The sequence below is a fragment of the Lemur catta genome, chromosome 6 (genome assembly GCF_020740605.2).
Source record: "Lemur catta isolate mLemCat1 chromosome 6, mLemCat1.pri, whole genome shotgun sequence".
NCBI classification, from domain to species: Eukaryota; Metazoa; Chordata; class Mammalia; order Primates; family Lemuridae; genus Lemur; species Lemur catta.
The window spans coordinates 108,533,912-108,678,090 of record NC_059133.1 but is presented as its reverse complement, the minus strand read 5'-3'; the positions used below and the strand labels follow the sequence as shown (position 1 = coordinate 108,678,090).

Below are 144,179 nucleotides of genomic sequence, written 5' to 3'. Positions count from 1 at the left end.
GGTTGCTGTGAGTGAGGCTGACGCCACGGCACTCACTCTAGCCCGGGCAACAAAGTGAGACTCAGTCTCAAAAAAAAAAAAAAAAAAAAAAGTTGCGTTTCATTTTATTTTTTTAAGCCAAATTGTGTTAGCTACATTTTTCTTCATTAACATCAGTATTTACCCATCATGGCAACTTCCTGAGTCTACTTTAATATATCCTATTACACTTAATTTTAGTGTGCTTACATTTAATATATTCTATTTTAATAAACTGGTAACCATTATCTGGCTTCCTTGAAAGTGTTCCAGTTACATTAAATCTGGAAACCCACAGAACAAAATCCTCAGTTTCACATGTAAATGGCCTTTAGAAATATGTATGTTTTTGGCAGACAGGAGCACTCTCACATAGCTCTTCAAAGAAAATGACAAGAATTTAGAAACCACTTCACTCTATTTGAGTACTAGGTCGTTCAACTCCCATTCCACCAAGATAAATATTATGAGAAAAAGATCAAAAGAACTGTATTTTATAAAAGACTTTGGAATCCAATTTCTTGGGTAATACTTTACTATACTTTAGTTAAAAAAAATTTCCAGTCATTTTCATCTCCTCACAAGATTGTTTAAGAATGATTTCATTGCAGGTGCTAATCTCTCCAGAAAATCCAGTGTCAACTAACAGAAGTCAAAAAGTCTTCTTTTTTTTTTTTAAAGAAAAAAAATAAAATACACATATTCTGGCAAAGAGTATTTTGTTTTGATTTGTACCTGAGAATTGAGCCTGTTCAGCTGGGACTGGGAAGTCTGATTAATCTGCTGTAGCTCCTCTTTCTCTTGATTAAGTCTTTCTCGATCCGATCATTCTTTTTTGAAGTCTTCTTCATATATTTGCACCTAAGAAACATTAACTTGCGGTTATAAAAGCTTCCTTTACTCTTAAGCCATTTAAAAGATTTCAGAAAAGGTGTTTTCTGGGCCTTTGCAATCTGAGATGTTCCTATGCTCTCTTCATGAATATTTCTTCATGGTATGATGGAGAAATACACAGGACTATTTAATTTTATCTTTCGCTTTGTTTACAGTGGCAACTCTCAACAATTCCTGCATCAGGAATTCAGAAGGAAAGTAACAATATGTATGTTTTGAAACAATTCCTCTCTGCTGCACACTCTCCACCGTGGTGATGAACCCTCTGGACCAGTCATCTGGCACCAACACAAGGGCTCCGATGCATGACACTGCTTGAAGTTCTAAACGACAGTTTACTGACAAGAGCTGTGAAGGGAAGCCACAGAATACTGACATGCTAAAGCGCCCAAGTATAAAGTATAGGTTGAGTGCAAAATAGAAATGAAAGCCTGATGTGTGTGGAAAAGTAAGGCGTTCACAAATTTTGCCCTTTATAAGTAATATTTTAGTGGAACACCTCTTGAGAGGTACTTCAAATATTCCAGAAGGTGATCAATCTAAAAAGAAAAATAGATTTAATTATTGTTGTTGCTTTTAATGGGCATAGTGTTGACTGGTGGCTTGTAGACTAGCATGTGAAGTTATGAAAACAAAGGAAACTCAGCTAATGAGGCAAAAAAATTCCTCTTAGACCATGACTTAAATTACTTACATTGGAACACAGTAGCTAGATTTTTGTCTATAAACACTAATGCACGTTGTACCTTCATCACCAACAGTGCAATAAATTTTAACTAAGGGTTTTTCAATTTTAAGTCAACAATAATAGAACAAAATAGGCAAGACAAAAAATTAAACACTTTCGATAGCTCTAGATGCAGATGTACATATTCCATTTTTAAGGCTTTATTTACCAGAAGCATTGCAAAGAAGCTATATACAGCCAAGCTGGCATTTTTATTTTTATTTTTATTTTCTTGGTTGAGAACTGAGGTGCAATTCCAGAGACAGTTTAACGCTCTGTAAACAATTACCAGAAGCCTTTTACATGGGACCAGGCCATCTGATTAGAGTGGAACACCCTGGCAATGTCATCAGTTCAGCCAGGTAGAGGCAAAGACTCTAATTCAATTTCTTTGTGTATTTAAGCCCTTTAGTGTTTCACGTGGCACTTGGTGATGTGGTGATTGTGGGTGCCCAGTTAGAAATGTGCAGTTAAAATGCTTATGAAGAAAGTTACCAACAGAGCCACCCCAAAACTAAGAAGATGGATCTCCCACTGGGGATTATGAAAAAAATCATACCTGTCACTGTCTTTGTCAAATATGAGCTAATCCATTACTGTAAACTCCATGTGTAAGAGTGACACATTATGTACATTATACATCAACACCAAAGAGGATTCAAGTCTTTGAACATAAGCAATGCGTTCTTTTTATTTTTCAAAGGAATCCTAGCTAGCACCAACAGTGTTTTAGGGATTGAGAATTTGACAGAGCTTTGACACTCTGCATATTACCCTATTCTCTTCATGGGTTTACTTTTAAGCCATGCATATGACCACGATTATTCAAATGAACTTGGTAGAAGAGAAAACCCAACTTCACCATCAAGTGTTATGACATTTTTAGATCTACTTACAGATAGGCTACTTCCTATGAAATAATAACAATAAATAACAACAATAACACAAGTGCTCAATCTTTTCATGTACTGCATCAAAAATCGTTGTCATTGGCACTTGCTCAGAGCAAAACAGTCAACAAATCAAACCCAGGGACATCAGAAAAAGACACTTTCCATCCCTTTCTTCTATGACGCCCTCTTCCCCACTGCTAATACATTACCAGCAACATGGGCTTCAGGCATTGGGATTCCTGTATGTGTCCTGTATTTATCGACACTGCCATGAACTGTTCCAGCCTTTTACCTACATTAGTTTATTTAACCTTTCACAGCAAAAGAGATGTGCTATGCATGGTTGGGCCCTCAGCCAAGCGCACACCAGCTGAATGAACTACAGTTAGACACAAACAGTGTAGGCTGCTACATCCCTACAGCCCTAAGCTGCTGGCAGATACGTGCATGAACTGTTGTAGCAAGCGCATCCTTACTCTTGCTGCCCACCTGGCAACAGTGAGGGAAGCTGGGTGAGTGGGGAGGAGGGAGCTGATGGGCATCAGTAAGTTGCCAGGTGGTGCTACCCACACATGGGAACAGCTGAGCAGACCTGGCTCTTCAGTGATTATGCCCAGTGCAAAGGATGCCCTTTAAAATTGCCCTTCCTGTTCAAAAGTCTGGAGGCCAGCAGCTACGAAATCACAATCTGGCTGCCACCATTTTCTGAAAAGGCCCAGAATTTGGATTAATAGCATTTTTAGGCCGGGCGTGGTGGCTCACACCTGTAATCCTAACACTCTGTCTAGGCTGAGGCAGGTGGATCGCTCAAGGTCAGGAGTTCAAGACCGGCCTGAGCAAGAGCAAGACCCCATCTCTACTAAAAATAGAAAGAAAATTATCTAGCCAACTAAAAAATATATATAGATAAAATTAGCCGGGCATGGTGGCGCAGGCCTGCAGTCTCAGCTACTTGGGAGGCTGAGGCAGGAGGATCGCTTGAGCCTAGGAATTTGAGGTTGCTGTGAGCTAGGCTGACGCCACAGCACTCACTCTAGCTCAGGCAACAGAGCGAGACTCTGTTTCAAAAAAAAAAAAAACAGAAAACAGCATTTTAAAAATAATCTCTACATGAAACTCTCTAGACCCAGTGCTAACAGAATCTCACCCAAGGGTTAATTAGCATACCCCTCTTTTGACTGTGTGAGCTTGGCCGTGCCATTTAATCCAGCAGACACTCAATTCCCTCTTTTATACAGTGTGGGAATGAACTAACTGATCTATAGTCTTCCTATCAAGCTGTAAAATTAGATAATTCTAATTAAAATAAATGCAAAAAACTTTTGACATATTCTGAGCAGCAAAACAAGTGTCCAAAGGAGTGTGACAAACCCCTGTCTTCTTGTGTTCATGCCACTTCCAGCTTCTCACCTGCTGCTTGAGAACTTCCATTTCTGTCCTCAGCTCTTGAAGGCGGCGCTCTCCAGACTTCCACAAACAACCCCCGGAAGATGAAGAACACTCGATGCTCAGGGCATCCTGAAGAGCCTGTGGTAGCAGATAAGCACACGGGTGATCTAAGATTTACCACATCACATGAATCCATTTATAACAGTTACAATCATTTCAAATGCACCCACAAGGTAGAATTTCATCTTTAATGTTGCTTACAGGACTGAATAACTTTCTTCTTTTTGATTTTTTGCATTATGTATTTTTTTCCCCAGAATCTCTGTCTTTTCTCCATGATAATGCTTATGCTATTCAATCCCCATTACCTAGGGGGGCTTTGATGTTGGACCCTCCTCTACCTAGCCAAATAGGAAAGGAAACCATATCTATCGCCTTTTTCTAGATTCTCTGGTTTAATTACATTTAACTCTGTAGATGATGCTCAGACCTCAGGGAGCATGAGAGGTAGCAAACATGCCCATCCCTGGGCACTGCCAGTCTGAGATTCTGCATCAGCAGATCTGGGGGTAGAGTCTGAGAATCTGAGTTTCTCAAAAGCTGAGAAATGTCCCAAATGATGTTTTGAGTAATATTCTGCTATACAACCATGCCATACCCCCAACAGGAGAGAGGGATGAAAATAAAACCCTTGGGTATTTTCTTCAAAGCAAATAAACTGGATTGAGTACACAGTTGTGTGAACTTCTGACAATCACAAGTTCATTACTAGGCTGACGTATTACAGATTTCTGCTGAGTGAATGGGTCAGCAGGCAGTCAGCTTGTACAAGGAGGGCAGGCCCCAATTCCGTGCTGTGGTGCACGGTGTGCACAGTCCGCTGCTGAAATCAACATTTTGAGTAACATCAAAATGGTAAAAAAGAAAAGAAAAATATTCATTGTAACATAGAAGAACAATAACATCTTACACGTCATGATCTTCTAACACATGTGCTAAATGAGAAAAAAAATCTCTTTTCGTAACTATCACTTAATATGTATGTTTTCAAGTGACAGTTCAAGGTGTAAACAGACATGTGGGACAAAATCTCTTCTGGCTTTAAGTGTCCTTTTATTTTTCTCACTGCCCATAAGTAATGTATTATGCTCATTAAAGCATAAATCTTGGGTCTAGAATTGGCTATTGAACATATTACATACTAGCTAATTAAATTTGTTTATTCATCTATTCATTCATCTACCCATTCAACAAATATTTAAGAACTTATTGTAAGCAAGGCCCTGTTTAGGCACTCAAGATATGGCAGTACACAAAACAGAAAAAAAATCAGGACCACATTGTGCTGTTGCCTTTGTGAGTCCCTTTCTCCATAAAAATACGTATTAAAATTATATTTTACAACTGCCTTGCTATAAAGGCAAATATATATGAAAACATATATTCAACAAAAGTTTATTTTTTCTTTTGATTTTAAATGACAGTAAACATTTATGGGCCCCTAAACGTATTGTGGTCCCTAGACACTGTGTCTACAGTGCTTAATGAAGACAGCTGTACAAAAATCCTAGCCTTATGTAGCTTGTAATCAAGATTGAGAGACAGAAAACAAATAAGATAATAAATATAAGACATTAAACATATATTAGGTAGTAACAAATTCCAAGGAAAAATTAAAGCAGGAAGTATGAGGAGTATGTAATTTTAATTAGGATAGCCAGAAAAGTTATCTTTGGGAGGTGACATTTGTATAAATATCTGCGTTTACATAAATCAATTTTTCTCATTGATATTTTATGATTATAATCACCAGAATTATAAAATTATTATTTTTCTAACTTCAAAGAATTATGAACTATAAATACAGATAAATAAAGATGAAGTGTGCACATGGACATAAGCAAAAAAACAGCATTCTTGGCTGTTCTGATATCTACGAGATTTATATCTTTGTGCCCACATTTAGGGACATGAACTACAGAATATAAGAAAACTTGTAATACGGTGTCAAAAATGCGAGGGATTTTTAATATAATCTTAATTAGTTCCTCTAATTCATTTGCAGAAGATTTTCCAGCAGAGAATAGGAGGAAAAAGATACATATTTGCCCTAAATTTGTCTGTCTAAACATTGTTTTTCTTTTTTAGAGGATAAAGTACATTGCCTGTGAAGTCAATCTCCACCTTGCCATTTTCTCCTGATGAATAACTTGTTCCACAAACAGATCTAATACAGGGTCACATCTGCAAAGCATCCTATCAACTATGCAGGCACATGCTTAGCATTGAGGATCTTTAAATGACACCTGGGAACTCTGGTTAACTACAGCCATGGGCATTCAGTCCAAAACACAGGGTCTGAGCACATTTTCAAGGCCAAACACCTACTCTCCTTTCAGAAGAAAGACAATTTCTATGGCTTTGGTCATGAGATAGCTAGTTGAGAGATGCGTATCTCAACTCAACCACGTGCTACAGCATTCCCATGTTCCACACATGGCTTGGCGCTTGGAAGTCAAGAGCAAACGAATTTTTATTTTTCCCCTGAACTAGTCATCGACCCCTTCCCCCTGATAAGTAATTAGTCCATAAAACCACACACACACACACACACACACACACACGCATTATCCTTTTGCAGCAATTCATAGGCTGCCCCTCTGAAGAATTACGTTGGAGTTATTATAACACTTGCATTTTCCTAAAAGCCTTGACTATTCCTGACCCCCCCCCCTACATCCTGCCCCCAATAAAAGTGGGTTTTAGGCTTGCACTTGGGAGGGCCACCATCTCAGCCTTGGGTCTGGCATTTAGCATGCTTCCATATAGTGGGCATCACACCCAGCTCTAGTGATCATTTTAAAGAGCAGCTTGTTTCCTCAGGAAGCTTTTGTGGTTGACCAAGAGATACGTTACTGTTCGCAAACACCCACTTGCTTTGTGTGCTTCTTCAAACTAAAAAAAAAACAGTTCTTATAGTCTATAATTTCTCTTCACTTCTCTTTTTCATGATGATTCTTTGCAGGGACATAAATTCCCTAAAGCCTCCTTATCCATGTATGGCTGAAAGCTGTAGACATGAGTTATTTCTAAAATTACAGATAATGTCTTGTGCAAGCCCCCAAGGCTGGGACCCATGTTGCAGGCTAGATTTTGTTGTGACTCTCAGTAGGAAAGTGTCCTTACACAGGGACCTCTCATTCTGATCTCCCATGCTTGGGCTGGCCTGATACCTTATTGAGGCGTCTTATTTCACATTCTAAATGTTCCTTCTTCTTGTTTGCAAGAGCATTTTTTTCCTTCAAAAGCTTATTTTCTTTCTTCAATTCATGCAATTCTTCATTTAGGCTTTCCTTTTCCTTCTGAGGTAAAGAGCAAGAAAATAAAATCAAACTCAGTAAATGTCAAATGCGATATTGTAGAAAAAGTGATATATCAGCTGCTATGGTAGATTGAGAGGGTCACCCTTCTGAGATATAATAATAACATAACCTGCAAGATTTTCACTGAACATTCCATTTGACCAATATCCTTTGGGTGAAAGACAAGGTTAGGATTGAAGAAATCTTTCTTTTATCAAGAGTTAGTGGAGTAGCTTAGAAGTTTTGTGACCCTAGGAAAAAAATCAAGATCCCCAAGTCTTACTTTCAATAGTCAAATAAATGGGTCTGCAGAATAAACAAGTTCCCATATACTAAGTGATGGATAAGTGATTCAGAAAAGTAGCTGAAACTCCTAAAAAGAAAAAAACTGTCATTGCAACAAAATAATACTCTATCTGAAAGCTCAATCCTGCAACACTCTGTACTAGAGAGTGGGAGAAGACAATTTTTGGGCAAACAAGACCCTTCACTATAGGTAATTATTCAGAGCACTGCATTGTTGTGATTATTATTTTTAAAAGGTAGAAATCAACTAGTTCAATTGCCACCACTGTTCCATTTTTTAGATCTTTATCAAGAAGTCTAGTGTACTAAATGACTGAAGGTTAGCTGCTTAGACACTAACAGGCTCTGGATTCAGACAATGTCCCCTATCTCTTAATTTTAGATGCCAGATAGCAAATGTTTTGTCAAGCAAATTGGATTCTTAAGGAGATTGAGATTTTAACCAGGTAAAATAAATATTGCAGAATTTAGGCAACTCGAGATAAGAAAATAGCTAATACATGTGTTAAAGTACGTTATTTTAGTAATTGATCTTTCCCAACGCAACTATTAAATTTTAAAAATCCACTTTAGGTAATTCATTGTCATTAAAAATGCAAACATTTTTTATTTGCTTTTAGTTAAACAGCATGGCCTCTAGACTTAGAAAATGAACCAATCATTTTCTAATTTAAGAGAAAATTATTCTAACTAGAAAACGGTCCCAACTGCACAGGGAAACAATTAATTACAAAGATTCCCGGTCAGGGTGTGATTGGAAAAGGAGATGCCGGCTACCCGGCTGAAAGGGAGTCGCCACAATCCGTTTTCCCTCCTCACTGCGGCAAACACGTCCCACGAGCCAGAGCCCCCGGGCCAGCACATGCCACGCTGGTCTTAGGCCACCGCCACCGCCTCGCAGCGTCAGTGGCCAGACGCCACCGCGGAACAGCCACCCTTGCGTTTTCTCTTACTTGGAGGCCGCTAGTATTTAAGGCTTTCTCCTCCCCAGTTTCTACGCTATTCAGGAAGTCCAGTAATTGAAAGTAAAACCGGGGGACGGGGGGAGGGAAGGATCTATTTCAGGAGAAACTGCCGTCTCAATCCTCTCTACCCAGGTTGCGGCAGGGACTGCCGGAGGCTCAGCATCCGGGAACCGGGTTCGAGTCCCCCCTCCGCGCGGGTCACCCTCTGCAGCCTCGGCCTCCTCGTCGTTCCTGCAGCAAAAGTCACATTTCCCTCACAGGCGGGCTGAGAGCGCTAAAGGAGACGATGAGGCCGAAGTGCTTCGAAAAGTGTTGTTTTTTATGATTACAAACGCATTAGCTGTTTGTAAAGTCTCTGTAAGCTGTCTTGTACAAATACGAGGCATTGCTATATTATTATTAATGCCAGTAATAAAAATAATAACTATGAATAAAAGGAAAAGTAACTTTCGCCGAGCCCGAAGCGTCCCGGGGGCCGGCGCCCTCCCGGCGGGCCCGCGGCCATCCGCGCCTGCGCACGATGAGGGCCGAGCCCGGCGCTTCCCCTCCCCCGCCCGCCCTCCGCCCCCCCCCCCCCCCCCCCCCGCGCCAGCCGCCGTCGCCCTGACGGGGTTTCCACAGGAAGCCCCGCTCCGACCGTCCGGCGCCCGCCCACCTCCTCGCGCGGCGGGTTCCGGGCGGGGCCGCGCGGCCCGTCGCCGTCTCTCGGGCGCTGCTGCCGTCGCTCCCCATCCGGCGCGCCCAGCCGTCCTTCCGCGGCGTCCAGTTTCGTCCTCAGCTCCGCGACCTGGGGAGGCGTTCACAGACGGTCGCCGCCGAGCCCGCGCTCGCGGCGACGGACACGCCCCGCCCCCGCCGGGCGCGACTCGGCGACTGAGGGAGACAGTCCGCGGCGCACGCGCCTGTCCCCGCACGGCCTCGCGCTTCCCGCCTCCCCGGCTCAGCCCGCGGGGTCGACCGCTGGGGCCGCATCCCCAGGTTGGTCACGCTGCTCTCGGCTCTCCGGGCGGCCTGGCACGGTCTGGGAAAGCCAGCGGGCGTCGCGGCCGGTGGAACATGCCCGCACGGAGAGAGATGGGCGCGGCCTTTAATCCGACGCCCCGCAGGACGGACCGACGGCGGCCGGGGCCTCCCAGACGGCGCCGCCCCTGGGACGGGCGCGAACTCCCGCCCCGCGGATGCCACACCTTTCAATTGAGCACTGGTGGGCATCGTGCTGGGAAATAAAGGGACGAATGCTGCTGTTCCTCACGTGTGGTCGAGTTTCCTTTATATAGGGAAACTCGCTTTCCCTTTTGGAGGACAGAATGATTTTAAGTTATAAATTGCCTTTGACCTATGAAAGGAGATTTTGTCCAAAAAGTTCCTTCCTCACCAGAGCAAAAGCTCCTTGAGGGCAAATGTGCTTTAGAGGGAAGAGGGGGTGCCCCGTTTGTCCTCCCACTTTCACTGTCGCCACCGTTTGTTTCCATGGAGACCAGCTTTTGCTCTCTAATTGATTAATTAGAGCTAGACTTGCCTAGAACCGTGTGAACTTTAAACATTTCTCGCTGCACCTGTAACTTGGGCGCTGATGGCTGCAGGTATCGACAGCACAGCTGAGGCCGGACTCTCGATGGACCGTGATAAATGGGCGATAAATGGGCGTAAAAATCCCGAGATGCTGCTGGGGGCTATTTTTAGCACATTTCTGTAGCCCCCTCAAGATAATTCGCTGACGCTGATGGTTAATCGTCAATACCGAGAGGCCAACAACGTACTCAGCACCCCTCCCTCGCTTTTCAGCAGGCGGCTCCCGCCGGTGAGTCCTGATGCTCTTGGCTCCACCAGGGCGATTGGTTTCAAGAAAAGACCAAACAGAGGCGCTCACCTTTCTTTCATACAACTTTTTCATACTTCTAAATTGCTGATCCCATTGCTGGTTAACTTCCAGGAGCTGAAATGATTAAAATTTGATGAATCAAAAAAAGAATGCCCGCCTATCTGGAAATTTGGCTACAATGAAATCACTTTGTGACCTTACTGAGATTTTTTTGGAAACCATGAGTGAGGATGAGATTCCTTCCATCAAGTTTTGATTGGGCGAGGATAATTTAATTGGACACACTCTCACTCTCGTTAGAATCATCTTTTAGGAATTGATCCATGTATGAACAACTATTAAGTCTTAGATGTATCTTGACAAATCAGTTGAACAGTTTATCAGCAACTATTAACTTGTCTTAAGTATTTGAATTTTCATCTTCTTTGTTTAATCCAATCAGAATCTGTTAAAAGTCTATAAGAAATGATAGCTTTTGGTAAGATTTATTAATGTATGAAGCGTCTTCCTCCAAACCTTTCCATATTGGTCTATGTGTTTACACTGATCATTATAATGAAATATTTTTTCCAGTTCTTTTAAAGCAAAATTTATATTAACAAATCCTAGACTCCATTAACTGATAATCATTGGCTTGGAATAATGTGCTTTAAAAGATTAACACATGATTTGTGATATATGCCCAAATGGATATCACCTTTTTGAAGGTATAGATTTCAAGGAATAACAGTTTCATCCTAAGAAAATATTTAGAAAAATGTGAGGCAGCAAATAATTTAAGGATCTTAAAACTATCTGCTAATTAGAAGGTAGAAAGAACACTATGATCTGTGTTTTAGTATTTTTGTAGGGGAAGCTCACAGCTTCCTACATTAAGAGAAATTCCAGCACTTATCAATATGGAACAGACACTGAGAAGATAAGTCGCGTGACTAAAAAATAGCAAGGCCTTCTCCTAATTAAAGGACAAAATACCTAATCCAGAGTGGCAGTTACTAGATACATCTTACACTGGAAATAGATATGGTTATTTAGCATAAGACTATATAATATTATTATATAAATATACCTGATCTGCTGGCATTTTAGGGATTCACATTTCTATGCTATAACAACATTACTCTGCCATAGTTCAGTAATTTTCCAGATGGGCACAATATTCAATGCAGTATCAAAGAGGAATAGAAGGCACTACAGAAGAAATGAAAGATGTATTAATAATACATAGAATGGGTTAGAAAAGAAATTACAAAATTACAAGTCAACTGTACTTATGAAGCCTTTGACAGTTTGAGTTTCAAGGTGTGTCAAGCTGCAAGGCATAAAGGGTACAGGTGATAAGCTCACGTGGTCCATGTGAAAGAAAGATCTAAGTTTTCAGAAAATTAGTATTATAATTACCAGATTTATGTCTTTGTTATTTCTCATTCATCATTGCACAAACACTGAGAGACCAAGTACAAGATATGTGGGTGAATAAGAAAAAACCACTTGTTTTCAAAATGTGCAGACTAGTATCCTAGAGGTAAATACTGTGACCTGATAAAAATAAAAAGCACGAGGTGCTACACTATTTTATTTTGAGTGTTAATCTACGACACATGTGGTTTCAACTAATATTTCTAAATTACCTCTTTTCTCTGTTTTTCCAAGCACCTTATCTTTTGTTCAAGAGAATTTGTCAAGTTCGTTCTTCTTGATGATTGAGCACACTGAGGACAAAGAAAAAAGGAAGATTGAAACAAAAGTCTACAAAATAAGCAGGAGAAATACTGTCCTTCACAAACCTCATGCATTTGGCCAACTCTCATGTCATGATTTATAAAAATACCTGATTCTAGCAGTAAAAATCCTCACACTCTAAGTCCTTCATAGTAACTTGTTGATGAATCAGCTTCATATTATATTTTAAACTCCTTTATATGGATTAGTTACCCAAATGATTCTCTAATAAATTATAAGTGTATCTATATACTGCAATGGGCAAGCCAGAGATTAGAATTTAAAATTTCATGAATTTGGATTTCAATCTTTTCCAAAAAAAAAATGACAATTCAGAGTATGATGGCTTATAGAAATCATGTAAGTTTCATGGGTACATTTTAGGCATTTACATAGTATACATTTCTAAGAAGTCATTTTTATAGTTGTGCCCATGAACATGTATGTGAGTGAGATTCTGAAGAGTAGCCCTAGCAAAAGTCAGAGGAGTGATAGGACCATCAAGAATAAAGAACACATACAGCTAAAATGTGGCAAGTTGATTCCAGAACTAAATAAGTTAATTACTTTGATTGCAAATGTGGTGGTTCACACTTGTAATCCTAGCACTAGCCTGGGCAACATTGCGAGACCCTGTGTCAAAAAAAATAAAAAATAAAAACTATAGCAGTGCATAGTGGCACACGCCTGTAGTCCCAGCTATTCTGAAGGCTAAGGCAGGAGCATTGCTTGAGGTGGGAGTCCGAGGTTACAGTGAACTATGATTAGGCCACTGCACTCTAGCCTGGGTGACAGAGGGAGACTCTGTCTCTAAAAAAACAAAAAACAAACAAAAGAAAAAAAACACCCAAAACCAAACCAAACCAAACCAAAAATACTTTAATGACCATGACACAAGTATGTTATAGAGGTGGGCATAGATTATCTGGTACCTTGTAACTTTAGTCAGCTCCTTGAGTAAAGCCACTAGATTACAAATTTAGATTGATTATAAATTATTGGCATAATGAAAAATTTAACCACCTTTCTTTTTAGACGTATTTTTTTCAGAAGGGGGAGTATTCATTTAAAGAAAGCTCAAAAGCTCCGGAAACCACCATCTGCCTAACTTGCCACCAGCAACCTCGCTCACAGCAACCTCAAACTCCTGGGCCCAAGCGATCCTCCTGCCTCAGCCTCCCGAGTAGCTGGGACTACAGGCATGCGCCACCATGCCCGGCTAATTTTTTCTACATATATTTTTAGTTGTCCAGCTAATTTCTTTCTATTTTTTTAGTAGAGACGGGGGTCTCACTCTTGCTCAGGCTGGTCTCGAACTCCTGAACCTGAGCCATCCTCCCTCCTCGGCCTCCCAGAGTGCTGGGATTACAGACGTGAGCCACCGCACCCAGCCAGTGTTTTTTTTTTTTTTTTTTAACCTTCATAACTAATTTTCTCTGGAAGAAAAGTGTAAAATATTTGACCCTTGATTTTTATTTTATAAACAAGGATCACTGAAAAGCTAGTTACTAAATCTGCAAGAGAATCTATTTGTAACTGTAGGAGTACTAATTTCTGAAATTCAGAAGTATGCACAGGTATAAGTGGGAGAGGAAAGAGGGAGGGAAGGTAGATGGCACAGTGAATCGGAATGGCCCGTAAGCCGTGAATGTGTCACTAGGAGTTTCACTGGCGATTAAGCAACATTTTACTCTGGTTCATATGTCTCAGGTGTGTATTAAAATGAAGTGAAATAAATCAAACACAAAGGTTTGTGGTCACTTTTCATTTGTATTTACTTTGCTTTCCAGTTGCTAGTGAAGGTATCTAATAAAGATTTTTAGTCACTGGTTCTAGTAAGCATCTGCTTACAGAGCAATTATTCCCTGTAAATAATTCCCTATGGTTACTCCTTGTGAAGTATAATCTGTGTTCAAAGTAGCTGGGCATTCCTTTCTCTACCATAACAGCCGTACCAACTTCTAGTATATTTAAGGTCTGACACTACTACATTAAATACCTAAATGAACAAAAGAGTTCCACCTGGTTTCCCATTATACCTTGATTATCTCAAAAAAAAAAAAAACTTTAAGAAAGCACTTTACTTCATTCATTATTAGCAAGTATCTATTGCAATAACTGAAGAAGAATACTGATATCAGTTGTAAATATGTAAAAATTTTACTATAGATACTCTATTGCTATAATATGTTCTATCTCTAACCAGACCAATATTCTTTTTACATTTTATATTGAACTAAATTCCTATAAATCAAGAGCAAAATATGGAACCCATGGAGTTGGGAGGCCAAAAGTAATTTTGACAGATTTAATCCTCTCATTTTGTAAAAGAAGAAATGTAGCCCAGAGAGGGTAAAAGCAATGCACCAGTTACCCAGATACTTTTTCTGTGTTAAATAACATTGATTAAAAATATAGAGCACATCTTAGCTAAAAAAAAAGCAAACTAGCTGTTTCTACTCCTATTAATCAATGCACAATTAACTGCTAGGAATGCTACCAATGCCAGGTGTGCTCAATTCATCCCCTAGAAATGTGTTCTTACCTCTGCATGCTCCATAGAACTTTCCGCAGCACTCATTCTAGAAGTTTCCTGTACAAGATGTGCCATGGAAGCTGTTTTTCCTGGAGTCTTGGAAAGCAGTGGGAAAAAAAGGGGAAAAAAAGTCTCTTATGGTATCTTTTAGGGTGAGAGCAAATATACAAAATTTAAAAAACATACTCCGCAGTTAACTCATGATAGAAGATAACAGTGATAGTTTTTCATTAAAAATAAACAGAAGTAACTCTGGATATGAGTTACACAAAATAAGATTATAAGCACAGTAGCTGTGATTTTAACTTTTCTTCTCTTCCAAATGGGGATTTCCCAGGATGTCTCAAATGGGCAGGCTCTGACTAAGACCTGTGGCAGATCAGCCTTGCTCTGGTATGTAAATCATCATTCTTCCTTTACTGGCAGTTTCTCCCACTGGAGAGAGGAAGTTCACCACCGCAGAAAGCCTGGGCAATCCAAGTCTTTCCTCAGTAGTCGAACTGCTATAAATTCATTGTGCTTCCCAGAGCAGTTAGGTAACTGTTGACTGTTTGACAGCTCGGTTACTTGTTTCCCTAATGGCAAAGTTTTCTGGCAATGCCTTCTAAATGTGAGTTTAGATTTGTCGAACTTAATGAGTCATCCATAATTCTGTAAGTGCTACCAGTTCTTATGCACCTAAAAGAGAAAATAATTTATTGCAAAAAAAAAAGGGCATTGTTTGCTAATCTCATCTTCTTTATTGGCAGAAAGGTTAAACTTGGCTTTCAAGTTTAAGACTATCTTTGGGCTGGGCATGGCAGCTCATGCCTGTAATCCTAGCACTCTGGGAGGCCAAGGCAGGCGGATCCTTTGAGCTCAGGAGTTCGAGACCAGCCTGAGCAAGAGCAACACCCCATCTCTACTAAAAAAATAGAAAGAAATTATCTGGCCAACTAAAATATATATAGAAAAAAAAAATTAGCCGGGCATGGTGGCACATGCCTGTAGTCCCAGCTGCTCGGGAGGCTGAGGCAGGAGAATCACTCGAGGTCAGGAGTTTGAGGTTGCCGTGAGCTAGGATGACGCCACAGCACTGTAGCCCGGGCAACAGAGCGAGACTCTGTCTCAAAAAACAAACAAACAAACAAACAAAAAAACAATTCTGTGTTTCTATGTTCCTGTCTTCACCGTGGCATCCACAGAACCTCGGCCACAGGCTGCCTGGCCCACGCCAGGTGCTCAACACATTTTGCTGAATGAACACATGGATGACTAGCTGAATACCCAGGCACCCAATTTATAGACTTTTGGCTAGTGTGCCTGTGTGTTTACTTCCTGCTGGTTTCTTGGTCTGTTTTGGGGATACACTTGAGCCAAGAAGGAATGACGTGGCCTTAAGGCAGTATTCAAAACTATAGGTGGGAATCAAATTGCTCATTCAGAGTTCTAAAAGTTACAGCTCACACAGGGTCTGACTTTAGGGGATGGAAGCAGAAATTTCCTGGAGATTGACACTTTATCAACACTAAAACTGCTCATTAGAGAAGGAAAAACAACCCGGCCCAAACCTTTGAATTGCAAGAACTAGTGTTTTCAAAATAATTTTTTTAAAAATTTAAAAGTTAATTCCTTTTGTTAATTCCTTTTGAGCGAGAGTCTGTCTAAAAAACAAAAAAAAAGGGTGGGGTGAAGGGAGAAGAGTACTGCCTGAATGTCACTCAGTCCTCATGAGGAGACTAAGCCCTACCCCCCTACTTGTAGGGACTCATCCATCACCTGTCGAACTGCCCAGATTGAATCTCAAACAGCAGAGCCAGCTTCAGCCTTCCAGGAAAGGTGCGTCTTGCAGAGAATTTCCCAATTTCCCCTTACCGGCGGGATGCACAGCTGTGATGGGGCCTAGTGACACGTCCAGGTAGAGAGGTCCTGAGACAACTCACCCCCCAGAGTGGTGTGGAAGTAGAGCCAGACATTTCCTGTGTTCCTGGGAAAGGATGCAGAAGTGGCTAACTGAGGTTGAGTGGATTTGAGGAAGGCTCGACGTCAAATTGAACACAAAGTACATGGACCCAAGGTCAGGAGATGTGCTGGAAGCTTAAGTGGCTGCTACCGAGGAGAGAGACCGATGAAAAGACCACCAGGGTAGATTACATCTGTGCCAATGGCAGTGTCACAGGGTACGTTATTGAAACCCTGACGCCTCCACACTGAAGTTGCCAGAAAAGTACAGGACATCTAGATAAATTTGAATTTCTTATAGACAACAATTTTTTTTTTGTAGACATATGTCCCATGCAATATTCTGTTGTTTATTCATTGCCTACAATGAGCGTGAATTACTTTAGAAAGAACTAAAGATACTTTTAAACAGAAGTATAAATTATTTCATTTTTTTAATGCCAGCCACGCTGTCAATCTACTCATTAGATTTTTTTGTAATAATCACTAAAGATGGTTTCTACTCAGGAGGACCATGGAGTCTGAGTTCCTGTTGTTAATTTAGGATGCATTTCTAGAAAGTGGTTCACAAAGTTCCTAGCGTGAGCTTACCCTTGCATTTTATTTGCTTCTTTGAAGCACCATAGACATCCAGCTCCTCAAACAGGAGGAAGTCCAAAGTCAAACAACTCCTTTAATCAGTACAACCTGTTTTCTTTTCTTAAAACAAAACAAAACAGAAACAGAAACAGCAACTACACAAAAACAGCGTTTGGGCTGATTTTAGTAACCCAATTTGAATGGGTTTACTCAAACTGGGTTACTTCCTCCCGAGGAAAGAGTTGTCACTGTGTTCAACATTCTTTCTAATAGCGTGATCTCTTCCTCGTTCTCCTGTGGTCACAGCTGCCGGAGCACTTTCAGCTGGAAGGTGCCGTGTGCTGAAGGAGCTCTTTAGTGACAGGAAGTGACTGGGTGCGAGAAGGTTTATAGGGCTCCACTTCGGGCGACAAGGAAGTACGAGACTGACTGTAAATGATTTGGGGACTGTCCCCACAGATTCTTCTCGGTGAGTAAACTATGGAAGGGCACATTGAGACGCAGCGGAAGGAAGGCATTCTCTCTCTTACCTTTGCAGAACAGGAACTTCTGCGACTCGGCCCGGCCTCCGTGGTGACCCGCTTTGCACCAGAAGCATTTCTCTCAATCAGAGCCCGGATCTGGCTGTCCAGCTCCAGGCTTTCACACCTGCCCAGGGGGACACAGGAAAGTCACATTTTACAAAGGTGATCACAAATCATGCAAGGGTGGAGCGAGCTCGTGAATGACACGGAGGTGTTATTTGTGTCGGATACCTCTCTAGAAGCTCCCAGACTCTGACCTTCTTTTGTTTTCATTAGTTCGTGACATAAAAGCCCTTCGAAAGAGTATTAGAGCTCGATTTTCCCTTACTTGCACACTTACGCAAAGTGGGAAAGGAGGACGCAGACAAGTTTAGAGATTTCCATAGTATAACAATGACAAGAACTGAGCACCCACAGTGAGCCAGGTACTTTAATACATTTTTCTTATTCAATGAGTACAACAACCCACTGAAGTAGTCACTGTCCTTGCATTTTACTTACTAACTTAGGTGAGGTCAACTGTGAAATGTTGGCAAGCCAAGATCAAACTCAGATCTGTAGAATTCTATAGCCCGTGTTAACCATTTTTGTTGTGTATCTTCAATTAACCTGGGAGCAAATCCCTAAGCAATTACTTGCTGCCAAATGGAAATATTATATTATAGCCGAAGAGTATCTGGCAGCTACCTTAAGGAGAAGCTAGCCCAGTGGCTTCATGTAGCTGAGAACCAGAGTGAACTGCTCACTGTCACTTAACCGTTCACTGATAACACCGAGATTTAAACCAGATCTTCTCCTCCAATCAGATTTTTCTTTCCCTTTTTATCATGTTGGCATGACGGAGGAATTTTCTCATTAAAAACACAACTCACGGGAAAAATGCATTAATTGTGTCATTTTTTTATATACTCTGAATATAGCACTAAGACCTGAGGTTTGCAGTGGAATAGAGAAAGAGAAACACCCTACCAAACTTTTAAACACAAACAGAACCAGTCCTATATAATCCTTGCGTTAGTTCTAACATTATCCTCGCCCTGGGATGTGTTCCCTGAATCTGCCCGGCTGATTCAGCGAGAACTGTGACTGCAGTGGCCTGTGCTCTGGGCTCTGGCCTGAGCTCATCCTTATTTTTCAGCGAGAAGACTTGGGGGTCAGTGGGGCTAAGTGCCTGCTCCACCGTCACTCGTGATGGGCAGGGTGACGGTCACACTGAAGCCCGAGACTTTTCACTCTGTCCCTGGGCTCGCAGTGATGCTGGGAACCATAAATTCAGCAGGACCGTGGAGGGCTCTTTCACTTCCAAATAATTCATTTTAGATTTTCCATTTTGACAGGCCTTTCTGTTTAAAGAAAACAACCTGTTGGTGGCTCCAGCTGCAATGCAGGCGGCTTGTAAAGGCGATGTTAGGAGAAGCTTGAGAGAGAAGACATGAGGGTCGGGAATCCACTCTTGCCCCTCCTTTCTGGAACTCCCCGGTTTTTAAAGTGGTGAGTTCTTGACCAGTTCCATGGTTAGGATTCAGGGGGTCCGTGAATCATCCTTAATGAAGCTAAATAAAAAATGTTATGTGCTTATTGTCTCTTTCTGAGGACAAGGTCTATAGTTTTTATCACGTTCTTGTCCTGCTTATAAGTTGGAACACACGGATCCAACTTTAGTTACTGTCATGAGGACTCCTTTAAAATCAAATCTCACTGTGGCTTTTTTTTTTTTGGTGTAAGAGCACACTTTAATCTTTCTTTCTTTCTTCCTTTCTTCCTTCTTTCTTTCTTTCTCTTCCTTTTCTTTTCTTTTCTTTCTTTTTCTTTCTTTGTTCCTTTCTTTTCTCTCTTTCTCTTTCTTTTTTCCATGGAGGAACTATAAAAATTCAGAAATAGATCTTTTAATCAAACACAGTTACTAAAATCTTCATTTGAGGGGCCCTTCTTACTAAATTGCAAGTGAACAGGGAATTATAGAAGCCATACCATTGGGCTAAGAGCTCGAGCTGAGAGTGACATTCGGTAAATCCCTGTTTGGCAAGTGGCTTATTCATGACTTATTTTGAACTTATATAGACACAAACCTCCTTTGGTGCAATCCCTCCTTCCTGCCCTTCACTCACAGAATAAATCAACACAGAAAGTAAATAGGAACGATATTAATATAAATTATATTTTACCAACAGGGTAGTTGGTTAAGCCAATTTGACACTGAAAATTTTTTTCAAAAAAAAGTTTCCCTACATGATCCACGACTGTGAGCTGTTTTTCCCTAGACTAACACTGGGAAGTGACAATCTGCCCTGTCACCCCAGTGAGCAAGCAGAGAGGACAGGGGAAGACACATGAATGATTTGCAGGTATATTTGGAGCCCTCGTACGTTTATTACTTGTTCAAAAGCATCTGTACTTACAGGAGTCTCTAAAAAATTACCTAAAGGATGCAGCGTCTTTGAATGCCTTTATCAGGCTCATCCAGGGTTTGTTTATTTAAATTTTATTAGATGATTAGAGCCTAGGCATTGTTAACTTGTAGAATTCTGTCGGGGAGAAAAGATAACCTCAAAGGTTATGGTTTACTGCTGTGTAGGGCAGGTTTGTATCTAATCTAACCATCTTATTCTGACATTCCTTTACTGAATTGCCCCTAAGCACCCAGCTCTTCAAATGCTCCTTGAATGAGCCTTCTTATCTTTCTGGATACCTCATTAATGAATGAGTTCAATAAAATCTTAGACATATCTTCATTTTATGTTTGCATGAGGGTCATGTTTTCAACTTTTTGCAAACTGTTATGTTAAACACTTTAGACACTTAGAAGTACTTTAAGTGTTCGATTAGTACTTTAAGTTTGCTCCTGGCTATTTGGGGAGAAACAAATTACTTGATAAAGAAATTACTCTGTGTACGTGGGTTTTAGGTGATTAAGTTCAGGTATCTGAATTATTTTAGTAATTGCAAATATTGACAGATGTGGCTTAAAAAGGTAGTAGAAGAGAAAAAGTTTGCTCAGAGAATTTTTAAACTAGCATTGTCCTTGGGCAAGAATGAATATTTCTAAAGTTTTACCCAAAGGTATGTGGTTTCATAATTTAAATAAATGTCTCAAAATTGTATTTTGCATGTCTGAAATGAAAGCTCAGAGAATGGGGGAATATTTCTTACAAACACGGACTCTGTCATTGCCCTCAAGGTGCATTCTTGGCTGGATCCCTGTGTATTTCCTCTTTGCTTTGTTGATGTGCTGGGTCGCTGTACTGATGCTGCACACCTGAGCCCAACTTCCTGCATCTGTGCCCAGGTGGACGGTGCCGGCAGAGCAGCTAACTCGAAGCAGAGATGAAGTGCAGCTGCGGGTGCTGGTGTGAGCCCCAGTGAGAGGTAAGCTGTGGACAAAGTTCTGTAAAAATCACATTCTTGGCTGAGCGCAGTGGCTCACAGCTGTAATCCTAGCACTCTGGGAGGTCGAGGTGGGAGGATCACTCGAAGTCAGGAGTTCGAGACCAGCCTGAGCAAGAGCGAGACCCTGTCTCTACTAAAAAAATAGAAGGGAATTATCTGGCCAACTAAAAATATATATAGAAAAAAATTAGCCGGGCATGGTGTCACATGCCTGTAGTCCCAGCTACTCGGGAGGCTGAGGCAGGAGGATCGCTTGAGCCCAGGAGTTGGAGGTTGCTGTGAGCTAGGCTGATGCCACGGCACTGTAGCCCGGGGAACAGAGTGAGACCCTGTCTCAAAAAAATAGATAAATAAAAATTTTTAAAAAAAGAAAAAAGAAAAAAAAATAGTCCATTTGCTGTTAGAAATATTGCATCAATTCAATGCTGCCTCTAGAGGGCGCTCTGCATTCAGTTCCCATAGAAAGTTCCCGAAGGCCCCTTTTTCTGAAGGTTTTCATTTTGAATTTTGAGTTTAGGAAGGCGGGGGCTAGAGAATAGGTGGTGTCCATGTGAGTAATAATTATAGCTCATTTGTTTTATTTATTTTAAAACTCTTAATGAAAATTATTTCTTTTATTTTCTTTTTTTAAAATATGGAACACTTCACAAATTCACAATTCATCCTAGTGAGCATGCCAACTCCTGTGTATTCCATGTCTTGTTCCAGTGTTAGTGTCTGTGCTGCTGAAGTGAGCACAATTACTTCTTTTTTAATAAAGTTTTTTGAGTTGCCAATAATGTTGGACATTTATGTAATAGACTTACATCAAACAGCTTAAGTAGAAGTTTTTCAGAAACAGTTCTAATAAATACATCGAGTTACCCCACACATGATAATAACCGATCATGATTTGATTCAGGGTATTTTGCACCACCTCTAGCAAAACTAGTGTGGGGAATCTGACAAAAAGTGGCTTGCACCCTATCAGCCAGATGGAAAGACAGGGAACAGTCCCCCAGAGATCAGACATGACACTGTCATGTGTAAGTCGGTTTTACAAAAAATTGCAATAATTCGTGTTCTCTCTTGTCTTTTGTGATGTTCATAGGGATGTGAAATTGATGAGCCTGGAATTTCTTTTGTGACAGAAATTAGTAAATACTCAGAGAACTGATCAGATATAGGACACTTTCAACATCAAAATATATAATGATGAGAATGTATTGTAACTCATCAAATAGGAATCATTAATTTATATTGATGAAAAAACTTCCAATAAACATAAATGGGTATAAGACAAAGCTTTTCTTTACATTGGAATGCCTTACCAATAAATGTAGAGAGCATTATGGTATTAGAAAATCACTATCTGACAACCATGATTAATAATTCAAATGAGAAATATCAATGGATGTTAAAACTGGTGGCTGAAAATTTGATGAGAGATGGAATATTTACATAATTCCATAGTCCCCCCCAAATACTTAGAGACAACTAAAGGAAATACTAAGAATAACTTCACGTTGGAGAATCTTGGCAGATACCACCTTGATCAAAGGATCGAGGTTAGAATCCCTTGTAATGGGAAAAATCAAAACTGGACCATATGCATGACAAGACACATAGCTCCCCATCTGTGGTGTCCCTGCCAAAAATGCATAACCTGAAATTAACTACGAGGAAGCGTTTGCCCAAAACAAACTGAGAAACATTCCACAGAATATCAGGCCCATGGTCTTCTGGAGTGTTCTGGACATACAGGCCAAGACTGAGGAACTGCCCCAGATTTCAAGAGAATAAAAACGATGAAAACTAATGTAATGTATGATCCTGGATTGGATTCCTTTTTCTGTGGAGGACATTGACAGGATAATTGGCAGAACCTGAATGGGGTTTGAGTATTAGATGGGAGTACTGTATCAATCAACGTTCACATTCTGATTCTGATGGCAATCTTGTGGCTGTATTGGACAGCATCCTTGTTTGTAGGATATGCATACCAAGTCACCCAGTGATGACTTGCTTTCAAATGGCTGAGGAAAACATATTTTTGTACACTTCTTAGAAATTTTTGGTAAGTTTGAAAGTATTTTAAAAAGTGCATGAGAAAGTACTTAAAATACTAAGCTTAAAAAATGAGATCTGATTTGATACTTGAATTATGCTCAAGGTAGAAATCACTTTATAAAAATGAAATTATTAATAGCATTTCATTATGTATCAGGAAATAAGATTCAGGCCAATAAATCTTTCTTGGGATTTGTGAAATTAGCGCTAACCAAAGCAACTAAGATGATTTAGAGTTTTGTTTTGTTTTGTGTTTCTAAAAGGATGTGGAAGAAGAGCATTTGTGTGAATCAAATTACTTTGATGGTCTGTTCTAGCCCAAGGATTTCAGAAAATGAAGTGAATATTCCTGCCATAATACTTAAAGAAAAAACAAAATATACAAACAAAAACCCCAAACCTTGAAAGGCCTTCACCTTGGCTCCGAGGGCTGGCATTTCACCTCCCTGTGGACTCCTCGTAATCACCAAAAGGAATTTGAGGGCAAATTTAGAAACCTTGCTGAAAATATGTTAGCCCCCATGAAGGAGAAATGAGGATTGCTGATACTGTTCTTGTCTAATAAAGAGAGCCCTGGAACAAACGCAAATGCCTCACCAGTGAGCACCGGACTGCCACGATACAGACTCACTGCTATAAAGTCATCTAATCTGTGGAAGGAACAGTTTCTTGCTGAATAAATACACATGTGAAACCGTCACTAAGCTTATAGGCAAAGGCAGTTTAAACCATTGAATAAATATGAAAATGTTTGTCATTTAAAAAATAGATTCTAGAAAAGAATCAAAGGGTACAGATAACAGACATTTCTGGGTGAGTATAAATATTTGATTTTTCTTGGGGATTTGGGCTAGGAGAATTTTCATTCTTGTTTCTTTTATAAATTATTAGAAAGATAAACAATGATACTACTAAGGCTTTTCAAACCAAAATGCTAAAGCAAAAGAAATAAACTGCAGGAGAAGTGCACAAGTTTGTGGGAAGAGGCTGAAAGGTCACACATGGCTTCATCGTAAAGAATTGCATTCAGAGAAAAAAACCAGAACAAATGGACTCGGTATTTGCGGCCTAAACTTTCAGTTGCAAAGAGAGTTACAAGGCATTGTAGATTATTTGCTTATGAAATTACCCTTACAGGGCTACATGGCAAAACTTTAAAATGACTAGATTTTATCATTCATTCAGCAAATAATTATTGAACACCTGTTTTGGGCCACATACTTTTCTTGGTGGTTGGCATATTCTTGTATCAATGAACAAAACAGAAAAAAAAATCCCTGATCTTTTGGAGCTTACATGTCAAAGTTTCCATTAAAAAAATGACAAAGACTGTAACATTATTCTGCCTCTGAACAAATCTATAGTGAATTTGCAGTCATGTTCTTTAATAAACACATCTTGGAAGATCTAGTGAAAGTCAACTCAAGTATCAGGAAGATTAATTGCCTCTAGATAGAGTTAAAAACTAGTATATCTATTTGGAAAATATCGATAGGTTCAAAGAGAGGGTTAACAAAATCATGGAACATGTTACGGGCACAGCCCCTCCTCTCAAAGGTGACTGCTGTGGCCTGAGTTGTGACCCATGAGAGCATCTACTGTTTTAGGTCATAAAATATACATACAGCTCTGAGGTGTTTAAATATTTTTAATAAAAGTGAAGAATTAGGGAGGGTAATGAGAAAGAGATCGTCTTTAACATGTAAATCTTTTAAAGAGATCTTTTGGAAAGAGTACAGATCCTCTTGGATGGCCAGAGATACAAAGTTGTAAAAAATTAAGAGGCAGTTTAGCGAAATTCTAAAACCAACCAACCAAGCAAACAAAAAACGTGAGAAAACCCAGATGGGGCATGGCGGGCCCAGCTGAGTGCTAAGAGAGGAGACAGATAGTTCAAAGCAAAAAAATACAAAATAGAACAAAATGAGACACAAAAATAGAAGATCGAGAGAAAAATCCAGAGAAAAGGACACCTGAGAGACACCATGGAAACGGGGGTGGCACCAGCTCACGGAACCAGTGAGGGACGAATGTGGAGCGAGAAGACGTCCAGGGATGTGCACGTAACACCTGCAGGGGGTGCAGCTTGCAGAGGTGCCTGTAGGGCTGGTTGTGACTGAACCGTGTTTTCATTTAAGAGCAAAAGAAGCCAGGCATGGGCCTGTGAGAAACGAATGTTTCTGTCCTTCTACTTGGAAATGCCATCGTCTGGCAGGAAAACAAGGACTCCAAAGGCCCCGGTTAGAGGAGGGGTCAATGGACTGGGAGAGGCGGCGGCGGCAACTGGCGACTTTGATTAGAGATTTCAACCCATGATTGGGCTTATCACTGAACTGATTTTTTTTTTTTTTTTGAGACAGAGTCTCGCTCTGTTGCCCAGGCTAGAGTCAGTGTCATGGCGTCAGCCTCGCTCACAGCAACCTCAAACTCCTGGGCTCAAGCGATCCTCCTGCCTCAGCCTCCCGAGTAGCTGGGACTACAGGCTTGCACCACCATGCCCGGCTCATTTTTTCTCTATATATTTTTAGCTGTCCATATTATTTCCTTCTATTTTTAGTAGAGACGGGGTCTTGCTCTTGCTCAGGCTGGTCTTGAACTCCTGACCTCGAGCGATCCTCCCGCCTCGGCCTCCCAGAGTGCCGGGATCACAGGCGTGAGCCACCGCGCCCATTGTGAACTGATTTTTATCTCCCCAACCCCCCACTCAGCTGGAACTGACGGTGTGTGACCAACTGCAGCAGCCAGGGAACAATGGCTCCGAGGAGAGAGAGTCACAACGTCCAGCGGTGAGTGTTCTTTGGTTTCCTCAGGGAACACGGGAGGCCAAGGACACTTAGCTTTGCCAGGTGATGTGAGAGCCGGTCACTGTCAGGGGACCCACCCGAGCGTCCCGCGCAGGCTGCCGTGTTGGGGGAGGGTTGGGACCTGGCCAAGCCCAGAGGGCCCTCGTGGGGGGGGCACATGCTGGGCAAGGGCGAACCTGTGTATAGGCTGGGGGCGACCTGGGAACAGTGTCCCTCTCCAAAAGCCACCGTCACAGGCCAGGCCGTCACCCGGCAACACCGGGATGGCATCTGGCACTTCGTTCGCTTGTCCGTCGGGGCGTCGTGAGCACTGTCGCTGGCGTCCTTTACTGCCCTGAATGGACTCAGTGTGCTGCCGGCGGTCCCTCTGGCTCTTGTTCTCACCCGGGTAGGTGACACCAGCCGCACCCGGGACTGCTGAGAGCCGGGTTCACCAGAACAACTAAAGAAGGGTTGTTTTTACAAAGAAGACCCTACGAAAATTGCAAATTCCCTTTTGCATAGTCTTACATTAAGAAGAGGTCACCGGTCGGCCACGGTTTCTCAAAAACCGCGGGGGGCCGCGGCCGTCTTTATTTAGACCCGATTTCTCAAATCTGTCCCTCGGTCGCACTTGCGAGGCTGCGGGGTTTTCCGCGCCTCTCAGCACCGTTTCTCATGTTGACACAGAGGTTTGGCTGTGGGCAGCTGTCACCGCCGGGCTGCGGGGTCATAAAGAGACCCCCGAGCACACGCGGCCCGGCCAGCATCGAGCTGCCGTCTGTTCCTACGGTAGAAAGATCCGGTTCAGAGAGAACCGCGGCGACACTCCCTGCCGAAGCCATTGATCGCTGATCAGAGAGTCCCTGCCGGCAGTCAGGCACCTTGGCTGGCCTTTCCTCAACAGACATTTTTGTTTGTTTATTTTTATGTAAACTGCCTCAGAGAAACTTTTGTTTGCAGATTCCTGGAGCTCCAGCCCAGCCGGCCATCCGAGTCCTCCGTCCGCTCACCGAGCTGTGCTGGAAACTAACCTGTCACGGTGGAACTGAGCCCGAGGGAGGTGCCACAAAGTGAAACTGGCTTCTGGATCTGCCGGGTGAGAGTGAAAGTAAAGGTCACTTTTTGGTAAGCTGCTCTGAGTCTCAGTAAAAGCGGAACCCGGTGCGGGGGAAGAGGGTGGGACTTGAAGGTCAGGGGGGAAATTTGGTGGCTATGGTGACTCCGGGTGGCTTGTGGATGGACTCCACGCTGTGTCACCGGACGCTTCGATGAGTCTGGATGGGGAGGGGCAAGAAAGCAGGTTCTGAGGTGTGAGAAAAGTTCAGGAAGCTTGATGATCAGACGTGCCATGAGAGGGCACAGCAGGGTGGCCGTGCCCAGGCTTTAGTTAGTGCCTGGAGGGACCCAGCAGGGCTGGCCACGAAACCACAGGCGCTCCGTGCAGGACGGCCGGGCTCCTGCGGCTCGCGGTGGAACATCTGGTTACGGGGCATCGTTTTGTGTCTCATGTGTTTAAAATTAGTTTCTAAGAATTATGTTGTGTGCCTTAAAGTCAAACAAACTCCCCAAAATAAAAGACAATAGTTATTCTTTTTTTTTTTTTTGACAGAGTCTCACTCTATTGACCGGGCTAGAGGGCCGCGGCATCAGCCTCACTCACAGCAACCTCAAACTACTGGGCTCAAGTGATCCTCCTGCCTCAGCCTCCCGAGTAATTGGGACTACAGGCATGTGCCACCATGTCCGGCTAATTTTTTTATATATATTTTAGTTGTTTTGCTAATTTCTTTCTATTTTTAGTAGAGATGGGGTCTCGCTCTTGCTCAGGCTGGTCTCGTACTCCTGACCTCAAGCGATCCTCCTGCCTCGGCCTCCCGAGTAGCTGGGACTACATGCCTGCGCTACCATGCCCGGCTCATTTTCTTTTCTATATATATTTAGTTGTCCATATAATTTCTTTGTATTTTTAGTAGAGATGGGGTCTGGCTCTTCCTCAGGCTGGTCTCGAACTCCTGACCTTGAGCAATCCTCCCGCCTCGGCCTCCCAGAGTGCTAGGATTGTAGGCGTGAGCCACCGCGCCCGGCCTCTCTGAGGTTTTTATCAAAGACATTTCCATTGAGGTAAAAACCTGGCCAATTTCCAGTCTCCAGACATACAAATCTCATGCTGGGAAACAATACCAATCCTTCCCAGACAAATGATAAATTGGTTCTTGGGAAAGTTCTAATCTGGTCTTTTTTCCAGTGGTATCTCCCAAATACTTCTTAGCACGTGGTTGCAGCTTTAGAAGCAATTGTTGCTTCGAATCCAAGAGCTTATGTAAGCATAAAGTATTAAAAAAAGACAGATATGAAGATGGACTCTAGGGATCTTCTTGGGCCTTGTGTCCCAGCCAGGCCTCAGAGAACGGAAGGTCCACTGCATGAGTGTTGTTTGCATGGAAGAAGTTTTTCCAGAAGGTGCTTTAGAGAGTGTGGCTGAAGGCACAAGTTTTCCCAAAGTCCCTTGTCTTAAATCTCTGTGGATTTACCAATCCAATAAGAGTTCATTTTGTTTAATATATTACATATAAACACATGGTTGAGAAGCTACTTTCTTAGTGTGGAAAGAGAAGAAACTTAATTAAGCTGTTGGACAGAAACCCAGGGTGGCTTTGATGTTCTTGTAAGGCTGGTGGCAGGCACCCTCCCCTCCCCAGTGGAAAAAGAAGAAGCCCACCAGACCCGCCAGGAACGATGCCTGCCACCAGCCTTACTCAGGGATGCCTGTCTTTATGAGAAAGCGGCAGACAGCGTTAACTTCCCTGCAAGGTGGACAGTAACTGTGTCCATGGTCCTTTATTCTGCATTTCCAGAATAGCTTACTTTAGGGCAGGTAAGAAGGGGGTTAAAAATAAAGAGGCCAAAAGAATTGTAAAAATGCTGATGATATCACAAAAGAGATCATTTTAGTTTTCGCTCACCGCTTGCGTAGTCCAACGAAAACATCTGCCTGTCACCCCATAAACGTCCCTGCACTTCTCTTCCCTTTATGAGCAAAATAATGGAGCTTTACGGGACTTTTAATAGCCAGCAGCTGTCTGGCTGCTCAACGCTGTATCTGGGAGGCAGCGTGCTGTTCACACGGAGGGAAAAAAGACAAAACTATTGTTGGTTTTCTTAAAGGATGCCAGTGGTTTACATAAAGACATTTGAATGGTTTGAATAGGAGGAAAGACACAGGAGCTCCTTATGTGCCTGTGAGAACCGGTATATTGTTAGCAGAAGGCAAGGAGGGAGTGATGTCATTCCCCTGTGTTTAAGAGCAGGTGACCGACTGCCATTAGGAGTGAGTTTCATGCCAGGTGACATGGGCACTTCATGAGAACCTGGGTTCATCCTACTCTTCTGAGATGAGCTCTACTTCAGGCTAAAATGAATCATAATAGTTTTCCTTCTCACGCCTGTAATCCCAGCACTCTGGGAGGCCGAGGTGGGAGGATCGCTGAAGGTCAGGAGTTCGAGACCAGCCTGAGCAAGAGCGAGACCCCGTCTCTACTAAAAACAGAAAGAAATTACATGGACAACTAAAAATATATATAGAAAAAATTAGCTGGGCATGGTGGCGCATGCCTGTAGTCCCAGCTACTCAGGAGGCTGAGGCAGGAGGATCACTTGAGCCCAGGAGTTTGAGGTTGCTGTGAGCTAGGCTGACGAAACGGCACTCACCCTAGCCTGGGCAACAGAGTGAGACTCTGTCTCAAAAAAAAAAAAAAAAAAAAAAAAGTTTTTTTTGCAAGGTTATAATTGTAATTTTCTGCATGCACAATCATTTTTTTTTAAAAATATACTTCTTAAAAGAATTGTTTGGACAGAGAAACATCTGCTTTTGAGAAATTAAAGTGAAGAACTAGCATCATTATAAGAGTACTTCAAACAAACAAAAAAAAGGATGACCCCAGGATCGTAACAGGTGGAATGGGGCTGCCTTTAAAATGATATGCTTCCAGGCTATGTGAAAGTGAAACATAAAAACTACAAAATACTGTGTTTACGCTGATAATCCCCCACGCTGAGAATCAAAGTTGTTTCCTCCACTCCTTGACTTTTCTTATGAAACCTTGCTTGGGATGACAACCATAATATCAATATATTAATATAATGTGTCAGGAGATGGCAAGTGCTACCCTTGCCGAATCTACAGTGTTGCAATTATTGTAAAAAGGTGACTCAGGTGCTCGCCGCTCTGCTCCTGCCGTTTCCTCTCATCTCCCCGCTCTCTGCCTTCTCCCCCAGGTCCCCTGAGACCAAGACGCGACGGCAGCTCATCCCTCAGCCCTGCATCCTTCCTTCCGAGCCCCGGATCACGCAGACCTTACAGGTAACTTGAAAGGCATCTTCTGGGCATTTTAGATTACTATCAAAGGCCCCAACTCTCTCTCTCTCCCTTAGAAATACGGGTTTTTGACCACTAGAGAAAAAAGTATGTTACCTACTAAATTCTGTACAATCTTCATCGTTAGTAGATACAGAGAATCGGAACGTTAATAAGCATCGCCGGGAAGAGGGGCTGTAAGGTGGGACGCAGGAGCCCGTACAAGTCCCTACGATCCTCGGCACGGAGGGAATGGCCGGGGGAGTCCGAGCTTGGGGCGAGGTGACCCCGGCCCCTGGGGAAGCAGGGGTCTCTCCCCTGCCCCTCCCTCCCTCCTCTCCCTTTCTTCCTCCTTCCCTTCCTTTTTCTCGTTCTTTCTTTTCTTCTCCCTTTCATTCTTTCTTTTTTGAACTATAACATGTAGTCAAACATGTTTTTCTGCTACCAAAGGAGCATGGGGCATCTTCTGTCCTAGAAATTGTTCAACATCATCTATTTTCTATGTTTCCATGATGCTGATGGTATCCTGGAAGTTTTTGATAGAATCAGTTAGTCCTCAGACTGTTCCTGTGAGGCAAATTTGAGTTTTACTGAAGTTTTAAAAAATGTCCACGAGATGGGTCGAGGCCTGTTGCAGACCCACGACGCCCAGGGCTGCCTCGCCGTGTGCTGGCTCTTCCCTCGGGGTGGAGGGAACCGCGTTGAGCCGGCGAGACCCCAAACACACCGCGCAGAGTCGTGAAGAGCGGCACACGGAGAAATGCTGAGTCGTACACAATTAAAGGCTAAAATGCTTGTTAAAATACTGAATGGAACCGGCTGAGGGGAAAGGGAGAAATCAATATGTCTGTATTTATCCAAGCCCTATTCTTCCACATTGCCAGTCGGTTTCAGACACCATTGCTACGCTAGCCTGTTAGCGACCCCATCCCCAAATCGTAATGGCCTCCCTCGTCCAACCATGATTTTCATATCGGAAATACGCGTGGGTCTCTTTTAATGAAACGATTCTCACAGAGAACCCGAGCAGATGCCCCAGACACACAGGGTCTGGGAGTCCTAGTTTAAGAAACATTGATGTGTTAATAGAAACCTAATTATTACTTCTTTACATTATCTTTCGCCCAAAAGATGTTGCACGACAGAAGTTCTGTCTTTCTAAACAGAGACGCTGGCCTGTGGACGGCACTCCCGGCCACTCAGTCCTCACTCGGGATGCCCACCGGACGTCCTTCTTCTGTGCCGCAGGCCCGGGGCAGAGGCCGAGGCGGACGGGTCACTGGTCACTGGTCTTTTTTTTTGAGACAGAGTCTCGCTTTGTCACCTGGGCTAGAGTGCCGTGGCGTCAGCCTCGCTCACAGCAACCTCAGACTCCTGGGCTCAAGTGATCCTCCTCCCTCAGCCTCCCAAGTAGCTGGGACTACAGGCATGTGCCACCATGCCCGGCTAATTTTTCTATATATATTTGTAGCTGTCCATATAATTTCTTTCTATTTTTAGTAGAGATGGGGTCTCGCTCTTGCTCAGGCTGGTCTCGAACTCCTGACCTTGAGCGATCCTCCTGCCTCAGCCTCCCAGAGTGCTGGGATGACAGGCGTGAGCCACCGTGCCCGGCCTCGGTCACTGGTCTTGACACCAGCACTCGACTCTCCTGCCACCACACCTCTGTGCACACTCTGCCTTCAGTCTGGAATACTCTCCCCTTCTCTTATTCCATCTTTCTCCTCATTTTCCCTTTGCCAGAAATTGGGTCCAACAGCTTCTTCTTGCACCCTGTCCTAACCTCTAGCAATCTACTTTCCTCAGATTTCCCAGGGCAGTTTGTCTGTGTCTCCCTTATGCGGCAAAACATCCCACTGTATATTGTACTTAGCTGTGTGCATGGCCTTGCGCTTCTAAACTGCAAACAGCTAGAGCGTAGGATCCGCATCTGATTCTTCTCCTGCCAGCACGTAGCAGGGTATCGTGCACATAAAAGGTGCCAAATAAGAAATCAAAGACATAATTCTGGGCCCCAACAAGTAGAGTGAAGCTTGAGCAAAACCTTGAAAGATTGGAAGAATGTGGAAAGCGGCTGAGGAAGGAATTTTTTCATAAGGAACTTAGTCAACTTCTTGCTATATATCTGAGCTAAGGATTAAACAAATCAGGAGGAAAGATACAGCTACTTCTTCACCTTATTCCTAAAACAGAGTTGTTTCCTAGGAGAAAATTTGTGCCATTAAAGAGAAATCAAACTAAGTATCAAGGTTTGTCAATGGAAATTTGCCAAATACTTTATAAATCAAATAACCTTCATTATCTACCATGATTCTTGTCCCTCACTGTCACCTCATCTGTTTCTGTCTTTTCTGCAAGGCTCCACCTGATAGGTGCTCATGCACTCTTAATAAACTCACCATCTTTGTCAGAAAACAGAGGAGCTCTCATTAGAATATCACTATGAGAGGCTTATAACTTCTAAACAAAGTGTTGTTATTACCTTTCAGAGTCTTCATACGGAGTGGTGAACACCACCAGTTTCTCATCTTTGTTCATGAGCTGTCCGCACGGAATCTAAAAGAAAAAAAAATGAAGGACGTGAGGCTCAGACGTGTCTCAAATGAAGTTTACTATGTCAGTCACTGAAAGAAAAATCACCTGTTAAATTAATGCGTTTTTTTCATCAAAAGCCATGTTTTTATTCTCATGTCTTGTTTTCAGCCCAGCCAGATGCGAGAAGACAGACCACAAGCTTACCTTCTGCCGGGTCCTAATCAAAGGTAAAACACTGGGTGTAAACACAGGCTCGGGGCTTTCAGTTAAGGAAGATGCTCATGACAGGTAGAAATCGTCCAGGAGCAAATGAGAGAAAGCCAGACATTCCAACACAGAGAGTGGAAAAGTTGTCCAAGTTGTCAGATGGATGTGTTTGTAGTTTAATTAACCGCAGGACAGAAATGAGTTCTCCAGAAATGACCCAGGACACCAACAGCCTTCTTCGTGGAAGGGCGTCCACACCAGCTTTTTCTCCAGTAGGAATGAATGATTATTTTCATGATTTTCAGAATAACAAGGGCTCTGGTGATGCGATCATTATAAGAGGAGGAGGAAAAAGTGTGCTTAAGACACAGAATTTTTTCATTTCCCATTTTCTCTATTTGATATAATTTGCAACCTAAGCACTGAACTGTGGACAAACATTACCAAGACAGCACAGCACCTCATGGGACTTCCAGTAGAATCTTGAGGTTGAAGAATTTGAAGATTTGTGTAGGTTTTAAAAGCCAATTCATGCAGGCAATTAACACATTTTAAATGCATCTGGAAACCACTCATTGCTGTGATCCCATTAGAAAATTTAGGGAGTTAGGTTTATGGGAAACATGAAGCCGGCTTGTCTGAGTTTTATGTTTCTGTTTAATTGTAACAGCATCCAAAAAAAAAAAAAAAAAAAAAAAAAGAAAGAAAGAAAGAAAGAAGAAAACAACATTTGTTAAAATACTCCAGGAAGGATTCATTTCAGCTATTGGCAAGCTGTCTGTATATAGTGTGGGAGGGTGGCTTTTTTTGCTTTGTTTTCAGCTTGTGACAGCTGTTTGAAAGTCATCTGTTACCACCATGGTTGCCAGTTACGAGATGAAAGCCAGTGTCTGTCAGGACTGTTGTAGGAGGTGGACCACCAACTAGAACAGCTATCTTTTATTAATAACTATGCAGGATTGCAAGACCGCCCGCCCCTTACGTGGCACTCGGGAGGTGGTACACAATTTCACAAATTCATTGAACAGGAAGGCAAGTGACATGCTGCCTGACAGAGTGACTTCTATTTCTGAAAGATGAAGTTTTAAAAATTGAATTAATAAATGAAATGAAATAAACTTGTAGGAAGGGTTTTTAAATGTCCTCAATTGTTTTATTATTCCTAAAATTACTTTTAAAAATGCTAAATTTCCCAGCATATCTGAAAGTATACATGGATCCTAGCGCATCAGGGAATCATAGAATTTCACACTTTAGAGAACACTCCAGGAATCACAACACCATCATTTTACCATAAAGGAGACGTAAGTCCTGAGAGGACAAATGACTGGGCCAATGAACGGCTGAGCTAGGATTAGACACCAAGCCATCTGACTCCTAGTCCATGACTTTCTATGATTGTTCCATAATTAAACATCATACAGACGAAGTTTTAAATTTGAGGTAAAATGCGATCTGTTTTTATACTAATATATTTTAAAGTAATATACAAAACTTTTACATTACAAATACACCTTGTGAAAATATATTTCTTAAGCAGTACCATTGCATTATTTGAACTCTGGTGGTAAACCCTCCAAAAATGCCATGTGGAAAGAGAAATCTCCAGACTTAAAATTTTATAGTTTAAGATTCACAAATAATACCTCCAAGGCACTGGAAACAGACAAGACAGGTACTGCCTCAAAGGTATTAATTATTGTACTGAACATTGTAATTCCTTCCTAAATTGCCTTTTCCTGGGCTGGAATTTTACATTTGTTATTATTTTGTCAGGGAGTAACAGTATCAACTGGTGATAATCGGAAAAGCCAACATCTCAGGCATAATGATAATCTCCAATTGATCTATTTCCACCAGAATTCTTTCCATTTCTACTGACAGAAGTGTTTTTCTAACCAAACAGTGACAAAGGAGACAATTGGACAAAAGATACTCTGCAATCAAAGGGCTTCTCTTTCAAGTGGAAGCAAATAAATAAAATAAAGCCCACCCTGAGGACACAGGCCTTGTCAATATCATTGCCTCATTTCTTTCAGAGGAAATAAACAACAGAAGGCCAGGACTGAGAAAACATTTGGGTGCGTCTCTAACTTTATCTCCACTAATTACGAGTCAGGGTGGCATCAAACCGTAATATAAAGAATTCTGCTGCAGTTTTCTCTCCTAATTTTCCACTGAGCAGAAGCCCAGAATCAGCCTAGATGCGGGGGTGGGGATGGGGGGGTGGGTCATGCACGTCCTGAACTTTTGCTGACTGGTGTGGAGACCTGGGAACGGGACCCCTGCTTAGACAAACCAGGACACACCGTGGTCTGGACGCCTCATTCTAGTAGCACACGGCAGTTACCTCTGGCTGTGGTTCCTTAATTTCTTTTTTTTTTTTTTGACAGAGTCTCGCTTTGTTGCCTGGGCTAGAGTTCCGTGGTGTCAGCCTCGTTCACAGCAACCTTAAACTTCTGGGCTTAAGCAATCCTCCTGCCTCAGCCTCCTGAGGAGCTGGGACTACAGGCATGCGCCACCATGCTTGGCTAATTTTCTCTCTCTATATATTTTTAGTTGGCCAGATAATTTCTTTCTATTTTTAGTAGAGCCGGGGTCTCGCTCTTCCTCAGGCTGGTTTTGAACTCCTGACCTTGAGCGATCCTCCCACCTTGGCCTCCCTGAGTGCTAGGATTACAGGTGTGAGCCATCGTAAGTCACTCTTTATACCTAAAATAACCAGTGTGTATGTTCAAGAAGCTTTATCCCGAGATCAGTCATTGTATCTCCAAAAATATTAAAAAAGAAAATAATCAAAAGGACTCCACTTAGGCTAGAAACAGGAACAATGAAGCATATAAGGTGACTATAAGACTAATCTAAACTTACATGTGTGAGGTTAAGATACCATTAAAATATTTTAGATAATTTCTGTGCAAAATTAGCCAAATGTTCAAGGTTTTTGAGAATATGATGATGTCATTAAAAAAAAAGCATATGTTGTAAGTTTTCATTCATTTGTTTCCTCTAGAAAATATCCTTTTATGCCAAAAAGGTACTTAAGGAGTTTGATGGCAGTGTGGAAAAATTGGAGAAGAGGAAAATCAGACACCACGCTCATTTACAGGAAAGGCTCAAGGGCAATTGAGAATGAGGCGATTTTTGGCTACACATTTGGCTAAACCAAAAGAAAGAAATACCCAAAAGAGCCATAGGTTTTTTTTTTTTTTTCATTTCATATTTCTTAGAAAGGTGTCAAATCAGGGACTTTTATCATCTATTTCCTTCTAAGAATTCCTTTTGTTTTATAGCAATAAAGCTTTTTCTCCACCACAGATTCTCTGTAGCTCAATCACATCAGGGCACCCGCATTTCTTCTATATGCACAACTGACATTTGGGCACCGAAACTGGAAAAGTTCTTGAACTAGGAGTCAGGAGACCAAGACTCTGTCTGTCACCAGGGCTATCACTAAATTCGCTTGTCCCTGAATAAGATGTTTATCACCATCTCTGAAATGGGAACAGATTGGGCGTTATCATGGCTAAGAGTCCTTCCCATCCTTACATGCTGTGAAAATTGGTCATTTTAGGATTATTGTAATATCGCTCTTGATGCGTGGGTCTTAGAGGCTCAGTGAAATAAATATTACCAACGAGCTATTGCTACCCTGTGCAGAGGATATTGTTGCCCACAGAATAGTCCCTCATTCTGCAGCAAGACCAACATGTTCTTACTCTGGGTCTGTACTCAGCTCTATTTTGGCAAATGTTCCTTATTGTGAGTTTCTACTGAAGAATTTTATTAAAGTTCCCCAAATTACAAACTAACTTTTTAAAACATGTCTATTAAAAGGATGATCGGATCCACAGTCAAAAGATGTGGATTCCAATCTATTCCAAGCTCTGTCACTTTGAGCTTAAACACTCTGAGCTTCAGTGTCCTCATCTGCAAAGTGAGGATGATACTTCCCTTCTTCAAAGAAAAAATTACAGCGATTTAGACAAGCAGCTGCATTTAAAAGCAACTTCCAGTTCAACTGCACTACAAGATCATTTTTCTAGTGCTGCCTGGCAAATAGCAAGCTCTAAACACAGGTGATGAAACTGAAATCTTGTTTAATCTTCAAAACTCACTGGAAAGCCTGTAGATAAAGTGATTTTTATGGAACATGAATATTTTTAGATACATTATTATTTATGAATGTTGGTTGTTCTGCTGAAAAAAAATCACAAAATGTGGTATTAAGGATGTGCTTGTTTTATGGGAATATGCTTCAGGTGAAACTTGTTTAAAAAAAAAAAGGATCTTTTTCATATCCTTTAGAGGTGAGCCAGCCTTGGCCATCCTTAGGCTTCTGCTGACCGTCTTCCGGAAGATCCTCACACACTTGAAAGGGTAGTAAAGGCCAACTTCAGCCAATTTATCAGAAATATTTATACACTAGATTTTGTTTCCAAGTAATAAATTTTATTTACAATTATATATTAATTTTGAATGCATCTTAGCAAGTAAGGGCCAAATTAAGACCTAGTCTTGTACAAAAATAATTCAAACTTTACCGTTGGATTAGCTCTAATTATTTCATGAGAAAGTCAAAAGATGGCTGGGAATACAGGGCACCACAAAAAACTAAAAGAAAAGGTAAATGCCTTGTTATCTCACCTGCATTTCATCATTGCCTTGTAGATTCAGAGGATAAGGCGTGGACATCACAGCTATATCCTAGAACACCTTTCTTAGCTCCTGTACCATCTAGCCCAGCAGGTATCTGCATAATCGTTACACAATTTTTTCTACTCCTGTTACCAAAACACATCATGAGCCACTGCAAGGAAAGACTATAGTGTATTCTGACCTGCACCAAATTTTTAGCAACAGAAGTCATATCAGAAACTATTCCTTCAAAAAGTAATATATCATTATTATTATTATCAAAGTCAATTAGTTGTGCTAAATCTAAATACCTAGGGCTACACAGACATCGGCTTGTAATATTAACATCCCGGTGATTATCCCAAGATTAAGGAACACAAAAGACTCTGCTGTCTCAATTCCTCAGATGAAAATAAATGACTGTTGAGGTACAATGAGGAGTAATAACGACCGATCTCAGCTCTGTAATTCTAATTAATACTCTCTGCTGATAGTGAAAAGTTGAGATGAGACTTGTCCCTCAGCACTGGATTTCAGATACAGAATCTACCCTTTGACTTTTACCTGCAAAATTCAAGATCCTCTCAAATTAATTCTATTTCAGTGTTAACATTTATGGTTATTTTATTTTATTTTTTTCTTGTTTTTAAACAAGCATCAGAAATTAGAAATTTTTAATTTCTAATCAAATTAGAAATTAATCTTATCGTTTTGACCCTTATCTAGGCAGGATTAAATTTGTCTACATTAAATACTTTAAAGTTAAGAATCTTTCTACTCATTTTTTCCAGTTAAATGATGTTACGTATTCATTTCATTATAAATAAAATTTGATTGTCTTGATACTGTTTCTATATTTTGTTTCTCTCTACAAGAAAAAATTAAAAAGGGATATACATTTTCCAGTTAAGCTGAACAAATGTTCTTATTTTAATATCTACAGTTGTTTTGCCTTTTGTAATTAAAAAAATGTAAGCTATCTTTCCAGAAGATTTTTGAACTTTGTAAGTAAAGAGTTTGTGAAAAATGGCAATGTATTCTGTAATATTGAAGAAAACAAGTGAATATGGCAACATACTGAAGAGTGGGCTGAATGTAGTAGCTAAGCACACACTCTGAGTCCCATCTGGCCATAACCTCGTCTTTATCTACATTTATTGACACCAAAAGGAAACATTTCAACATATTTGCAATTTAAGATATAACTTATGGCTGGGCGCAGTGGCTCACGCCTGCAATCCTAACACTCTGGGAGGCCGAGGCAGGAGGATCGCTCGAGGTCAGGAGTTCTAGACCAGCCTGAGCAAGAGCGAGACCCCGTCTCTACTAAAAATAGAAAGAAATTATCTGGACAACTAAAAATATATAGAGAAAAAATTAGCCAGGCATGGTGGCACATGCCTGTAGTCCCAGCTACTCGGGAGGCTGAGGGAGGAGGATCGCTTGAGCCCAGGAGTTTGAGGTTGCTGTGAGCGAGGCTGACGCCACGGCACTCACTCCAGCCTGGGCAACAGAGTGAGACTCTGTCTCAAAAAAAAAAAAAAAGGATATAACTTATGACTGTGAAAGGGGTCATTTACTTTCAAATGCATTTTATCAATTATGCTACTTAATACTACATTACAGATGATGCCCTTTCTTCTTACAGAACACATGTCATGTTAGCAAAGGCAGAGGATGGTTAATTTTGATTACTTAACACAATAATCTATTAACTGTGTACTAACTGCCCCAGTGTGGCAGTTTCTCTGTTATCCAAGGTTTTCTACATTCTTAGATCAATCAAAGGATTCATTTGTTTGGACTGTGCGTTGCAACCACCAGAACAATTTTCTCCATATGGTGTTTTTATTTTAAAACCCTAGGGATATTTAATCTTGGCCGTGTTTTCAAATAAAATTGATTTTTTACTCATGCTCTGCACAATTTCAGTAGAAAGACATTTTTTATCCTTGCTTTTTTCAAGACTTGAGGACATGTGTGTGAAAAGTGAGTTTCTTTTATTCTACAGCCTCATCGCTCAGGAAACAAATCTTTGAAAGAGCTAAATTGTCACAACTCCAAACAGATAGGAAAACAACTAACAGGTTTTCCTCTGAGAATTCTTTATTATCTAATCTTAATGAGAGATCGATGTTTAGAAATTAATAGTTAAAGAGCTAAAGAGTAAAGCATTATAAAGTAATTTTTGAAAACAGTTAAAGTGAGGCCTAAGGTTTTATCTTGGCAAGAAGTATTGAGCTGGCAAAAAACTGCGAAAGTGTCTTTGCCTCCCCTCTGCCCACCTCCTTCAGCCCCGTCCCCACCGCCTGGATAAAGAGACCCACAGGCCTGTTAAGGAATGAGAGACCTCTATTGATTAAGCTTTGATTGATTGATTGATTAAGTACCGGGGACTCTTGCCTGTCTCTTCCACACTGTTCCACAGGGCTCTTTGGCTGCTCTGTGTTTTAGGTTTCTTTAACAGCAGGAGCTGAGTTTAATGTTCAATTTCCCATGTTTAAAAATTATTATTTTTCTTCATTCATGCCTCATTAACTTCAGTAAAATTGGGAACTGGGACAGTGGCTGCAAATATCCGTGGGCAAGTCGTACCAGCAGCTGATGACGTATTAATTAGATGTACAGTTGGTGGAGAGAGAGCAAGTGGAGGGGAGACAGAGACACGGAGGGACAGAGAGAGACAGGGACAGGGACTGAGAGTGAAAGGAAGAGGAGAAAATCAGGAGGTATATTTTCTTTTATCTCCTGGACTTTAAAAATCTATTACAATTAAAAATTGTAAATTAAAAAAAGCCTCAAAATATTAAGAAGACCATCTCTGAAAATAGTCTGTTAACCGTGATCTATTCCACAAATACTGGCTTCCTGCCCCTATGGGGAGGCCCCACGCAGCGTCCACCGTGGGGACAGGTCTGGACACTCTGGGCATCTCTGGGACAGGACGGTGCCTGAGATCCCCGAGAGGGATGAAGTCATCAGGGCCCGAAACTGACTGTCGCTGTCCTAATGGGGCATCATCGCTGTGCCCCTTATCATCCAGCCTGCCTTTGTCTTCTGCTGGCTTTGACAACTCAGCTCCCTTGGAGGACGGTTTGACTGCTTACACTTAAATTCTTCCTCGGGAAGTTTATTTTCCAATCTCCTTTGGAAAATTTGACTATTTAAATAAAATAGTCCAGTAGCTTTACATTTAGAAATACATGCTTTACACTGTTTCACGGTCCCCATCCGCACGATTACGTGGTTACCATGAAGAATACAATGAAAATATCCCACAATAGACACACGGGGTGAATGCTCACCCCGCTTATCGCTCCATCAAGATTATTAGGCACCACAGTATCCTGAGAGGGCAAGCATACTAAATACTCGTGAGTACTTATTGTTTACCGAATTTTTAGAAATAATAAAGCACATAGGATAAGATGCATACAGTCAAATGTCAAAAGCCTGGTTTCTCAGATGTGCACAGAGAGCTAACCAGCAACAGTTCTAAAATAAATACTTTTAAAGGACACATCACAGGTTTTTACATTTACACCAACTTCTAGCTCCTTTCCCACCTGCAACATATAAAACCCCATCTTAATTGCCAATAGGACTGAGTTCATAATCAATCACACTTGTCTTTCTAATACGGGCACTTTAGCCATTTGAAAAAGAAATCCAAGCTATGGCGAACTCTGGCAAGTGAGCAAAATGAAAGCAAAGGACGGAGGCATCGTGTTACTCACCGTGCTGTGCACCACACGTCCCTCTCGGGTCTAGGCGAGTGCACTACAAGGTCTCTGTCGGACGCAGACCTGCCTTTCTGACTCTGAATCAAACAGTAGCTCAGTGGTTTGAGCATAAACACGTATCTTGAAAGGTTAATCCGCCCATACACAGGGAAACCCCTTTTTAAAGAAAATCACTCTGCTGCCAAGAGGCTGTTAATATTCAGCGCTCAGATACGAACACGACTCAGATAAAAGACTCACAGCCTGTGTGAGAGACCACAGAGGATTCCCTGGGTCTCTGTGCTGCAATGGAAACACAAGAAAACAATCCCCGGCTTCAGGCTACTACAGGAAACCCACCTGCCCACTTAGTGGAAAAGTTATATGAGCTTCATAGGCCAAAACACACCAACATAGATTTAGAATTAGTCTAATTTACTGTAAGGACCTCAGAGGTCACGCACTCATTTCTAGGAATCTTCCTGTGTTTCGCCTTCCTATTTCTTTCCCTGCGAGAGCTAGAGCCAGGTCACCATCTCAACAGGCCCCCTTGAAAGGAATTTAGAAATCAGCCCATTACCTTTTAAACAGTTGCTGAGTGTTTTCTTGCTTAGAGGGGAAACTGTATTTATAGTCTCTGTGTTGCTTCACTAGCACCATAAAATCAGGGATTAGGTGTATTTTTCTTGTCATACTAGAAAACTGTCTGAAAATCTCCCCAAAGTAATAAATTCGTACCAGTTCAGGAACAAAATGTTAGCTGACAAAGTGGCCGATAGTGATTGTTATTGGTTATTCACGCCACTTGTTTATTTTGGAGCATTCCTTTTCCAGAGAGGCCTGGTGAGTAGCAGGCCAGCACATTGGTGACGTGGGGCAGACGGATGGCTACCGTGTGCTCTACCAGAGCTCTGATCACAGCAGAGGTGGCTACTTCAGAAAAGCAGACTGACACTGCTAGTTAGCCAACGACGGTCCGTCCTCTTCTGTGATTCCACTTCCACACAAACACACTCTGGGAAGTCAAGAAATCTCAAAGGAAACTTTAACATTGTGGTTTTTTTTTATTACAAAATGTTATAAGCATCAGTCCTGGGTGCTGAAGTCATGAGGGTTTGTGATATTTTTCTTTATGCTTTTCTGTATTTTCAAAAATTTTCAAGAGCAAAAATAGTCCATAACACAATGTAGCTTGCACATGCAATCAACTGAAAAAAAAAAAAATCAAAACAGAACTTAGAAAATAAACAGTTGGTACTTACCCTGAGCTATTAAAGTTTGATAGGAAAATACAACATCCATTTGACACGAAAATATCAATCATTGTTTCAAGATCTTCTCAAGTATTTTCAATATGGCTCTTTAAAAGTCTTTTGAATTTACACAAAATGATATTTACCCTATTAGTTTCTTTCCGGTGAGAAAAATAATAGCTTAATGTTGCACAAGAATATGCCATTTTGTGTCATATCAAAAGAGCAAGGGGAAATTCATCAGCCAACAGCAAGAAGGTTGAAAGTTAAGCCATCCTTACAGGCTGAAATCTTTAGGCCTAAATAATAACTTCCTTTTCTGAAAGTACTTTTAATATTACGGAGTGCTATGCAAATGCACAGTGTGATCACCGTTATTAGAACTGACATGTTCCCAGAGTGTGCTGAGGGCCATCTCACCTCAAGCCACGCGTCTTTATTTGATGATCGCATTGAAAAGGTGCAGGGAAATCACAGAGGCGTATTTCAGAGTCTGCCTATCCAGGCAGTAAGGTTGTTTCCATTAAAAACTGTGGGATGGGGCTGGGCGCGGTGGCTCACGCCTATAATCCCAGCACTCTGGGAAGCTGAGGTAGGAGGATCACTCAAGGTCAGAAGTTCGAGATCAGCCTGAGCAAGAGCGAGATACCGTCTCTACTAAAAATAGAAATTATCTGGCCAACTAAAAAGTATATATAGAAAAAATTAGCTGAGCATGGTGGCGCATGCCTGTAGTCTCAGCTACTCGGGAGGCTGAGGCAGGAGGATCGCTTGAGCCCAGGAGTCTGAGGTTGCTGTGAGCGAGGCTGACACCACGGCACTCACTCTAGCCCGGGCGACAGAGTGAGACTCTGTCTCAGAAAACAAACAAACAAACAAACAAGCAAACAAACAAAAAACCTGTGGGATGGAAATAACCATGCCGGTCAGTGGGATGTGGACCAAGACACCACTTCTGTTCACCGCGTAGAAATGGTGCTGGTGAAGGGGGAGAGTCTCTAAAACAGCGGGGCCGACCCTGTTATCGCTGCTTCCCACCATTCGGGGTGTAAAGGGGAGCAGGACCCTCTGGGCCACCGTGACCTGTGCCCCCGTCACCGGCTCATGGGACACTGGGCTGCTTCTTGCATCCATCCAACCACTGAGCCTCAACTGTGTGCAGGAACCGGCCGCGTGCCGACTAAATGATTTAAACTGTTCTCCGAAGAGTGTTTTGTTTACAGATTTACCTTCAGGGGAGAATAAGGAAATGAGTTAGAAAAAAAGTTAGTAAAACTGGAAGACCAAGTGCCTGAAGTGATCGATCCGAAATTAACCTCACACGTCTGGGGGTGCGAGCGGCTGAAGGAAGGGGGGGAGGGAGAAAATGAAAGTGGTTTAGTAAGACAAGGCCGTTTTCAGTTGCATCTGGGAAAAAGAAAACAGTCACATTTAATGTTTCCTCTATTCCAGCCAGAGTGTTAAAGAGTCTGAGATAAGGAAGTTGCCAAGCTTCCTTGGGCCTGGGAAAGGGCAGGCCCGGCTTGTGTGTAGCGATGAGCTGGACACGTCGCTCAACGGTGAGTCCCCTTGGACCTTGGGGTGTCTCGCGAGTCGGCGACCGCAGGGCTGGGCCAGGTGACGGCCAGGAGCGTCCACACCTGCTTCCTGGAGCGATGCCAGGCACTCCCCTCTCTGCCACGGACTCGGGGTCCTTCCCGCTCAGCTCCCCGTACCCAGACTCCAAACCACGAGTGACAAATGGGGGCTGAGCGGAGGTAATGAACGTGCTTGTCACAGTCGGGGAATTTACTTTCAAAGCCTTTGCCCTCATAAAGTTTTTCTTAAAAGTGTGATAAAGCCAACCTGGCAATGTTTGTCCCGTTCAAGTAGTTTCCTTGGGAGGTGTTCCAACTAGATGCCGTCTGTGAGGTGACAGCTTTCTGTGGCTTGGTGACATTCAACAGCCCTGCAGAGTCACTGAGGAGGGAGGCCCTGGCCTCTTGCCAGACTTTGCTCCACGCTGTTTTGCTGAGAGTCAAACTGGGGAGCATATTCCCATTACAGCCTCAGAGCCTCACCTGTAACATTACTGCAAGGACAGAGATGGCTGTGCCAGGGCTGGATTTCAAACTGGAAGGGCGATACTTTGGGCATTTGCTCTACTGTTTCCTAGCCCAGTGTGTTAGGAGAAAACCTCGGTGTTCACTTGGGCCTTTCACTGTCATAAAAAAGAATGGCGTTCTTTTTCCTCTCAGATTCAAACTCCCATGACAATTAGAAGTCTGTCTAGCTGATTTCAGTATTTGATGGCTATTATTTTAGAAAAATGGGTAGTTAATGTATTTTTGATGGATTCTCCCCCTTTATTGTGTGTGTGCTTTTTATTTATTTTTTTTAAATTCTAGTACAGACAGCACATGATTTAAACCATGAAAATATCACAGTTCTGCTTTTTCCTAAGGACAGGAACCAACTTTTATTCTGGAAAATTCTGCCAAAAGGAGGATTAATCATGCAAACAATTGGGTCAGCGGATGGGCATAAATCTGCTTTGCGAAGAGGATGAAAGGATGGAGATGAAACGCGGATGTAGATTAAATCAGAAATGCAGCTGTTTGGGACCAAAGTCCAGTTATCACTGCAAGCCAGGCCCCGAAGATGTGTTGGTCTTTACAAGGCAAGTCCAGGTGTTGACAGAGTAGAGAAGCCCTGGGGACTCTTTGACACTCCACCCTTTGCCTTTGACCCTCCCCACAACTGTGCGCCTTCCTGTTTTCAATACACAAGAACATACTTTCTCATCCGACTTCAGGAATCATACCTGTTTTCAACATTAAATCTGCCTCTCATCATTCCTGTCTTACCACCCAAAGAACGTTAACTTAGAAATCAGGCATTTTGGACCAAATTCTGTAAGACTGACATTGAATAATTTAAACATCCTCCATCCATTGGAAAGCAGACTGGGTATTAGAAGCCCTATACACTGTATTTGATGGGACCTCTTTCTATAGCATTGTCTGGTTTTCAACTGAAAAACTAAAATGGAGGCCAGGCGCGGTGGCTCATGCCTGTCATCCTAGCACTCTGGGAGGCTGAGGTGGGAGGATTGTTTGAGCTTAGGAGTTCCAGACCAGCCTGAGCAAGAGCGAGATACTGTCTCTACTAAAAATAGAAAGAAATTATATGGACAGCTAAAAAAAATATATATATAGAAAAATTAGCCGGGCATGGTGGCACATGCCTGTAGTCCCAGCTCCTCGGGAGGCTGAAGCAGGAGGATTGCTTGAGCCCAGGAGTTTGTGGTTGCTGTGAGCTAGGCTGACGTCACGGCACTCTAGCCCGGGCAACAGAGCGAGCCTCTGCCTCAAAAAAAAAAAAAAGAAAAAAACTAAAATGGAAAAATAACTTCTGATATTAAGCTGTGATTTCTACCTTCCATGACCCTCATTTACAGGCTGCTGTTTGCATGTGATATTCAGATCTTAACTCCAACTCTGGTATTGTGGGGTTCATGCGCTCAGAAATAGACAGGAACTTTAGAACTGTGAAAACAGTTACTAAAATGGTTAAGTTTACGGCTATTTTAAGGGAAAGTCATTTACTAAGCTGAAGTTTGGTAGAGGCCCTCACTGTTTTATCCCAAAGGACTCAGAAGATTACATAACAGATGTAAAATTTTACCTCCAGCACATGGAAACTCACAGAATAATTTTAAAGCTTGTATGGAAAGTCATTTTATTCATCTAGGAGAGAAATCTGTTTACAGAAGTTTAATTTAAACCAGTGCATTATTCTCCAGGCATTTGTTCGAACACCCTCATTACACATCAGATTCATTTAACTCCTGGGGGCTTCGGTTCCTTTATCTAAAAACAAGATTGGTGTAGATAATGCTTAAAAGCCCCTTCCAGGCAAAAGAGTCTATAATTTGATATCATCCCAAATAGCAAACAACATATTTCCATTTTGATTGGTTTTTATGGCATGAAATCAATAGTCTTTTTAAGGTACCTATAATAGAATAATTGGGAAAAATATTCCAAAAATATGATTCTTACATTGTTCTACATTGTTCTACTCTGACTTGATGCTACTCACGGAATTATATTAACTAGTTCTGCTATCAAGCAAAGTATCAAAGACCGAAACTGGTTGGACTCCCAGTGCAATTAAAAAGTTATATTCCTGAACGTCAAATTTATTGCGAAGGAGTAATTAAGTCTTAGGAAAAACTATCTTATTGTGTATTTCACTGTGCTGTTAAAATATTTGACATTAAGAAGAATCACTTCAACTTTAAAGAAAATTTTCTCTATTTTACAAAGATGCTAGGATGCCAGAAAGTCAAAGGTAGCCAAAGATCCAAAATAATAATTTTTCTTTAACTTTTTAAATTACAAATGCCAAACATAGAAATTATGCCAAATTTAAGGAGTACAAAACTTTACTATATGAAAAGAAAAAAAAATAGAGAAGCAACTTCTAGTATTAGGCTGTGATTTCCAAAGATGACAATGATTTTCAGAAAATTTGAAAATTTTCCTCTAATTTTTTTCTTCTCTAGTCACATAATAACTGGTATCATACTAAACACAATATTTTGTTACTGGATAAAGCTAATAAGTATTTCTATTGGTAATAATATGTCTAGTTGGGTGAAGCAGAATATCTCATGCAATTTAATAACACAGTCTCTCTTTCATCTACTATGATGCAGAAAGACAATGAAAATGTCATAAATTCAAGAGGCTTTCGTGATCATTCTCTCTGGTTTTTTCAATATAGATATTAAAAATGGTGTAATATAAAGAATAAACACATTTGGACAGAGTTGACTGCAGAATTAAGTTGTTTATAATAAGGTTAGCTTGTACAATTTAATGAAATTATCACTGTTGTGTAGCATAACAATAACTATAAATGGAAGCAATTCACATATATGAGTTTGATGATAGTGATGATTGGAAACAATGATTAGTGATGGGTGTAGTGGGTGAACCTGGGGTTCCAGCTACTCAGGAGGCTGCAAAGGGAGGATCACTTGAGTCCAGGAGTTGGAGACCAGCATGGTGATACAGCAAGACCACACCTCAACTGGGAAAGAAAGAAAGAAAGAAAGAAAGAAAGAAAGAAAGAAAGAAAGAAAGAAAGAAAGAAAGAAAGAAAGAAAGAAAGAAAGGAAGAAAGAAAGAAAGAAGCAAAGGAAGGAAGGAAGAAAGAAAGGAAGAAAGAGAGAGAGACAAAGAGAAAGAGAGAGAGAGAGAGAAAGAAAGACAGGAAAGGGCCAGGTGCGGTGGCTCACACTTGTAATCCCAGCACTCTGGGAGGCCAAGACAGGTGGATCTCTTGAGATTGGGAGTTTGAGACCAGCCTGAGCAAGAGCAAGACCCTGTCTCTACTAAAAATAGAAAGAAATTAGCTAGCCAACCAAAAATATATATAGAAAAAATTAGCCAGGCATGGTGGCGCACACCTGTAGTCCCAGCTACTCAGGAGGCTGAGGCAGGAGGATCGCTTGAGCCCAGGCGTTGGAGGTTGCTGTGAGCGAGGCTGACACCACAACACTCTAGCTCGGCAACAGAGAGAGACTCTGTCTCAAAAAAAATAAAGGACTATAAACTGCTTTTGGCAGCATTGTGTTGGATTTGAGAGAGAGACAGAACAGACCAACTGAGGAACTAGAAAGCAGCTGGTGATGCTGAGGCTGGAGGAGCCGGGTCTCCCCCATAAGGCGTCCTGACACCTACTGCTTCCCACGCGGATCGTAGCCGGCCCGCACCCCTACCTGCGTGGGAGTTTATCTTTCCCAGCTATCACTGTGGGTAGGGTAATAACTACTTTTATAAAAATTACCTTCATGGTTACTGAAAACTGAGGAGGAATACTCCACTAATCATGGGCCGTGACTCATAGTTTAAAGACTTGACTAGTAAGCGCCTGTAAGATTTATTTGAGGCTAAATTTTCTCATCGTACCAAGATTACTTTCATTTCGTTTCATCCACCTCATAGTGGCACTTTCTGGATGAAGCGCTTCCATGAACTCTCCGAATTCAGCGCTTCGAAGAGGCACAGAGAACTCTGACGACGATTTCTTCATGCTTCCTCTAAAAAAAGGAATTTTTTAAAAAAAGTCTCTCAAGATTAACAACTGTATGCAAAAACTCCAAAGTGTTTATAGAGAGTTTAAAAGTAACAGAAGACAGTGAGAAGACAGAAACGAAAATACATAATCCACTTCAGCTGCATGTAAAGTGGATCACGTATCAAGGACAGTTCTAGAACTTTGGGAACTTGGACAAGGCTGTGAGACTCCCATTTTGAGGCATGAAAGAATTAAGAACGGATGATGATTTTGTGGGAAACTTTCTAACTGCTTTTCTAACTATTTCATGTGGGCAATTTCATAAAAGCCTGGTGGTTCACTCTGACACTCTCTCTCTACCTGTCCTTGGAAGGACACGGAAGCTCCCGGGTGTGGGTCTCACAGTGTAAACACTCTTGCTGAGCTTAGAGCCCACCCTGAACACGGCCATGGAAAAACAAACACACTCTCATGTGAACTTCCCCCCACTCTACCCCTTTTTTGTACAAATTTATGCTAAAAAGCTTCATTAAGCTTTTTAAGTACATTATCCTTATGAATAGATTGAGTAAAACATCAATTTCTACAACTTCTAGGAGACAGGGCAAAAATATTTAAAGGAAAATGAGGGGTGGAAATCCTATTAACCAAATTAGGAAGACAAAGGAAATCTGAACACTACAGAAAAAATCATTTCAACAAAAACATTCCAAACCCCATTGTAGTCTATCACTTATTTTTGTTACTATAATCACCATTCTTCAATGATTTAGTGTCAATAAATTATAACTAAAAATCTTGTATTGGCTTAATATTTTGTATTTCAGCTTCTTTCTTAGGGAGTGTAAACAAGTGTATTGGTGCTCATGTTTATAGAAGCAGCATGTATAAATGTAGTGTAAATTGTGAACTGTGTGATAATAGCATGGAGTGTGTGTCTGTGCAGAAGGAGTTGTGTACGTAAAAAACGCTGTGTGTCTGTTTAATCAAGACTGTTGGCTGGGCACGGTGGCTCACGCCTGTAATCCCAGCACTCTGGGAGGCCAAGGCGGGAGGATCACTTGAGGTCAGGAGTTCGAGACCAGCCTGAGCAAGAGCGAGACCCCGTCTCTACTAAAAATAGAAAGGAATTAGGCAAACAACTAAAAGTAGAAAAAAATTAGCCAGGCCTGGTGGCACATGCCTGTAGTCCCAGCTACTCGGGAGGCTGAGGCAGGAGGATCGCTTGAGCCCAGGAGTCTGAGGTTGCTGTGAGCGAGGCTGATGCCATGGCACTGTAGCCTGGGCAACAGAGTGAGACTCTGTCTTCAAAAATTAAGTAAATAAATAAATAAATGTTTGCTTTGACTTTTATATCCTTCAAATGTGGTTTTCTTCCAAATTTTTAATAATCATCCTATATTTTTAAACTTTTAATTTACATTTAAGCTTCTTAACTTAATGTACCGCTTAATACACTGGCCTCCTCCTCCAGCCCTGACCCTGCCGGCCCAGCCACCCCCCCAGGCCTCCCTGGGGACTGCCCGGCCGTGCCTGTCTCTCCGGCCCTGCCCAGGGTCCTGGGTTTGCACGTTCGCCCTCTGCCGCCTGCTCACAGCGGCCGCGGATTCCCTCGGACACCAGCGCTTTGCTCTGCCTCTCTCCTTCCCGCGGTTCTCCCTCTCGTGGCTGCTTCCGACACTGACCAAATTGCTCTCCGCTGCAAAGGCGGGAGATTGTTTCACTGCAGGTGGCAGAAATTCAAGCCAAACCAACCTAAATGCAAACCACTGGTTTATGTAATTCACAGTCTCAGAGGTTGCAGGTACTTCAGGCACCATGTGTTCACGACTTGCTCCCTGCCCAGCCCAGGCTGGCACACACTGGGTATGGCCCCTCTCTTTAAAATACTATGAATATTTATTCTTAAGAAATCTAACCTCTTTTTCTATCCATGCAAATTATGGGAAATGTGGGGTCTTAGGTAAAGAAGAGATTCTCCAGCTTGAAAATCACATTATTGAAATCCCTTCTCATCTCACATGTAATCTCTTCTTCTACTGACAGCTACTTTCAGCTTATACTGACCTTAAAGCTGGATTCAGGACTTCAGCTTTTTCCAGCAGGAATTCTTCCCTGTAGAGCGTAAGTGAGCAACACCAACTTTAATGACTCTGTGGAGGACAATGAGGGAACATGCCTCACACGACACATGGCATCTCACTCCAAAGTGACAAAACATTTTCCTTGCTCTCTCATCTCCATCACCAGGCTGTGGTTCTCCCTCTATCCGCCCTTCCCTGTGAAGTCTCAGCTCTCTCTTCTTCTAAGCAGGTAGCAGAGCTGTCTCTCATCCCGCCAAATCTGTCTCAGGTGCCGGCCAACCTGCAGCCCTGCAGACTCCAAATAGGCTTGTTAAAGCTTTAACTCCATTCTGTTCTGTTCTGAGGAGCATGTTAAAAAAAAAAAAAATTAACTTCAAAGCTGACTCTTCCCCAAGTAGAAACTCTTGGAATTTGGGTAAGCAATTTTTTTTCTTTGTTATTTACATTTATATTGATGTCTGCAAGTCAACTTCCAAATAGAATTTTTTTTAATTCCTTGTATAAAACCAAGATATAAATACTTGTTATCTCATTTGAAAAAGAACTTTCAGTTAAGGCTGGTAGACACCTACAATCACTAAGGTACCCAGCTACCCCTGAAGATACAGGCAGGAATCTCATGGAAGCTTTTCCAAACAGCAGCTCTGTATCACAAACAACACGGGGACCTCACATAAACAGTGTTTTTCTGCTTTTACTTCAGGAACAACTCTTGAGGCAACAGAGAGCAGTTTTATGATTATATTTTATGGTGATTAGGAAAATAGTTAACTGGGTCAATAGTGAGTAGAATATTCAAGAGTTGGCATGAAAAACGCAGTTTTCTCCCAGCCACAAAGGTGATAGGAGACAGAAAAAGAATTGCTTTTTCTGTGATTCAAGATTTTTACTACGGGAAACAAAACTGGAGGGAAAACTTGTTATATAACTTTGCATATTTTATTAATATTTACCTCTCAGCATAATTTGATAAAAAAGAGTTCAGAGCAAATGAGCAGAAGGATGTGTGTTTGCATGGAATTTAAATTTATAATTAGTGGTCTTTCTGTATCTGGTAAGGATATTTTTAGCCACATTTAGCCTTATTCATGCTGTATCTACTATGTTGTGTGTGTTCCTAAGTCCACACACTACACGTTTACCATAAGAAGGCAAAAATGAAAATCCAGCAGTAGACGGCCATCCCGAGTGGCCGTGACTCCTCTCAGAGGGCCATGCAGGGGAACATAGAGGACCCACAGCTTTTTCAGGGGACAAAACTTGTAGGGCAAGTTCGACAGTTTATAAAAAGTAGTCTTTCAACTTTTTTTCCTGTATTTACACCACATTTCAAACTTTTATCACATTAAGGAGACTTTAATTGCATGTTTGTGTCTGCTAAAAACAAAGCAAGCTGGAAGTGTGGGGGAAACTAAATGCACGTTGGCTATGAGTGGAGTGATGCGTGTCAGGTGTCAGCCAGCCTGCTCACTGAGACTGCACACCAGGCATTCCCAGACTGCGGCAGCCACACTGCCCCTGAGCCCCGCTGTCACCACGTGTGTCAGAATAGAAACGTCACTGTGGTCACGGCGTGGAACACCCACAGGACACAATGCCACAGACATCCTCATTCCTCACTGACAACATAGAAACCCTGACAAGGCCACTTGGATTTACAATTAAAATGGTGGGAGATTAACCTGCTTACCACAAAATGTTCATATAATTTGGAAAGATGTTCATTTTCTAAAATTCACTTTTGTCTGTCTTAAAAAAATTTTTAAGGCCGGCACAGTGGCTCACGCCTGTGATCCTAGCACTCTGGGAGGCCGAGGCGGGAGGATCGCTCGAGGTCAGGAGTTAGAGACCAGCCTGAGCAAGAGCCAGACCCCGTTTCTACTAAAAATAGAAAGAAATTATCTGGCCAATTAAAAATATATATAGAAAAAAAATTAGCCGGGCATGGTGGCGCATGCCTGTAGTCCCAGCTACTCGGGAGGCTGAGGCAGGAGGACTGTTTGAGCCCAGGAGTCTGAGGTTGCTGTGAGCTAGGCCGACGCCACGGCACTGTAGCCCGGGCAACAGAGTGAGACTCTGTCTCAAAAAGAAAAAAAAAATATTTAAAAAGTATTGTTAGCGTCTTGGTGTGTCTCCTCTATTCCTTATAACTATAATCAAGTAGAGCTGACAACTCAAATTCTGTAATAGATCAATATAAAGTGCTGTCTGGTTTTCACATAAATGAGCATTATTGAAAGTTCATCTGGGCTATAAGAGCCATATTTTATTTATGATGGTAAAATCTTGCCACAACTGCTTGGGTGGGGTTTTGCAAAGTCAGGGTTAAAATGCAAGGTTGCATTGTGCGAGGTTAATGAGTCGCCGGCTGGGTCTACGCGTCCTGGAGGCCTAAGGCGAATCCGCTCTGGTTCCAGCTGCAGTTTGGCGCCACCTGGTGGCGACCGTCCCTACAGCTCTGCTCTGTGAAGGGGCATTTCCAGGACAGGCCCAGCAAGTGGGGCGCTGGCCATGTGACCCCCATTGCACTGGCTCCCCGGGGAGAGGGGCCAGCAGGATGCTGAGGATGCAGGAGCTTCTCTTTGCTGTAGCAGCTGCCTCGCTGCACAATCTTGCAGTCCGTGTGACCAGAAACCGTGTGGTTGTGTGTCCCTGCTCACAACCACACAAGCAGGCTCAGAAGTGGATCCTCCAGCCCCGGCCGAGCCTTCTGACCGGTGCAGCCCTGGCTCACTGCGTCCTCCAGAGGGACCCTGGGCCAGGACCTCCCAGCTGAGCTGCCTCTGAATTGTTGAGCACAGAAATTGGGAGAATAAATATGTGTTGTTTTAAGCCACTAAATTTTCAGATAATTTGTCCCATGGAACCTGACAACTGATACAGTACGTCACGCAGAGAAGGAGGGAAAGCCGGGGTAGGAATGAGTTGGTCACTTCTATGGTCACCTGACGCTCCCCCCAGAACCTTCTGAGGAGTCTCAGGAATGTGTGCTTGGACTGTCCCTCCAGGGTGTCACGTGGCCCGTCCTTCACTGGCCAGGCGTGGTCCCGGGTCTCAGGGCTTTGGCATCTCCATGTGCCAGGCAGGGGAGCAGCACGTGGGCTCCGTGGGCTGCCCGGGCCACGCCCTGAGGTCTGTGATGGCCCAAAACGAGACTGTCACATGGTGCTGGTGCACACACAGCTGAAGCTGCTTCCAACCACAGTGACAGTCGTGGAGGAGAAATACCTGCTAGAACTACACGTGTCACAAAATACTCCCCATGATTTTCCTTTGCATAAATTTATACTACACTTTCCACGTTCAACATAGCCATTCCCTTTTGGAGCTTTTCAAAATATTGAAACTGAGTATGTTTGCCACAGTTAACTTTTTACTTCATGGGATAAGTCATAGTTTGTTGTTAATGTGTCTATTGACTAATTCGATGTGAATTTGTTATTTTTAATTAAGAAAATTATCTTTCTTATTAATTTGAAATATACTAAATTCATAAAAGGTTACATAGTATAGTCAATAGAATTGAAAAGAAGAAAAACAATTTCAAATCTCCATATTATTAATTCACATCACCCGGCTCCCTTTAGAGTCTATGATTATGTGAAGCAAGAGAAACTTAGTACATTGGGGCCCATTATGAACGGAAATGAATCACTACTTCCTTTTGCAAATCAGAAATTACAGCTGGATTCAACCATGAGGGATGTTGAAATGTTGGTATTTTTCTTTTAGCTTGTATTCAAATTTTCTTTGATCATGTGACTTCCCAAAATTTCCTTCCTATTTCTTTTTTTTTCTTTTCTTTTCTTTTCTTTTTTTTGTTGCCCAGGCTAGAGTGAGTGCCGTGGCGTCAGCTTAGCTCACAGCAACCTCAGACTCCTCAGCTTAAGCGATCCTACTGCCTCAGCCTCCCGAGTAGCTGGGACTACAGGCATGCGCCACCATGCCTGGCTAATTTTTTCTATCTAGATTTTTAGTTGGCCATATAATTTCTTTCTATTTTTAGTAGAGATGGGGTCTCGCACTTGCTCAGGCTGGTCTCGAACTCCTGACCTCGAGCAATCCACCCGCCTTGGCCCCCCAGAGTGCTAGGATTGCAGGGGTGAGCCACCGTGCCCGGCCCATCCATGTATTTCTCACATCATCCGTATCCTTCTGGTGCCTGGCACTTACAGACGGTTGGCACAGATTATGTAATTAATCTTCCCACTGAGCCATTTGACAGTTACAGAAACTGAGGCACAAAAAAGGTTGAGTTACTTGCAGATGGCTCGTAAAAGATGTATTTTAGATGGGAATTTAGGCAGTCTAACTTTAGTGACTAAGCTCTTATTCACTTTATATTAAAAAGCCTCATGCCTGTGGCAATAAAATATCAGTGTTTATGAAATAAGGGAAGCTGTAAGGATAGAATTAAAATTCAACACTTTCTTATATTTCTAAATAATCTGATTAAGCCAGAGATTCAGACTAAGTTTCTCCATTACTCCTGTAAAGGAGATTTACATCTACTAGAGATCGACACATTTGCATGGTGCTTTAAGTTTAGAAAAACCCATACTTGGGCTGGGCGCGGTGGCTCACGTCTGCAGTCCTAGCACTCTGGGAGGCTGAGGCAGGAGGATCCCTCAAGGTCAGGAGTTGGAGACGAGCCTGGGCAAGAGTGAGACCCCGTCTCTACTAAAAATAGAAGGAAATTATCTGGCCAACTAAAAATACATATATAGAAAAAGTTCCCCGGGCATGGTGGCGCATGCCTGTAGTCCCAGCTACTCGGGAGGCTGAGGCAGGAGGATCGCTTGAGCCCCAGAGTTTGAGGTTGCTGTGAGCTAGGCTGACGCCACGGCACTCTAGCCCGGGCAACAGAGCGAGACTCTGTCTCAAAAAGAAAAAAAAAAACAAAAAACCTCCAGAGAGCCAGTGCCCTAAACGTGAATTCCAGTGACGCTCTGGTAAAATTACCTAGCGGCCCTGAGGTCCCCGGCAGCTGTCCCTTCTAGCACAACTACTTAAAAATATTTTGAACAGAGGTAACTATTTCAGGAAACAGACCTGACTATTTTGGACATTTCTGTCCCATGAATAGTCCGAAGCATGGAACCCTCCCCCACTCTTCTCTTTATCCAAAGTTCGTAGCCGATTTTGCTGTACGGGACAAGCGTCAGCATCAGAGGAGGGAGGGAGAGGATGACAGGGACGAAGGTGCTGTAGATCTGCTGGTGCACGGGGCTGGGCCACTCTTCCAAGCAGCAGCTGTGCTCTTTCTCATACAGGAGATCATGCTTGACCTTTACAGTAAGAACAATTCAGTTAAAATAACCCGTAGTGAGTGTCAAAAGAACAGACAGCAGCCAAGTATTCCTGTTACGCAACATTAAGCTCTTTCTAATTTGCCACCGGTACATATTTCAAATGAGATACAATTTTAATTGTTCTCTTGTTGTGAAATGTGGTTTTTCTATGAATACTTAACTGCTGAAGGTCTTAAGACTTTTAAACTATCTTTCCCATTTTAAATGGAATTGAGCTTCATTTTTTTGTCTTTCTCAACTTTTATTTTCACTAGTCACAAGTTTTCAATTGGCTGAAAAAGCATTACACTTACCCAAATACATATTGAAAAATATTTTGTGTATCATGTCAGCTACTTTAATGTTAAATTATTTTGCTTCTTCAGTTGTTGAAGAGAGAGATTAGACAAGGCTTCAGACTTCTAGTTGGAAAGGACTGAAAGCCATTTCTTGTTACTGCAATTTCATATTACAACGATTAGACTGCTTGGAAAGATATTTAAAAGTCAACTGGTAGCTTTTAAATTCTGAGATGAATGAAAAATTGGGATTCAAACTATTGCCAATCTACAAATATTCAGATTGTATTTGTTTGCTGATTTCTTCATACTATTTCCAATAATAATAATAGAAACTGCTAAAAACGGATCATTTCAAGGACAATCCAAACCTTTAAAGCATATTCAAAATTCACATCTCTGGGTAACAGGAGCAAAAATGAATTTATGAAAACAACTGTCATTTTAGTCACTCTGGAGCTTTCTAGATGAATACTTAGATCTTAAGGCATATTTCTGCCTATATTCCCAGCAAATTTTATCAGCAATGTTCAATGTCAGTTGAATGGGGGAAAAGAAGCTTTTTGGTTACTCATCAGAGGTAAGAAAAAAGCTTATACTTCTGTAAAATTCTCCTAATACAGCACCTGAGGCCTGGGTGTCATGCTGGGCCCACATTCCCATTTCCTCTTTCATAATCACCCTTCTCCCAGCTTATACAAGTTACATGTCTCACCCAATCCAAATCTTACTATGGGGCACCAAAAAGGAAAAAAAAAGGACAGAGAATTCAGATTACTGATGTCAATGAAGCCACCTTGATCAAGGGGTCATAAACCCATGGTAGGGCTCTGTGCTTTGGCCTGTCTTAAATATTATACATTTCTTTTCAGAGTAAAGCCTGGCATAGGAAAAAAGGTATTTGGACAGGGACATCAAGAATTCACATTTTTCATACAGTGAGGAGGCAGAAGTGACGACGGCTTTAATTTCACCACCTCCTTGTTTCCCTCACTTGAAATTTGCTAAATACATCACTCTTGAGAAGAGCCCAGTGGGAGGGAAACAGCCGTGGGTGAGAAATGTGGATGGCCTTGGTGCTTTGCAGCAGCCAGGTGAGAAATGCAAGCTCTCTGTGAGCTCAACCACCTGCACTCAGAGAATTCAGGCCTGAAAGGGTGGCCATGGGATTGCATATGAATACTTTTATGTGACCTGAAAAATGAAATCAGACTTTTTTCTGACAAGAAGTAAATCTGATTTAGCTCATCCATCTAACAGTGAGGACTGGCTTTTGACAGTTAGATTATATGCATTTTCTACAAGCAAAATGAGTTGTAGATTTAAAATATATTCAGAGTATATAATAAAACAATTTTATTTTTCAAAATTGACAAATCTGTTTTCTATGTGCCAGAAATGGAGCCCACAATTTGGAACTAGACTGAGTCGCTTATAAAAGGGCTCCGGCCCCGTGGGCTTCCCGCTGCTCGGCAGAAAGGCTGCAAGTGTGGGAGCTCAGAGGTCATTCTGAGCTGCTGGCCCGAGGACACAGCAGGGTCAGAAGCCTCAGTGATGTTGTCTCTGAGAAATTCATGCGGTCAAGAATCAATGCTGAGCAACAGCCATGCCCAGAGGGCACTGAGCCCAGGTGACTGGCTGCTCAACACCTGCATAGTGTCCCCTTTGCTGTTACTCCCCGCGCCTGGCTGGGCCATCTGACAGAAGTGTAGGGAAAGGAGAGAGGTTGGATAAGATGATCCCCAACATGCTTCCAAGTAGAATTTCAATTTGTTAATGAATAGGAGGCCGATAAGAAAAGACCTATGAAGGGGAATCCACTAATAAGTAGACAATCTATTACAATTTTTTACATGACTTGCAAATAAAAGAAAAACCTAGAGCAATCACTGAACTCTTAAAATGTAACAACGCATTTGAGAACACTAGGAAAAGCATGCTCAGCTTGCAGGAAAATGTAGAAAGTGACGTTGGTACATTTTTAAAATTTCATTTTAAGCATTAAAGTGTTAACATAGTATCAATGAGAACTAAATAAAACAGAGAAAAAAAATCTTAAAACAAATTATTTTCTGGCCAGGCGTGGTGGCTCATGCCTGTCATCCCAGCACTCTGGGAGGCCGAGGCGGGAGGATCGCTTGAGGTCAGGAGTTCGAGACCAACCTGAGCAAGAGCGAGACTCTGTCTCTACTAAAAATGGAAAGAAATTATATGGACAGCTAAAAATATATGTAGAGAGAAAAAAATTAGCCGGGCATGGTGGCACACGCCTATAGTCCCAGCTCCTAGGGAGGCTGAGGTAAGAGGATTGCTTGAGCCCAGGAGTTTGAGGTTGCTGTGAGCTAGGCTGATGCCACAGCACTCTAGCCAGGGTGACAGATTGAGACTCTGACTCAAAACACACACACACACACACACACACACACACACATACACAAACACAAAAAAAACAAATTATTTTCTTCCACTTGAAAAACCTTCCGTGAAATAAATGAGTTCACACAAATTTTCTATAATACTCTTGCAGGAAGGAAAATGTTTATTGTTAGGAGGAGAAAATAGTTGAACAATAAGATTATCGATCCCAGTCTCGAGTCTACATCTACCTCAAGTTGTTGCACGTACCACATGGGTGATCCCACGATGACTGCCACCAACCAGACCACACCTGCAAAAATGTTAAAATCATCAGAATAGCCCACAGTTGAGCAAAATATATCCATGTATAATTCTCTAATCATCAAGACCCCCTATTCTCAGGGCAGCCAGTCACTGCCGCGGAGCAGTGCAATGGTCTCCTCCAAGGTTGTCGCTTCTACTCTTTCACTGCTCTGGAATAGTCTTCCCAGGACAGGATTTAAATGTTTAAAACTCCCTAATAGTGTTCTGTTGCCTGTAGGATGAACCCGCTGAGGTGCTCTGTGATCTCACTCGCCTCTCTCCCGCTTCACACCCGTGCAAGGTCTTCACACCCATTCAAGGTCTTCACACCTGTGCAAGGTCTTCACACCTGTGCAAGGTCTTCACACCCGAGGCCTGTTCTGAGTTCCTGTGTCCCAGAATGCACCGTGCTTTTCATGATTCATGCCTTTACCCTGGATGGGCCACCCTAACCACTGCCTGTCTGTGGACTCATTTTCCAGGATTTCACTCAAAAGCCGCTTTGAAGGCCACCAACATTTCCTACTAAACTGATACTAATTCCTTGCTGTCTCTAGTGCAGGGCCTGTGTTGTCCTCACTTCTTCTCAACTTCCTCTGAACTCCCTGAGGGCAAGGACAATGCCATTTTTATTGTTTTGTTTCCTGAAATAAGATTCCAGGGAAAAGTCCTGGCTGCCATAGGGGCAGATCCATGTTTGTTGAATGGATGGATAACTTTAAACAGGTCAGACACCACCCTCTATCATTCCTTCTTAAAATCCAAAGTACGTTTATTGTAAGCACAATAACAGAGGTATTATTTTCTTATTTAGAAAACAAACACCTATAACTTCAAAAACCAGGGTGCTCGTGGCAGTAAAAAAGAAAAACAAAAGAAAAAAACCCAGGGTGCTCCTTCCAAATTCCCTGTCCCCCACGAGTCTGTCGAGAGGAACTGCTTGGACGATGTGCCCTTAGCAAAGGAAAACCAGATTAACCGCAGAGGAGCATTTCAACCTACGAATCTTAGCAGACCAGAAAGAGGACAGAATCAAGAGCCTCAGCTTTGATTTGGGGGCAGATTCCCCAGCTTAAATTCTGCTGGATCTTTCTATAGTGGGTGGAACCATTGAGAATACTGGGTATTGCTTTGGGTTTCTGGGAGCTGAGACTCACTTAATCCATAAGTTGTGTTTATGGTAAAGAAGGTTTTAAATGACACAATTGTAATTATTGAACAGAGAAATTATTCTGTTTTATAGGTACTAGGTTATAGGACGCTGCTTCGAATTTACCATTTGTCATGAGGTATGTGTCCATCCCGACGTGCTCAGCCAGGTACAGTTACAGAACTGAGACCCAGGAATGTGTAAAGCAAACTCATGGAGTGGGTGGCATCTGTCTGGGTCTGGCATCTCCAGGGCTCAGTACCCATCGTTTCCACACACGCTGTGACCTCCTACTATTGTGTTCTCACCCCCAGGGCCACCTCTGAGCAGGGCCCCTGTTTTCCACTTTTCTAAAAACACATTTTCTGCCCTCTGCCAAAATCTACCCGCCTGTTACCTTAGCCTAAAGCCTTCCTCACTAGGATGGCAGTTTGCCAGTCTAACGAATGTTGACATGGATGCCACTAACAGGCTATTCTAGATCAGCTGGCAGCAGCGCTGAGAAATTTCAGACTTAAACTGAAGAAGTGCATGTAAAGTGATGGATTTTTCAGTGTGCAGTGGGCCTGGCGGAGAGCGAGGGTAGAGGGAGCGGCAAACAGGGAGAGGACTGAAACCCTCAAATGACACCCCAGTGACCTCTAAGTCAAAGGAGAAGCTACTCATCTAGTTTATAAACATGGTTCTCTTTGTTCTGCAATGACATCAGCACCGCCACGGCGCACCCAGCGGCCTCACCCAGCGTCGTGAACGCCCTTCGGTGGGTGTATTGCCGCTTCGTCTTAAAAGGATGCACAAGTTTCCACAGCAATGCGGGTCATGGTGAGAATTTCTGCCACGATGGCCGTAGCCTGGACAAATGGCACCATCTTGCAAACGAAGGCACCTGCAGCCAGGAAACAGGAAAAGTCGTATATCAAAAAGAATAAATGTTTTATCTGTCTCTTTGTAATTATCATAGTTAATTCTGAGCCTCCATGCAAGAGTTTCATGACTGTAATTACATCATCGACACAAAATAATTGAAAAAGATTGTATTGGGTTATGTTTTCTTTCTCTAACTGAATTCTAAGTTCCCAAATGCTATGGAATTGTGTATAAGGCAATGAGAGGATAAATCAGTATCCAGCCATTGATAACGTGTAGGAAAAATCCAAGTGACCTTTACTTGGGGAAGACCAAAGTCAGGGTGAACTTGTCTCCCAGGCTCTACAGCAAAGAGTAATCTTTGATTCTTTCTTCCCTTTTGGTTCCTTGTCAAGTTGTGACAAACAGATAATTCTTATCAAAGACTCCCAGATTTCTTCTTTTTTCTTTTGTTCTCCTTTGATTCCCTGCCCAAGACTTTATAGAAGGATTATTAACTGAGTTTACTTTCTCCAGTACCATGGTCTCAAACTGGTGCCCACTGGGCAATATCTGGCCTGCAAACATACTTGATTCCATTTACATAATGTTTTAAAATATGTTAATACATTGCTAATCTTTTAAAATGTTTACACTGTCTGTCTGGCCCCTTCACCGTGGGAATTTGTGAGCCCTGGTCTGGCACCTCTGCTCCTGAACTCACCTGCTCACGGCCACCAGATTCGTTATTCTCGACCGTCAGACTCAGGAACTCCGGGAATGTGGAGTTGGCAGAGGCTTTCCCAGAGGTCATGTGGTCCCGATCCTCTCTTAAACTTTGCTTCCAAATGCTCTGCGTAAATACCGGTCGAGCACCCCTCATGCACAAATTGAAATCTCACATGCTCCAAAATCCGAAACACTTCTGGCCCCAAACGTTTCAGACCAGGGACACTCAACCGCCACCGCCCGGCAGGGTTCTTGCTGCCACATTTGCACCTCGGGGCTTTGCGAGGCTTTTCCTTCTCCTTCCAACGCTCCTCCCTAAGAAAACTCCCTCGCATCGTCACTGAAGTCCTTGTTCACACGTCGCTGCGGTGGTTAATTCCAAGTGCTACGCTGACCGGCTCGAGGGAGACCTAGACAGCCGGGGTGCGTGTTGCTGGAAGAGACTAGTGTGTGAACCCCCGACTGAGTGGAGACCCCCCCTTCCCCACTGCAGGTGGCAGCACCCCCCCACTGAGGGCTGGGACAGACCGGAAGGTAGAGGAAGGGCAAACCTGCTCTCTGCCTGCCCTTGGCCGTCAGCGCCCCCGGTGCTGTCACTGTCCCCCGGTGCCGTCACTGTCCCCGGTGCCGTCACTGTCCCCCGTGCCGTCACTGTCCCCTGGTGCTGTCACTGCCCCCGGTGCCGTCACTGTCCCCCGGTGCCCGGCCTTCACACGCAGACTGAGACTCAGACCGCTGCCCCTTGGCTCCCAGGACTTCATGTCTGGGCTGGGTCTTCACCCCGGGCCTCCTGTGGCCTCCAGCTTGCAGACAGCAGGTCAGGGACTGTCTCAGCCTCCATAACCATGGGAGCCGATCCCTCCTAGTAAATCTGTTTTTACACATCTCTGTACATCCTGTTGGTTCTATTTCTCCAGAGAACCCTCACTAATATAGTCTCCTTCTCAGTGAGGCCAACTTACTCCAACACCGTATTTGCAGTTGCATTCCGCTTCATTCCCTTCCATCTCCTCTCATTCCTCATCTCTTGTTCTACTCTTAGACCATAATTCTTTCCCCTTTTAACACAGATACACACATCTTATACATAATGCATATATTTTACTGATTTATTTTATTATTTATTGAAAGTCTCGGCCGGGCGTGGTGGCTCACGCCTGTAATCCTAGCTCTGGGAGGCCGAGGCAGGTGGATCGCTCGAGGTCAGGAGTTCGAGACCAGCCTGAGCAAGAGTGAGACCCCGTCTCTACTAAAAATAGAAAGAAATTATCTGGCCAACTAAAAAAATATATATATACAAAAAAATTAGCCGGGCATGGTGGCTCATGCCTGTAGTCCCAGCTACTCGGGAGGCTGAGGCAGTAGGATCGCTTAAGCCCAGGAGTTTGAGGTTGCTGTGAGCTAGGCTGATGCCACGGCACTCACTCTAGCCCGGGTAACAAAGTGAGACTCTGTCTCAAAAAAAAAAAAAAAAAAAAAAAAAAAGAAAGTCTCCCTACCCCTACTAATTAATAACCCCAGAGCGAAGATTTTTGCCCACTTTTACCACTGATGTCCTCCCAGCATTCAGAATGGCACACAGTAAGAACTCAATAAATGTTCACTGAATTGAAGAGAACCAGTGATTAGCAGGCTCTTAATCCCCAAAGGCGTGCCGTTCAGTGTGGGAAAGGCTCTACTTGGAGACAGTGCTTTTCAACTTCACCCACTTCTAGTTTTGCTTTCAAAGTCTCAGAACCAACCAACTATCTTTTCCAAACAGCGGTTCCTCAAATATTTGAAAGAAGCTCTCGTGTCAGTGTCACTACTAAGCCTTTTCTTTTTTAACTGTCCCGGCTGCTCCTCACTCGATATGCTTTCCAGACCTTTCAGAAAGATCCACGGAGAAAGGCAGCCACGATGGCCTGGGGACCACGTGGGAGGGGAACCACACGGGCAGGACGTGGCCCAGTCAACACAGAAACGGGGGCCTGTACTGCCTCCCCAGGTCTGAGCACTCCCTTCTGTGACTGCGCCTGAAGGTGACATCAGTCTTTCATGCTAGAAATTTCCAACGGTTGGCTTTTGTTAGACCTGAAATCAACTTGAGATGACCTGCATCAATTTCATACAAGTTTTTGTTAGCCCGAGGTTCTCCTCCCTCCTATCCTATGACTAAGGGAAAAATATATTTAGGTATCACCCTTTCCAATCCTTTTGGGGAGCCGCAAATGGCAGCCCAAGAGTCGATCCCAACCACTCTCACTACTTGTTACAATTTCCCAAATCCCAGCCCTGTTCAAAGTTAAGGCCCTTTTATGTTTAGAAAGACAGTTTAGATGCCCAGCGCAGGAATTTACTTTCAATGCTAACACATTTCACTGTGTTTAATACTTACCATTCTGTGAATGAATTAGCTTAATTACTCAAATCCTGCTTTGGATGTGATACTTGAATAAATGAATATGTGAATAAATTATTAATCTGGGTATCTGTCTTAAATTGTTTTTCTTTTCTTGCAAATTTGACCCAAATTTTTTTCTATTCTTTCAACCAAATTGTTTATAAAAGTGTTAAACAGTTCAAGGTTACAGGAATACCAGAAGAAACTTTTCATGAAATGAACATGGATCCATATGGTATCAATATATTTTAGATATCACTATGCAAACAAAAAAGAACTTTTGTTGCCATGCTCCTATAGTGTTATCTCATTATAGTGTCATCCACCCTAAATATGTTCCCTTTGCCTCTCGTAACAGCATGGGACACCTGTCAATTGATTTTGATATCAGGATACATTCTGATCCTGACTTATCTGATCTGTTGTTAGCCACTTGGAGCCTCCATTTCATCATTTGTTAAAAGGGATTAATAATACCTTCTTGTCATGGGACCATGGTATTTCATAAAGTGACATAAATACCGAGTATTAATATGTGATGTACTCTTTCATAAATGGCAGCTCTTTTATCATTGGGAAGCCCAATTAAAATAATTGTGGCAAATTTGGTACCCTTGGGGATGCTATGTTCTTTGTGGCTAAACAGACTATTAAAGGACAACTAATTTGATAACCTTATTTTCCAAATAAAGATATTGTAGTTCAAAGAAGTCAAGTGATGTGCTCATGTCCACACAGCTGCTTACTGACAGGATGAGGCCGCGAAGGCGGAATCGGTCTTGTGAGTCCAGTTCTTTCCGTGACATCACCCTCTCTCATCTTAACATGCTGTGCACACCCTTGCCTGCATGCTCGTAAATCATCTGTTCAATAACCCACTTGAGAATTTTTTTTTTTTTTTTGAGACAGAATCTCGCTCTGTTGCCCGGGCTAGAGTGCTGTGGCGTTAGCCCAGCTCACAGCAACCTCCAACTCCTGGGCTCAAGCGATCCTCCTGCCTCAGCCTCTCGAGTAGCAGGGACTACAGGCATGCACCACCATTTTCAGCTAATTTTTCTACATATATTTTAGTTGTCCATATAATTTGTTTCTATTTTTAGTAGAGAGGGGTCTCGCTCTTGCTTAGGCTGGTCTCGAACTCCTGACCTCGAGCGATCCTCCCACCTCGGCCTCCCAGAGTGCTGGGATTACAGGCGTGAGCCACCACGCCCAGCCTAAGTATTTTTTAAAAGTCCCATAATACTGTTGATTTTACATCAATTTCATCATGTGTAATTTCCTCAGGAACTTTGGAATTTCTGAAATGTCATAGAAAAGTGAAAATTATTATAATAACAAATGTAAGTGATGTTTTCTAACCACAAATTGAAAAATAAAATAGAACTGAAGAAGTTTCAGGTTAAGCCCACTGCTCTGAACTGGCCCAGAAAATTAAGGCTTTTTCACTAAATAAAAGTTCAACAACTTCCTGGCCAGGTGCAGTAGCTCATGCCTGTAATCCTACCACTTTGGGAGGCAGAGGCAGAAGAATCACTTGAAGCCAGGAGTTCAAGACCAGCCTGAGCAAAATAGCAACACCCCATCCCCACAAAAAATTTAAAAATTAGCCAGGCTTAGTGGTGCACACCTGTAGTCTCAGCTACTCAGAAGGCTGAGACAGTAGGATTGCTTGAGCCCAGGAGTTTGAGCAGTGAGCTATGATCACACCACTGCACTCTAGCCCAGGTAACAGAGTAAGATTCTGTCTCAAAAAAAAAAAAAAAAAGAAAGAAAGAAAAAGAATGAAAAAAAGAATTCAACAACTTCCTTTAACCCACTTCACAATTTTTCAGCTCTCAATCTCGAAAAACTCACCTAAACATTTCATTCTATGTACAGTGTGTGCTTTCTTTCCCTCCCTCCTTCCCTTTTTTCCAGTAAAATCCTTTTTTAAAAATTCATCTAAAGTTATATGCAAAACTCTTATTTATGGAAAAGAGAGGACAGAACTGTCCTGCTGCTGCTGGAGCATCAGCTACCCCAGCACTCACCCACACTGGTCATCACGGCTCCGGGTAAAACAGACTGAAAACCTCTGTATGAGCTCATTAAATATGAAATGTCCAATTCCGAATCAAAAGTTCAGTTAATTATATCTCAAGTATTTTTGAGAGACTTGCATTTTTCAAGTATTCTGACTCACTGCTATTTTTAAAATGCAATGTATATGTGGTAGGCACTGTGCCATATAAAAACTTTACATCCATTATTTCTTTTAATCTTCCTAACAGCCTGAGTCTTGGAGCTGTCAGCATTTACAGTAATTCAGTGGTTCTCAACCTTAGCTGCAAATTATAATCTTTTCTAACTTGGGGAACTTCTGAAAACTGAATACCAGTTATCACAATCAGACCAATTAAATCAGAATCTCTAGGGGTGGAAACCAGGCACCTGTGTTTTTAAAACCTCCCCAGGAACTCTCAGAAGAGCTGATGAGAAAGTTAATTTTCTATATTTTCTTACCTGAGTACTCTTCAAATGTAGTACTATAAATGCACTTGGATGTGTACTTCTCCTGATGATGCTACCATTACTTAGAATATTTCTGGAACTCCTTTTTTGAAATTGCTTTTAGTCAACTTGCCAGCCACCACTAGGAAATTCTTTCACTGTGCACAGCAGGATTTCAGGGAGACTCACGGAGGTCTGTGCACACCTGGGCAGACCGTCCCTCCCCTTGGCTGCACCTGTACCCATGGCGGGAAGAAAGTGGGCAGAGCCCTGTGGGTTCCCAGCAAGGCCACTACTCCATGCCTCCCCCAACATTCCCCACTCACCTTATTCATGCTTGGAGTCACAAAGGAGGCTAGAATTAGAACTGGTTTTCTACCCTCTTTCCATCTCATTTCCCACCATTCCCCACATAGAAACTGTATACTCTAGAAATGCCTTGCACGGTATTCTTGGACTACAACCAGCCTTCTTTCGTTCCTCCAAACTTCGGGCTGATCCTGGTCTCTAGAACACACGCTCTGCTGGGAACAGGCTAAAGTTTTCTTTGTGACCCAGCTAGAATATCATCTCCTCGGGGAAGGCTTCCTGACTCTTCCGTGCTCCTCCAGCAGAATAGATCCTCTTTTACCAAATTCTACTTTTGCTCATTTGGGGTATCTCCTATTCTCTGAGGCCCAGAGGGCATAAATAACTTCATTTTTCTATTCCCAAGGTAGAATGCTTTGCCATATTGGGGATCCTCAATACCTTTGTAAAATAACAAATTCTGAACTGATTTTCGGCTCAGATCACATTCTCTTGAACTCCCTTTTGTCAATTTATGGAGAGTTTTATGATTATTATCCTATCCTACAGCGTACCAGTTAATTCTCTTTCCATATCCATCTCCAGCCTCACTGCAGGCTCCCTCCTCTCCTCTGAACTTCCGTTTTGGTGTAGTTTACTTGATATCTAAAAACATTATTTATTCTATAAATCTGGTCCCACATAAACATAGGCCACCTCCAATTAAACAGCCTTAATAGAATGAATACCTTACACTTTTGTGACATGACCAAGTTTTTTCAAAGCACTTTTACTAACAGGCTTTATTCTCACACTAACCCTACAAAATGCATGAACAGCATATTACTTTAATTAGGTATTTAGAAGCTGGAGTGACATATTCTCCATGAAGTAGAAAGCAAGGAAACGAGAAAACTTGAGAAAAACCTCGGCAGTGAACGACTAAGCCCTCAGCAGGGGAGATGCACCATGTGGCCTTCCCTGGGCATCATTCCCAGGACGGCTGGGGCTAAATCTCTGCCTCATTCCACTTTCAAATTTCTCTAATCCCTAATGTTTTACTGCAAAAGTGAGACCCAGACATGCTGAATTAACATGTAGTAGAGCCAAAACAGTCATTCAGGTCTTTGATTCCCAGTATAAGCTCCCACTTGGCTTAGTTATGTTCGCCTCTTCAAATGGAACTATACACACCCAGCAGTGCAAACATACTTCATAAATCTGCTTTCACAAACATTTAGAAATGAAAACATTTCTGTCTTTTCTTCAAAAACAATTCTGAATAACGATCAAAACCTTTCCCATTAATTTTACGGAGTTAGTTGCACAGGGCAATTTTACCCAGATGCAATTATTCTACCAGAGTACATAAGAAAGTCTCTAACCCATAAGTCAATTTACGGCTTTCCACATGATGCGTCATTTTCTAGTCAATGCTCTGTACTCGATGTTTAATGCTTTTTTGGAAATATTTACACTATGGATGAGATGGGACTCAAAGATTTCAGCATCCTGACCTACTAACATTAGACTCAGTGCAAGTTAATGAAAGAAAAGGAATGCTAGGGAAGTAACCTGAAGATCTCAAATTGGTGGTGGTAGGATGAAAGAAACACCCTCCATGAGTTTAAAAGGAACTGGCAATGGGGTGGAAATGGCAGGGCTTGGAGGCATAATGATCCATTTCTCTCACATTTCCAACCATTTTCCAGGAATTCTGATGTGACCACAAGAATGTACCCAACTGTGAAAATGGGGACACAATCAGGACCTTCTTCCCAAGGTGCACGTAAGCCTTAGTGGCGAGAATGCAATGCACCTCTGGCTGTGGGATCACAACAGGACACTCTCCAGCTGTGTCTCTTTGGGGGGACTGATCTTTCGGGAAATGTGGGGTCTACTTTTTTCCCCAGCCTCCACATACTGCTCCTAACTCAGTGGCTCCAAATGGCTCCTCTGTAATGTCTGCTCACTTCTAGGGACGGAGAATATCACCTCTCCTTTATCAACCAAGAGGGCATATGTTTTCTGTGTTCCTTCTTCCTGAATGGCTTTGTTAATACAATGTTTAAAAAGAACTAGTCCAATTTTCTAGAGCCATAGAAAATCTATTTTTAAAATATGACATATGCTCTTTAAACATTAATTCTCTTAAAATTAGCATTTAAAATGGAAATTTCTATGCATGATTTTGTTAGGTAGTGACAGAAAAATAGAAAATTTTTCTTGTCTAATTGGACGCTGTTATTTTCTTAGGAATACAAATTACCATATAAATATATTATTTCGTTTCTTATAAAGTAAGGTTTACTATTTTAATAAATGTTCACAACATTAGGAAAAAAAAAAAGAACTAGTCCAAGATGTTTTCTTCTGAAAATGCATCACATTTGTTTCAGAAAGTTTTTAAGCCTACACATGAACAGATGCGCGTAGGTACAAGGACCTGCCTGGAAGCCAGGCAAGTAACGGAAGTGACCTGGAGGTTGGGGAAACGAAGGGATGAGATTTTTCACTTTATTTTGATTATTGGAAATATTTCAGTCTTACTTTTATTAAGAAAGATGGGGAAAAAAGTAGAGGGGAGTTCGACTTCCCACCTCACCAACCCGGGGCCTTTCCAATCTATGACTTTAAGAGACAGGTAGGAAACACCTGCGGGAGCGAGTGGCGGGGGAGAGGTGGGGACCCCGGGAGGGAGAGGTGGGGACCCCGGGAGGGAGAGGTGGGGATCCCAGGAGGGATGGGTGGGGACCCCCTAGGGGAGAGGTGGGGACCCCGGGAGGGATGGGTGGGGACCCCGTGAGGGATGGGTGGGGACCCCGGAAGGGAGAGGCGGGGACCCCCGGGAGGCAGAGGCGGGGAAGGGGCGGCGCGGCCTCGCTCACCCCCGCCCGCCGTCGGAGAGGTCGTGCGGCGCCGCGGCGGGGACGCAGGAGCAGGTGGGGAGCAGGTCGCGCAGCGCCAGGGGGCAGATGAAGACGCCGGTGCCGGCGCCACGCAGACCTCCAGCGCGTGCCCGCAGCGCCGGGGCGGCTCCCGCGTCAGGCTGTGCGCGCGGCCGGCCCAGCGCCCCTCCCCGTCCCCGTCCCCGCCGCCCCCGCGCCGCCCCCCGCGCCGCCCCCCGCGCCCAGCCCAGCCCGCCCCGCCCCCGCGGGCGCCTCTGTGCGCGCAGGTCAGTTCGGGTTTTGGGGTTTCCACAGTTCCACGGTTTCGCCTCTTGGGAAATAACGTGGGCCGCAGCCACCACAGCAAACAGGATTTATTTTAAATTATTTTCTCCATTAAAAACTAATTATAGGCCGGGCACGAGGCAGGTGGATCCTTTGAGCTCAGGAGTTCGAGACTAGCCGGGACAATAGAGCAAGGCCCCATCTGCACACGCACATAAAAATTATTTGGCGGTGGTGGCTCATGCCTGGAGTCCCGGCTACTTGGGAGGCTGAGGATCGCTCCAGCCTGGAAGTTCAAGGTGGCAGTGGTCTGTGTTCGTGCCACTGCACTCCCACCTGGGGGACAGAGACCCTGTCCAAAACAATAACAACAACAAAAAGAGCTATCTCTTGGGGTGGCATATTCTAGTCTTCCACGCGGTCTTCCAAAGTGACTGTACCATTATGCATTCTACCAGCAATGAGTGAGAATTCCTGCCTTTCCTCCAGCAATGGTTTGTCCTTTTTTAAGAGTTTAGTAATTCTAGCAGGCGTGCTGTGATATCTCATTGCTGCTGTAATCTGCTATTCCCCAACGATATAGGATGCTGAGCATCTTTTTGTATGATTATTTGCCATCTATGTATCTTCTTTGGTGAGGTGTGTGTTGAGATCTGTACCCCTTTTTAATTGGGGTGTTTGTCTTCTTATTGTTGAGTTTCAAGACTTCTTTTTATATGTAGAATGTGAATTGTTCCTCCGGTGTGTATTTTGCACATATTTCTTATCATTCTTTGGCTTGTCTTTTTATTCTCTCAACTTGACCTTTCACAGAGTATAAATATTGAATGTTATAACAGCCATGGTATTATTTTTTCTGTTGTGGATCAGATTTTTTTCTTGTGTGTTAAAACTCATCACCAAACCCAAGGCCACATAAATTTTCTTCTTTGATTTTTCCCAGAATCTTTAAAGTTTTGCATTGTAGTTTAAGTCTGAGGATGATTTTGAATGAATTTTGATGTAAGTTGTAAAGTTTATATCTACACTGATTTCATTCCATATGTTTTCCCCTTAATTGTTCCCTCCACCCCCGTTTTTCTGAAAGACACAGGACAGTGAACCCATCTGAGTTTGAATTTCCAAATCCTGGTTCTGAATGTGCTGAACTTGGAATTTATCTGGTTGGTTTAAAACTCTTCAGGTTTTAAATAATTCAAAACTGTTATGAGGGCCATTTGTCCTTCAACCTTGGTATTTAAAAACAAAAAAAATGTATGTTTTACTTCCCTCTGTGCAAAAAATAAAATGCTCCAAACCTGGCAAATCCAAAAGAGAGTTGATCTTAGGTTAAGTGTATATTAGTGAAAGGTATTAACAGAAGTGTGTGTTCATAGCTGTGTACTTTTCAAGGTAAAAGAAGCATGCTCCTATTTAAACATAAATACTGAAATATAAACTTTCAGATTTTTCTCTAGGATTCTAGGCTCACAAATCCTTTTTCACTTTTTGTTTATGAACATTCTGACCAAATGCTGAATCAGGTATGTGGGAATCATTAGAGACCTACTGTTCATTTCAGTCTTTTTTAGATCTAGTGTCCAAGCCATATCCACCTTGTTTGGGATCTATAACAGCAATAGAAAAATGCATGAAAACTTCCATTGATTTAGTTCCAGAGTTTCCACTACACTTACTGGTTCCTATCCTACACAGACTCCTTTATTGACAGTCACCTGACATCCTATGAGATATTGCCACTTTCCTCTTCAAAGTTCTCTACATCCAGTGCTGCATCACTCTGAACCAGCCACCCTTTGTTCGCCACCTGAACCCAACAATTACTTGCCACCATTTTGGGAACTATTCACAGTAATGTAAACCTTACAGACAAAGCAACCATGATTTTAATGAGGTTTTATGTGGTAAATACTTTCAAAAAAACAAAAAGTTATGAAGCTGAGTATGCTATCAGAAACTTAGGCCTTGAAATACAAGCTTCTCACAGAAATAAAATAATTCCAGGTGGTTACATTAACTGCCATCATCCTGATATATCAATTGCCAAAAGATAAAGAAAGACATATTTTTTTATTATGGTAGGTATGATTTTACGTTAGTTCACAACTATGAAGTGCTCTAGAAACAAAAAGGTGTCCTATTATAAGATGGTGAATTAAAAGCCCTAATTTTTCTATAGGCCGTGCTCTCTGGACAAGCAGCTGATTAGCAACATCACAGAAATGGTAGAGATCATTGATTTACATCCAGAAACCTGACTTTCTTTGGCCTTGGCCAAAAGGAGGCACTAAGAAAGAGAGAGGCAACCTCTAATAATTGGAAACTCCCCTAGCACTGTTAGGATATGGTGTTGCTAGGGGTAGACCAGGTATTCATAGCAACCTGATAATATTTTTCTGCTGAATGTGAACTATTTCACTGAGCACCAGCTTCAGAAGAGGCCGCACAATGATTGTGGTGGATCAAGACAGAAAGAAGAACACTCTACAATCATGTCTGTATGAACTAAATAAAAAGCCCCCCAGCTGTGATGGAATGGACACCCTCTTGGCCAAGGGGACTGCAGAGAAAACCTAAGGCTCAGATACTGGCTGTGAAAAGGTAGGTCAGACCTGCATCATGATGCACCTCTATCTTTTTGGAGACATTATACTATATAACAATGAGATGCCAAATCATTAACAGACCTAAGGCTATAGAAGGTAAAACTTAAAGCAAACCTATAGGCCTTCAATTTACATAAGAGATCGCTTGAGTTTCAGTAAACATCCAACGGCTTGTCTCTGATGAACAGATTTCTTAAGTTAAAAAATTCCAAGCCTTAAGACAGCTTTATGCATTAAGGAGTTACAAGTCAAAGAACCTTTAAATACACCTATAACATATAAGAACACTCTTTAAGATGTCCTGCCATTTCAGGCAAAATAAATACACGCCCTCCACTTATTGAGTTAGGGACTTATTTGAAATTCCTATCTGCATGAACGTATACAACCAAACTGTACCACAGTAGTCTGGGCACATATTCTCAGGACTTTCTAAGGCCATGTTGTCCAGGTGAGTCACACATCTTCAGATCAGAATAAACCCCTGTAATTATTTTAAACAGTTTGGGTTCTTTTGACAAGATGGTGCTCACACCTGGGGCTCAGAGAAGACTCAGGATTCCATGAAGGCCCAACATCAACTCCAGGTAACAGCATGACACCCTTGAGCCACTTGAGGATGAGCTTTCCCTCGGGCAGAACTGGTAAGTCCTCCTGAGTCCCCAGAGCTCACAGTCTTTATTGATGATCCTGGTTTATTCTCAGCTATCAATTCTTTTTGTAGGAAATTGTTTCGAGGATCCTAATTTTGACTCTGAGGTTCACTCTAAAGGGTCTTCTCCATTCATTGCCTCTTCCTCCCCAAATGTCTTTGAATTGGCTTTTCTGGGCATTTGTGAAATGAAAGATATAACTGAAATGTCCTGTTTGCAGATAAATGAGAGATTGAGTTCCCCAGCTCTGAAGAGAGAGGGCATTTATCTGTGTCAGCTGAGGGTATTCCTGGGTGACTAGGGGTGCAGATAGGAGTGCCTGGGGTGACTCTCTGTGGGGTGAGGTGGCCCTATAGGGAATCCCCAACAAAATTAATTAAAAGAAAGCTTGTACAGGAAACGCATACAGGAGCTGATCACTGGGTACTTTGAGCCCTCTCAGAGGTGTTAGACCCCTGGGGAGAGTACCTGAGACACAAGTGAGAGGTGAGAAATGACTGAGTGGTGATACCTTGTGGAGTCGTGCCCACAATCAGCACACTGTGATCCACCACACTTACCCCTAGACTACAGTTTGATTTCTTCTTCTAAAGAAAAACAGATAACCAATCCTGCAAACCTGAGGAAAGACAAGGAGAATGATGCCATTTGGGCACTATGGTTGGTTTAGGGCACCTCTACTCACAAGTATGCGTGTAAATGGAAAGATTGAAAGGCATGCCAGGTATGCTAGGACTGCAGGTGGTTATGGCCAATGCTTGAGCACACGTTTTAATTGAAGGGCAAATCGTATCCACGAAAATTCAGAGCTCAAGTGGTCAGCCTGCCACTATGTATTTAAAATGTCCAGTCTCTCAAGCTCTCTGTCTCTCTGTTTTCTATATGCCATCTCTCAACCTGGTAACTTTTCCTTCTGCTGTTGAGATAGACTCAAAGTTTATGCTCCTCATAATTCAAGGCTGCTTGGACATCTTACAAGCTAAAATACAAAGATTGAACACTCATTACTCAGCTATAAGAAATAACGGTGATATAGAATCTCTTTTGTTCTCCTGGAAAGAGTTGGAATCCATTCTACTAAGTAAAGTATCCCAAGAATGGAAAAATAAGCACCACATGTACTCACCAGCAAATTGGTTTCCCTGATCATCACCTAAGTGTACATTTGGAAATAACATCAATTGGGTGTTGGAAAGATGTGGGGGGTGGGGTGAGGAGATGGGTTTATACCTACATAATGAGTGCAATGCACACTGTCTGGGGAATGGACACACTTGAAGCTCTGACTCAGGGGGGTTGGGGGGCATGGGCAATATACATAATCTAAACTTTCATACCCCCATAATAAGCTCAAATTAAAAAAAAAGAAAAAAAGAAAGAAAAAAAAAGGATAGAAGTGGTTTTTTAAAATCAGACTGCCACCAGGAACACTCATACACTGCTGGTGGGACTGCAGACTAGTACAACCTCTGTGGAAAGTAATATGGAGATACCTTAAAGCTACAAGTAGAACTACCATTGGATCCAGCAATCCCATTACTGGGCATCAACCCAAAAGAACAGAAGACATTCTATTAAAAAAGACATCTGCACTAGAATGTTTATAGCAGCACAATTCACAATTGCAAAGGTGTGGAAACAACCCAAGTGCCCATCAATACAGGAGTGGATTAATAAAATGTGGTATATGTACACCATGGAGTTCTACTCAGCCACAAAAACCAATGGTGAGGTGGCACCTCTGGCATTATCCCTGATAGAGCTGGAACCCATTCTACTAAGTGAAGTATCACAGAAATGGAAAAACAAGCACCACATGTGCTCACCATCAAATTGGCATTAATTGACTTAACTGACCAACACTTAAGAGCACATATAGTAGTAACATCCCTCAGGGGTCAGGCAGAGGGGAAGGGGGAGGAGGGGATGGGTATATTCACACCTTATGGGTGCTGTGCACACCGTCTGGGGGATGGACACGCTTGCAGCTCTGACTCTGGTGGGGCAAGGGCAATATACGTAACGTAAACATTTGTATCCCTGTAATATGCTGAAATAAAAAATTAAAAAAAAAAGGTTGAGCATGTGTTTGTCGTATGCCCTTAGGCATTCTACTACTGGGTATTTACTGAAGAGAAATGAAAGTATATTCCTACATAAAGACTCGTGCACTACTCTTCATAGAAATTTTATCCATAACTTCCCCAAACTTGAAACAACTCAAATGAATGCCCATGAACAGGTTACTTAGTCCGTTTGTTCTGCTATAACAGAATACCATAGACTGGTGACTTATAAAGAACAGAAATTAATTTCTCACAGTTGTGGGACTAGGAAGTCCAAGAACAAGGTATTAGCATCTCAGGTGGGCCTTCTTGCTGCATCTTCACATGGCAGAAGGTGGGAGGGCAAGCAAGCTGAACACTGCACACTGCATGATGCCTCTTTTAAAAAGGGCCTGATCCCATTCACGACAGGGCAGCCCTCCTTGCCTCATCACCTCAAAAAGGCATCACCTCTAAATACTATCACAAAGGCAACATTTGAATTTTGGAGGGAACACATTGAAAACATAGCCACAGATGAGTATATCCATATAATGGAATACTACTCAGGAATAGAAGGAATGAACTCTTTTTAGATGTAACAATAAAAATGAGTCCCCAAATAATTATGTTGAATAAAAGAAGCCAGACAAAAAAGTGTAAGTACTGAATGGTTCCATTTTATATGAAATTCTAGAACATGCAAAATAATCTATAGATAAGCAGCTGGCCGGGTATGGGGGAGCCTGGGGAAGTGGGAAGGAAAGGAAAAGAAGACTGTCCTCAGAAATTATAGATGTGTTTAGTACCTTGACAGCGGTAATGGTTTCATGGGTCTACATACACCAAAACTTACCACATTGTGCCCTCTAAATGTATGCTGTTTAGTCTATGCCAAGTCAACCTTAAAGTAATCTCCATAAAAACTTAGCACAGATGTTATTCAGGTAGTTTTGGCAATGTAATCATGGTACAACATTCCTATTAATAAGTTACAAGACAAAAATCCTGAGGCACTGTACACCAAATGGAAAAGAGAGATTTTATATAGAATTTGCACAGTATATAATTTTATATAACTTCATTTTTTTAGTTTCTAATCTCATTTATGTATGTCTTTTTCATCCTTTTTCTTCTGTATGGTGGTATAAATAGAAATCATTGAAGATTCCAGTGCCTTCTATGCTACTTCTCTAACTCAACCCCCTACACATGGGGCCTACTGTCGATAGTCTTTGCCCATCTCAATGAAAGCATAAATTGCAGAGATAATATTGAGATTCACTTAGTTTATTAATATTTTTAATAGAAATTTAATTATCTCAGGTGCAAGCCAACAGGTAAGTGAACTGGATCACAGATTCAGTAAAAAGGAAAGCACTTTTTGAATGTTTATCCTGATATCTGTGTGCATTCATGCATGCAGGTGCTCAGAAATTATAAATGACTGTCTACTGTGTGTCAGACACAATCCAAGGTGCTAGAACATAAAAACGACTAAGGTACTGTTGGTGCCGGAATGCGGACTTGTCAAAAGGTGCCTGCAATGCATGATGATGAGAGCTGTCAAAGGAAGACAGGCCGGAAAACCAAGATGGTCCAGCAGAGCCAGTGACTCAGCCGGCACAGGGGAGGAGGATGGAGACCCTGCAGAAGGACTAGACCCTCCCTAGGGAGACCAGATATGGACACAAAGTCCCCTGGAGGAAGGGGCAATGAAAATCCTGGTGGAAGTAAGCCAGTGGTTGTAGTTTAGGGTCAGAGTAGAAGTAGTGGGTGAAGTGGAGCCTTTGAAGTAGTGAGTGTGTGTGTGTGTGGTGTGTGTGAGTATATGGGAGGTGTTCATGGTGTGTATGTAGGATGTATGTGAGTGTGGGGGGTTTGTGTTGTCTGCAGCATGTGTGGGGGAGTGTGTGGTATACATGTTTGTGTGTATGTATGTGTGGTGTGAGGAAAAGGATGAATAGTGTTGCCCAGGAGAGTAAGCACATTTGGGAAGAGACCTTTAGAAAGGTCACTGGGGGGTGGGCAGGATGGGAGATGGGTGGGAGATGAGGTGGAGACGGAGACCACGAAGACAATAGCACATGGCAAAGACACCGAGGGGTGGTTGAAGAAGAGAGGACAGGAGCAAATCCAAGGGACGGACCTCAACCTAACCTTTCAGAATCACACAGCAATGGTCTCTCCAAGGACCCACCTTGAGGTTTCCACACACATTCACACCGAGATGGCATCCCCAGTGACAGATGTACGCTCAGCATGGAGACTAGCACCCACTTAATGATCATAAATGCTGCACCATCTATGCTGCCAGCCAGAAACTGTGTGTCCTGGAAGACTTCAGACAGTCAGATCATAAACAGCATGTTTCAAGGGCACACTGTCCTGACAGAGACATCTGCATAATGACCTGGGGAGTCCTTTTCAGCTAATGGAAAAGTACATAACATTGACAGAAGTTAAAAATTAAAATTGTTGGCTGGGTGCGGTGGCTCACGCCTGCAATCCTAGCACTCTGGGGGGCCAAGGCGGGTGGATTGCTCGAGGTCAGGAGTTCGAGACCAGCCTGAGCAAGAGCGAGACCCCGTCTCTACTAAAAATAGAAATAAATTATCTGGCCAACTAAAAATATATATAGAAAAAATTAGCCGGGCATGGTGGCGCATGCCTGTAGTCCTAGCTACTTGGGAGGCTGAGGCAGGAGGATCGCTTAAGCCCAGGAGTCTGAGGTTGGTGTGAGCTAGGCTGACGCCATGGCACTCACTGTAGCCTGGGCAACAGAGTGAGGCTCTGTCTCAAAAAAAAAAAAAAAAAAAAAAAAAAAATTAAATTGTTAACAGCAAGTTGATCCAAAAAGCTAAAATCTCAAGGACTTATTATTTACAGATATGATACTGCAGAAAGTCAAAACCTATCAATGTACTGTAAGAGTTGCCCATTCTGTACCATGGGCTTCTATTTAATGATCTTACTTTGTAACACTGCTCTACTCTAATAGTACCTTATTAGTGAGACTATTTTGGATAATGAAAATACCCTGTACAAATACTTTTCCCTAAAACAGTGCTTATCTTGTGATTCTACCCAAGGTCATGAACCAGAGTCACATTTATTCTTTTATACCTGATGTCAACAAGAGCAAGAGTAATGGCTAAAATTCAATGAGGATTTACTATGTTCCAGATATTATTTACAAATGTTAAATAATTTAATCTTCATAACAGTTCTATGGGGTAGGTTACTATCATATCCTGTTTTTAGAGATGAGAAAACTGAGGCACAGAGAGGGAAAGTAAGTTACCCGCTACCACAGAGCTGGCCTGAAGCTGTGGAACCAGAATCCCAAGCCACTGTACTCCCCTGCCTGTCAGAAAGTATGATTCAGTATGGTAGTGCATTTTTTAAAAATGCTGCTGGAATCATCTTTATTTATTAGGTCATTAAATATAAAATGTCTGTTATAGAATCAAAAGTGTCATTTATTATATCTCAAACAAGAAGCAGTACAATTAATCAATGTATCCACCTAAACTATAGACCCAGTTTTGCTATGTTAATGGTAGCTTGTTTATGTCAGCAGCGAAGAGCCTAGAGAGAGAGAGTGGCTGTGAAATTGCAAAAGGTGGTTTCAGAGCTTGTTGAGTATTGAATATTTTTCCTTGCAAGAAGTGGTCTAAAGCCTGGAAGAAGTGGTAGCCAGTTGGTACAAGGTCTCGTGAATATGGTAGATGACAGAGAGTTTCCAAGTCCAGCCTCTGTAGTTTGAGCAGCTTTGTTTGTGTGACACGTGGTCAAGCGTTGTCTTGCAAGATGATTGGGCTGTCTCTATTGAACCAGTGTCAGCTTCTTTATTGCAAGCATCCTCATCATTTCATCCAATTGGCTGCAGTGGACATCTGTTATAATCAATCCACCAGGTTTCATGAAGCTGTAGTGGATAATACTAGTGCTGGACCACCCAACAGATATCATTAGCTTTTTTTTTGATGAATATTCAGTTTTGGCTTGTGTTTTGGCACTTCATCTTTATCCAACCGTTGTGTTAAATGCTTGTGATTGTCATAAAGAATCCATTTTTCATCACACATAACAATACAGTGTAGAAATGGTTTATCTTTATGTCGTGACAGCAAAGAAAGGCAAGCTTCGAGATGATTTCTCTTCTGATGCTCGTTTAATTCATGCAGTACCCATCTATCCAGCTTCTTTACCTTGCTGATTTGTTTCCAATGCTCCAATATTGTTGGAATAGTAATGTCAAACCTTGCTGCCAATTCATGTTTCTCCATAGATTAATATTGCTATATTAGAGACAGAAATGATCTCAGGAGTTTTGCAGGGCTTTGCCCTGAAGGAATATGTGAACGTGTTAATTCACAAACCAAAAGCTGCCTTGCCTCAGGAGCGCATCTCAAAGGTCAGTGGCAGCTGCTTTCCAAGGTGACACTGCAGTCTCAAACCTGTGGTTCTCACCTGCTTTCTAGGACAAAGCAGGTTTGCAAGGAGCCATGGGATGACAGCTGATCAAAGAGTGCCTGCCGGACAGACAGACACCTGTGGCTAAAAGCAATTAGCCCAAGGGACAGTTCCTGCTCTACTCCTGACTACCTGTCACAATCCACAATAACTAGATAAAGAAATATAGAGCCACTATATCTCTGTTTCTCCTTTCTGTTAAAGTGATAGCTTTATCTTAGAACTTAGAAATTTGTCGTAGGAAGATTTTGTAACCCTTTGCTCACATACATAGAGTTACTTAAACGATCTCTAGAAGCTTTTTTTTTTTTTTTTTTTTTTTAAGACAGAGTCTCACTCTGTTGCCCGGGCTAGAGTGAGTGCCGTGGCGTCAACCTAGCTCACAGCAACCTCAAACTCCTGGGCTCGAGCAATCCTCCTGCCTCAGCCTCCCGAGTAGCTGGGACTACAGGCATGTGCCACCATGCCCGGCTAATTTATATATATATATATATATATATGTATATATATATATACATATATGTATATATGTATATATATATATACACATACATACACACACACATGTATATATATATATATACGTGTGTATTTTTAGCTGTCCGTATAATTTCTTTTTCTATTTTTAGTAGAGACGGGGTCTCGCTCTTGCTCAGGCTGGTCTTGAACTCCTGAGCTCAAACAATCCGCCCGCCTCGGCCTCCCAGAGTGCTGGGATTACAGGCATGAGCCACCGCGCTGGCCAATCTCTAGAAGCTTTTTAGGAGACTTCGAACCTAAAATGAACTACCTGTTATTATGTAAATCTCTTACCCCTGGCAACCGATCACTGTACCTATAAATACTGATGTGAAACTTTACTGGTGGCCTCACAGTTCACAGGAACGCAGTGGGTTCTCCCAAGACTGCCCCTTTTTTCATAAATCTATTTTTTATAAAACTGTACTTTTGTCTCTGTGTATTCTTTTATTACCATATTCTATTATATTCTATTTTCTATTATTTCCTTATCTTTTGTGACGACCCCTGCCTGAGGGACCCGATTTTTTGCTGGGAGCGTAGCTAACTCCCTGCGAATTCACATGTAGGTTCACATGGATTTGCCTCCACTACAGCTTTCAGCTCATCATTAACCACTTTGGTCTCAGGTCACCCATGTGGCTCATTTTTGAGATTAAAATCACCAGAACAGAACTTCTGAAACCATCCACGTACCAAGTGTTCATCAGCCACATCCTTCCCAAACACTCTGGTGATACTTCAAGCTGTCTGCACTGCATTGGTTTGACAACAGAACTCATATTCAAAAATAACATAAATTTTTGACACAGCCATGGTTTCGTAAAAATTGATCTAAAAACAATTTGAAAGATAATCATAAGCCAAAATGTGTGTTTGAAAGGCTAAGGATGTACCTTTACAATAAGCATAAAACAAGAAGTTCAGAGTGAAATGTCCGAGATATCAATTGTCAGACTTAGTACTTAAGGAAATCAGACATTTCATACTTAATAAACTAATACATAGCTCCACTCTGCCCTATGTAGTTACGAAAATAAAACTAGAATGAATTGTCACTTGAAAACAGATATGTTCTCTAAGCAATAGCATGGACATGTGGCCCTGCCCTTGCGCTAGCTGGTCATAAAAATTCTCAAAGACCTTAGCAGGTTTTGCTGACAATAATGACTAGCCACAGACTTAGAATCCCCCCAGCACAGACCAGCAGGGTCAAGTCTGCAAGCACAACAGAAGCCCCCTTGGGCTCTGACAGTTACCAGAAACAAAGTCCACAACTCCCGGGCTCAGAGGCAGTTGTCACTCAGCGCATTTAGCCCCCTGGGCATCAGGTAGAGAACTGGATGCCATCTGAAGTGGAGGGTCACCTGTTCACCTGCACATCCTTGGCTCTGATGTGCATTTTCCCTTCTGTCCTTGGCGCCAGCCAGCCTATATTCCAATCACCTGGCTCGTATCAGGTTTCCCAACTTAGATTGAGAAATCTCATTTACTAAATGGAATATTTAGTATAAAAATAAAATGACTGTCTGTATACTGCACCAGTGTCAGTAGAAACTTAAAGGAAGTTAAAAATTTTATGAGTTTAGCTTTTGAAATTGTTAGGAGTAATGATGAAAGGCTAAGAAACTTTTTGAGAGGTATATACTTAAACTCTTTAGGTAGTGGCCCTTCTTAAACAAGAAAATTTGCTTGGTGCAAAGTCTTTGCTTTATTACTATAGGAGACAAGTAATAATACCATCTTGAACGTTCCATTCCATATACAAATCATTTTTTTAAAATTTTCTTGAGAGTAGAAGTGACTTTAGACTCAACGTGAAATCTATCTAAGAGACACTGAGTTGTTCACATATACCAAATGGACACAATATTTTGTATGTTGTAATCACTAAGCAAAAAGTTTACTCTTCAAAGAAACTGGAAGCAGGAAAATAGTTGCTATGTTTTTTGTTTTTCTTCTTTGAAATTAAGGGAAAGGTGGCCTTGTTCACAACCTACCTGCAGGAGGAAAATAAACTATCAAACAGAAAAAAGAGGAATAAAGTCACAACACATAATGGCCCCGTTGAAGAGAAAACTTACAGCACAGCGGACGCTTTGCTTTGTTTCATTAAATACCTGAAACTCAACTCACAGTCCTCAAGCCTAACTCGTTATCTCTAAGAGTTTCTTTCCCAGCCTTGAAGAGCCCTAAACAGACAACAGGGCTGCAGGCTCTTTGCCTCAGTTCCTGCCAGGACAGCTTTCAAGGACTCAGATAAAGCCAGCCTCACAGAGAAGCGGCAAAAAAAAAAAAAAAAAAAAAAAAAAAATTGGAAAAAGCAAACACCTTGGCTCCACAGCTGCTTCTGTTATCCGTGTGCAGCTAAGGAAACAAGAAGCCATTTTTACCCTTTAAAACACCAAGCCCCTTTTCCTCAGCTGCCAGCACTTTCCACCTTCCTTCTTGCTGTGCCATTTTCCTTCTTTCTCTCCTTCTTTCTTTTTCAGAAAAGTAAGTAAACTTTTTACTTCTACATACCCTAAACTTTGCATGAGAAATCTTTCTGTGCCCATGCTGGGAGCACCTGGTGAATTCACCACTCTTACATTAACATTTGAATATTATCATATGAACTGAATGTCTGTGTACCTCCCCAAATTCAGATGTTGAAGTTCTAACACCCAATGTGATAGTATTAGGAAGTGGGTCTTTGAGATTAGGGAATGTGGGTGGAGCCCTTATCAACTGTACTACTGCCTTTACTAAAGGGACTTCAAAGACCTCCCTTGTCCCTTCAGCCCATGAGGACGTACCAAGAAGAACACCATCTATAAACCAGGAGGCAGGTCCTGTCCTTACCAGACACAGAAGCTGCTAATGCCTTGATCTTGGATTGCCCAGCCTCCAGAATGGTGAGAAATAAATTTCTACTGTTTATAAGCTACCCAGTTTACAGTCATTTGCTATAGCAGGCCTAATTGACTAAGATAGATACTAAATTATATTTATCTTGATTTTATTTTCCACTTTTTGGTTAAAGCGCTTAAAGTCCTATAATATAAAATGGTGCTTATAAATGAAATTTATGTTCCTGTGTTTACTGTTGAAGAAATGTTAATCAATTTTATTCAATTTGCATTTGAAACTTATTTTGGCACAAATGCATGCTCCAATTGTGCAGAAATTAAGAACTCAACAATAATGGCTATAATTAAAAAAATAAACCTGTCAACAAATGTTGAGGATATGGAGAAAATGGAGCCCTCACATATACCTGGTGGGAATGAAAATGGTGCATCCACTTTGGAACAAAATCTAGCAGTTCCTTAACCATTTGAGAATGGTTAAACACAGAGTTACGGTACGATCCAGCAATTTCATTCCCATGTATGTATACAGAAAACAGCATGATCCAGCAATTTCATTCCAACATATGTACACAAACACAAAACTAAGTTTTCTATCTCTCCCACTCACTACTCAACACAGAACACTTCTACAACCAAAATGTGAGGGGTCTGAACCCACCAACAACTACTTCTCTGGTGAACACTGACTGGGCATACCACAATTTAACTCAATTCTGACACTAACTGCAGTTAGGAGAGACCCCACAGATTGAGGGCTCAGTTCCACAAGATGGTACCCCTCAACCACTTGGGTCAACAACTGCAACCCCTGGGTTGTGACCTGTACTTCTGACAGACTGTGTATAAGTCAGGGTTCCCATGACCCCTCCTCAGGTTCAATAATCTCCTAGGATGCCTCATAGAACTTACGGAAATATTTATGTTCACTGGTTTATTATATCAATGAACGAGATGACAGCCAGCTGGAGATATGTAGGGCAAGGGTCAGCAAGGTTCATAAGCACAGGAGCTTCTGTCCCTGTGGAGCTGGGGTGTATGACCTCCCAGCACAAGGGTGTGTTCACTAACTGGGAAGCTCTACAAACCCCCCAGGGGTTCAGGGATTTTCATGGAGACTTTATCACGTAGGCATGATGGATTGTGAACTCCATTTCCTGCCCCTCCCCCCTCTCCAGAGCATGGTGTGTCAGGGTAGGGGGCTGAAAGTTTCAAGCTTCTAATCATGGCTTGGTCTTTCTGGTGACCAGCCCCCATCCAGAATCTCAATAAGAGTCTCCTCATTAGAACAAAATACGCTCGTAACATCCAGGAAATTCCAAGAGATTTAGGAGGTCTGTGTCAGTAACCAGGGGCAGAGACCAATATACATGTATTTCTCGTTATTTCACAAAAACAAATGAAAATGTATATCTCTACAAAAACTTGTACATGAACAGAAGCATTATGCACAATAGCTAGGGTGGAAACAACCCAGATGCCCATCGTCAACACAAGAATGGATAAAGAAAATGAGGTGTATCCATAAAATAGTATTCAGCCTTAGAAAGGAAGAAAATTCTGATATGTGTTACAACATGGATGAATCTTGAAAACATTAGGCAAGTGGAATAAGCCAGACACAAATAATAAAATATTGTATGATTTGACTTATGTGGGGTATGTGGAATAGGAAAATTTATATAGACATAAAGTAGAATACCGGTTACCAGGGCCTCAGGGGGAGGAAAGATGGAGAGTTATTTTTTGATGGGTACAGAGTGTTAATTTAGGATGATGTAAAATCACCAGAAATGAACAGTGGTGAGGGTTGGACAACAATATGCATGGACTTAACATGACTAAATTTATACCCAAAAAGGGTTAAAATGGTAAATTTTATGTTAGAAATATTGTACCACTATAATAAAACCTTAGAATAGCTTCATAGATATAAAACTTATAATTTTAGTACATCTACAGATCTTAATTTAGATTAATTTTAGTTAGTAAATTGTTGACCGGAAAAAAAATGCAGTACTGATACAAACTGTAACAGGGATGAACTTTGAAAACATACTGAGCGAAAGTAGCTAGTCATAGAGGACCATAGATTGCATGACTCCATTTTGATGAAATGTCTGGAAAGGATAAATCTATACAGACAAAGTAGATCACTGGTTGCCTAGGGCTGGAGGGGATGGAAGGTTGGAGGATTATGTCTACAAGGGGTGAGATTTTTTTTTTTTTAGAGTAAGAAAAATGTTCTAATGTGAGTTGTATTGATAAATATAAAACTTTACAAATACACAAAATGTCATTCAACTGCACAATTTAAACAGGTGAATTACATCTCAAAGGTATTTTTTATAAAGAAATACAGAAACTCTACAAGTATGTTAAATCTACTGATATCTAATTTGCTACAACTATTATAACATAGAAATGTTACTGACAAATGGTTGGTAGAAACTATGGGCAGCTGTACCCCTTTGTCCTCTCCTGTCATGATGATGCTTTGGGACAACCACACCCCCCAACCCTCCCAACTCCCCTGGCCCGAAACAATGAGCTCACAGGCCTGCACGTCCACACTCTGGCTCAGCAATGCTCTCCTCTCACTGGGGTCTCTTACCTGTCCAGAGAAGCTGCTGCTGGATGGTCCAGGGTGGCCCCATCTGGAATGATTCGCCTCACACCTCATCCCTCAGCCAGAGCCCAGGCACACGCTCGTAACAGTGGCACAGAAAAACACAAGTCTGTCCTGAGCCTCCTCAGGTGTCACAGCAGCAGGCATCCCATTGACCAGAACAAGTCACATGGCCTGACTCAGAGTCAAGGGTCCAGAGAGGCAGTGCTGTCTCTTCAATGGAAGGAACTGAGGAGTCTCCACGTGGAGAAGGGGATGCATCTGCGGAGGGTGAAGAATGGGGACCCCCGACACAGGAGCCTCCTGCAGCAGCTTATGTGACCGGCACAGGGTGTGCTCTGTAAAACGTTAAAGAGAACGGACATAAACATTTCCCAGTGTTACCCTCTTCCCGTTTTCACTTAAAGTTTCCCAAGAGACTTTAAAACATCTTGCTTTTTCAGTTTAATGATAGATATTAAATGATGGAAACATTTCATATTTTTATATTTTAGTTTGAATGGTTGCATAATTCAAGCAGTTTTAAAAGCAAGTAATGTCTAATTTGTAATGGCAAATTCTGGTATAAATGCCAGTGGCTAATACTGTGTGACACGAGCTTCATGACTTCCTTTTTAATTGTAAGAACTTTTAGCTTTTTCAAAGATACTTTTTAAAATGCTTTTCTAGATTTTCTACTTTTATCACAGAAATACATGCTTGCATTTAAAAGTATAAATTGGCATAAGGAAATGTTAACAACTACCCCCTATACACACAATTCCATTCTCCATTGATTTCTCCTTGATATTTGTCTTTCTTCATGTTCATACACATAATCACAGGACTAAGATGAATATAATTATAGTATGATTTTGTTCTTCACTGTGCACTAGGTTAACATTTTGGATTTGCATTTTTCATTTCCAGAGAGTGGAAATGGCATCCTATTTTGCCTGTCTAAAATCAGTTTGAATCCTAAATGGCTCTTGTAAAGCACGGCCCTGAAGACAGGCTTTTTGTTGCAATTGTCTCCACCCCATGGACTGTGAGTATGGCTTATGTTAATTAAATAACAAGGGCTCACCTGACAGCGTTGGCCTTCTATCCAGACATAAATCGAAAGGAAGGAAATTGTACTTTATCAGAGTTATTTTTTTCATTTTTAAGTGGTTGCTGTGGTTGATTTTTCGAGGGATTTGAAAGTGGTGGCTTGAAGTGGGGAACAGAAGCCCCTTCTAGCTAAATGCCTTAAGAAAAAGAAATAAAAGATATGTAAGTTGGGAAAGAAGAAATAAAATGCTCTCTGCTTACAGATAACTCAATTTTCTATGTAGAAAAAATCCCAAAGAACCAACAAAGTTTTCCTCCGTATGAGGAAAACTACAAAACCGTTGAAAGGAATCAAAATCTAAATAAATGAAGAGATTTTTCATGTTCATAGATAGGAGAACTAAATGTTAAGATGACAATTCTCTTACTTGATCTATAAATTCAAAACAATTCCAGTCAAAACATCAGCAAGTTATTTTGACAACTTGAAAGTGACAAACTCATTCTAAAGTTTATATGGAAAAGGTAAAAGACCCACAGTAGCCAACAATATCAGAGGGGAGGAACAAATTTGAAGGACTTGCAAATTGATCAACCGAACAGAATAGAGAACCCAGAAATAAAAGCACAGAAACATAGTCAATTGACCTTTTAGAAAAAGGCAAAGGCAGTGTAATGGAGGAAAGACAGCCTTTTCAAAAATGATGGTGGAACCCCTGCATATCTATATGCCAACAAAAGAAAAAAAGAAAAGCAAAAGAAAGAATCGAGACACAGTCCTTCCTCCTCAAAAATTAACTGAAAGTGAATCTTAGACCTAACTTTACAACTCATGTTATTTTTATTTGACAAACCCTCATAGTATACATGTATGGGGTGAACTGTCATGTTCTGATACATGTATACAGTGTGGAATAATTGAACCAAGGTTGTTAACACATCCATCGGCCCACTCACCTATCATTTTTGTGGTGACACATCTGAAGTTACTATCTTAGCTATTTGGAAATCTACAATACGCTGTTACTGACTACAGTCGCCCTGCTGCGCAACGGATGTCACAACCGGGTCCTTCTGTGTGCACCCGGGTACCTGAGGCCCAACCCCGCCCCAACACCCCTCGGGCAATCATCATTCTACCCTCCACTTCCACGGCTCAACTTCTCAGACCTCAGTTAAAATACAAAATGTAAAACTTCCATAAAACACCACAGGAGAGAATACTGCTAGGTAACCTTGGGTTTGGCAATGACTTTTTAGATAACGCCACCAAAGTAAAATCCACAGAAGAAAACACTGGTACGTCTTTGCTAGTATCAAAAACTTCTGCCTGAGAAGGAAAGTATTAACAGAAGGGAGAAGCAAGCGAGGCATGGACTGGGAGTCAGTATTTGCAAGACACGCACCTTACCGGAGACACGCACTTAAGGGCGGTGGTGCGGCTGCCCACAGGCTGGGGGCGCGGCTGCAGCCACACACTCCTTCGCTGTCGCCGAAAACCCAGGGAGGCGCCGGCGTGCAGAAAGGCGCAGGCGGTGTCAGGGGTGCACAGGCCGTGCCAAGGAGGGGCAGGCACACAGAGGGGCATGGAGGCGGCGCCAGGGCGCAGGCGCACGGAGGAGGCACGGGCGGCCCCAGGGCGCAGGCTCACGGAGGAGGCGCGGCGGCCCCAGGGCGCAGGCTCACGGAGGAGGCGCGGGCGGCCCCAGGGCGCAGGCGCATGGAGGAGGCACGGGGCGGCCCCAGGGCGCAGGCGCACGGAGGAGGCGCGGGGCGGCCCCAGGGCGCAGGCGCACGGAGGAGGCGCGGCGGCCCCAGGGCGCAGGCTCACGGAGGAGGCGTGAGCGGCCCCAGGGCGCAGGCGCACGGAGGAGGCGCGGGCGGCCCCAGGGCGCAGGCGCACGGAGGAGGCGCGGGCGGCCTCAGGGCGCAGGCGCACGGAGGAGGCGTGGGCGGCCCCAGGGCGCAGGTGCAGGCGCACGGAGGAGGCGCGGGCGGCCCCAGGGCGCAGGCACACGGAGGAGGCGCCGGGTGGCCCCAGGGCGCAGGCGCACAGAGGGGTGCGCAGGCGGTGTCACGGAGGCGCAGGTGCATGGAGGCGGCCGCTGGGTCAAGTGACTGAGGCGGCGGCTGAAGCGGAGGCGGTGGGAAGGACTCGCGTGGAGTTTCCCCAGCGCGGATCCGCTGCCCCGACAGGGAAGAGTAGGCGTCGGCGGCGTCCGTGGCGGCCTTGGCGGCGCTGCGGAGACGAAGACGGCGGGCGCAGAGATGAGCGCGTCGTGGCGGCCCCTCGGGCGGCTGAGGCGGCAGCGCTCGGAGGGGAGCACACGGCGGCGCTGCGGCAGTGGGCGGGACCCCCTGGACGCTCCCCTGCGTGGACCCTGTGGCGCTCGGGCACCGGGAGGAGGCGGCGCACCGTGAGGTGAGCGAGAGGGCCCGGAGCCCGGCCGGGCGCTGCTGCTGCGCACGCACCCCCGGTCGGTCGTGCCCGCGGGGCCGGCGGCGCGCCGGGCTCGGTCACAGGCAGTCTTGGCCTCGCGGGTGGCGGTCGCCGTGCGGCGGCGCTGGAGGCTGTGGGCCCGGGACGCGGGAGGGTCGCGACCCCACCCCTCCCCCCGCCGTCCCGCCCCGATGCCCAGACTCCGATTGAAGGCGGCGGTCAGAGCAGGGTGGCCTCGCGACTGGGCTCGTGGACCTGCCCTGGTCACGTGGAGGGGACGTGTCCCTGTCCGGGACGGGGGGCCGCCGTGGGTGGCACCTGCCCAGGAGCTCCTCTGTGGGCTGGCGCGCTGTGGCCGGCGGAGTTTCGCATGCCGCGGTTACAGTTACCCCAAGCGGGAAACTGTCCACTCGGCCCCCAGACTCACCTGAAATTCATTTTGACACAGAACTTGGGAGGGCGGGCGGGCAGGAGGGGATCACATGGTTAAAGCAGCACTCGGCACCAGACAGAGAGATTTAATGACAGTTTTGCTGAGGGCTCAGGGGTAGTACTAATTTCTTGAAGCAATTTTCTCTGGTAACCCGAATCTCCTCTCTCTTTATTTTTCAACACCCACTTTATTTTCTTGGGAAACTTATTTTTCCCTTAACTCTTTTCCTTCTCCACTTTCCGCAAAGAATCTGCTAACCAACACCTGTGACCTTATTTTCTTTAATTGTTAGTGCCCATGACAACATTGTGAATGGTGGCCTTGCTTGACCTTTTTCGATTTGTGGTGGTGTGTTAAATTGTCCTTGTTTAAATTATCTGCTTGAATTAGAGTCCCCGTTTTCCAGGTGGCTGTCCCCTTACTGCTAGTCCTGAAATCTTGCCTACTTGTGTCTGGGATTTTAACTTTGAGAGGAAGAGAGTGAATATGAATACGTGAAAAATAAGGTGATGTGTAATGATGGCACTTTGTATTTTTCACAGTACACTATAATTTACCACTGCAAAACAGTTTTGTAGGCTGTGCAAACTCACTTGGCCATTGACCAAAAGGTTTTGAAGGTGGAGTTGGTGTTTCTTTTTTTTTTTGTAATTGCTGTTAAGACAGTTATTTAAGAAGGCTGAAGAAAAATTGGAAAAGTTTGAACTAGAAGAGAAGGAAAGAGGGTATAGTTTGAAGCGGATACAGGGTCGACAGAAGGCAGTCATCTGTGTAAGTCATCGGCTTTCTGATTCCTTAAGTCCAAAACTTAGGAAATCAATTTCTGATGTATATTGCATTTGCATCTTTTAGACATTTTGTATTGGCTGAAACGACTGAGTTTTTATTTGATCCCATAACATTTTTTTGTTTGAAATTTTATGTGTTTCAAAAACAGTAAAGAAAATTCTCGTTCATTACAGGTGCAGATTACCTGATGTGAAATCATAGTATTACAACTTTCAGTCTTCATTTACTAGAAGGATAAGGTTTTCTTTCATGCTCTCTATGCTAGGTTTGTATTATATGATGCTGTTCTCCATAACCCAAAGTTCAGTTAAATAGCTGATGCAGTTTTAAATGTAAAATAGTAGCAGGGGAGGAATCATTAGACATAGTCATTTTCTTTTCACAATTATTTGCTACAAACATGTGGCAATGTAACAAAACAGAGTTAGTGTCTCTCTGTATCCAAAAAGGATTTTACTGGTGATTCTCTGGTGGTGGTATATAGTTTTATGAGGCAAATTTTGATTATGAGGAGACAGATGTATTAGGACCAAACAAATGAAGAAATGACTTGCTAAAATGAAATAAAATATTTTATTTGCACTCAGCTTTTTGGAGACAAAATTTTTTCTTTTATAGGATTGTGTATAGTAAATAAACACCACAGCATCCTAAAGCAGTGTCTGATGAAGCTAACTGCCATGTTTTAGACCAGTAGTTACCCTCATTTACTTTAATGTAAAATTACTGAAAATGAAAACTAATATTTGTTTGGGACCAAAGACTCATCTTTTGGTTTCTAGTTTTATGGAAACTACAGAAACTGAAAGATTTAGAGATTTGTAGCTGCAGAAAAAAAATAGTGTTGAATGCTAATAATGTTGTGGGCACTGTGCTTTGTATGTGTTGTCTCATTTAATCCTCACACCAAACTTGTCAGGTAGATATCAGCATTTTATAAATGAGGAAACTTAAGCCTTAAAGATGAATGTAAACCCATTGTGAGTCAAGACTTGACATGGGTCTGTCTGACTCTGGTTTGTATTCTTACTGACACTGTGCTCTACTTCTGCCTCTTTCCTCTTAACACTCTTTCATGGTATTGTGACTTGGAATGGGCCTTTGATGTTGATTTAGTAATATAGGGAGACCCAATTGCTGCCCCAAATTTATAAGTGGCTGATCATGTTGACATAGTAGAGCTAATTAGCAGAATCTTTCCTAGTATTTGTGATTCTCTTTTGGTTACGGGTCAGAAACTTCCCTAGAGTCTACATAAGAATACCCTTCTTGTAGGTGAACAATCCAGTTTTAAAGCATTTCATTAATTTGAAAAAGACAGTCACTTATACACCTGTAGTCAAAAAGCAGTGTGTAAGTGAAGTCAGTGGCAGATGCCTATAGTCCTAGCTACTGTAGAGGCTGAGGTGGGAGGATCCAGTCTAGCCAGGGGAACATGCTGAAACCCCGTCTCAATCAACAATCAATGGCAGTGTGTAGCAGACCTGCAGTGTATCCACACAGGTGCTTTAGATTTTTTTTGATCAGATTTTGTCTTTTCAGATTATCGGTGGCTTTAATGTAAGATTCTGGTATCGTTCAAGGCTTCTTTTTTATTTTTTTTATTTATTATTTATTTTTTTATTTCAGCTTATTATGGGGGTACAGAAGTTCAGGTTACATATATTGCCCTTGCCCCCCTATCCCCCAGAGTCTGAGCTTGAAGCGTGTCCATTCCCCAGACAGTGCACATCGCACTCACCATGTAGGTATACACCCATCCCTCCTTCCACCCCCCACCTCTGTCCGATACCCAATTGGTGTTATTCCCAAATGTGCACTTAGGTGATGATCAGGGAAACCAATTTGATGTGAGTACATGTGGTGCTTATTTTTCCATTCTTGGGATACCTCACTTAATAGAATGGGTTCCAACTCTCTCCAGGAGAACAAAAGAGATTCTATATCACCATTATTTCTTATAGCTGAGTAATACTCCATGGTGTACATATACCACATTTTTCTAATCCATTCATGAACTGATGGGCAGTTGGGTTGTTTCCACATCTTGGCAATTGTGAATTGTGTGGCTGTAAACCTTCGGGTACAGGTGTCTTTTTTATAGAATGACTTTCGTTCTTTGGGTAGATGCCCAACAATGGGATTTCTGGATCGAACGATAGGTCTACTTGAATCTGTTTAAGGTATCTCCATATTGCTTTCCACAAGGGTTGCACTAGTTTGCAGTCCCACCAGCAGTGTATGAGCGTTCTTGTGTCTCCGCATCCACGCCAACATGTGTTGTTTTGGGACTTTTTGATAAAGGCCATTCTCACCGGAACTAAGTGATGTCTCATTGTGGTTTTGATTTGCATTTCCTTGATGATTAGAGATGTTGAGCATTTTTTCGTATGTTTGTTAGCCATTCTTATATCTTCTTTTGAAAAATTGCTATTCATGTCGTTTGCACATTTTTTTGATAGGGTTGTTTGATTTTTTCTTACTGATTTCCCTGAGTTCTAAGTAAATTCTTGTTATCAGTCCTTTATCTGACGTGTAGTATGTGAAAATTTTTTCCTATTTTGTAGGTTGTCTGTTTATTCTCGTGACTGTTTCTTTGGCTGTGCAGAAGCTTTCTAATATATTATAATCAGGTCCCATTCATTTATTTTTGTTGTTGCTGTGATTGCCTTAGGGGTCTTCCTCATAAATTCTTTGCCTAGGCCAATGTCTGTAAGAGTCTTTCCTACATTCTCTTCTAGAATTCTAATTGTTTCACACCCAAGGTTTAAGTCTGTTGTTATGCACCAAGATTTGATTTTTGTGAGAGGTGAAAGCTGTGGGTCCTGTTTCAGTCTTCTACATGTGGCTATCCAATTTTCCCAGCACCATTTGTTGAATAAGGATTCTTGTCCCCAGAGTATGTTTTTGTCTGCTTTGTCAAAGATTAGATGGCTATATGAGGATGGTTTTATATTTGGATTTTCTGTTCTGTTCCACTGGTCTGTGTCCCTACACTTGTGCCAATACCAAGCAGTTTTAAGAACCACAGCCTTGTAGTATTGTTTGAAGTCTGGCAAATTAATACCTCCCATATTGTTTTTATTGCTTAAAATTGCTTTTGCTAAATGAGGTCTTCTCTGGTTCCATACAAAGCATCAAATTATTTTTTCTATATCTGTGAAAAATGATGTTGGTAATTTAATAGGGATTGCATTGAATCTGTAGATCACTTTGGGTAGTATAGACATTTTAACAATGTTGATTCTTCCGATCCACGAGCATGGTATGGTTTTCCACCTATTTACATGCTCTGCAATTTCCTTCCTCAGTGTTTCGTAGTTCTCCCTATGGAGGTCCTTTACCTCTTTAGTTAAATATATTCCTAGGTATTTTGTTTTGTTTGTTGCTATTTTGAAGGGTATTGAGTCCTTAATTTGGTTCTCCGATTAACTGTTATTGGCATATATGAATGCCTCCGATTTGTGTGTATTGATTTTGTAACCTGAGACTTTACTGAATTCATTGACCAATTCCAGGAGTCTCTTGGTTGAATCCTTGGGGTTTTCCAGATATAACATCATATCCTCAGCAAAGAGTGAGAGTTTGGTCTTTTCTTTCCCTGTTTGGACTTCCTTGATTCTGCTCTCTTGCCTGATAGCTCTCCAAAGGACTTCCAATACTATGTTGAAAAGTAATGGGGACAGTGGGCAGCCTTGTCTGGTTCCAGTTCTAAGTGGGAATGCTTTCAGTTTTTCCCCATTCAGTATGATGTTGGCTGTGGGTTTGTCATATATGGCTTGTATCATTTTTAGGTAGGTCCCGTCAATGCCTATTATGTTAAGCGTTATTATCATAAAAGGATGTTGAATTTTGTCGAATGCTTTTTCTGCATCTATTGAGAGGATCATATGGTCCTTATTTTTGCTTCCATTTATGTGGTGAATTACATTTATATATTTGCGTATGTTAAACTATCCCTACATCTCTGGGATGAAGCCCACTTGGTTGTGATGGATTATTTTTTTGATAAGCACTTGGATTCGATTTGCTAGGATTTCATTGAGAATTTTTGCATCTATATTCATAAGAGATATTGGTCTGTAGTTTTCTTTTTTTGTTGCATCCTTTCCTGGTTTTGGTAGCAATGTTATCTTGGCTTGGTAAAACGTGTTGGGGAGAATTCCATCCTTCTCGATATTGGAGAATAGTTTATGTAGGATGGGCACCAGTTCTTCTTTGTAAGTGTGGTAAAATTCGGGTGTGAACCCATCTGGACCAGGGCTTTTCTTTTTGGGAAGGTTTTTTATTGCTGTTTCGATTTCAGTTCTTGCTATTGGTCTATTCAGGAATTCTATTTCTTCCTGGTTGAGCCTGGGAAGGCTATGTGTTTCTAAAAATTTGTCCATTTCCTCCACATTTTCCAGTTTGTGTGCATAAAGATTTTTGTAGAATTCATAGATTATATGTACCTCTGTGGCATCAGTTGTGATTTCTCCTTTCATGTTCCTGATGGAGGTTATTAGAGATTTTTCTTTTCTGCTCTTGGTTAGTTTAGCCAGAGATGTATCTATTTTGTTTATCTTTTCAAAGAACCAACTTTTTGTTTTATTAATTTCCCTTATGATTTTTTTATTGTCCTTTTCATTTAGTTCTCATTTGATATTAATAATTTCTCATCTTCTGATGGGTTTGAGGTCGGTCTGTTCTTCTTTCTCCAGCTTTTTGAGTCTATTCATTAGGTTGTCTATTTGTGAGTTTTCTGTCTTTTTGATATAGGCATTTATGGAAATGAATTTTCCTCTCAGGACTGCTTTAGCTGTTTCCCACAGATTTTGATAAGTTGTGTCTCCTTTGTCGTTTAATTCAAAGAATCTTTCGATTTCTGTCTTGATTTCTTCATTTATAAAATATTCATTCAGGAGAAGGTTTTTTAATTTCCATGACTTTGAGTAGGAATGAGAATTTCTGTTAGGGTTAATTTCTACCTTTATTCCGCTGTGATCTGAGAAGATGCATGGTATAATTTCTATTTTTTAAAATTTTTTAAGACATACTTTATGTCCTAGGATATGATCAATCTTAGAGAATGTCCCATGAGCTGATGAGAAGAATGTATATTCAGTGGATTTTGGGTAGAATGTCCTATAGGTGTCAGTCAGGCCCATTTGTTCTAGCATTCTATTTAAGTCCATTATTTCTTTGTTTATTTTCTGTTTGGAGGATCTGTCCTGTAGTGTGAGTAGCGTGTTAAACTCTCCAACTATCAAAGTGCTGTTGTCTATCATTTTGTTCAAATCAAGTAGGGTTTGCTTTATGAATCTGGGTTCACCTAAGTTGGATGCATATATATTAAGTATAGTTATGTCTTCTTGTTGAATTGTAACCTTCACCAGTATATAGTAACCATCTTTGTCTTTCATTACTTTTATTGATTTAAAAACTAAGTTATCGGAGATTAAAACCACCATGCCAGCTTTCTTTTGGCTTCCATTTGCTTGAAATATCGATTTCCACCCTTTTATTTTCAGTCTAAATGCATCCTTGCAGGTTAGATGAGTTTCCTGAAGACAGCAGATACTTAGCTTTTATTTTTTTTAACCATTGGGCCAGTCTATGTCTCTTGAGTCGGGAATTCAATTCATTCACTTTTAATGAAAGAATTGATAAGTGAGATTGATTTTTGTTCCTCATGTTGGGTTGAATTTCATTATTCTGTTTTCTCACTTGAGCCATTGTGATAACTGGGTTTTTATCTTCTCTTGAGTAGTTGTATATTCGTGGGTCTTTCTTGTTCTGGTCCGTGTGTGTAGCTCTGTTTTGAGTACTTCTTGGAGAGCTGTTCTTGTCTTGGTGAATTCTCTGAGTTTGTATTTATCTGAGAATGTCTTAATTTCACCTTCATATATAAAGCTGAGCTTAGCCAGGTATAAGATTCTAGGCTGGGCATTATTCTGTTTCTGAAGAGTGAGAATGGGGCCCCAGTCTCTTCTTGCTTGTAAGGTTTCAGTTGAGAAATCTGGCATAATTCGGATGGATTTTCCTTTGTATGTTACTTGTTTCTTTCTCCTTACAGCTTGAAGAAGGGCCTCTTTAGTGGAAATTTTGGTCAGTCTGATAACTGCATGATGTTGACGTGGTGTCTTCCTATTTGGTATGACTCTCCCAGGGGTTCTTTGAGCTTCCTGAACCTGTATATCTAGAGTTTTGGCAAGGCCTGGGAAATATTCCTCAATTATGTCTTCAAATAGCTTATCCAACCCTTGCTTATTGTCTTCTTCACCCTCAGGAATGTCGATAACTCTCACGTTAGGCTTCTTCACATAATCCCACGTTTCTTGTAGATTCTGGACTTTTCTCATTTCTTTGCTCCATCTCTGTGACTGATTTATTTAATTGGAAAGTGTTATCTTCGATTCTGAGATTCTTTCTTCTGTTTGATCTACCCTGCTCTTGAGACTTTCCACTGTGTTTTGTAGCTCCCTGAATAAATTCTTCATTTCTAGGAGTTCAGTTTGATTTTTCTTCAATATTTTGATTTCTTTAGTGAATTTGTCTTCCAAGTCCTGGATCTTTTTTGTGATTTCTTTGTGTTGGTTATCCATTTTTTCTTGCATAATATTCAGCTTATTTATGATCCATTTTTTTTTTTTTTGAGACAGAGTCTCACTTTGTTGCTCGGGCTAGAGTGAGTGCCATGGCGACAGCCTAGCTCACAGCAACCTCAAACTCCTGGGTTTAAGCGATCCTCCTGCCTCAGCCTCCCGAGTAGCTGGGACTACAGGCATGCCCCACCATGCCCGGCTAATTTTTCTATATATATTTTTTAGCTGTCCATATAATTTCTTTCCATTTTTAGTAGAGATGGGGTCTAGCTTTTGCTCAGGCTGGTCTAGAACTCCTGAGCTCAAACAATTCACCCGTCTCGGCCTCCCAGAGTGCTAGGATTTCAGGCGTGAGCCACCGCGCCCGGCCAAAATAGTTCTTTTGAAGGGATTTCTTGCTAGCTATACCAGATTTTATTATGTAGGCATTACATATGACATAATGCATGTATATATGCATCAATATATCTAAATATATATATTGTGTGTGTATATATATATATATATACAGATAAAAATGGTCGTAAAGATTTCATTTTAGAATTTTAGTCATGAGATAGTAAAACATATAAACTCGCCAGTTTATAAAAACCAGTTGGATGTAAATCATTTTTTCTGACAAAATGGCATAAGGTTAAGATTTTTTTTAAGTAGGCCATCTTATAAACTCTGTGAACCCAATTTTGAGTAAAGCAGTTTGATTCAGTTATCAATATACTAGATTGTACAAACAACAGTTAACTGTGAAAATGTGACTGAAATATGTGAGAAGGCTGAAACTTATGAGTTTAAAACTCTTATGAGTTCTAACAAGGTCAGACAGTAGTTTCTTGGACTCATTCTTTGTCCTTGAAGATAATAATGTCACCATTTCCTTTAGTATAGGGAGGGTGTCTTTATAGGAATTTTACGTTTTACTTTTAAAACAAGTATGAATGGTAAGAATATTTCTTAAAAACTGCTGATTTTCAAGAGGGTTTCTGTTTTTGATAAGCAGTCTGCCAGAATAGTTAAAGCTTTTGTAAAAAGAAGAGTTTAGCTAAGGGAACGATTAAGAGGAGGAATTGTAAAAGGGGAAGAAGAAAGTCCCAGAAATAAGAGCCCAAGCCTGGTTTGAGATATTTTGTGGCCAGGCAATCTTTGGGTCTTGATTGATTTTTTTTTCAGCTTCAAGGTATCAATGAGATGTGCGTATCTTATTTAGAGTCTACAATTTTATAGCCATGGTCAGCAGAGAGAGACCAAAAGGCCACAGGAGTCTACCCCTGTCAGTTCCCTGTGACACTTCCTATATGACAAACACCAGGTCAGGGACTTTAACCAGACCCAGGCCCAAATGCCAACACCCAACAATGGGAAAGCTGTCTATTGTTCCGAATCTTGGAGGATCATATTTTATTCTACCTCTCCACTGACAGCCTCTTTTCCCACCACTCATACTGAAAAGCAATTGTCTGCACCAGCTTTAGGTATTCAAAACAGAAACACATTTTCTGATAGAAAGATTTGGAAAAATAGCTTTATTTAGAATCTGTAATTTTATAGCCATGGTCAGCACAGAGTTCAGCTGGCTGTAAACCCATAGGCCCAGGGGTGCCACCCTCAGCGAGCCCGAGGAAGCCCCGGGGTGAGCTCCGCCAGGCCACGTAGGGGCCCGAGTTGCAGCCACACATGCAGGCCACGCGGCAGCAGGGACAGAACAGCCCCGAGTGGCGCGTTCTGGAGTGTGTCACCAAGGGGGGGAGGGGGAGGGGTGGGCGGTTTCCCGCTGGCAGTTGTGCGCATGCACAGTAACGGCTCATTCTCATGCGCACGTGAGCAGTTGCTTTAACAGTTCTGGCGGTGCCTGTGGTCGCTTGGCTGTGCTTGGCGCTGCCTGGCCATTTACAGCTGTCAGAAGTTGGAGACCGGGATTTCCCTTGCTGGAGGTCGTGGTCATATCGGGTTGTCTTCACTGCACTGGACTCCCGAGGCGGGGAATAGGCAGGGGTGGGCTGGGGTGGGGTGGGGGGTGAGAGTGGGCTGAGGTTCCCCCGAAGCCGGCAGCTGCCACCATGAGGAAGATCTTCTGCTTCGGGGCAGACAAGGGCGGGCCGCCCTCCGGCCCCTCCAGCCACTGTGGCCAGACCAGAGAGGGCCTGGAAGGCGAGGCTGTTGACAGCGCCTTCCTGCAACCACGGTACCACATCCGGAAGAAGGATCTCGGCCAAATCCACCAAGCTGCCAGCGCTGGTGACGTCGCGAAAGTGGAGCAGATCCTTTCGCTGAAGAAAAAGGTCTTGGATGCCAGAGATAGAAAGAAGAGGTAATGGGCGCAGCCATCCCGGGTTGGGGGCCAGGCAGGTGCGGGGGAGATGCCCTTCCCAGACTGGCAGTAGCCCAGGGTCCTGCTGGCGAGGGCACCTGGCTGTCCTGCCTGCGGGCTCTGCAGCACCTGGGATATGGCACCTGGGAGGGGTCCGGCACCAAGGCCAGCTTCATGGGCAGCAGCACAAAAACAGGACTTCAGCTGCTTCCCCATCCACTCATGATTCCCCTTCTAGGACAGCTTCTTGCCAGTTTTAGCTACTTAACTAGCACAAGTATACTGGGTGTTTGGTTGTTAATGTACACATTTTAAATCATTATCTTATATACCTTATAGAAAGGTACATAGTGAGAGGAATAATAAGTATACTATAAATAATTCTGTGTTAAAACATCTTAGCAAGAAGTTCAATATCCATTTCATGTCACTGTACACCTATGAAAATGTGTTCTTTACTCAGGGAACTTAGAAGGAAAATTTGAAGTGGGTATATGGTACCATAGTCTTCAATAGGAAGACTCATTTTTCTGAGAATATGAGCTCTTTCTATTTTACCAGTTTTACATGAGCTAAATAAAAGTTATAAGGTTTCCAAATTTTTTAGTTAACACATGCTGTCTCGCTTTTACTATTGTGATGACATGAAGAAAAATTTTTTAATGGAGTAAGACTTGCTCTTCTAGGTATCCAAATGTGCTATGAATTTCCACAGATTAATCATTTATTAGCAGTTGAAGAGATAGATAAATGAATGGAACAGAATAGAAAATCTAGAAACACCCAAATGTATGAAAGAATTTAAAACTTGATGATGGTGACAAATCAAACATGATAAAAACTGACGTCTAATTTAAAATTGGGCAAAGTCCTTTTTTTGCAGATCTACAAGTGACCTACAAACATAAGAAAAAATATTAAGTGTCCCTGCTAAGAGAAGGATTTTAAGTTAAAAGAGAAATTAGATAATGTTAAGCTATCCACAAAGTTTGTCAGAATGAAGACATTAAATACTAATATTAAACATGGAAAATACTTATACTGGTGCTTACAGTTTATGTTGTTGATCTCTTTTCAAATAGACAACTTGGTGGTAACTACATACAAATGAGACTGACACGCTCCCTACTGCACTAAGGAGGCAACTGGAACTACACATTTAAAAATTGTGTATGCCCTTTACCCATCAGTTCCATTATACTAAAATATCCTCAAGAAATAGAGATCATACAATTTGTTTTTCTCAGCACTTAAAATAATAAGGTTTTAAGAGGAATGCATATGATGGATTTACAAATCAATTAGATTGTGTCCATAGATGGAATAATATGTCACCATAGAAGGTGGCATAGATACATATGTGTGCTGACATGTAAAGAGTATTTAGGTATATCAAGTAAGAATAAAAGTCAATTTGATTATTATACATATACACAAACACACTGTGGTGTTGTGTTAGCTTAAAATATGTACACAATATGATAAAATTTGTTATTTCTGGGCAATTAGGGTGTACGATTTGAAAGTTCTAGTAAAAGTTTGTCATTAAGGATATAATCCCTGGGAAGAGCCGTAATATGAATCTTGCACAGATAGAAGTAATTTCTTAATTTCTATGAATTAATTTTAAAATTATTTTGTGGATTGGAATATTCCACCAACTTTTATCCCTTCAGAAGTAAAGGGAATCTTTTCATCTGTGCTTGAAGATTTTATTACATACACAGTTTTTTAATGTGCATCTGTTTTGTTATATAATTTATTGCTTACATGCAAAAATTTTAGATTATTCATTATAATTTAGGTGTATCATTATGAAAACGAAAAATAGGAAATATAAATGTTACTATTACAAAGGTATAACTTTATAGGGGTCTTCTTTCAAAATATTTAACTCTTGTACTCTGTTTTCTCAATGCATTTATTCATCAAACATACTATGAAGACCTGTTATGTAACAGACGTATTCTACTAACTTTCAGGACACATCCATCCTTAAAACTATTTACCTGACCAGCCTGAGAAATTTGAGAAATTTAAAATTGGAGGATTAGGACTTAATTTCAGTTAAAGTCATTGCTCACTCCTTTCAAACAAAAGCATTTCTGAAGGTAGACAATTGTAAAAGATGACTTTAACTGCCCTTTTAAAATTTGTAACAGTATTAATTATTAACAGTAAACGTTCAAAATATCTGATTCTCACACAGTGTATAAATCTATATATTGAACAAATGAGGCATACCTATTCATTCGAATCCTGAGTTTCTTTTGGTCTGAAGTATTTGAAAATCAAAGTAAGAATTATTTGGTTTTAAAAATTTTGTTATTTCAACCTTCTTTTTCCATAGTACTTTTAAGAACTGAAACTTACATAAATGCCAGTGATATAACTAGAACTTCCATAGACCTATTGTATATGCCCTATTTCCCTTAATGTAACGCAGCATTGATTTTGTGATGTCCCGTTATTTTGCTTATCAGTGAGATAATTTTTCTGTGCTGCCCATTGTAGTTGAAATAAATCATGAATAAAAGGTGCTGTTCCAGTATCAGTGATGTTAAAATGTGAGAAAATGAGCACCCTAGCATCACTGAAATACAATGTTATCTCTAGTCTTTAAATAAACCACAAAGTAGGTATAATTGCATTATTTTGCTTAATTAAAATGTTATCTTTGTTAAGCAGTAGTAATAATTACATTATGTAACAGTCATTGAGCTGTTATTTGCATTAGGAACTGTTCCACATACTTAGTACAGATTCTCATTTGAGCATCACAGTGATGTCCTATGAGATAGCTACTGTTTTTTTTCCCCTATTTTATTGAAGATGAAATTGAGGCACAGAAGGGCTAAGTGATAGATAATAAGTTTTTTTTTTTTTTTTGAGACAGAGTCTCACTCTGTTGCCCAGGCTACAGTGCCATGGCATCAGCCTAGCTCACAGCAACCTCAAACTCCTGGGCTCAAGCAATCCTGCCTCAGCCTCCTAAGTAGCTGGGATTACAGGCATGTGCCACCATGCCTGGCTAATTTTTTCTATATATTTTTAGTTGTCCAGGTAATTTCTTTCTATTTTTAGTAGAGACAGGGTCTCGCTCTTGCTCAAGCTGGTCTCAAACTCCTGAGCTCAAATGATCCACCTGCCTTGGCCTCCCAGAGTGCTAGGATTACAAGCATGAGCCACTGCGCCTGGTCAATAGCTAATAATTGATAGAGCTTAAAGTAGGATGCAAATCCAAGTTGAACTGACGCCAAAAGCCAATCTCTTTCTAATAGGCTGCTCTTTTATTAATCTAGTGAGGAATAGCAGCTAATAAATATTGTACTTTTTTCACAAGAAAATTAAATATTTGCTTTAAAGGTAGAAGAAAACATGCTGTTTAATATTTATAATTACATGAATCTTTGTATATTTTAAGATAGTGCACTACAATTTCCTAAAAATCTCTCTCACTTTCATAGGACTGCTCTCCATTTGGCCTGTGCCAATGGCCATCCAGAAGTAGTTACTGTCCTGGTGGACAGAAAATGCAAGCTCAATGTCCCCGACAGTGAAAAAAGGACAGCTCTGATTAAGGTATATAGCAGCCACCTTTTGCAGCATGAGATGGATTTCATTTCAATATACACAATAAAAATAAATTTGTTTCATTTAAATGTAACTAGTCGGTGGGATCTTTGGAATGTTTCTTTTGAACTGTTAGAATTTATGATCTATTTCTTGATCTGATACTGATAGGCGGTACAATGCCTGGAAGAGGAGTGTGCCACCATCCTGTTAGAACATGGTGCCAATCCGAATCACAGTGACGTGTATGGCAACACAGCTCTTCACTATGCTGTCTATGGCGACACCCCATCGATCGCAGCAAAGCTCCTTTCACATGGCGCAAATAAAGAAGCCATAAACAAGGTAGAGATCAATGAACTGTATTTGAAAAATATCAAACGTTGACATATGTAACTATCAATTTTCCATATTTGGAAGCTCAAACATTCCGCGAATGAAAATATTTTGAAATAACTTAATTGTTTTAAAATTTTACTTAAAATGTTTATACATTTAAAGAAGCATTAGAAGATGCAGTTTTCTTTTATACATTCATGGTTAATATTTGTGAAAACCCTGCATTTGTTAAAGGAAAACTTGTTAACTTTTTTTCCAAACAAGTGTTGTGTTTTTTTTGTTTGTTTGTTTTTTCTATTTAGTATAAAACAAGCCAGGGGAGCCAAATTTGCCCTGGAAATACGCTTTATCTTATAATTGAAAACTAAAGCATTATATAATAAATGGAATTCTTGCTGCTGCTGACAAGTTCCTTAGAAATGCAATTTATATCAAAGTGACTAATCTCTAATTGGCAAGTCGTAAGAGAAAGAAATGGAAAGGGAAAAAGAGAACAGTCAGAAATATGCTGGCCATTTGGAAATTAGGTAATTTGGGGAAAATACAATGAAGAGTTTTTTGTGTGTTTACTTGTCTGTTTGTTCTTCGTTTATATGTTTAGACAAAGTGCTCTTCAGTTTTACAGAAAGTAATTCTTAGTTTGGGAAAGAGTGTTAGGGAGTTGTAAACTTGCCCAGAAATCAGTGTTAGGAGGACTCTGAGGAAAGCAGATTGGCAGTGAATAGGTGGTGAGGATGTGGGAAAGACTTGAGAAGAGGGAAGAATATCCTGCTCTTGCCCAAACAGCCACTTATCCTCCTCTTGCAGAAACAGCCACTTCGACAAGACTCTACTAGAATTTCTTGTTGGGAAGGTGGAAGGTACAAAACTTATAAATAGCAAAATCAAGTTGCATTTTGAGTTTCTTAGTCCCTGTTCTAACCCTGTGCAGCAAGACTAAATGGAGTTTTCAGCAAATGACTCCATCTCTCACTATTTCCTGTTTGGGGCCAGATCTCCAAGTGATAAAGGGCCTTGGCCATGTGAGAGAGACAGGACACTGAAGTGACTGCCTGCTCTGCTAGTGCTCAGCTAGAGCTGTGTCACAGTGACCGGGGAACATTTTTTAACAATCTAGAAGTCTAGGCTCAGCCCTGCAGATTTTAATTTAGTAAATCTAAGAAGGCCTCGATATGTATATTGAAACAGATTTCCTCAAAGCTGGGTGCAGAAGCGTGTGCTTGTTGTCCCAGCTACCCTGGAGGGTTGAGGCAGGAGGATCACTTGAGCCCAGGAGTCTGAGTCCACCTGTGCAACATAGTCAGACCCTCTCTCTAGCCAATAAAAATACTTTTCTTGAGATTCTGATGCATTCCTACTTAACAACCACTGAATAAATAAATATAATATAGAAATTCCCATGTTTCAAAAACATAAGAAATCTCCAGAAGAATTGGAGTTTGATAGATGCTACTTCCTTCAAATCTCTCCTTTCTAATAATATTAGCCTGACTTTATCTGCCTCTCTCTAGCTCTGTGGTTGAGCAGTTCCAAAGAATATTATTGGCAACATCTATCAGCTTATGGAATAACACCCGTTTCCTGCTGTTTAGCAATCATTCACTGCCAGTCAGAGGGTCTTTAGAAATCTGCTTATGGACAGTCTTTCAATAAGTAGTAACGGGCCCTTTTGGGATTTCACATTTCTTTGTTATCATTCAGAGGATTAGTTCAACAAATGTTTACTACAAGCAAGGCGTTCTCAATTAGCACAGTAGCAAATCTTGAATCTTTTATTCAGGTACAGCTGTATTATGGACTATCTCAGTATGTCTGTTAAGTTCATACAGCTTTGACGTAATGAGGATGGCAGTTTTAAACACTTAAAAGCATGAAGTTTCCAAGAACATAGAGAGGAATTCTTTTAATAATTTAGTTTTAGCAGTCCTATGAACTAGTTAACAATTTGGGTAACAATCTGGGAAAAATAAACACAAGTAGATAGTAAACGAATAGATGTTTGAAAAATTCTTGTTGTGGATATTATAAATCTTAATAGCAATTTTTATTCCATATTGGGGCTTGATATTTTGGCAAAACCTATGACACTAAAGAAAACAAAGATTTCACATGCAAGTACTTGCTTTATACATGACTATTTGGAAACATCATTAGTGAATTTTAGAACATGAGACTATAGTCAAAATGCAGCCCATAAGTAGGTTTACTTTGCCTCGATAAATTGAGTCTGCATGTAAAATTTGGGAGACATGCAGGAACCTGGGTTTCAGGCTTCCCTAAAGAGTCAAGCCTATTGTCCCTTGAGCTCATATGTTTGCTGTGCTGTGCAGAATCTTCCCCCTTTATACAAGGTGTATGTTTTCCAGTTTGCTACTGTGCCTATCTAGGTATTTCACAGGCTCAGGACATCTACTTGCCTACCTAAGCACTTGAGAGGACAAAGCTTGTTTTTTAGTATTTTTTGAAATAATTTCAAGGTTTTCAAGACAGTTTATACTTGTTTAGAATGTATGTCATCTATATTATAATATACATTTATCCATTAGTAATATGGTTGGATTTTAGAATATAGAAATTTTTTTAAAAAATCAATTTTTTATTATATATACCATAAAAAATGATCTTCGTATTGGAATACCTATAAGCTTTTTAGGTTACCCATGGTGAGAACACTGAATCCTAACCACTAGACCACCAGGGAACTTTACCCATGGTTATAGTTGGCTAGGCTGTGTGTAATGAAGACAGCATTATATCTTTCTCCTCAGCATAAACTCTATAAAATGCAAATGATTTAGTGGCTTCCATTGTGCTAGCAATAATCCATATAGGTCAGTATTAGAACTCTAATTGATAAGCCATTATATTTTTATTTCTGATTTATATTTTGCATGAAGTAAAAACCAACTGGAGTACCAATTAAAATAGAAATCAGAATACAAGTGGATTAAAATAAAGCAGATAGGCATTAGCATCTCAGGATCATCAGGATAATTGAGGAAAAAAATCATAGTGAGCCTTCTAATAACTAAGATAAAAATCTGTCACCTTGTCACAGGAGAAACAACATGGACCATGAAATAATGAGTTGAAATTCATTTGAAACCTCTCTCTTTTATTCAGAGCCCATTTCCTTAGTGACCCTTTGGAGAAGGAGTACCTGACATTGGTACCCTGGGGTCCTACGCTACTGTTAGAAGAGAATCACAGGAGTTTGTATCACCTGGAGGAAACCTCCACATTCACTGGAAAGTTCTTAAAACTGTATCTCTAAAGATTTAATTCTTCACATGTTGTTTACCAAAAAAACTAAATAATAATAATACTTGTCAAATAGAGATCAGGCAAAGCTTGAGAGATTTCTTTAATACTGGACATATGATGCACAGTTTTGCACTACTTCTCTAGCCTGGATGGTCATGGAATCTTCCTTTTGGGATACAGTGTTTAACTTATGGTATCTAAATACTCTTTGGAATATCATGTAAAAAACGTTGCTGTAGGTACAATAATTGATATTAATTCAATAAAAATGCTTGAAGCATTTACTACTACATCTTAGGGTTTGGGAATATGGAGATAAAAGATACAGCCCCTGCCCCCAAGAAGCTCTTGGTTTAGATGGAAAACAATAAATTAAGTACAGCATATCATGGTAAATGTTGTGATAGAAACAAAGATTCTTAGAACCCAGAAACGTTTGAAATGAGTTTTGGAGATGGCAGGAGTTAGCCTGGAGAGGCAGAGGAGGGGAGTTTCTAAGGGAAGGAGCAGAACAGATGGGTGAGTGGATGAAACTACCTTTCATTTACTTCCTGTATGATACATTTAAGTTCATAGGCTCTTACATCAAATGTTCAGTTCAGTTGAGAAATATGAAATTTTTTGAATGATAAATTGATTTTTCTGTATTACAGGATCACCTCACTCCACTTCTACTTGCTGTAAGTGGAACTAAAGAGGAAATGGTAGAATTTTTGATACAGAAGAATGCAGATATAAATGCAGTAGATAAAATGAACAGGTATAGTATTTAGTGCTTTTTTTTAAAAAATGTGAATGTTATTTTAGGGTAGTAAGAGTCACTCAAGTCAGAATTATTAAATGAATGAGAAGATTAACATAATTGTTGAGAGGATAGAGTGACAAATATCAACACAAATCATCAGTTAGGTAGAAAAGCAATTATTTGGACTGGGGAACCTAAAGAACAATATGCAGTAGGATTCATCATCTCTTATGATACTGACTGATATTTGTTATTTGTAATCTGATGTTTTTGATCATGTCATCTTATATCACCTAAAGAGGTTTCATATTAGTTTTACTGAAGTGTGGACTTTAACTTTTAGATCACTTTATGACTCAATATGGAACTTCTTAATCCTTTTATAGTATTTTTTTAACTTCTTCTTATAGAATTTCCTTCAAAAATGGTATATGAAACATAAATAGAAGTTGAAAATCATTTTTTCTTTGGGACGACTCTTTTGCCTTAAGTGCTTTCTTTGAAAAATATTGATGTTAGGTGATCTGTAAAGGATTATTAATTGCTATAACTAGATACTGTGGGTTCATCAGTTGTTTTCCTTTTTCATTTCTAATGTATTTTGATTTTTTCTTTTTAATTGTTATGAAAATGAGAGAAAGACCACTTTAAGTGGATAAAATTTTTCTTTAATGAAGATAAGTCATAAGTGGATGATAAAGGGAAGAGACAGCTTTTCATTCACATAAAACCGGGTTTAAATTCTCGCTTTCCCACTTGCTAGGCGTGTGACCTTGGGAAGACCACTTCCCACCAAATGTGTATTCTAATATGAGAAGGAGAATAACACTATGCCCTTCCAGGGTGGTTGTGTACAAGTAAGATTATGTATAGAACATTGAATTAAGTCCCCAGCACGTGCTCATCAACATCATTAACTGAAACTACTATGGCTACTATTTTCACCATTACTACTAATGTTATTGTTTAAGCCTGCAGATAGCTCTTACTTAACTGACCCCTAGTTGACTCTGAATCACAGTCCATTATGTCAAAATAGGGAAGACATGGAGCATACTTCATGCAATGCTTTGCTTACTTTAGATAAGTGATCTCAGCAGAGAATGACCAACTTCTACTATGTCATACCTTAATGACACAAGAAGCTACGTTTTTGTCCCTTCCTTTTAACCTAGGTGGTAATTTACAAAGAGGCACGCTTGAGCACCCAGGATGCTTGTGTCAGTTAGTACATATAAAAGGTTAATTCTATACTGATAGGCAAAATATTCAGCTGGCAGTCTATATCAAATTAGCATTTTAAATAACTATTAAAGTTCCCAAGGGTGAGGTTATCTCTTTGTTATTTTAGAACGGCCCTCATGCTTGCTGAACATCATAACTCACCAAGTATACTACACCTTCTTGAGGAAGGTATGGATGTTTTTTCTGAAGATATCTCTGGAAGGACTGTGAAGGATTATGGCACTACTAGTGGTTTTAATACGTAAGTATTTACATTAAAAGACCAGTGAACACTAAATCAAGGTGTAAAATAATTTCAAATTTTATATCTTATACATCAGGTGAGATTTCATAGCGTGTTTCAGGTAGTGTTGGAATGGCAGTGAATTAGTCGAATTCATCAGCCAGAAATCAAACAAAAGGCTAAACTAGTTAGAAGTAGTAATGGGTACAGAATTCATCATCTCAAGACTTTCAAGAAACCTTTATCATTAGGGATGGTATCAGCATCATCCATTTCATTTGAAGAATAACTCATGCATGAGATAATATGCCACATGTTTGATCCTTCTAATTAGTTATTTGGGTCTTGAAATGTCTACTTAACAGAAAATGTTGTAGTGTCTTCTGGGGGCTATTTCCTATAGCCTCCTCCTTGAACTTTTCAGGAAATGGAATGGTTCTCTAAATGCAAAGAAGACAGTTGTTTTTACAAGTCTGAGAGAGGGGAATGAAAGGACACTTCAATCATTCTGTTGTTTCATTTATTCTGTTATTCCATTTGACACTGGTCTTGCTGTCTGGAAATGATTGACCTTTGCAGATTCAGATCCCTCAGTCTTCATATGGTGATCCATATTTAGACTTCAAGGCTACATACACATTTTTTGAGTTCGTGCACATATGCTCAACCATTGTTCCTAAATCACCAGTACCCTGCTCTGGCAGCTGGGCCTCCTAGCTACAGCCACAAACATAGTGAGCAAAAGGGCCCTCCCTCCACACTCCAAACCTTATGTGGAGCCCTCATCTCAGCCTAGACTTAGCCTAGGTCTTTATGGTAAGTTATCCTTTGATGCCCCTGATTGTCTTCCCTCTAGCAAATAGTTGAGATTGTTCTAAACTGTCAGAGAGTTTCAAATATCATTGTAGGAAGATATTAGAACTTCCTTTTTTCTTTGCTACAAATTTGTATGCCAAGGCTCCTTTTGCCTCTGTTTAGTGCCTTTTTTTAAGTATTGGAAAGTCACATTTCATCCTTCTGCAGAGTAATGGTCACCAACTTGTAGCTGGTCTCTCAAGTGATCTGTTTTCCATAACAATGAAAATCTCCCAAGCTACTTGGACCTGTACCTGAGGTTTCTTAAATTCTTTCAAATTCTATCTCTTAGGGAAACCATTCATCAGAATTCTCTGAGCTAAAAGTAGGTTAATTGTTTGGCTCTTCTGTTGATACAATACATACATACATACATACATACATACATACATACATACATACAGGAGGTTGATTGGATTTAACAGGGCCAAACCTCATCCCTGACTCATCAGTGTCCATATAGGGCTTTGAGCTTGCTTCATCAGCACATACATGAAAATTGAAAGAATATAGAGAAGATTACCATGGTCCGTGCCCAAGGATGACATGAAAATTTATGAAGCATTCCATATTCTGTGCAGTCCTGTGAACATCATTTGACTGTTTGCTGACTAGCTCAGAGGAAACAGTGTATGTCAAAGCAAAACAGGTGTGACTCAATATTAAGATTGTGAGTTTCACTAACGAGAAAATTGTGTAAAGTGATGTATGAAATGACAGTGGAGTTGAGTGTTGAGCAACATGTATAATGTCATATGCAAATATGTTGTTGGTACTGATCTCAGACATGAGAAAATATGAACCAGCATCTCCTTCATTGAACTTAGTAAAAATAAAAGTAAGGTTTTGCCTTCCCCATCACTTGGAGGGAACATGGAGATTAAGCATCTTGCTAACGAAGATCTGCTGGTTCAGAGTTTGAGTAGGTAGAGAAGGAATAGTAGCAGTCCAAGGCAGGTCTTGACATTTATTGATTATTCTGCCTTTGGTGTGATTGATTAGCTCAGTAATGGGGGGAGAGTTATGTTATCTAATTTAATGAGATAATATATTAATAAATTTGTCACAAATTATGAAATAACTGAGATACCCTGAATTACAAGCCACAAAGAATAGGAAAACTAATAATCAAAATTAGGACTTCATAACATTTTCTTGAAACTTCAACATTTCATTCAATATTGCAGCCTAGGGAAAAATGTAGAATGGGTTGTATTTGGGATTCTAAAATAATTTCAGCAATTAAATTAAAGAACAAAGTAATCCATTACTTGACTATTTCTTCAAGCATTGTAAAAATGTTATAGTATTAATATTAAATATTTATAAAAATGTCTATTAAGAGTGACACAAGGAAGAAAAATCGTCATGTTTTGAAGACATTGAGCCTAAGACAAGCAACTTTTCCATGAACAAATAGCTGTTGGTCATAGCACCTAAGACTTCTTTTAAGTTCAGGACACTTTTTGTTATGTCAAGCGTACTCTAGTTCGTTGACTGAACTATGCTGCTCACACTTCATGAGGACTTCACCTTAGTTTTGTATTCTTGAAATCAAAGCATAATAAGTTTGCAGCGCTTACACATTTGAAGTGTGTGGGCTAATTAAAGTTCTGATATTAGCCCTGATTTTGTTGAAATACTCTGAGAATTTCATATATTTGGTAAATGTTTTCATATCAGCATTAAAATAGTAATATTACTTATTACATTTTTATACATAGCATTCACCACCAAATTTCAGAATATAAAGAAGAAAAGATACCTGACGATCTTTCTGAAAACAGCAATCCAGGTAAGACTTCTGATAGTGAATTGCTCTTGGTCGTTCTACCATGGATAAAAAAATAAAGAGTAAGGAAGTTTTGAGCACAAAAGGGGCAGTTAAAAAGTCAATGTGTAAATTGTGTGCATATTTTAAAAATTTGTTTCTTAGTAATCTAGAATTTAGAATTATGTAAGAAGTTAATTGTAGGGAGTTTATAATCACAAACAGTATTGTCTAAAAAAAGTCTTCATTTAATTATGGTCCTTAAAATGCTCTATGATATTTTTGTATAAATAATAAAATAGGTTTTAAAGTTAGTATGTTATATGTTTCCTCTGTGGTGACATTATAATCAATTGGATTTCTTATTAAAATGAGTTATTTATATTTTATAATAAATGTTTCTGTCTAGGAAATGAATATTAATTAGAGTTGATCTGAACATTGCAGGGGTTACGGGCACCAATTCCCTGTGTGGTGAAAAATTTGCGTATAACTTCTGGGTCCCCCAAAACTTTACTAACAGCCTGCTGCTGAGCAGAAGCCCTACTGTTAACTTAAGCAGTCAGTTAAAACGTTTTGTATATGTATCATATACTGTATTCTTACAATAAAGAAAACTAGAGAAAATAAACCATTATTAAGAAAATCATAAGGAAGAAAAACTATTTACTTTCATAAAGTGGAGGTGGATCATCAGAAAGGTGTTCATTCTCATCGTCTTCACACAAAGTAGGCTGAGGAGGAGGAATAGAAGTTGGTGTTGTTGCTTCTGTGTGGCAGAGGCAGAAGAAAATATGCATATGAGTTGAATATGCATATGAGTTGACCCCTATAGTTCAAATCCTTGTTGTTCAGTGATCAAGGGTATTACATAGTGTTTCCTGTCACTAAGGAAGTAATTATCTTTAATACTGGCAATTCAAAAATAGCTTTCTGGTATGAACAAATAGCAATAAGAACTGTAAAAAGTAGCCAGTGTGCAGTAGTGTCAGAAGAAGATTCATTTTTAAAGATACTGAGTACAAAAGTCAGATATTACTTGTTGAGAAGCACAAATTATCTTACATATTTTTATTCTAACGTGGTCTCATTATTATCGACCTCATCCCAAATAAATTGAAACTGCATGAGATATATTTACTTTGTTAAAACAAGATATATATTCTTCTATCTGCCAGATAGCTATCATGATAACAGTAATTTTATTAGAATAGGATACCCTGTTACCATTAGGCAAAAGATTACCATAGTCAGTATTCCAACAGACTTGCTTTGGGCTCAACAAATTGTAATAAAAGTACACAAACATTTCACAATAGCAAAAATGGTACTATTCTCCCTAGGTGTGACAACTTAAGCACCTGCTAATCTGAAGCATACGAGACACCTTTAATTTAGTACGTCTTTATGAAAGAGCCTTTATAAGTTAGGTTTTGCAAGTTGCAGTAGACAATGATAGATGTAGTTTCAGTCCTTAGGGTTCTCATAATAAAATAGAGCTGTCCTAGGAAGTAATGTCTGTGGTTTTTCAACAGAATTGTCAAAAATCATTTTCATTCATTTATTTTCTTGACCAGTTGACAAATAATGCTCAAGAGTCTTTTAGGCAATAAGCATTTTTGTTATGTTACCAAATATAAATGTCTAAGAAATACACTCAGAAGCTTTATATTTTTATTGTCATTTTTATTATTTATTACTTTATTCAGTGCTTACTATGTGTCTGATGCCCTCTGTGAGCTCATAACTACCATTTCTAATGTACTTACCATGTTACATATGTGCCAGACAGTTTAAGTCCACGGCAAGGAATTCATGCTTTAAAAAATTGGGTAACATGTCAGTTAAGCATGCCAGGTAGAGCGACAGAAGAATGATGCTTGGCAGAAGGAACAGCTGACAAGATTGCATGTTTGGCAGAAGGATCAGCAAGTGCAAAATCTGAGATGCATGAGTGAACTTTGCAGGGTGTGTGAGCAGTTCAGTTTTCCTTATGCAAAAAGCATAAAATTGTAATGCTTGGGAATGAGATGAACACTTAGCTAAGACAAGATTGTGGAAGACTTTTTAATGCTTCCACACTAAAAAGTAGAAATGGAGAGATCTTATTTTTTTGGCCATGGGAAATTTCTCAGGTTGAATGCATTTGGCTGCAAATAATGGATGACCTAAGGAACAGAGGCTGAAACAATAGGAACCAAGTTGTTTTGGTGGTTCAGTAATGCCACCAGGATCCACTTTGTTGTCCCTCTTTCAAGGGTGCTCTTGGCACTGTTGTGCTTATGGCTCCTTTCCTGGTTGGCTCATTAGCACCAGTTCCAAACACAATGTTCTTACAAGATAGTATCTAAAGGTGGGAAGGGCTGCTTTTCTTCATATGTTTTTTGTAACTTGGGAGAAAAGTGGGAAGGATGCAGTGGTCTCCCTGTAACATTTTATCAGGTGGGTCACACCATATGCTCATTTTTAAATCAGTCACTGGGAAACAGATGTAATTACTGTGATTAGCTTAGAATAATTATTTCTCTTTTTGGAGCCAGGGAGGGGTATTAAGATGATAAATATTGAAATAGAATTGTGTTTCTCCAGCAAGAGACAAGAAGGAATGGCTACTGGGTAGGGAGCCATTAAAGTTTGTTGTAGTGATTCATTGAAGAATATTGAGCAGGGGAGTCTTAAGGTGGGATTTCAGTTTTAGGGCATTTTGCATATGGTCTAAATCAGTCATGGGCAAGCTTTGTCTCTAAAGGATCTAGTATTAAATATTTAAGGCTGTGTTATCGCTTTCACATCTACTCAACCCTGCCATTGTAGTGTGAAAGCAGTCATAGAAAATATGTAAGCAGATGGGCATGACTGTGCTCCAGTAACATTTTGTTTTACAAACCATATGGCATATGCATAGAGAAGACCAGCAGTTCACCAAGGAAGGTGAACACTTTTCTATAAATGTTGAATTTAATGGATATTCATATAGAGTCTTTTTAGTGTTTTCCAGACTCCCAGAAGGAAAGCCGCTCTTCAGAGTAAGTCACATTGTTTATATGAAGAGTTTTTAGGCACAGTGTGCCGCTCTTTTCACTTAGGGAATGGTGGGAATCCTCTCAAAGCCAATGTCCCGGATCCCAGCCATGGGCCAGCCTTGCAAGCAGGCCTTTCTAAGGATGGCAGTCTCATCCTTGCTGTATAAAATCTGTTCTTCACAGCAGTTACACCCCAACTTAATTTTTAGTGGTTTTAAAATTTTATTTAATAGCAGATAATATAATGATATAGCATAACATGGTAGTTGTTTTAGTTGCATGATCCATATTAAGTTGCAATGCTGTTTACTTTTTTTTTTTTTACTGTTAATGAATGTTTAACAGATATTTGTGCATAAGTTACTATGGCAATGCAGGCACTTAAAACAGGGGATGTGATATTATGAAATATATATGTGGTCTTTGATTTGGTTTCCTGGCATACAACTCCTAAAATTTTTGTACTCTCCAAAGTGATTATCTTTTTGTGTGTGAAGGATTGACTGATGGCTGGCAGCCACCAGGTAGCTGCAGGATGGAGGCTGGTCATCACAGACCAAGGCATGATTAGGGGGCTGGGACTTCCACCCTACCTCCAACCTCCAGGGAGGAGAGTGGGGCTGAAGATAATGTGATCTTCAATGGACCATGATTTAATTTGTCATATCTCTGTAATGAAGCTTTCATAAATAGCCAAGGAGTGAGTTCAGAGAGCTTCCAGATAGCTGAATATGTGGAAGCTGTTCTAGGGTGGTGCCCCAGGAGGGTATGGAATTGCTCTACCCCTTCCCCCATACCTTATCATATGCATCTCTTCACCCATATCTTTTGCAACATGTTTGCCTGAGTTCTGTGAGCCATTCTGACAAATTAGTGGAACCCAAAGAGGGTATTACAGGAACCTGGACGTGAATCTGATCATTCAGAAGTTCTGGAGGCCCACATTTGCTACTGGTGTGGGAAAAAGCCAGCCTTGGGAACTGAGCCCCAACCTGTGGGATCTGAAGATAGTGATGGAACTGGATTGGAGGACTCTCAACAGGCGTCTCCAGCAGAATGAATTGCTTGATTGTTTATGGGGAGCCCCTGAACCACCACCACATTTGGTCAAAGAAGTCCTTTGTGTTGATAATTGCTGTTGTGGTGTGAGAACATATAGCAGCAAGGGGGACTGCTGTATACTCTGTGATTACATCTCCCAGTCTGTTAGTCCAGAAATCATGCTGTTTAAGTTTGACACTGTCTTCTTACAATACTGACTCTGCTAGTGAGACCAGTTTCTGTCACTGTGGTAGGTTTCAGTTGGGATTATGATGATTGTACACAGCGGTTCACCTGTAGGTATCAAATTTTGAAAAATTCCAGTCTCCCTTGCATTTGATAAATCAAAGGAGGGGAGGCAACTGTTACTAATGTATTGATTGCCTACCAATAGTATCAATAATATTAATACTAGTATAGTCCTCAGGTATGACCCCAAAAGAATCCTTTGTAACAAAGCATGAGTCTTTTTCTTATTTTGGTCCAAAATCTAAAACATATACAAAAGTGTGCATTAATTATTTATGTTTTGTGAAGGTGGAGCCTTGCTGTGTCACTCAGGCTGGTCTTATTTCCGAACCCTTCAAAGGATCCTCTTGCCCCAGCCTCTCGAGTAGCTGAACTTATAGGCACATAACACCATGCTCTTGTATGCTTTTAATATTCTATATTTGTCTATTGTTGATTTAAAAATACTTTGCTTTTTTTTTTAATAGTGGATGGAATTTCTGAAGACTCTACAATCAGGTAGGATTTTGCAGATTTAAAAAAATTGTATGATAACTAAGGGAATGCAGAGAAAATAACCTAACTTTTCAGTGTTCTATTCTGGGCTGCAGACCACATTATGTGCTTAACATTTCATATCTTCTATAGTCATCACAACTGCTTCTCAAAGAATCCATGCTATTACTTTTTACTGATTAAGTAACTGTGGTTCCAAGAAGTTAATTAATTGCTCCATGATCCCATAGTTTGATTATCAGCCTGACTGGCTCCCAAATGTGTTTGCTTGTCCTTTAGCATAGATCAAGAGAAACCTGTGCAGTATTGCATCAAGGTACAGGTACAAATTAGATCAATTTAGAAAGTCAGATTTAGTTATATATTAATTCTCATCAAGAGTTCTTCTTAGAAATCTGGTTATTCCAAGAGCATGTCCTGATGTATTTGAGAATGACAGTGGTCCTTCCTTTTAACATCAAAGGTTTTAGGGCAGATCTCACTTCACTGTGGTTGTAGGACGATAGGTTTTACATAAGCAAGACCAGGCAAGTCCTAGAGAGGAATTGTTTTACTTTAAGTGAAGGTTATCTACATATACGCTATGTTATGTTAATTATTTATCAGCTATTTAGAAGTTCTTTCTAACTGATTTTTCTACTTAATGACTTACCAGTTTAGTTTTCCCATTAGGCTGGTATCCTTGCCTAATCCCATGAACGTGTTTTTTTTTTTTTTTTCCTAGAATCTTTTTTTCTCCCATGATTTTCTATAATTTTGTCTTAATATTTTTTTACTTTCTACTTTGCATTTCTTGGTTTTTTATTGTTTTTTTTTCCTGTTAAATATTCCCTACTTTTCTAAACAGAGAATGCAAAGCACATAGAAATTCATGATTTTAAGGAATCTTAGGGACTAATAAAAATGTCCTCTGGTACTTTAATCTGTGTTTAACATCCTGGTCAAGTAGTTGTTTAGATAGCATACCTGAAACTTTTTACTTTGGTAAATAACAAAGGATTGAAACCCAAGATATTTAAGTGATTTATTTGGATATAATCAGAGGCAGAAATGAGATTTGAACTCATGTTTCTTCATTCAAGCCCAGTACTGTTCCTTTTTCATCATCTTGTAGGTGAGTGTTTTAATAATAGAAATGGAGAGTAGATCTAGGGAACCCAATGGAAGAGAATAAGAATGAAATTAGCTGCTGAACCCAGTGGCAGTGGATAAGAGTGGAATTAGCATTGGAAGGCCAATTTTGAAGAAGAACAATGCTGGGTTGGAGAGAAATACAGGTTTAAGAAAACAGATCAGAATATTGGGGCTTCTGACAAGTGTGATAAAGAGAAATCATATGAATGAATGAGAAAGGATGTTGGGATTTATCTAGAAAGGCACATTAAAATAGAGGGTTTGAGGGAGTTCTGAACAGGTTGCTGTGTTTTTGTTTGTTTAATTGGAGGAACTGGCAAACTTGAAATTTCTGTCAAAAGATGTTAAAAGAATTTGAGCCACTGGGAAGAGTCTCTGTAGCAGATAGGAATGTGGTATCATCTACTTCCACTCCAACCTACACAGGGGTGGCTTACAGCCCCTTGAGTACTAGGGGGCTAGCGGTTGCTGAATTACATAGGTCTGTGGCCCATGGCACGTGTCCCTTCACCTCTGTCCTTTTTCCCAGTTCACTGATGTCTTTCCCATGTACATGTAGAGTAGAGACGGGGTAAGATTTGCCGGGAAATCAGTCATGGAGCTGGGGTAGCTGGTAATGTGCCTATCCTGGGAGAGGATGACTGAGACTCGTTTAGCCTGCTTATCAGGATGAGGGAAATAGAGGGTTTCTGCTCTTGGTCATTTGAGCCTATTTTTCAGGAACCTGTGCTGTATTAGACTGAAGATTAAAAGTTTGAAGACTGCCATGGAGTCCTCCAGAAGAAGGACCTGGAATCAGGAGCCCATAAGAAGGTACTTAGATAGTACTTTGGGAAATAGAAGTATGACTACCAGGATTCTCCTTTTCCAGTAGTCTCTCTCCTTGAGTATCTGAGTGTCTATGAAGGTTTTTAAAGGCTTGCTAGTTTATATAGACCTGAATAAGGAATGACCTGTATGGGCAAAATAATCGGGTAATATAATTTTTAATTTTGTACTTTTTCTTGGAAGAATATCCCCAATAACAACATATAATTTTTTTTTACTTTTGTACATTTGTCTTTCAAACATTTCAGATGTTTCCTGGAACTCCCTGTATGGTTTTAGAGTAAAGGGGAGATATAGGGCCTTCTTAGGTGCTTTCCTTCCTGAAGAAGCAAGCCTCCCGATTTTCTGAGTTACACAGATTAGTCTTTGAAACAGAGACATGTAATGGAGAAGGGACAGCATATTTTTCTACCTTGTTTCAGGTTATCAGGTTTCTTCCAGTTCAGGTAAGAAGAGTCATGTCAGTCACTAAGTTAACAGACAATTTGTGAAGACATATTATACTCGGGATTTGCTAATATATTGGCGGTCGATATCTCTTATGAAGCTAAAAGTAAGTCTTCATTGACTACTTCATAGACTGTGAGAGGTGAAGACAGAAGTAAGTAACTAGAATATTTCTTAAAACAGAGACCAAATTTTACTAATAATTATATCAAGAAACATCATTTAATATCTAGATAGCTGACCTTTCATGTTGTTTTATTTTTTCTGGGTGAGTGCACCTAGATAGAACCCTGTAGATGTTTTTATTTTAAGGCGATAACCTCATTTATTTTTGTTGTATATTTTTTCTCTAAAGGATGTCCACCTACCCGACTATTGATGATTTAAGCAGTGTCGATACCAAGGTAAAGTGGTTTCTTGTGAAATTAATTTTACTACTCTGAATCTCCTTTTGTATAGTATATTCTCTTAAAATTTAGCAGTGGTTTACATATGACTTTATAATAGAAAATTGGTCAGAGAAAACCATTCTACATAAGTTTGATGAAACCCTTGTGTTACCTCTGACCTGTTATCTTCCTCTTCACCTCTTCCCAATGGAGTGTAGGGAGTTCGGTCCCCCAGATTAAGATTCAAGCTTGTGGACTGTACTTGTGGGTACGAATCCACTGCTCCTTACTAGCTTGAGATGGAAGGAACTGTGTTTAGCTATGGGGTTGTTCCTGCTGTCATTGCTTTTAGTTTGTGTGGAGGAGCCAGTTACTGAGGTAATCCTTTGTGCCCATGGTAGGCTCTGGTCCACCAGGTGGGGTATACGAATGCCTTAAGCTTTGGGAGGGGCCGTTAGCTTCCAGGTGTTGCTTGGACCCTGCTCCCTCCTTAAGTAGGGGGAGGAGCAAGATGGATCACAGCTGGGGTGCAATAGCCTGGTTGTGTGGGCTTCCATGGGGCTCAGAGTTTGCTTATCTGGCCATTAGGGGGAGCCACTGATACAGAGTTGAGAGTTGTCTCTGGAAGATTAGAGGGCTGCTCCTGATGGCAGGTGCCTACTCATGTGATTGCTGAGGCCTCTGGCCAGATTTTCCATTCTTATCTACAAACCTGGTCACTTTTCCCTCTGATCGGTCCGCTTTTGTTTCCTCTCCTCCCAAGGTGGGCTCTCAAGCTTCCCCACAGTTTGTGTATCTGGCCTGTTGGCATGTGTCTCTGCACATCACTGATAGATAGGGGGATCTCCAATTGTACACTGCTTTTGTGCCACTAGACCCCAACGCAAGGTGGGTGGGCCTCTCTACCCCCCAAAGTCACCACTAAAGTGATGCTCCCACTGGGAGAATAATGGCAGCTAAAGGAAATTTTGGTTCAAGCTTAACTCTCTATTAAAGTGAGTGGGGATAGGGACGGTTGCTCTGATTCAGCCTGTGGCACTCAAGGCATTTGGTTTCCATAGGAACCAGTACTTATGCAAATTGCATCCCAATGGCACAGCCAACTCCAATATGGCACTTCTCAGTGGGGAAGGAGGCATGGGGCTCACCCATAGAACCCTGCTCTCTTGTGCTCCTCCACACCCTCCCAATGGGCATGGGTTCTCACTTGCCACCTGAACTTAGAACTGGATCTCTCCCCCATGGCCCCTGCCCTTCTGTCTGCACAATTAGCAGCTGAACACACCAAGCACCTGTAGGCAGCAAGATCACAAACTGAGGGCTGTGGGTGGAAAAGTGCCCCTGGCACTGAAGCATGTTACTGAGCACAGAGAACTCCAGGGCTGCTATGGTTTGGGGAAGGGGCTGTGGACTTCCTGCACCACTCTGAAGTTTGGAGTGGCACCTGTCTGTCTGCCTCTCTGAGCCCTGGTGGCAGCTCTGCTGACCCAGGCAGGCTGAGCTTGGAATGGGGTCTGGGAGTGCGCTTCTCTGGCTCAAGGCAGGCTCAGCTGGGAGTGTGTTGTTGTGTGGAACCAAGTCACTCAGTACAAGGTGCTTTGGTGGTTACGATGGTGTGGGTGCAGCCTCATGGCTAGGAGTTGCTTGAGCCAAAATTACTTCCTGTGATGCCAGGAGTCGGGGAGTGCAGAGATGGCATCTGCATGCAGAGATGCCAACTCCCTTGTCTCTTCTGGCACTCCCCTATTGGATGAGAACCCTGCATCTCGTTGCTGCCCTGAGGCCTCTGGGCGGGGGAGGGGAAAAGAAAACCCTTACCATTTCCCTGGGCTCCAGGACATGCCAATAACTCCCTTCTATCTTCCTCTCTCAGTAACTCAGTTCTTCTTGGTGGTGTTCCTGGACTCCAGTGGTATCTATCCCCGAAGTCTACTTCCAAGCGGTAATCACTCTCTGCTCTCAGTCCAATCCTCAACTGTTCTGCTGGGATGGTCCAGCAAGCTTTTTCTCTAGTCAGCTACTTTGGCTTTCTCCCCAAGGACTCCTATGACTCTTATGTTAGGCCTTTTACAGAATCCCATATTTCTTGTAGGCTTTGCTTGTTCCTCTTGCTTATCTGTTCCATCTCTTGACTGACTTGTTCAATTAAAAAGTGTTGTCTTCAAGTACTGAGAATCTTTCCTCTGCCTGATCTAACCTATTCTTAAGGTCTTCCACTGTGTTTTGTAATTCCTTGAATGATTTTTTCATTTCCAGAAATTGTGTTTGATTTTTTTCTTTAATATTTCAGTCTCTTTGGTGTTTTTTTTATTCATTTTTTGCATTGTTTTGGTCCTTTCTTTGTGTTGGGTTTCCTTGTTATCTTGTATTTCGTTGAGCTTCCTTATAATCCACGTTCAAAATTCTTTATGTGTCATTTCAATATTCTGGTTTTGGTTGTTACCCATTGCCAGAGATGTGGTGTCCCCTTTTGGGGGTGTCCTTTTGCTTTGATTCTTCATATTTCTGGAGTTCTGTCTCATATTCCTTCTCATCTGGAGCAGATATTGCTTCTTACTTTTGGATTTTCTTTTGTTTAGAGAATGACATGCCCAGTTTATTCTCTGAACCAGTAGGTGGTGCTTGGAGGTGAGCATCAATTACAGCCCATATGATGAGTCAGTAAATGCAGTAAAAAGATGTACAAATTGACTTCACTGTTAGTAGGTGGTGCTTGCCAGAAGGAACAAGCTGCAATGCTTTTTGGGGGGGTCATGTGACCAGGTCTAGTCCCTCAAGAAAAGCACTCTCATGCCCCCAGTGGTTGGATGAACCCTGGGACTTCCAAGTGTGCCCTTACTTTCCACCACAGCAGTTGTGGGTGGGGGAGTGAGGGTGGGCATGTTTGGCTTGGGTGGTGAACTTGCCATCAAGATGAAAAATGCTATTAACAAGGGTTGAAGATCTGCTCCCTACCTCTGGACAAAGCTGCCAGGGAGGGGCTCAAGTGGCCCCATTCAACCAGAAAGTCTGTGTGAGGAGGCAGGGCTATCTGAGTCCCTCAATCTGGCAGTCTAGAGCATGCCTCACTCCTTTCCACCCTCCTTTATTACATGGTTTCTCCCAGGCCTCTGCCATTAGGCCCTCAAACCAGCCAAGGTCCCCTACAACTGTTGTGCAAGCCAGGATGTTCCCTTCCCAGGATCCTGGCCTCAGCTGGAAGTGCGGTCCTCCCATGTAAGAAGGGGTGCCCTTAGAGCACACTACATCTAGGACCTCCACTGCACTCTCCTCTTTGTCCCTGCAGGCACCCACATTTCATGACACTTATTCACAAATATTTCTTCTGTGCCTCTGGGCAATACGATTGAGACCTGGGCATACATGATCTGGTGTGTGGGCCCATCCCTGGGATCCAGTTCTTGACTATACCAGGGATGTGGATGCTGTTCCCAAGTCATCCATGGGGTACCGAAGCTGATTCTCTGTCCCCCCACCTTTGGTAGTTCCATGCTTTACTGGAGTTGCTGGGGAAATATCACCAGGGATGGCTAGCAGACAGGGAGCTCATGGTCTGTGTTACCCCTCTCTCCACTGCAGGACCAATAAGGAAAAGTGTGAACCCTGTTTCCTATAGAGGCCTCCATGTGGTCGCCCATTTGTTTCTCTTGGCAGCGATGGGTTGGGGAGGGAAAGGAGAGAAGAAGAGTTTGGCTGGAGGAAAATCCACTCTGGTCATCTCCAGCCCTCTCTCCAGGAGGCAGTCTGTCCAGAATGATGGGGTATCAGATTCATGCAGATCACCTGGGACCCACAGGGCCCCTGTGGCTCCTGTAGTCTGGGACAAAGTTGAGCAATGTCTATGTGGGAGTGAGTAATATGGAACCTGAGGGGTTGAAGCCCCCTAGGGAGGACAAAGGTGTCTGGTGGTAGACAAGAAATATGACACCTACTGTCCAGCTCAGATCTGTGGGGTGTTGTTGGAATACAGAATTAAGAGACATGGAAAGTTTCAAGAGTTTTTCAGGGCTTTGCTTGAAGGAAACTGAGCATATTAGTTCACATTCCAGAAGCTGCTTAGCAACAGGGGAGGCATTCCACTGACCAGGGGTGACTGCAAGGCTATGCTTGTCTCGAGGCCTGCAGGCCAGCACCTGGAGCTTGTGTAAGGCGGAGCTCGGCATAGGGTCACAGGTTAAGGAAGTGATCAAAGGATGCCAGCCCAGCAGGCACCTGTAGCTAAAGCTAATTAGCCTCATGGACAATTCCTGCTTCGCTCTTGACCACATGTCTCAGTTAATGACAAACTAGATAAAGAATACATGGTCTGTATATTTCTGTTTTAGCTTTATTGCTAATTGGTAATTTTATCTTTAACTTGTATACTCAGCTAGGTCTATTCTTAACTTAGTGCTTAAGAAGTTTATCTTAGAAAAATTTTGTAACCATTTGCTCACGTAGATAGAATTAATTAAAGGATCTCTTGAAACCTTTGGGGAGCCTTTAAACCTAAATGAATGATCTGTACACATATATCTGTAACCGCTAACAGCTAATTGTTGTACCAATAAATACTGATGCAGGATTTCACTCAGTGACTCCTGGCTCACGGGAATGCTGGAGGACCTCTGCCTCCCCCATCATTTTAAACTACACTTTGTCTCTATCTCTATTATTTCCAAATGTCTTGCAAGGATCCTGCTTGGAACCTGTATTTCTTGGAGAATAGCTGACTCCCAGAAGGTCGGGAGGTGTCCTGGGAGGCTGGGAGCCTGGTTTCCTGTTTTTAAGGAGCTCCTTGCTCACTGGTGGCAACATTCTCTGGGCTTAGGTGGGCAGAAGGATGCTCCAGCAGCTCTGGAGCCCACCGACAGTCTGAGATGTGAGGGAGGGGGATGTTAACTCCTCCTCCACCTACCCTTCTTGTAGGTTTCCAAGCCTCTAATGGGTTAATCCCCACTGATGCCTTTCTCCTTCCAGTTGTGTTTTGCAGCCTCTTCCTGTGGAGTCTCCTGTAGGTTCAGAAACCCTTCCTTTAGACTGTCACTCAATCTGTGTTCGTTTGTCTGTTTGTTCTTTCTCTTTCATCTAAAGCTCCTCCTTCTTACAGAGATGCTCTGGCTAGTGGTGCCTCTGGTTCACCATCTTGCAGTTATTTATTTTAAACTTCTTGATCTGGGCTCCATTTAACATGAGCTTCTTGGGAAGGCTTTCCAGATATTCAAAGGAAATTGAGTGTTGTTAAGTAACTTGTTGGTTACTACAGGTGAATCAGTACAGGGGGAACCCCACGTCCAGTAATTTTATGACGATTGCTAAATCCTTGTAGTACTGGCTTGGTGGAGTTGGGAATGATATAGGAGAATTTCCTGGATTATGAGGAAAATTTGTCATTCTCTTTCCTCACTCTGTGTGCTGAGTTGGTGGAGTTGGGGGAGGAGCAATGTGGGCACTCCCTCATGGTCATCATAGCTAAGACTTTGCTTAGGTCACACTGGACCCCAGTCAATCTCAACAAAAGCCCATGGTGACTGTTGCCTGGCTCCCTCTGATGTTTATGCTAGCCCAAGGGCTCTTTAGTCAGCAAGTTGTGAATCCTGCCAGGACTGGGTCTTTCCTTTAATAGCAGAGTGTATCTTTCGGGCTCAAGGTGATTCTAGGAGTGTAATTCATGGACTATGTTGTTAAATCCAGGGCCTTAGGAGTCTGCTATGTACTTTATTTTGCTGTTGGCATGCAAGTTGCAAAACAAAGTCTTCTGAATTTTTTCCTTTCCTTTCCCCAAATGGAAGAAGACTCTCCCTGAGCTGCACTGCCAGGGTTTGTGGGAAGGGTGACATAAGCACTGTCTTGGCCACCACCATTAGTGTATCTCTGGGTCATGTGTACCTCAAGCCCACTGGATCGGAGCCAGCACAGGCACAGGAACTACCCAAGGATGGTGTCCTTTGTGAAATCACTGCCTTACGAATTTATTTCAGGCCCCAGGCTGCTTTTTCTCAGCCAGTTGATGGACGTAGTCAGAACTAAGGTTTCAGGACAGAGAATTTCTCTTTGGCTGGGTGGGTCCAAATGCTCCCTCTGTGGGCACTGGCAGCATTCTGACCTGTGCTATGTTCCTCTGAAATTCAATACAAAGTCCCACAATCACTTCATTCTCTCTGACTCAGGGAAATGTATTCTCTTTGCTTGATGTGCTGGTGTGGCATTGCCTGCGGATGGAGGAGGGATAGTGTGCAAGGCTCTTTACTGCCCCAGTCAATGCCTCTTTCATTGATTGAATGTGAAACCTGGTACTGAGATCACTCACATGATTTTTGGTTTCCCTGAAGGTGCTTCCTTGCGTGTCTAGTTGTTGAATTTGGTGTTCATGTGGAGGGATGATTGCTGCAGGTTTCTATTTGGTCATCTTGCTCTTCTCAGATCTCCTACAGATGTCCTTTTTATAATATGACTTTCTTTTTCTTTTGGTATGTCTACTTTTAGTTCTTTGAGAAATCTCCATATAGTTTCCATAGAGATTGTTGTAATTTATTCTCCTACCAAAAGTGTATAAGCCTCTTCTTTTCACCACATCCCCACTAGCATCTATTGGTTTTGACTTTTTAATAACAACTATTCTGACAAGGGTAAGGTGGTATCGCATTGTGGTTTGGATTTGCATTTCTCTAATGAATAGTGATGTACAATGAATAGTGATGTGTTTTCATATGTTTATTAGTCATTTGTTTCTTTTCTTTGGAAAAATGTTCATTTATTTTGCCTACTTTTGATGGTTTTTTTTCTTTTTTCGTGTTGATTTGAGTTATTTATAGATTCTGGGTATTAGGCCTTTTTCAGATACGGAGCTTGTGCATACATTCTGTAGGTTGTTTACCCTGTTGATTACATCTTTTGCTATGTAAAAGCATTTTAGTTAACTTAATTTCAATTTATTTATTTTTGATTGTATTGTATTTGCTTTTTGGGTCATAGACATGAATTCTTTACCTAACCCTATTTTGAGGATAGTTTTTTCTAGTATTTTTTTTCTAAATTTTTTTTTTATGGTTTCAGGTCTTACATTTAAGTCTTAAATCCATTTTGATTTAATTCTTGTATATGGTGAGAGATTGAAATCAAGTTTCCTTCTTCTGTATAGGAATATCCAATTTTTCTAGCACTATTTATTGAATAGGGTTTCCTTTTTCTAGTCTATGGTTTTGTCTGCTTGGTGAATGATCAGTTGGTTGTAGGTATTTGGCTTTATTCCTGGGTTCTCTATTTTGTTTTATTGGTGTATGTGTCTACTTTTATTTTAGTAGTGTGATTTATTGGTTAATATTGCCTTATAGTGTAAATTAACATCATGTAATGCGATGCCACCTGATTTCTTTTTTCCTTAACATTGCTTTCGCTGTTCGTCGTACTCTTTTCTGGTATCATATGATTTTTTTGGTTTGTTTTTTCTAATTCTGTGAAAAAAGTGACATGGGTGTTTTGGTATAAATTGCATTGCATCCGTAGATTACTTTGTCAATGTGGCCATGTTCACAACATTTATTCTTCTAATCCATAATCCTGAGATACTTTCCCAATTTTTTGTATCATCTAGGACATTTTTAAAGTAGTATTTTGTAGTTCTTCTTGTGGAGATGATTCACAATCTTGGTTAAGTATATTCCCAGATTATTTATTTATTTATTTGTTTATTTGGAAGCTGTTATAAATGAGATTGAGTTGCTGATATTATTCTTACCTTGTTTGTTGTTAATGCATAGAAATGCTAGTGATGTGTATACATGGAATTTGTAACCTGAGACTTTACTGAATTTATTTATCTATTTCAGGAATGTCTTGGAGGTGTCTTTATGTTTTTCTTTGTATAAGATCATATTCTCAACCAACAAGGATAGTTCGACTTCAATTTTTTCTAATTTGTATGCGCTTTATCTCTCTTTTTCCTCATTGTTCTGGCTAGGACTTCCAGTGGTGTGTTAAATTGAAGTGGTGAAAGTGGGCATCCTTGTCCGTTCCAATTCTTCAAGGGAATGCTTTCAGATGTCCCCCATTCAGTATGATGTTGGCAGTGAGTTTTTTATATATGGTTTTCACTATTTTGAGGCATATTCTTCCTATGCCTAGTGTCTTGGGGGTTTTTGTCATGAAAGGGGTATTGGATTTTGTTGGATGTTTTCTCTGCATGTATTGAGATTAGGCTTTGGTTTTGTTTTTAATTCTTTTCATGTGGTGAATTACAGTTATGGACTTTTGTATGTTGAACCACATTTGCCTCTCTCAGGTGAAACCCACTTGATCATGGTGAATTATATTGTTGAAGTGTTTTTTGCTAGGTTTTGCTTGTTTGTTTGTTTGTTTTTGAGGAATTTTTAAATCTATTTTCATCAAGGACATTGGCCTATAGTTTTCTTTTTTTGTTGTTGTGTCCTTACCTGGCTCTGTTATCAGGATGATATTGGTTTTGTCAGGTGAGTAAGGGAGGATTCCCTCCTTGTTGTAGCACAATTTCTGTAGGATAGTACAAGTTCTTTTCTGTAGCTCTGGTAAAATATACCTGTGAATCCATCTCACCCTAGGCTTTTTTTTTTTCCCATGGGAGTTTTCTTGTTAATGACTCAATGTTATTATTCATTATTGGTTCATCCAGGATTTCTATTTTATCCTGATTCAAGCAGGGGACTTTGCATTTTTCCAAAAAATGTGTCCACTTCCTCTAGATGTTCTAGTTGGTGTGCATAGAGGTGTTTGTAGTAATCTCAGATTTTCTTTTAAAATACGTCTCCTTTTCCATTTTGGATTGAGTTTATTTGAATCATCTCTTTTCTTGGCTAATCTGGCTCATGGTCTGTCAATGGTTTTATCTTTTCAAAGAACGAATTTTGCATTTCATTGACATTTTGTATTTTCTTTTTGGTTTTACTTTTGTTTAGTTTTGCTTGGCTATTTGTTATTTCTTGTCTCCTGCTAGATTTGGCATTGGTTTGTTTTCATTTTTTCTAGTTTCCTGCGGTATGATATTTGGTTATTAATTTGTTGTCTTTCTCATGTAGATATTTTGTGCTCTTATAAACTTCCCTCTTGTTACTACTTTTTCTGCATTTTAGAAAATTTTATAGCTTTTGTTGCCATTGTCATTCAATTGAAAAATATTTTTTCATTTCTGTCGTGTTTTCAACTTTGGCCCAAAGATCATTTCACAGGAAGTGGTTTAATTTCTATATATTTGTCCAATTTTGAGAGTTCCTCTTGGAATTGTTTCTCATTTTATTCCACTGTAGTATGAGACAATAAATACATGATATGATCTTGATTTTTTAAAACTTTTCTGAGATGTGTTTTGTGGTTTAGAATAAGTTCTGTCTTGGAGAATGTTCCATGTGCTGATGAGAAGAATGTGCATTCTGCAGTTTTTTTGGCAGAATATTCTGCAAATGTCTCTTAGGTGTATGTGTTCTACCATCTTAAATCCATTGTTTCCTTGCTGATTTTCTGCCTCAGTGATTTATCTAGTTCTGTCAGTAGAGTGTTAGGGTCCCCCAGTATAATTATGCCCCTATTGATTTCTTTTCCTGGCTGTAGTAGCATTTGTTTTATGAATTGGGGAGCTCTGGTGTTAAGTACATATATATTTAGTTTTGTTAAATCTTCTTATTGAATTGATCTCTTAATCATTATATAATAACCATCTTTGTATTGTCATTATTGTTGTTTTAGAGTCTATTTTACCTGGTATAAGATTAACTACTCTTGCTTGCTTTTTATATCCATTTGCATCGAATGTTTTTTCCAGACCTTCACTTTGATTCTGTGAGAATCTTTATGAATTAAATGTATTTTTTTGAGACATGATATTTTTGGGTTTTGTTTTTTTTATCCATGCCACGAATTAATACGTTTCAGTGGGATATTTAGAAGGTTTACATTGAATGTTAATATTGATTAGTGAAATACTGTTTCAGTCTTGTTGATTTGTACCAGTAGCTTTGTATTCTCACTTAATTTACTATTTTGTAAGAATTGTGAGTTTTAACTTCTACTTATTTTTACACTGTAGAGTATTGACTGTACTCTGATTTTTAGAGCACTTTTGAGCATTTTCTGTAGAGCAGGTCCAGTGCTGTGAGTCAGGGGAGAAGAGTCTGAATGGAGGAGAGCTGGCACTCTGGTCCTCTTTTTCCCAAGGTGTACCCTGCAGGGGATGCACTCTCTTTTTACTTGAAGGGAGCCCACCCTGTATGTCCAAGCTCTGGGATCACACAGTTCCCCTAAGACCTACCAGTGCCCTGTGGTTACTGCAATCTGACTGAGTATTAGAGAATATTTGTGTGGGTTCCAGTGTCAAGAAATGTAAAATGCTGAATTCCCCTGGGCAGGGCAAAGGCACACAATAGCTGGAAAAGCAGTATGACAACTGCTGCCTCAACTTGGGTCTGTGGTAAGCGTGAGTGATAACCAGTGGGCTAGAAGCCTGGTGCTGTATTGTCAAGAAGCTCTCAGTTCACTAAGGGCAGCAGTGCTGGGCTTATGAGGCTACAGGGTCTACCCAATAGTTTGGAGCCTTAGGACTGCCAGAGGTGTGAAAGGAGGAAAATCAAACACACTGACCTACCCTTTCCATGGGGCCACTAATTCCCTGGGGGTTCATTTCTTCTAAAATCTTGTTCCTTCTTGTTATTTCCTGTGACTTCTTTCCTTGGTGTCTCTGGCAGATTCTGGCACTCTTCCTGCAGAATTACACCTGGGCTATGATTTCATCTGAAACTTTATCTTCTTTCTGAGATGATCTGGCTTCTGATATCTCTAGTCAGCCATCTAAGCTATATCCACTCCATGTTTTTCCTAGTTATTTAAATAATAATTTTATAACTCCTGCATTACTATGAGTTACTACAGGTTAGGAAACATATTTGTGTGTGTGTTAGAGTATGGAGAATGTAATCTGGCATGTATAAAGCATTTTAATATATTTTAATGGGAATAAATGAATAGATAAATGAATTTTAGTGCAAAGAAATGTTAGAATATTAAGGTTACAATGGAATGTTAAAAGTAACAATATCCATAGTATAATTAATAATTAAATCTATTGAATTTTTAAAATATAATTTAAACTTATGTTCCCCTTTAATAATTAGATTGTACAACTTCAGGAGAGTTATTATGAGAAAATATTTCATAAAAATGAACAAATTAGCAACATATCATAAGTAGGAAAGAGAACTATGTTATCTTTTCTAGTATCATCCAACTAGAAGTTTAGATTAGGATTTCAGATTAAAATTTCTTAAGTGTTCCTTATCTTCAACCGAAGTTCTATTAAAAAATGTCTTTTTAAGCAATACATTAATCTTTATAATTCTAATTACCAATTTTTTCTCCAAGTACAAAAGAGATGGAATATTTCTTTTTCTGATTTTTTTATCTCTGTAGCAATAGTGTCACAGCTTCCACATAGTGGAAGATGATTATGTTTCAATAATTTATTGTTTTATGGTAATTAAATTAAATTCTTTCCTATAGAAGAATATAGGAAAGTAAATTGTAGAGTAAATATTAATCAATTATCAGTTTTATCATGGATATACTGTAAACTAAAGTCTCTGTTTTATTCTCATATTTCTCCATGTACCTTATCATACAGAATATTTTTCCTTTTCTTCCATGGTTTAATCACATATTAGGTGGAGTGGTCATGTCTCTTTTTGTTTGTTTGTTTCATCCTCCTCTTCCACCTTGCAAAAATGCTTTTCCCCAATCTAAATATTTCCTTGCAGAATGCATTTCCTCAGTGTGTACCCTGTCAGTGCCTCTTTGTCTTCATTGTCATCGTATTTAGTGAAAGCTTTCTACTGAGTAGCTCTTTGTGGCTTTCATTCTTCAATGATTGCCCCACAAGGTTTATTATTGTTTTCTGTCTTTCTTGGGAGAACCTGAATCTATACAATAATTTATCTTTAGAATTTTGACAAACATAATAGAAGTGATTGATAATATTTGCAAAGCCAACCCATTAAAATAAGTTATTACTAAAACCTAAACTCTCCCATTTTCCCTGGCAAGAGATAGTTAATCCAAATGTAAATCATGCAAACACATTTCACAATGTAACACAAAATTGATTAATTTAAGTATCTTAATGATAGTTACTTTAATAATCCTGTAAGCTGACTAGGTCCATTTTTGTCTCAGGCTATTTTGGCTAAGAATATAATCTAATGGATATTATAGCATTTGTAGAATAATCAATTATGGGCAAAGGGAGTAACATTCTTAGGACATCTGTACCATCTCTCATAATCTTCACCCCATGAGAAGATGTAAATTAGTAAATGACAGAATTGAGGTTGAATCTACTCCAAAACCTCTTTTCTTTGCATTAGGTCATATGGTAATGGTGAATATTATAATTATTTTACCACTTTGATACTTGTTATCCTTAAAGCTATTGTTTTTTGTTCTAGGATGTTTCTGAACCAAACTTAACCAACTTAACTACTGCTTCTCAGCAATCCAGGAAATATTGTAAGCTTTTTAAAGATTGCCTATTTTTGTATTATCCACTGATTCTTCATTACAAATATCTTTATATATTATTTACTTTCTTTTTACTGTAGTAGAAGCAAAATATGCTACTGTGAGAACAGGTAAGGGAAACGTGTTTGAGGACAAGATTTCTGATCATCCAAAGGAAGATGTGTTTGAATGCTTTCCCACAACATCAGGCAAAGTCCAGGGCTTTTTAAATCCTTCCTTTCCACCACCTGAGCCTCAGCGGAAACCTTCCTCCGGGTCATTGGAAAACTGTGGTCTTACAAAGGTAAGTTATTATTTGAAAAACTTTTCTCCCCCATATATTTATGTACCCCTCCCCCATCCTCATAATGCTGACAAAAATACTGTAAAGAAATGGACCTCCTCAAGGCCATAATAGAAAACAAATGTAATAACAAAAGGAAGGATGGACAGGATTGAGATTTGTAAAAGCTGAGGGGAGTAAACAATTCTTAGGTTAGAAATTGTAGAAGGAAAGAATTAGAAAGCAACCCAAAAGAGCAGCTCAGAAATGTGGAAATGAAGAGGGGGATGATGGGGAAGAATTCATGCGAAGAAGGGCAAGATAAATACAAAGTTTGATTAAGAGAGTCAAGATCACACAAATTATTATGAAAAGATAACAGAAATAGTGGAGATAAATGAGAGTGGGAACTCTGTATCGTAAGGTATGTTAGAAATTGTTTTCATGCAAATCAAGAAAAGACAGGCAATGAAAAAGAGGCTGATATTCTTTTAAAAACTTATAGATTGCTTTAATGAAAAACAAACTGAAAAGTTAAGGGTGGCTATAATTAATATATTGTACATTTAAAACTAGCTATAAGAGAATAATTCAAATGATTCTGCCATAAAGAACAGATACTATTTAACATGATGCATATCTCAAGTACACTGATAAGATTCTAGAAATGTATCAAAATTTATGTCCCTTCAAAATTTGTACATCTATTATGCTCAAATAAAAACTATGTAAAAAGGAAAAAAATGAATCCTCATTTTTAAAAAATTATTAAGGTAATACATTTAATCTAGTAAATTATTAAAGTAATATATTTAATCGAGTAAAACCTATGTTCCTGGATAATGCCAAGTGAAATATATTTCAGGCCATATCTGATATTATGAATTATTAATTTTTGACTCTTTCATTTCTTCTTTAAGGTTTATAAGTTATCTTTTGCATATCCATAACTTACTTAAATAATTTGTATTACTGTTTGGTATAATGTTGACAATCATTTTAGATCTGTTTGAAAATAGAGAAAGGAATAAACATTTTATTTGATCTTTTTTAAAATTTCAGGTTATATAAGGGAGGTTCTTAATCAGTATTCATTAAATAAGAATATAAATTTTGAGCTGCAACCCTCTTGAAGAAATAAATGCTACAATTGTTTACTTCTGGACATGTGATTTATCTTGTGCCAATAATTTCTACATATAACAGACACACATATGTATACATCACATGAATGCAATCATAATTGATTATTGTTCCCTAGAATAAACTACTTATTGTCATAGCATTATAAAGAAGGGGTGACTGTCAACAGAGTATACACATTCATCTCTGGAAGATGGTTGTTTACTTTTAAAAAATATTTCTAGCATTGGGAACATTTTATATTATTCTCAGGAAGATTTATTAAGTTTAGTATTCATAGTTGTTATATCTTGCACATAAATTTGTTCATCTGCAAAACTCAGAAAGCCTGTAGACTTGATTTTGTAGTCCTCTCTCCACTCCTTATGTGAATATTGGGGCCTGTTTGACAATTGTAGATGTATTTAAAGATTCTTAAATCTTCAATTCGGGTAATCATAGCTTTATGTTCTTTATAGTAGATGCTCTGTCCAATTTTTAACTACCGTCCTATATGATGGAAATAGGAAATTAGAGCTATGAGTATGTTGCTTACATGGGAGTAAGAAAACAAGGTGAAATTTAATGGAGGGCTTTATGTTTCTTTCTTACATGATCATAGTACTTAGAAATACATCATAATTCTGCATCACATAAGCATTTCTCTTCTACAGTTTAAAATTTTAAGATTAATTTTATTTTTTTTAGTGTCATTCCTTTTTTTATTTTAATTTTTTTAATTCAGGATATTTTGGGGGTGCAAACATTTTGGTTACATGAAATATTGTTTGCCTCACCCTAGCTAGGGCTATAAGAGTGTCCTTCCCACATACAGTGTTCCCCATTTCCATTAACTGTGGGTTTACTCCCCTCAGTCCTCCACCCCCCAACTTGACCAGCACCCAGTGAGTATTACTACCCTATGAGCACCTTAGTGTTTATCAGTTAGTACCAATTTGATAGTGAGTATATGTGGTGCATGTTTTTTCATCCTTCTGATACCTTACTTAAAAGGATGGTCTCAATCTCTATCTAGGATCACATAAGAAGTACTAGATCACTGTTCTTTTTTGTAGTTGAGTATTATTCCACGGTATACATATATCATTTTATTAATCCACTCATGTATTGATGGGCACTTGGGTTGTTTCCATAGCTTTGGAAAAGCGAATTGTGCTGCTATAAACATTTGATTGCAAATGTCTTTATTCTCTTCCTTTGGATAGATGCCTAGTAGTGGGATTGCGGGATCAAATGATATCTCTATTTTTAGCTCTTTGAGGTATCTCCAAATTACTTTCCACATGGGTTGTACTAATTTGTAGTCCCACCAGCAGTATAAGAGTGTCGCAATCTCTCGTATCCATGCCAGCATTTGTTATTTTGGGCCTTTTTAATAGAGGCCATTCTCACTGGAGTTAGGTGATGTCACATTGTAGTTTTGATTTGCATTTCCCTAATGATTAGAGATGTTGAGCACTTTTTTTATGTTTGGTGGCCATTAATCTGTCTTCTTTTGAAAAGTTGCTGTTCATGTCCTTTGTACATTTATTGATGGGGCTATTTGATTTTTTCTTGTTGATTTTCTTAAGTTCTATATAGATTCTTGTTATCAGCCCTTTATCAGATGTGTAGAAAGCAAATATTTTCTCCCATTCTGCAGTTTGTCTGTTTGCTGTAATGATAGTTTCCTTGGCTGTGCAGAAGCTTTGTAATTTGATCAGGTCCCATTTGTTTATTTTTGTTGCTGCTGTGATTGCTTTGGGGGTCTTCTTCATAAATTCTTTGCCTAGGTGGATGTCTAAAAGACTCTTCCCAACATTTTCTTCCAGAATTCTTAAGGTTTCGTGCCTCAGGTTTGAGTCCGTTATCCATCGTATGTTGATTTTTGTGAGAGGTGAGAGGTGGGGATGCAGTTTAAATCTTCTGCACATGGATGTCCAGTTTTCCCAGCACATCTTGTTGAATAGAGATTCTTTTCCCATATGTATGCTTTTGTCTGCTTTGTTGAAGATTTGATGACAATATGAGGATGGTTTTATGTCTGGGATCTCTGTCCTACTCCAAAATTCTATATCTGTGTTCTTGTGCCTATACCATGGTGTTTTGGTTACTATAGCCTTGTAGTAAAGTTTGAAGATACTTTCAGACCCAAAGTCAAGGGCTGGAAAACAAACTTCCAAGCAAATGGAAACCAAAAGAGAGAGGCCATGGTGATTCTGATTTCAGACAGCATAAATTTTAAAATAGCAAGACTAAAGAAAGACAAAGATGGTCACAAAATCATGGTGAAAGGAAAAATCCAACAAGAAGGCTTAACAATTCTTAATATTTATGCACCGAACACAGGAGCACCCAGATACATAAAGCAAACCCTGTTTGATCTAAATAGCATGATAAACAGTAATTCCATATTAGGAGGGGATTTCAGTACCCCACTGACTGAATTGGACAGATTCCCAAACAAAAAGTAAGCAAAGAAATCATGGACTTAAACAAAGCTCTAGAACGAATGGGTCTAACACACATCTACAGAATATTCCACCCAAATAAAGCTGAATATACATTCTTCTCATCATCTCATGGAACTTTCTCCAAAATTGATCAAATCCTAGGCCACAAATCAGACCTCAACAAATTTAAAAACATAGAAATTGTACCATGTATCTTGTCAGATCATAGTGGTATAAAACTAGAGATCAATTCCAACAGAAACACTGCTTCACAAGGTCATGGAAATTAAACAATCTCTTGCTGAATGATTACTGGGTCAAGGGAGAGATCCAGATGGAACTTAAGATTAATTTTAAAAATAGTCTTCTTGCAGCATCTTGAATTGGTACTTTAGAATTAAATCTTTTTATTCAATTTAAAAGTGTATGTTATGATAATATTCCAGAAATAAATATTTTCATATATTAGTACTATTATATCTCACATTCTTCAAATTTTTAAAAGTATAGTTGAAAAAATTGAACTGTATTTTTCCTCCTCTTATTCTCATTTTCAAAATTTCTGAGTTCTGTATAGAATTTCATTATTTAATTCTACCATTTTCATATACTTTACAAATACTCATCCTTTTTCTCACATTGCCCTGTCTTGAAATGCTTCACACCCATTCTCAGCACTTTTTCTATCTTTCACAATGTGGCCATATATCTTTGCAGTATTTCCTGATCTTCCCAGGCAGAACTCACTGCTCTCTCCTTTGTGCCCTTACTGTCCTTTATTCACTTTAATTGTAGAATCAGTGAATTATTCTTTTCCATCTCTCTTTCATACATCTCAAACTCCTCTTGAATCTAGGGCAAAATCCACCGTTTTTTTATATTATCAGCTTCTGCCAGAATAGTGCCTGTGATTTGATAGACAGAGTAACGTTCATTGTCTTATAGACTAATTGAGTGAGTGAGTGAGGGAATAAATGCAATGTTTTCTGAAGTTGGGATTTTTTTTTTTTTAAATAGGAAGGAGCAACAAAGCCAGCATCTGGACAAAAGGAAAATGGTATTGGTATTATTGAACATGCTCCGCGAGAGCAAAAAGTAATGTCAATTTTATTTATGTGCACAAAAATAACAGAAGTGGTAAGTTAGTGAATACCTATGATACTCTTTAATCCTTAAATGCCATCACACACACAAAAAAAACATTTAAAGTATGCAGACCCAAATATATTATCCATTTCTTTTAAATATATTTCTTTTGCTGTCTTTCTTGATACTGTCTACTTTTTTCTTCCTAAAACTGGTTCAACCTTGAAATTATTTTTGCTATTAGTTTTATTTTATTGAGATAAAAATGAATGGTGATAGACTTGTATATGTATTTAAAATGTATGATAAAAATGTTCTCATGAGTGTATCTGTGAATACCATTTTATAGACAAGATGTCTGCATTAAAGCCTGGAAAAAATGAAGATGCAGAATCACCTCAGGATTTGGAGGTACTGTCTATTGTTGTTGTTATTTTAAAATATAAGTATCAAATGATGTTAGAACCTAAAAGGAAATGTTTAGACTTTATGTTCTCACCTCTGTTTATACCTGTAAAGAGTTAGTTTCTTGTATTTTCAGCTCACAATTAACAAATTGGTTATTGCATAGTACAATTCTTCTCACCTGTGGGATTCATTTAAGAAGCTACTATAGTATAGTGCAACAAAATAAAGCTTAGAAAAGGAATCAGTTTGGGTTCTCAACTTAGGTTTTTCTACAACAAAAGAATTATTCCAGGTCAACTTATGATCAAATGAATCATTCTATGTTATATGTGGGTGTGTAAAAGTCCTAATGATACTCAGAGAGAAACTGTTTCAACGATTGTCTTTTCCAACGTGGAACTTAAAAAGATAATATCTGCAACTTGAAGGTGTTCGTATAATTGGGTTGTTAAGTATAGATCTGCAAACAACATTTCCAGACAAGGAAAAGTATGGGAACAGTAAATATGTAGGACTATAGTAACAACAGTTCAGTTTAGTGGTGTTTTAATAAGTAGAATTCATTTTTAAAAATAGAAGCCATTGGATATTTTTGTGGCATCCATGTTTGTACTAGTGTCAGCATAATATAATGACAGTGTACATTGAAGTGACAACTGTGGAAAGATATGGGAAGGGTCTGATGATAGAACAGCTGCTGCACAGTGGTACGAGCACTGAGTGGAAGCCAGAAGACATGTTAGTGTCCTGGTGCTGTCGCTTAGTAGCCATGCAATCTTGAAAAAAATGAATGATTTATCCTATTCAGATATCAGTGACCTTCTTCATAAATATGGTACTAACATCTATTCCTTAAGTACGCGCAATGAACAAATGTGGTAAGAAACATAAAAACATTTTGTAAACTGGAGAGAGTGTTTATACAAATGAGGGACCAAATGATTACACTGATACTCACTAACTTAATGAATGCTGAAGGTACTTTTTGCAAACCAGAAGGCAGTAGTCCTAAGAAAAGAATGGAAGTTATAGCAAGCATATGGATTCCTAATTTTGGTTATGTTCAGTTTCTCAGCAGACTATTACCAGAGATGTCCTGTGGGAATATAGTGATTTGATGCTTGAGACCTTCCTGATGGGATTTTACATGTTTTGACGTTGATTAAATGTCTGTTATTGAGTACCAACTACATGCTGGGAAGTAAGACACTGAATATACAAGATGAGGGAATATGCTATAGGGGTAGGAAGAGAAAAATAAGTAAACAACAAAGAGCTATAGGTCATTATAAGTTCTGCATATAAGGAAAACAGAGACTGGTTAGAAAATATTGAGGTAGTTTGTAGTTAGGATGGGGATGGAAATGTGAATAGAATTCTGTAGTCAGAGAATATCTTTCTGAGGGTGACATTTACATCGCCGACTTTCACATGACTAGGAATGAGCAAGCTACGTGAAAGTCTAGGAGGAGGACATTCTGGATGGAGAGATGAGTGGATCACATCTCTTCATTTTACCCTTAACATCCTGGAATGACCAGGAAGCAGGAAATGGGACAACCACCATCCTACTCAATTATTATTAAGTATAGAAAAAATGTACAAATAAGTGTCCAGCACCATTTAGATGCTTTATGAATAAATATTCTTATAATTCTCTCTTCATTAAGGTTTGCTATTCTTTTTTGCGGTTTTCTTTTTAATTGGGAAAGAGTTACATATACTTTACTTTGTGTATCTCTAATATTTGTTTGCTTTACCTTGTACATGTGTAACATTTCCTTGGTTTTATTGAAATATGACATAAAGATATGTTTTTTTACTACTCCATCATTTTATTCATCCGTTTATACTATCAGTAAAAACTTTATTAAAAAATATTTAGATATTTGCAAGCCCTTGTTTCCAAAATGATGCAGCTTGTTAAATGTGCTGTTCTTCCTGAACTTGACATACTCTGATGTTTGTTATCATGCTAAGTATCTTATTTTAACACTAAACATTTCGAAGGTTAAAATTATTCTAAATATTTAATTATGTAATTATTATAGTAGGTGTATTGTATGTATGTATATATATTAAATACTCTTCTTATTTTTGGTGGGGATTGTAAAGTACAATCAGGTATTTTGAAGTTACTTCCTTGTTGAAATGTGCATACCCATTAATATTTTGTCTGTGACTATATTGCCTTTTTCCTCCATTCTTGGTTTTCAGAGTCAATAGCCAGAAATAGATAAAAGGTAACCTTGAGCTGGATAACATTTGTGAAGTTCCCTGTACAAATGTTTTGGTTTTTCAATACATAATTCTCTTATTTTTAAGTCTAATTGCCTTTACAATAGGAAATTCAGGTAGTTTTAAGAATATGATTGGAAAATTTTGATGGAATTCATTATTTTTATTTTTTAATTGAAACTTATTATTGATATTAATTTTAACAGAATGTCTCCACGAATCTCCCACAGAAGTATGGTGGTGATTTACGGTGGGCTGCAGTTCACAAACAAGAATACACCATAAATGGACAAGTAGAAGGTAAGAACCATATTTTATTAAAAGAAAATCATTTAACAGACTGTTTATTTAAAAACATGTACACTGATACATTCTAAAATCCAAAGAATATCATCAAGCATCAAGAAGCAGGCATATGTAATGGAGGGTGGTCAAATAAAATAATTCTTCAGAAAAAGGAAGAGCAGAGTGTTTGAAATGTGGGAAGCATATAAAGTGAGCTTCCAATACCAGAGTGTGTCAGAGAAGTATAGCAAACATTTCTCACTCTTCTTATCTCCCTCACTGTTGGGAAGGCACTAAGGATTGAGGCACCTAAACCTGCAGCACTATCTTTTCTATACCATAGAGGAATAGAAGCATATGTGGTCAGCTGTACACATGCATAATTTAATGTGGTTTGAAATGTTCTTACTTCATAGGGTAGAATTAGTACTGCTCAAGATAAAAACTTTGGAGAGAAGAAGAGAATAGGGTCAGTTATTGAGAGATGAGGGAAGATAGAGGCTGATAAGCAGCCCATTAGAAACATTATGACTTGTAATACAATTTCATTTGTGGGGACATGATAGGGAGGAACATGAGGCTAGATTCCAAAAGGGTCAGTTCAGGTAGAGGAATGTGGAAGTACACTCAGTGTAGACCAGAGCGTCTCAAACTTTCATCAATCAGCTGTGTTAAAAATGCACATTCTGAGTCAGCAGCTCTGGGATTCTGCATTTCTAGTAACTTCTCAGCTGATGCTCCTGCTGGTGGGCCTTGGGTATAGACTTCTTTTTAGAGAAATCTGGAAGAAGAGCCATTGGATAACAGTTTAAGACGCTACAGGATCAGGGGGAAACATTATTTTGTTATCATTTCTGAGCATGTTTGTAGCCAGAGGGGAAGGAGCCAAGTGATGAGGAAGGAGAAATTAGAGATGTGAGGTACTACCGCTAAATGAAGAGGAAAGATGTGGTGGGAATAATAAATCAAAGATGTTGAAGGAGGAGAATAAGGGGCACAGATCTCTACATGACTGCTGTAAAGGAAGAAAGATTGTGAGGGGTGAAGGAGGGAGGAATGAAAGAAGTTAGGAAGGTGATTTTGGAGTTGATGAGGAAACTTGGGAGCACTTCAGATGACTTCATTATATTTACACTCAAACAGAAGCTTAGATTCTTGCTACTTTAAAGGTTAGTGGAAGCAGGAGGGAGTGCTAGAATTGGGGTGAACAATAGTAATTTATTTTTCCTCCCCATAGCTGTCAGACAGCAAATATACATGTTGCATTAATATTAGTTAATCAAATGAGATTAATTTGAATATAGAAGCATCAGCCGCTTTTTTAAGATAGCTAAATTTTTGGTAAGGTAATTGTTTCATAAAAGACTTTTAAAGACTACTTGGTAACCAAACTAATTTTAAAAAGAAAAAAAATTACAGAGTTCATCCTTGAATACTAAAATTGTTATTTCAATATAGAAAATTTATTATACATTGTTTCTTAGATGTGGTGTTAAGGCTTTTTGTATGTGTGTGTATCAAGAAAGTTTAAGATGACTAACCCAGAGGATACAAGAAATGTAGGCATACCAATAGCCCATATAACTAATGAAAAAGGTGAATATTTTCATTAACTAGCATTCTACAAATGAATCCAAGCTGATCAGTTCAGAATAGTTTTTCCGATGAAAGATGAATTATGCTCTCAACTGCATTGCAGCTGAGTACTTCTAAATCGTGGGACAAATTGAAGAACATGATAACTAATTATAGTATAATGGTACAAATAATTCTGCTGGGTTGTGTTACAGATATGCTGTAGCATTCTCCCATCAGTTTTGATGGTTACCCTCTCAGGGTCATGACTTTCTCCGCTGATTAATGATCCCTTTTCCCCTCATCAATCAGCATGTTCACACAGATCTATGGCCACTTTCCTCTTCAGTTAACAGACATAGCTAATAGTTAATAGAATTTGTGAGTGAATCTTTGAGATGTTGTATGCCTTGGACCAGGTGTCTCCCCAAGTGGTTTCTTGAAGCTTGGGTTTTTTTTCTTTTTTTAATTAGAAATATTTCTTAAAGAAGTAAGTATTTCATCATAGATTTAGCTTCATTTAAACTCTAAATTTATACAATGAAAATTTTATTTTCTATCTATTTCTATAAAGACTGTCTTTTACCTCACTCTTCTAACTAATCCAATTTAATTCAATGTATGGATTTTTTAGCAGAAGAAGACCTAGAAGTGACATCAGAGAATGAGCAAGAGAGTCATGAAGGAAGTGAAAATAACCAGCCACCGGTATGTAAAGATTTAAATTTAAATTTCTGGTTTAACATAATTTTCTTCATTTTAATAACATCATTTTGCACTAACCTGTTAGAGTAAATAATCATTTACTATTTTATAATTTTATTTATTTATATTTTTATTTTTCCAATTTATTTATTTATTTTCATTTTTCAAAAAAATTTCAGAATATTATAGGTCTACAAACATTTTGGTTATGTGTAATGCCTTTGCATTGCCCAAGCCAGAGCTACAAGTGTGCCCATCCCCCATACAGTGTGCTATGCGCTCATTAGTTATGAGTTTACCTACCCCCATTTAAAGTAGTTATGCAACTGAAAATATTCTTACAATCTCTAGTAACTTATAGCTGATGTTTACCTTGGAGTTGAGGCATATGTTTTTCCAAATTTTGTTTACTCTTCCATTTTTACAACTTCCTTACATGATAAAGAGGGTGACATCAAATATTGAATTATAAGCAATAGAAATTATGAGTAATTTAAGAGTGATGACCACTGAGTTGTATTCATGTCAAAGGAGTAACCATTGCCAGTGGTTCAGAATTTTCAGTTTTATGTTATCAATCATTAATGCCACGGTTAAAGATTTCTTCTGCCTTGTGGTCTCTAATTGACTTCATCATCTATGTCCAGGGTGAGAATAGGGTCATAAAGTCATCTGTACTGTCTGTTAAGGGACTCATATCTTTAAGAAGGGGTCCTTTGGTGTTAGGGTACAAACAACTTTCTAACTTGTTTTAATGTGGGAAATCATGAAATGTTATTATACTTTTAAATTCACTGTCATTAGGAGACTTTAGACTGTTAGTGGCCTCTGAATGGAGGTTTTTTCCAAGTTCTTGGTGTTAATCAGGAAAAGAATTTTAGGATGGACCATGAAAGTCAAGCAGGAAGCTTTATATTGAATGATTGAAAGCAACAGTGCACTCTCTCAAGAGTAAGAGAGTGGGCAGGCTTTGAAAAGAGCATCTGCATCAGGAGGAAGAGGTTTTTGGTGTTCTGAAGTCTTATTAATCGAGGGGAGGAGTATTTATGAGTAAGGGGCTGACTTTTGCTATGAATTTGGGTAGTAATTCCTAAAATTGGGTTTGCTCTCATTTTAATACTGTATATGGCTGTCTTTGAGCCATCATGGTGATTTCAAGGGTGGAGCAATTGTAAAACTCCAGTAATAATTGGCCTAAGTTCATGTAAAATGAGAGAAATCATAATGACAAGCCAGCTGAAGCTGGTTCTTGCCTATGGTTAACAGCCCCTCTAGTCAGCTCCTGTCTAAGGGTTATTTACTGTAACATCTGCTCCCACTTTGCAAGTCCCCACATGTGATCTCAGCCCTGTCTCTGAAACTTCTCTTCTAACAAGACTATATTAGAACTAGTCTTAAGCAGATTGTCCATCTAGATTCGTGACATTATCATCTTATGGTATATCATTTGAATTAACATTTAAGAAATTCCTTTTCTTTCTAATTGGTGTGTTGATTTTGGATCCTAATAATTAAAAGTGTGACACTCCCCAGTTAGCAATCTTTAGAAAAATTACTTAAGTGCTACCCTTTCTACTTTCTCTTCATCAATTGCCTGATCCATTCTGATTTTCTACTTATAAAAGTTCATGGGTAAGATGGAGTTATCTAAAGATATAATTGTATATAGAAATAGATTTTATCTGTTATGTAAATGATAGGAGTTCAGAATATTTTTTTCATAATCATTATTCCTTAATCAACCTGTTTCTCCATCTCCAGTCTTCCAAGTGGCCTAAGGACTGGGAAGCTAATTCATTCATATGCCATATCATCTCAACAAGAATAAATGTAAAATAAGTTAATAAAAGTATGTAGTAAGGTCTAGGATTTTTTCACCCCCTAGTGACTTAAAGATGAATTGCATTGATTTGAACAATAAAATGAAAATACAGTGGGAAGGAAGCAGTGACTGAGAAGAGATAAATATGTGTCTAACCTTGAGATTTGCAACAAATATGCCCAGCCAAGTGAATCTGTTTAATGTGCTTTTATGTGTGCAAGATTCATCTATTTGATTCAAACTGTTGGAACTTAAAATTCCATCATAACCACTTTAAATATTATTGACCAGAAACATATATAGTTCCACATAGCTTTTAAAATCGCTACTCTCAAATGTTTGTGAAATCAGAATTTACATTATGTTGCAAATATGGTATAAGATTTGACAAGTATGATTTGATCATATGAGTAGAAAAATCCCCAGCCAAAAATACAGTATTTGACTCCAAAATGGAAAGGTGAGTTCTGTATGTTGAGTTTTAAAGCTACACAAAAATCTAGAGATACTCTTTTTTAAATGTCGATGTAGATGAGGCCTGCCCCCCAATTAAGGCATTTAGTTATTTTGCCAAAGTCAGACAGTTAATTTATCTGACTAGTTTTTGACTAGTTTAATCTCGTAATTTACCTGATTCAGCATGATGCAATT

General features: G+C 40.5%; 1 protein-coding gene, 3 long non-coding RNA genes, 1 other non-coding gene and 1 pseudogene across 9 annotated transcripts; 4 read left to right on the top strand and 2 right to left on the bottom strand.

Annotated features, from left to right (window-relative positions):
- LOC123640221 overlaps positions 1-32,771 on the bottom strand; it is a 40,224-nt pseudogene extending 7,453 nt beyond the window's left edge.
- On the top strand, positions 20,998-35,012 carry LOC123640223. Of its 3 annotated transcripts, none has more exons than XR_006735917.1 (7): positions 20,998-21,044; positions 25,823-25,900; positions 26,861-27,025; positions 30,176-30,260; positions 32,744-32,870; positions 32,958-33,016; positions 34,903-35,012. It is a non-coding gene; the product is annotated as an uncharacterized LOC123640223 (long non-coding RNA). The 3 variants fall into 3 exon arrangements; XR_006735918.1 differs by lacking the exon at positions 20,998-21,044 and adding an exon at positions 23,694-23,927; XR_006735919.1 differs by lacking the exons at positions 20,998-21,044; positions 25,823-25,900 and adding an exon at positions 25,909-25,960.
- Positions 35,013-58,868: 23,856 nt separating this feature from the next.
- Positions 58,869-88,454, bottom strand: LOC123640220. Of its 3 annotated transcripts, none has more exons than XR_006735914.1 (5): positions 88,294-88,454; positions 86,922-87,084; positions 85,841-86,193; positions 60,902-61,049; positions 58,869-59,020 (listed from the first exon to the last, which is right to left on the bottom strand). It is a non-coding gene; the product is annotated as an uncharacterized LOC123640220 (long non-coding RNA). The 3 variants fall into 3 exon arrangements; XR_006735915.1 differs by having other exon boundaries at positions 88,299-88,454; XR_006735916.1 differs by having other exon boundaries at positions 88,312-88,454.
- A 525-nt stretch (positions 88,455-88,979) lies between these two features.
- Positions 88,980-136,665, top strand: LOC123640624 (ankyrin repeat domain-containing protein 26-like). Its single transcript, XM_045555213.1, has 14 exons — positions 88,980-89,001; positions 89,191-89,309; positions 99,308-99,438; positions 102,906-103,020; positions 103,183-103,356; positions 107,268-107,374; positions 108,711-108,845; positions 111,407-111,477; positions 116,234-116,264; positions 118,116-118,208; positions 119,026-119,074; positions 131,500-131,560; positions 131,653-131,855; positions 136,427-136,665. The coding sequence occupies exons 1-14, from the start codon at positions 88,980-88,982 to the stop codon at positions 136,553-136,555; spliced, it is 1,440 nt and encodes a 479-aa protein (XP_045411169.1). The 3' UTR covers positions 136,556-136,665.
- LOC123640873 lies at positions 110,152-110,258 on the top strand. Its single transcript, XR_006736113.1, has one exon. It is a non-coding gene; the product is annotated as a U6 spliceosomal RNA (small nuclear RNA).
- Positions 136,666-136,864: 199 nt separating the features above from the next.
- LOC123640219 lies at positions 136,865-141,675 on the top strand. The gene is made up of 3 exons (XR_006735913.1): positions 136,865-136,906; positions 139,348-139,441; positions 141,636-141,675. It is a non-coding gene; the product is annotated as an uncharacterized LOC123640219 (long non-coding RNA).
- The last annotated feature ends 2,504 nt before the right edge of the window (positions 141,676-144,179 follow it).

Excerpts from the sequence above, each read along its gene's own strand:
- LOC123640624 (XM_045555213.1), top strand. The coding sequence starts at position 88,980 with ATGGAGGCGGCCGCTGGGTCAA. Across the intron at positions 108,846-111,406 it reads ACTACTAGTGGTTTTAATAC|CATTCACCACCAAATTTCAG; the intron begins GTAAGTATTTAC and ends TTTTATACATAG. Across the intron at positions 119,075-131,499 it reads TAAGCAGTGTCGATACCAAG|GATGTTTCTGAACCAAACTT; the intron begins GTAAAGTGGTTT and ends TTTTTGTTCTAG.